Source organism: Saccostrea echinata, unplaced genomic scaffold, assembly GCF_033153115.1.
Source record: "Saccostrea echinata isolate AGI-Se365-2 ecotype Australia unplaced genomic scaffold, CSIRO_AGI_Sech_v1 ptg000004l, whole genome shotgun sequence".
Lineage (NCBI taxonomy): Eukaryota > Metazoa > Mollusca > Bivalvia > Ostreida > Ostreidae > Saccostrea > Saccostrea echinata.
In genome coordinates this window covers 12147501-12280000 of record NW_026889753.1, presented here as the reverse complement: position 1 = coordinate 12280000, position 132500 = coordinate 12147501, and the positions used below count along the sequence as shown (strand labels likewise).

The window sequence follows — 132500 nt, the reverse complement described above, 5'->3', positions numbered from 1 at the left end:
AAAAAATAGTGACTGCGCAGATTTATGCACTCAAGGTTCACTATTATTTGTATAAAACATTCAGTATAATATAATAAATATTGCATGTAGTTGAGTGTAATATTGAAAATTTTCACCCCTCGAAAACCAAATACGTCAAAAAGGGGATGGGTTTCTTTTCCAACTTCTACATAGTTTCGCCCCTGCAAAAACTGGTATAGACCTTGGAAATGTTTAAACGGGCTAAGAGAAATCAAATGCATCAAGAGTACTTAATTGTTTTTACCCAAGTTACATGCCAAAAAAGATTCAGAGAGATGTCACATAAAGTTAATGTTGATTTGAACTGAAGTTAGGGTGTCAAAAGTCATTCACGTCCAAAAGTGACATTGATCATGTGTGGTAGATAATAAACTCCTACGAGCTAAATATGCTGCCATAATCAAGTGAGGATCTTTCCCTAATCCTATATATAAATCCATTTACAATATTATATGCACTTAAGCAGCTGTTTATGACATTGTAAAATTATATAAACAAGACCGGTTTATATAATTTATATCAATTTATATAATTAATAATATAATTTATATATAATTTTATCAAGATAAGTGTATGGGGTAGAGGGAGCAGACATTGAGAATCAATGTTGTCGGACCTCATGAAACTAAACAAACAGTCTTCCAAATAACCCGGGAGTCCAATGCCAGGGACCTGTTAAATTTGCAGCAGGGCATGTAAAAATTGCCAAATTACATGTCCGAAGAGGGCATATGTGAATCTTCTTTCATTGTACGATCTTTACTTGCCATTTATTCTGTCCTTCCCCCATTATTCGCTTAAACGTTGCTATATGTAATGTCGATGGATTGCCGGTCTACATTCTCGATACGACCTGTCAAATGATTGTCAATCTAATCATTGAAGTGTTTAGTTTAACCTATTTGTTTTCTCGAAGTTGCTTGCTAAATTACGAGATGTTCATCAATGCCACATACTGTGGCACTACAGTCATGATCCCATTTCTGAAATTCAGTTCAGCTAAACCGGCCAACAAATGACCAGCATGCAACTCAAAAGTTATTTATGAACAAAAACGCTTCAGAAAATGGCAATCACAGGCCATGGTTGGTTTAAGATGCTGAAAAAATTAATATAAAACCTTTATACCTAATGGTTTTTTTTTGTTGCACAATACTGGTAAATGTAAGAATTTTGAGTAGGACATGTACAAATTTGAATGGGCTGGGTAAAAATGATAGGTCTACATGCCCAAAGGGCATGTGCTGAAAAAGAATTGTTGTGAAGACTGAACTAAAGCGACAGCGCCGGGTGATCATATAAAGTCCCCTTTATTACATAATAATTTGGCAAATAATCAACACATCAAGCTAAAATTTCCAACATATCTTAACGGTGAGAATTTTTATTTTTTAAGTTGAAACCTCGTGACCTGTGAAAAAAATGAAATTTGTATCCCATCTAAAGTCTTAAAATGTATCAAGGTAATTTTCGATACAAATTTGCGGTTGGGGTTATAAATGAAGGATAAAACCAGAGACCTCGGAATGGAATACTCGGAAGTCTCTGGTTTTATTCTATCCCCAACTGGAAGTTGTATCCCATCTAAAGTCTTAAAATGTATCGAGGTAATTTTCGTGGAATAAATGAGTGTTTTACAATAAAGAGACTCGACCAGAGACATCTGAAACGATTTATTTGACAAGAAAAAAGTCTCTTGAAGCGAACGATGTCATTTTAAAGTAGGTTAATGATTGATAATGATACATGAACAAAATACGAGCTTGAAGCGGGGGTGCCTGAAATTGAGTTAGATACCTTGTGGTAAGAATAAGTAGGGGTGCACCGTATATGAAACAAGTGCCTGTGATTGATAGTCTGAAATTTCTCTTCACCTAAATATTAAAAGCTTGCAGTGATCGCTATAAATCTATACAACAGTCAAGTTACATACGGTAAACTAACATAAAAACAAGATTACAACAGTCATGATTACAGAAGGTATATTTTGAAGACTCCAGGTCAGTAGGTGAATGGAAACAGGTAAACACACGTGGGACAGTCACCGCAAATATGAACCACAAAACGACTTGTAACATTAAAATGTAAATATTCATCTGCACACAGATTTTTGCATAATAATAATAATTTTTTAAAAAGTGTAAATTAAAATATAAAATAAACAAACCTCAAACCTTGTAACAAGGCTTGTTTTCCTACAAATCTTATTCTGGTTCTCTGTCACTGAAAATGCAGGGAACCAGGCTGCGTTATTAACTCGTACACAGATTTGTTGATACGAATAAACCTATAAACATATATACGAAATAAAATATTATCATAAAAAATGAAGAATTTCAAATTGCTTGAAAAATTATCTTTATGTAGTTTATAATAAATGGTTGTAATTGTTTATTAATTTCTATCTATCCATTAAAATTTGATACGTATATCAGCTTAATATGTGTTCGTCTGAACAATTATTGTTATTACACTCCCTGTCACATCTTCATAGTTAAGCCTGTAAGCATGGTAAGAAGGAATCAATTTCAGTTGAAGGGGACCAAAACCAACATTTTTCAGTTTCATTTGGTGGGGAGGGGGGGGGGGTATAAACCTCAAATGATCATTTTATCTCTGTCACTGAAGTGCTGAAAATAATGAAGGGAACTAGGCTGCGGCAATGATTTGTTGACTGAATTAAAATACGAAATAAATTATCATACATACGAAATAAAATAATTTCATGAAAAAATGAAGAATTTCCAATTGCTTGAAAAAAAAGAAGCTTTTCATGTATGTGATTTACAATAAATGGTTGTACTTTTATATTTTCTATATATCCATAAAATTTCACAGTATCAGTATTTCACTATTTGTAAACATTAACAATAATATTAAATAAATGTTACACTCACTGTGGCTTTGACTGAGTTACTGTCACATCTTCATAATTAAACGAGAATATTCCCTTCCGTAAATATTGCTATATATATCTGAACTGTTACCAATTAATCTTTCTTTGGTGAAAGAAAACCTCAGGGATGGAGAATAGGCCCGTACTTAATTTAGTTGGAGGGGGGGGGGGGGGTTGAGCACAACCAAACAACATTTTTCAGTTTCAGGTTGGGGGAGGCTACAAACCAAAAAAATTTTAATGAGTAAAAGAAAAATACATTATCAGAGGTTATTATTGAGGGGGCCCAAAAGCAAAAGAAAAATAGATCATCAGAGGTTATTATTGAGGGGGCCCGAGCATAAAGGAGCAATGTTTTCTATAGTATACCTAAATTTCAGCAAAATTACAGGGGGCCTGCCCCCCCCCCCCCCCCGTTCCTTCAGCCATGTATTGTATCAAATCTGCTTCACCCTGATTCAGATTTTTTTTATAGCCAGCATATATATTCTATTAGCAGAGGACCACATTATATTAATAAACAATTATTAAATTACAGCTATTTTTTTCTTACAGGGTCTGTTTCATTTATACTATATCATGATGATCATGTCCTGCATGATGTTTACAGAAATTAAGTTTAATTTAAATTTTTAAGCTAGAAACAGCTGCGTCAACTTGGGAGACTATTTTTTCAACGTTCGGCCTAATCTTTAAAATATTTAATTTGTTTGTGGACTTGCATAAAAGAATTAAAAAATATAGGGGCCTATCATTTAACTTTATTTCGAATTTCCTTCAGGATTTTATATACCGAACTATAGTCTAACGATTATTTAAAATCATACTTTTTCTCTTGGAAGCTAAATTACTAGGCAAAAAAACAAAAACAAAAAACAAACGAATGTTTGTCTTGTGTATTCTTAATTACAACTTATTACTGTATCATTTTAGTTACTTACCCAAATTTCTCAACATCCATGGTGTTCAGGGGTCATTTTCTGAAAACTGAAGGGGCATTCCGATGGCATTCGGAACAAATGACGGAAAGCACTTGCTAAGAATTCAAAACATGGTTCATAAATTACAATATTTTTCCTTTTTAGGTTTTTAACATAAAACATGGAAAACTAAGTTAAAGAAACACTCATTTGAACAAATCAAAAGCGGAAAAAATATATATGCTAGATTTTTTGTTTAATTGCATGTTTTTCATGGTCTCCAAAATGCAGAAAAATTATCCTTTGAAATTATACGTAGGTTATAAATTCTTTTCTTTTTTAGGGAAGATGATAGAAATTAGACAACTTTTGAATGTTAAATAACAGAGTTAAAGATTAATAATATTTAATGACAGACTGTTTATTTATCTATAAAAAGACATTTGCAATACTGATGAGGTCAAAATAATAGGGAGACCGAAAAAGGTCGCCTTAATCCAGTGGTCTCCCTAAGCCAGAAAATATATCCTCCTTGGTCTCCTAAAGCCATAAGTCATATATATATATATATATATATATATATATATATATATATATATATATATATTTCATATACTACATATACTAACATTTAAACAATGAAATGTGAAGATAACAAACAGGCATCATGCTCTAAAGTCTATTTAAACAATTTAAATTTTGAACAGTGCCAACACGACCTCTGAAAACATAGGTGGGATCAGGTGCCATAGAGGAGTAAACATCCCTTTCGACCGGTCACACCCGCCGTGTGCTCCTTGTCGTGATCGGGTAAACGGAAAAATGAGTTGACAATTCAGTGGAAAATAATGGTCATATAATTTTTATAAAAGACACATTTATATGATACCCTATTTACTAGCTGGATGTTTTTCCCCAATAATTTTTTAGCCCCAACTTCAAGAACCTTTTTTAAGGCAAGAACATCAATCATAAATACAAAATATTTTCGGTTAATGTGTAATTTCCGTACATCAATTATGCATCTACATCTTTTATATATGTAGTCGACAGTTTTTTTACCTGTCGTTTGTGCCATTATGGAGTGGTTGGTCTCCTTTATACCAAAGAGTATTGCTGACATCAATGTCGTCCTTGGAGTGGAAAGGGCACACTAATTTAAGGTCCCAATTCAGCATTCCAGAGATCATGGACTCAAAAAGACCTACTTTTGGGGGACCTTAGAAGAGGAAAGGTAGGATGGAAAAAGCAGTTTATTAAGATTCCAGAAACATTTACCTCAGTATATACAAATTTGTTTAAGGCAACACATGTGAATTCCTATTCTTAAAACCAATACTGTTTGAAATGTTCATTATAATGAAAACTGGGATTTTGAATCAGATGATGTTCAAGGATACATACAAATAATATTCATTCATATTCTACTGTTATCTTATGTACATTAATATAAACATTATTTACCTCTAACATAAACCACGACTTCCCCACCTATTCTTCTGTACTTGTAGTAAGTCTGACAAACATACTTCCCCATATCATGATAATCAATGTTATTAACTGTGAGGTAAAACAGGTCAGTGACGTCATCACTAATTGAGGAGCCCGTGGAAACTTCATATTTTTCACTATCCTCGGGATAAGGGGTGATCATGCTGGTGATCTGTTCTACTCCCCTTGGGCCAATTTTTTCCCAGAATACCTTAATTGTGTCAAATTCAAATCGTGTTAGTAAAAAGACATTTGATATCTCATGGTTGGGATAATATACCAGTTTCTAATAGGCATTTTTGGTATAAAAAAACTCTATGTAAAACTTAAAGCTTATGATTCACAATTATCACTACGTCATAAATACCTGAATGGGTTCATTTATATTTTTCTTCCTACATCCTAGCCGTAAGTCAGTTTTAGTATCCACGGGGACGACGACTAGTTTAGGAGTGTGGTTGACCGGTGGGTCCACGGAAAAGGCCAGCAACCGTGGGGCATCAGGGTTTGGAGGATTCTGACCCCTGCGTTTTCCGATTACGTCACATGTAATTAGCACTACTGTCAGGTAAAGTACTGAAAAGGAAATGGCCAAAGATATAGAATAGCCTGAAAAAAAAATATTCTTTTAATATATTTATTATAAAATAAAAATTGATGGAAAGCAAGATTAATTTTGATTGATTTCAAGTAAATTTAATTCTCCGAATAAGACCAATACTTCAGTTCATTTGAACCAATAGCTCACTTTTCCTTCTTTAGTGAAATTGCACACCTGTTTAAACCAGTTGATAACGTGGGTCTATATTTTAATGAAGACCATTTTTGTCTTTCAGAATGCTGTATGTATGATTTGGTTGATGTTAATATAATTATATAGTGAACCCAAATCGGTACATACAGGCTAGTAGAAGATAATTTATATGCGAAGATAGTAGAAAGTGTGGGATGTTGTCATCTATTGTGACAGGCATACATAGTTATAACAGTACCAAGTAAGTGTATTAATTACCATCAAAAATCAACATAATTAACATTTTGTCACTATTAAGTTGAGTCTGTTAACATTTTATTACTTTCAAGTCCCTCATTTATGACAGTCAAACAGAATTGCCAAGATAATTCTTATGATAATTACTCTACACCAGAGTAATATCTTACTTCTGGATAGTAGGAATACTATTATCTTTCATCGAGTCTATAGAGGATTCTTAATGGCTGAGAGTGAAGACTTTAACGGTCTTCAATCTTGTTTTAAAACTACTTGGAATAGCCTCACTAGTATATTGTGAAACTTTGTTAATTAATATTCCCTTTTTTTCTTCAGTCCGTCCTGTCATAGATTTTGAACATGTTTCGGTCTGCATTTTCTATCCTCTTTCACCAAAAATTTAACATGAGTTTTGAGGCATGAAATAGAGATTCCTATTGGAGGCTGAACCATTTTCATGTGAGAAAAGTCTACTGATTTTGAGAAATTTGAAATAAACATGTTAACTGGTTTAATAATGCATTTTTGGTAATTTTTGGTAATTTTTTATGTCACGAAAATAGAAAATCAAGTTTCGAGGCATGAAATAAAAATCAAATTGAAAAGTATTTCTTGCGAAGATGGTCATGCATTACCAATGAATAAGGGAAAAAATAAGAATATATCTGTTGGTGCAATGAATATGTTATAGACAAATAAAAATAAATATTGGGCTTGCATTTTAATAACGCCGTTGTCTCTTAAAACAACTGACATATTGGTCCGATATTTTTAAAATTATTTTTTGTTGAAAAATTAATAAATTCTAATAAATGATTAAATATTCACACTTGTAGTTGTATACAATTGTCTTTTTCTCTTAAACTGATTTGTAAACAATATCTTTTGTAAAATGTTGCATAGAGTTGCATATTCAGACAAGAGGCCACAACAGGGGATAAAAATCTTACTTAGGAATAGATAGGGAAAGTCTTTAAAAATCTTTTTCTCAAGAACAGCAAAGCCATGATTGGTCATATAAATATGGAAGCATCCTGAGGTAGTGTAGATTCAGGTTAGTTTTCAAACGATGCCATTAAATCTTCACTAATTCTTAAATGGTGCATTCTTTTCGAAACTCAATTTACAAAAGTTTCTCTTAAATGAGAGCAGATGTTTGATAGATGTACTGTAGTTTAATACAAATGTAAGGACCCCTCCCTCATTTTTTTAAATGTATACAATTGCTTTCTAAGTATTCAAAGTAATAAGGAATTTTGATAAAATGTTAATACTTATATTCGTTGGAGGGTCTTTTTTATATAACTATTTCTGACCTTGACCAACACTTTATGAATCAATGGTAATTACACTGTACACAATGTAAAGAGGTAACGCTCTTAATCCAAGCTTAAAATCTGACCTACTGTTTAAGAAAAAATTATGGAAGAAAACAACAAGATTAACTGAAACCTTCAGCATAACATCTGCATGTACATTTTTGAATTAAATTAACTATAACCTTATTTGACCAAACTATTTATTTGAAAAAAGAAGATATTTCTATTTAAAGTATTTATTCCGACTGTATATGTATGTATATGGGAGAAACTGATCATTGTATGCTATGCTATCCACTTCCACATTACACGATATCTCTTTATTCATTTCTTATGTATGAACTCTACTTGAGAACAAAGACTGAAATTCTAAAGCTTCAGTAGAGTACAATTAATCTTTTACCATTATGCTTCTTTAATGTGATAGATAATAATTTGATCATTAAACACAGTTGATTTAAACGACGGGCGTCAATTTAGAAAAAAAAGTGTTTATTGATGCCTTTGGTCCTCATGTATCTATAGAAAAACAAATTAACAGTGGATTTCAAGTCAATCATTTTGGTATAAAAACATTTAAATTTATAATGTTGTATGTACTTTGTATTGTTAAAATATTGTAGAAGCATTGTAGGTATATGCAATATTACTTTGATGAATAAAACAGTGAGTATTAAATTTTAATTCTTCATTCTTCTTTTTACTATTCTTTACAAAAGCAATTCGTCTATTACCTCTTAGAAACGAAGAAATTTCTTCATTTTAAGTTCAGACATTTTGAAGAATGGCTTGACGTAAAGCCGATTCAAAGATTCCAAGATGCACCAAACTTCCTTTATGATGATATCTTTTAATATTAATATTATTATATATATTGTTATATAAACAAACACGGTGCATATACATGCAGCTTGCGTCTTATTATGTAAGACACTTAATCCCAGTAATCAATGATCTAGACGGTATTTTAAGTGAAAAACAAATATAGCATTGAGAATGGGGAATCAATAATCAGTACCTATATGGGAATTTCAATTGTTCCTTTTTTATTGACATTAGTTAGCAAAATTAGTAAAGCTTTTAAGAATGCACAGAATTATGATACTGAACACCATTTTGGCAGGTTTCTTTTGTAGGATTTGATTTTATGATATACAATCCGTTTCCTGACATTTAGATGGGTTTTACCTTCGGGGAAGGAATTTGAATCAAACAGCAAATGGTAGAAACCACGGTACTCATGAAAAAACACAGTGGTCATAAAAAAATTAATTGTATTTTGACATGGTTTAAACTGTACTCTCAATATTGTTCTTAATATTTATCTTAATCTATATAAGACCTTTCTTCGCCTCAATCCTTCTATATCATTGTTACATTGTTAAACCCATCACACAATTTTTCCAGTATGTGTTCCATAAAAAAAAACTTAAAACAAAGAGTTAAAGCCCCCCACCCCATTTTCTCCTAAATTATAATAAAAGCAGGGGAGACAATCGATTATCTTGTTACTCTCTGTGATGAAATGTTAAAAATTCTCATTGTTTATACACTTACCTTTAGCATACCGTTCAAATTCCATTCCAAAATAAGTCAAAATATTTAACATAGAATATATATCCCAGAGCACATAGAACACAATATTTTCACATTACAGATCATCTTGATTGCCTATCTAGCACCTAAACAACCTACATAGATAAGTAATGTGTGACCAAAATGTGAAATCCTAGGCCTTGTTGTCGGTCAAATTGACGAAATCTAACATAGTCTGACATGGTTCAAACTTCACAGGCTGCGATCCTACAGATGCAGGCAATATTCATATCCCTGTTGGGACAGTTGTACTAATGCATCTGCTACATGACTTGACTGTTATGTAGTTTTATTCTTGTTAATTTCACTTTTATAAATCCTTAACTTGTTGAGAAAACATACTGGTGGTCTTCAAATTCTTTAACAATGCCTCAATCGATCTGGTTCCAGTGAATGAACAAATAGTTTAAAGAAACCTTCTCAACCAAAACAATCATTTGCAAGTAAGTTGGATCCAACGTCACAATAGATTTAAAATGTATAATACGTACACAGAAGCCTGTAAACTTTAAAATGAATTGCAATTATAGGTTAAATACTTATTTTTTTTTAAGTAAACACACCACAGACCCCATTTAGGTACAACAAGGAGCTCACAGATATAAGTAAAAAATACAAGAAGCGTGATGTTGAAGGTCAACTCACTTTGACATTACAATCATATAATATTCTTGTTCAAAAGAGTGTACATGCGTCTTAACTGTATGCTTCTGACAACCGCAAAAACATGAATTCAGTCATTAATTAGAGAATGGGACATGTGTGAGCCCCGGGGTCAGCGCTTGACAATGTTTCTCACAGTCCTGTCATAATATGTACATATTTATTTCACTGGTCAGCAGTATCCAAATTATGAAGTTATTAAATCCTCATAAATTCCACCAGGGATTACTTGACCTCTAGTATTGAGCGGATTAATAAAGCATTAATGGCTTTAGTCGATATATATTGGCAGGTGCTATGTTTTGTCATTTTTAGGCATAACTGTTTTTAAATAAATGATTCAATTACTTATATATATTTATGTATATTAAAAAAAATCATTTTTTGAATGAATTATGCGTATTGCAAGTAATGAGAAACGAAAACAACCCTTATATTTGTAAAGGTGAAAATAATGTGTGTCTTGCTGAAGTGTCTTTTTAACTTTCTCTTTTTAAAATATCAAATTTAAAGAATACGAAATATAGCGTCAAGTACGAGTATTTTAATAGAACAATTAATTGTATAACCATTGAAGAAAAAAATTATGTAAATGAATTTGTGCTGTAGAATTAAATTTTTTAAGACGCTTAAAGTTTGCAAGACATTTCACATTTCGGAAAGAATTAGAAATATCGTATGAATAATATTAATGATGATACTCAATAATCATACTAGATAGAATAAAAACTACAATAGATTTGTAAGCAGAGATAATGTACGCACAAAGTATATTGACAATGTGTTGTGTCGTTAATATTGTGTTAAATTTTATTCAATTCGTCACATTCTAAATTTTAGTTTTTAATACATTCACCATGAATTATATTTTTTATATTTATATTAAATTTACTATTCTAGTAATTTAGTTTCTTTCTTTCACTTATAAAAAGGCAATATGAATGATAAGATTTAACTTTCATCCCCTTTCAATGATGGTGATTTAAAAAAAACAATCTGCAGGTGCTTTGAACACCCCTTCCTTCAGTAACTGCGATCTTTAATGAAAGCCAGACATTTGGATTATTCTTATTTATAAGATGACACTGTTTGTTACGATCTGCAATATATCGAACGGAAAATTGGGTTAATACAATACTCATTCAATTTGTACAATTTTTAATAAACTTAAGGCTAGTTATTTTGTAAACAGTGTGTCAGAAAAAATCTTGCAATACGTCAACCAAAAGCAATCATTTACACAAGTCTCGCAATAAATCCGAAGAGAACCAATTTGCATATATAATGTGAGATTTATGTTTCTGCATCTTCTTCAAGACGTTTTTCCCCTTTTCGGTCTTATTTCACTGAAATGATAGGGTTGTTCTGGTGATTTTGAAGTCTACAGCTAAAAGGAGCAATTATTTAGATTTAATGTCTCTACATGATGCATTTGAATTTGCCTAATTAAAGTCTTATTCTATAAACAGCCATTGTGCATTGCACAGAACTGTCTGCCTTGTGATCAATACGAGGACTTGGTTTGTTTGGATGTTGCTACAACATAATTTAAACCTTGTTAAAGAAAAAGATTGAATTGAGAACTTCCGAAGAAGTTTTGTCTGTTTAGTGTAGACACAAAGCATAATAATTATCGACAATATTCTTTTTTTACCCTCATTAGAGTTTTTACCCTATACATATACCTCTGAAATGTACTTTTTCCCCCATTTTTCATCTGGGTAAACAAAGATCACTTATAAAGAGCAAACATTTTCATTGGAGCGGTCTTTTTTCAACTTGTTAGGTTTCATTGCAAAATCAAAATGGCTTTGAATGAATTAAAGATAGAAAATCTACAAAGCAATTACACCCCTCCCCCTAAAAAACAGAGATGAGTCACAAAATTTGAAAAAAAAAATATCATATTAACATATCTTTAATGCTAATTTTGGTGTTATATAAATGTCGTTTTTTGCAAAGAGTAAGAAGACATTGATCAAAATCCAACCAGCATCAGTTTTAAGATAAAAATTGATAAAACATGTTAAATTTTACCATTTAAAGCCATAAAATTGATTCCAAAACTCATTTTGTCTATTTATTCTGAGATATTGCAAATTTTTCTCCTTTACCTTTTAATGTGAACGATATTTGACGTTAATAAATTTTTCTCTAGGGCAAATTTGACACTTTCCAAAAATATTTTTTTCAGTGCTTTTAATTTGTCAATTTTGAAAGTGCAAAGTGTTACGGAGTCACGACTTAGCTTTTACGCATATAGCATAAAAAATGTTATAATGAATGTTGAAGTCATTTTTATTAGAGCAAGTCAGCTCTTATTTTATTGGAGCAAGTCAGCTCTATGTAACGGTAGGGACCACGGTGCCACAGTTCTGATATTTTTATTGAGTATGAATTTATGATTGTTTTTGAAAAATGACCGTGGAGCTACATCAGTCTCATACATATTTCCGTTCATTAATGAGTGTTAGAGTCTGCGTGAATGCTGACAAAAAGATATGCCTGGAGCTTTCAAAAATACAGAATTTGGTAGATTCATAATGCAAAAACAATCCTATTTGTGTGAATACTCTGCTGTACCTAAATCTGTAGGGAACATTGATATTGTGAGTAGGAAGCTGACATTATGTAATTACTGAATGAACTTTAAGTGTGGAAGAAGGAAATCGGAAGTTTGATAACAAGAGGAAGATTTATTAAATCAAAACCATACATAACGGACAAGATAGATATCCTCACAAACGAACAAAAATCTTAATAAGATACCACGGAATAATTATTGATACAGAATTATAAAAGCATAATGAAGTAGGAAGGGAATCTTATATCATTGGCGGATAGCATTTACATTCATGAACCGCACACATTAGAATACTGAGCTTATTAATAAAACACAAAGGCTCGTGACTTACACCAAAGCATGCCCTCACAGAATATCCTGGAATCAGGGTATTGATGTGAGACACTGAGTCTCCTCTGAGGTCCCCTGCATGTCGTATAGATCCCTCCGGTAAAACCCTGAGTACTACTGTATCACACTGTGTATAATGTGTTTACTCCTAGTTGTTGACCTATCCTTAATATCCGGGTTTGGGATTAATAACCATATTGTAATAAGACAGTGTATACATCATTTATTTTTTTTAAACAATTAAAAGAAAATGAAGTGCTGCATTTAGGCATACAGTTGAAAGGTTTATTGTGCAAAAATAAAGGTATGTCTAGAGACAGTAACATTGTTGATGTACTTTTATCCCGATGCAGAACGTGTCATATGCCAGCTTACACCTTAGAGGACTAGACATAATTGGCAAACAAATTATGAAATCTGCCTATTTTGTGTAACAAGAAGGAAAAACATTTCCAATTCAACCATACTATAGCACATTGAAACCAAAATATAACTTAGTGTAAAGCTCAAAAGATAACAATTATTGATTAAGATATAGAATCATTAGGTCGGAAAAATAAAAATACGTAAAACTATTTTAAAATTTTCTTTCAATTTCTCACAAACTCAGGGTTCATTCAATTTTATGGCATGAATAGTTCATTAAAATGATTTAAAAGATACCTTAAATCCATATTTACATGATTAAACGTGAATAGTTATTCATTATACATGGAGAAATATTAGAATATCAACTGGTTAAATTTACTCGGGAGTTCGAATAGGGAGGGCATTATTCCGTCCCGGTTTCCAGTATATGCTTTATCAATTATAAATGTCAGATAAAAGAGAACTAAAGAAAGCACTAAACTCAAAACCGTCTAATTGTCTTATCAAGAACAACCGTTACTTGTAAGCTAGTCACTTATTGGTTTGGTCCCCGTTCATGTATTTCTGTATCCTTAGTTTGTATGGTTGTCGACCATTAGTTTTAGATTTAGTAGTAAATTACAGGGTCAGAGAACAATTCGAGAGATAAAATTTCAATGTATACATAATGTATCAACATTCTTATTAAATGACAAATATCAGTAATTAAGATCTGCAGTATCTAACTAGAATACCCAGCCAGTCTAACACAAATATGATTTTTTTTAATACAACGTATATAAACTAAACATTTGAGAATAACGTGCTGACACATGCCAGAAAAGTAGTTACTTTTTTTCCTTTGCCTGTTTTAATTGATCATATCCTCTGATTATCTCCCCATGAACTCAAGAACACTTTCACAGTAAACAAAGATTTAAATCCCCGATTCAACTGACTGATGTAATTTTTTTTTTCAAAAACACTTATTAGTGTCTACATAAATTAAAGGACACAATGCTGTTCTGCAGAAGTTGTGTCTACGGTTCAAGGCAGAATGAAACATAGTTCGCTAATGACTGGGGAATGGGGGAGGGTGCCTGATATACGTAATGCTTACAGCTATGCTTAATGAAATGTTTCATTTTTTCAACATATTTTCAGACGCTCGAAATTAAAGTTCAAGAAGTTTTTTGTGCACGAAAAGCGGCATACAAGAATATGTTAGATGCACCTATTTCTTTATTATCTGTCATTTCATTTCTTTCCCTACATTATTATTCAGAGAAGTTATTTTCATTTGCTTTTTATTTACATTTACATATTTATTTTTGCCCTGTCCATCCGTCTGTCTGTCTGCAAAAACTTTAACCATGGCCATAACTTGATTGGTTCGAGCTATGCCTTTCATATTTCACATGTGTATTCCTTGTGACAAAACCTTTCTTTGGGTACCATCATATTTGACCTTTTGGCCTTGTCCTTGGAGTTTGACCAAGTTTTGCAAAATTTTACTCAACTTTAACCTTGACCATAAAATTTGAACAGTTGGTGCTAGCGCTTTTATATTTCACATGTCTAATCCTTGTGACAGGACCTTCCTTTGGATACCAACAACTTTGACCCTTTGACCTTCGTACGGTTGGTGCTAGGGCTTTCATATTTCACACGTGTATTTCTTGTGCAAGGCATTTCCTTGGGCACCATTAATTTTGAACATTTGACCTTGATGTTTGACTTACTTTTGAAAAACTTTAACTTTTTCCATGTCTTTTCAATGGTTGCTGCTAGGGCTTTCATATTTCACAGGTATATTGCTTGAGACAAGATCTAGCTTGGAGTACAAAATATTTGATTTGCATTTGAGAAACTTTAAGTTTAACTTTCGCTTTAAGTTGCCATACGGGGGCATCAGTGTTTCACAAACACATCTTGTTTTTCCTTGTCATATAAACGGAGTAAAAATTATTGTGAGTATATGGATTGTAATTAATTTACTCATGAAAATGCATGTATCAAAATTATAAATAAGCAGTTGGACAAAGAAAATGTAAATATGTGAATAAGAATTGCATATATTTATGAAACTGTCAGTTTTCATATTGTAGGGTTAAAACCTTTAGAGTCTTTTTATGATCAACTTTATATTATTAGGGTTGTCATTATTAAAAATTCAATTAGCGAGCAATAAATCTCAACCCCTCTTATTGTATTAATTTGAATAATTCAATATTAACTGTTTAATATGCCATGTCTCTTAAAAGTAAAAATGTAAATTCGTTTGAAATGTTTTCTTACAGGTGTATGCCTAAAAAATTATCTAATATGCGTTGTTTAAACAGATCTTTTTAGGATGTTCATATTCAACTTGACAATATTAATTTCCAACTGCAAGAAGATGAGAAAAGAAATACATCAAATGTTTATATTGTAGTAATTTAACTTAAAACTTGAAAAGTAGACTTTACCCAAATCTCGAAATGTTGTTAACTAATTGTACAAAATGAGGGACTCCATCTATTATAATACTATTGCAAATCTTAAGTTAGGAAAAGCTTGTTATTTCTTGTTAGGGAGATAATGAATGCTTAAAATATACTCTTGATGACCGTGTTAATTTCCTAGGGCTTCTAAATGTAAAGCTGAAGATTTCTAGATAAATACAAAATCTGAGCGCTAAGCCTACCATCCATCAGATTACGACTATCAGAAAATTAAAGGGACTACATGTACTTTCAGTTTGTTACAATAAATAAAATTGCTTTTCTTAAAGGTACGGGAATATTGAAGAACAATTGTTATTTTTAGGAAATCAATTCTTGATACTTATGCAGTTTTATTCAGTGTTTTTGCGATGGTGAAGATCTAGAAAAATGCGTATATCTAGCTGGCCTTGTATTACTTTATCCTACAAAGACGATTTCAAAATCGTTCTTTTTCATTGAACACTGAAATATTAGTATTTTGATACGAGACATACATCAAGTCTTGTGTAAATAATCGTGAATGGTTATTCATATTACCTATTAAACTAACGAAGTGTGTAAATTAACAATAGAGTACAAGACAGGTATTATTGATGATCTACCATTAAATTTTACTGTCATACAATACGAATTTTGAAATAGCCTTGGACTAAATAGTATAAAATTCAAATTCTTGGGAGTTAAAAAAGATATATACAAGTACATCCTTTCAACAAGAGTCAGCATAATAATACTGGGAAATAGTAAGACAATATTTGCAGAAATAAAAATAGAAAACTAAAGTTGATATACCTTGTATGTAATAATTTGAATTTTTTGTTGTAAATAGAGGATTAAAATGTCAGTGTTCTTTAAAGTATTCGTCCTATATGTATTCACTATTTTTGTCTATGACACACACAGGTAGAACCAGGTGAAATGACTAGTTATCCACTTACCTCGCTTTGTTAACTCCATTAGATGGACTTCTGTACCATTTTCTCCTTTCAGCTGTCACAGAACAAAATCACAAACATTAAATTATGTCTTCTTCTAATAAGAAATTTTTCTTTTTCGAATTCCAGTAAATTCCACCATCTTGGATTCACTGCGGTTGCCTATTTATAACTCTACCCCCTTTAAATTGCACTGCAAACATGTCATGTTTAAAGAAAAAATTGTGGAATCATTGAACTATGAAGTTGAGCTACAATAACAAATTGAACTTAACGAACTTCTAGGTCGTCTGATGTTAAAAGTTTATTTGCATGACCTTATTAACCACTTGCTGATGTTGATTTCTCAATATGGCAATTTTATTAATATCCAAAATTCAATTAAATGCACTAACATTCGTATGGCTACAATAGTGCAATGTTAGTTGTTATCGGAAGCAAAAGGCAAGAAGAGTTGTATATATTATAAGTCGCATTGAAAGACCGGCCAATTCGTCAAGGTTACCTCATTCACACCTTTGGTGTTCATTTAAATCAAAAGTTGGAAAGGTTTGATTCAAATGAAAATTAGCTTTTTTTCTGCAAGTACATGTAGTTTTAGCTGAATAAAAAAAATGTCCAGATCATTTCCCAAGTTGACTGTTTAAGGATTGATTTTACAAAGCTGTTGTTGGAAAATTATATTAAAAGGCTTTGCTGAAAGAGTTAATACTAGTACTATTAAGAAGTTTGTAAAACCAGAGAATGGTACCATAAAAAAAAAGAGCTATTCTGTACGAAAAAGGAAGATTGCATTGGAATTGAAAATCAAACTTAAAAATCCAGTTAAACATTTCATACTGAGAGCAAGCACTGAAAAAGCCCTGGAAACTTCAAATTCTTAGATGTGCCGTAAAAGATAGAATAGTACCTTAAAAAGATTCAGAAAGAAAGTGTTCTGTAGAATAAGATGGAAGTGCCTGTAGAATAAGAGGGAAGTGTATTAATAAAAACTGTCAAAGAGATTGTTTACCAAGAATTCGAGAATGGTATCATCACAGACACCGAGCACAAAACAGCCCGTTCTGTATGACCACAGACTTATACTGGTGATGTTCTGTAGAACAAGAGAATAGTATCGTGATACATGCTGTGATAGACACCTGCATTGGTAATTGGTCTTGGGGACTACATAATATTAACTGTTAGTCTATACTACATATATACACGGATGTGTAATTGAGTTTAAAAAATAAGTCAAGTGTACTTTTTGGCTACTTCATGCATTAACTGTTTACATTTTAAAACCTTCTATGTTTTTCAAACTTCAGGAGGTCATCTTTCATGTACGTCACTGAATTATAAATCACAAAGATATGTTAATACATTATAAATGTAAAATTTGTTTTCCTAATCAATTGCTTATCATATTTGTCAAAGATAAAAAAAATGAAAGATGAAATGTGAAAAAACAAAAGAAAATATTTTTTTAAATCTTTGAATTGAACAGCTCGATCTTAAGATTGTAAGGACACAAAGACAATCGAACAATTTTGAAAAAAAAAATGAACAAAATTGAATTAAATTTGAACATGATCAAAATTGACTTAGCTAATATTGATCAGTGAATAATATGAACGATTTGAGTAAATATAGACTGATGCTACAACATTGATATAGAATATATGAAGCAAAACGTAAAACTCTTTTACTGTAAAATTCAACTCGTAAATGTGCATACTTGTCATTGGCAAAAAGCAAACTTGGTTTGTTAAAAAAACCCATTCTGATTCTACATACAAGTAATCCGCAGTTGATATTAAAAAGATGCGTGAATTTCTACCTGCTAATATCTATGGTTTTCAGAGACCAAATATTCCAACAATCTGTTGGAATTTCCATGGGTAGCTATTGTGCACTCAATTCGATATTTAGATATATCGACGACGTTTTATTAATAAACATTTATTTCCATTCCTGTGTTGTTTCGGTATATCCCATTGAACTCGAAATAAAAGACGCCACAGAGTGACACATCTGTTTCATATTTCGATGGCAAACAGACAAAAAAAAAACTTGATTATAAACGTGATGACTTCAGCTTTTCTATCGTCAACGTCTTTTACTTATGTAGCAATATACAATTATCATCTACGTATGGAGTTTATGTCTCCCAGTTTATTCGATACGCAAGAGCATGTTCTACGTACGAAATATTTCTAAAACTAGGCAGGCTATTGACAAAAAAGATGATAATACAAGGATATCAACAATCTCGTTTAAAGTAAGCATTTTGCATATTTTATGCAATGACCTTGTTTGCGAATACAATCTGTCGTTAGTTAGAATGTTGACATACAAATTGTTAGGCTATTATTTTCACACTGAATTATGTACAAATTTTTTGTTTACCCGATCTTGACAAGGAGCGCATGGCGGGTGTGACCGACTGGCAGGGGATGCTTACTTCATCAGGACACCTCATCCCACATATGTTTTCAGAGGTCCGTGTTTGCTCTGCTCATAAATTGTATCGTTTATATCGACTTGAATGATTCATTGTATGATGTTTTACGTCCCATTCGAGAATGTTTCACTCATATAAAGATGTACTGGCTAAGGACCTCGAATTAAGACCTATACTCGGTACTCACGGCCTTTAAGCTGTTACGGTTCGTTGCAACACCTACCTTGATACCTCGGTTGTTAAGATGTCATCCGAGAGACCCGTGAATTTCACTTCTAATGCCGGGCGCTTGGAGAAAGAACAGTCACTACCAATGCTTACATCTTATGTTTGACGCAGCTCGGCGAACGAAAGTCGAACCCAGACCTCCCGATCGCAAAGCGAACGCCCTACCACTAGGCTACCGTGAGCGGTTCATGGATTTTTGAGAATGATCACTGTTCATTATTTTCACATATAATTTATAAAATAATACAGGGAACTGGACATTTACAGATAAAATGAATTTTATACTGGCCTGCCTTTGGTACACAGTTTTGCAAAAAAATCCTTCTCTTTTTGAAATAGAAAATTCTCATGATTATTTTAAAAAAAAAATCAATATTTCTAGCTACCGGATATCTTTCATTAAAATGTAGATTTCAAACGTCAGAAACGTTCTGATAAATTAAATGTTACGGTAACACTTTAATACATTGAATAATATAAATGCATTGAAAAAATATGTTTTAAAAACGTTTGACATAACTTTCACATTTAGGTCTTTTTAGTCTCCTTGACGTGTACATTCGACCATGAAACTTTCAAATCACGTTTGTATGAAGAACTGTCAAGAATACTTTCCGTCACTTATGACAGAAGTAATTCATCTTGTATCTATGTCAACTGTCGAAAAAATAAAAATGAAACTATTTTTACTTGTTTATCAACAAATAGAATGATACTTGTGTTACTCGCAAAAGGATCCTGGGTGGTCAGTCCAATCTTCTTCATATACAAGTATTAAGTTAAGATGCTTTAAGATTTTTTGACCTGAAGCGTTCTTGGAGCACTGAAGGCCTTTGCCGAAGACAGCCATCTATGTCAACAGACATATGCTTCTCCATGACCCAAGTCTGCTAGTGATCTCTACCGCGAAGATGCTATGGTGATATACACTGTACATTGATCTTAAGTGAAGAACAAGTTTGATATATCATGATTCGATTCCACTTAGGTTGAAACTTTCCGAGCTTCCTAATTAGACTAAGGTGATTAGTTTCCGATGTCTGCAACCTCTGATATTTCTTCCTCTTTTGATCTATTTCTGGCCAGACAATCAATCTACACCTGACGTACTTTCCACTTCATTTTCCGATGACCAGTACGGGTTACTATGGTATCTTCCTTGGCGGAATGATTCAATAACATAATCTGATTTAGATTATTCAATACGCAAGAGCATGCTCTACTCAAGAACAATTTCTAAAACGAGATAAGCTATTGACAAATAAGTTGATGTTACAAGGATATCAATAGTCCCGTTTAAAGTCAACATTTCGTAAATTCTATGGTCGATACAAAGACCTTGTAAGTAAATAGAATCAATTGTTACATCGAATGTTGACTGACGTTTTCATACAAATTGCTAGACCATTATTTTCACTCTGAATTGTCTACCGATTTTTCCGTTTGCCCGATCATGACAAGGAGCACACGGCAGATGTGACCGGTCAACAGGGGATGTTTTCTCCTCCATATGCATGTCACCTGATCCTACCACTGATGTTTAAGACGTCCGTGTTTTCTGTGCTCCATATTTGTATCATTCCAATGGACTTTTGTCCTTGATTACTGTTCTTTATCTTCATTTTTTTCATATTGTAATTATGTAAATGGTTTTTTTACCCCTACCTCTCTAACTATACTTTCTTATAGATCTAATGGGCATAAGCACTCTCCACTTGCAGCTTTATAATGTCAAGTTTAAGTTTGTAAATATTTTATCGATGAAGTCTGTATTCATACTTGCAAAGCTGTATAACAACTCTTGTGATCCTTGAACTATCTCTTTTTTGTCCTTTTGGATGCCATTACGTCATTAAGATGTGGGTGATAGATCGACTTTGAAAAGAGGAATGCCAAAGGCAGGAAAAGGGATGAAAACGAGTGGCTTTATTATATTTTTTCTGCTTTATGCACGTCTATCAAGTTTTATCTAGAGGTATGGATACAGTATCTGAGGTTAAAATATAAGTAATAAATAATGTGTGAGCTTATGCAAATTATCACACGTTCCAATGTCGGTTTTCATCTCTCACCATAAAATTGACTACTGTAGATAACTTAATTTTCGCGACACTTTATTTTTGCAAGAAAGTCATTAACTCTTCATTAGAGAGACAAAATTTTCATGAATTGTGGCTATTGCTGTCTTTAATCTTTATGAATACTTATATAGGCGAGAATGAAATTTTCGTGAGCACACTGTTTCGTACGGAAGCCGGTAGGTGCCAGGTAGAAAAATATTTTATCTGGCGGCCGCCAGATAACTTTCTGGCGGCCGCCAGATAAATAACTGGCGGCCGCCAGAAACTTATCTGGCGGCCGCCAAATGATTTTCTGGCGGCCGCCAGATAAAAAGATCTGGCGGCCGCCAGATAAGTTATCTGGCGGCCGCCAGAAATTATCTGGCGGCCGCCAAATAATTATGTGGCGGCCGCCAGATAACTTTCTGGCGGCCGCCAGATAACTTATCTGGCGGCCGCCAGAAAGTTATCTGGCGGCCGCCACATAATTTCTGGCGGCCGCCAGATAATTATTTAGCGGCCGCCAGATAATTTTTCTGGCGGCCGCCAGATCTTTTTATCTGGCGGCCGCCAGAAAATTATTTGGCGGCCGCCAGATAAAATATTTTTTCTACCTGGCACCAACCGGCTTCCGTAGTTTCGCGTAATTACGAGAAAATAAAGTTATCACGAATAAAAAGTGGTTTACAGTATTTTTCGTTGATTATAAACATTGAACCAGCGTAAATATGGCTTTGTAGTGAGCAGGGATGGGGTCAATTACATAGGAAAGTAATTAATTAAATTACAATTACTTGCCCAAAACCTTCAATTAAATTACCATTTCCATTACAGGGATTTGGAAATGTAATTAATTAAATTACAATTACTTTGCAAATGTAATTAATTAAATTACAAATTACATTTAGAAACTTATTAAAAATACGGTCATGAACTTTCCTTTATATTCATATCAGATTCAGTTACTTTTTTTACATTAACATTGTTTAAATGCTAATGAAATTCTTAATTATTGTGTTCCCTAACCTACATCTATCGGGTTTACAGATTTTCCTGCCACGAAGATATTTTCCACTGGGGCATTTGTGATAGGAATATATAGATACTGACTAGTAGCAAGTTAACTCATGTTTTACTTTAAATCATGTGTTACATTTCTAAGCTTTCTGATATATTTATGCAAAACAATGAATTCATCATGTTTCATCATGTTTCTTTTTTCATCTTCCTAAATAAAATTTAAATTTTGGTATTTGACATATTGTGTGTCAAACTACCATAAATTTTAAGAACCCCCTATACACTGCACACTAAAGAGTTCTAATTTTGTGGTATTTTTATGCAGATAGAGTGATCTGCCCTTTGATCAAGAATAAAATAAATTGAAATGTACAATTCATTACTTAATTTTTGATCAAATCAAGCATTCATAACACTTTAATAGGCCAAGATAAATAGATAGAACACTTCATTTGCAGGTATTTTGCCCACTTAAGTAAACAACTGTGATTTATGTTCATCAGTACTTCATTGTCTTTGAACATTTTTCCTGGGGGTAAATGCAAGGCCCTCTATGTTGAAAATTTGATAGATAAGCTCAATGGTTACACCTTTACACACTATAATTTTCTCAATGTCCAAAAAATATTTTCCTCTAGTGTATAGAGGGTCCTTAAGTCAACATGTGTATAAAACTACCAATAAGTAAAGTCAAAATGTGTCTGAAATATCTATTTAGATTCAGTGTCAATATCTACATGACCTTAGGGCACTAATTAGCACCTGTTAATCACTTCTAACACAAGCTGTAGATATGGCAAACAAAGGATTAGAAGCCATTGGACTAGGTATTTTAAGTGTCAATTCAAAAACAACTTAATCAAAATTATTAATTTTATTTGTACATTATACGTAGAGAGATTAATTTGATTCAAAAGTTTAAAGAAAATGCATAAGAGGAAACAGCAATTCACTAAAAATTGGAAATATGTGAATTCCTTTTAAAAGAATTATTATAAAATATTTGTCAAAACGATAAGTTAACCTTTACTAGTGAGCTAATATGAGTAGATAATCTGATGCCGTGGACTTATAAAATGGTTGAAGTCCTAAATATCTCGGGGAGGGGGGGGGGGGGAATCACCAACAGATGTAGGGGAAGACTCTAGTTTCTGTGCAGATACTGCAGAAAACTTTCACAGTAGAAAAGGTCATCAGTTCTGATGAAATTTTTGATAGGAATTTACAATATTGATTGGAATCTTCCTAACCATGGGATGAAACTGAAAAGTGATTTTTCCCAATTGAATAAAGGATCTCAACTTACAATAAACGCAGTATCTAGTTTCAAATTCTTACTAGCCAGTTTTTCCTCTTAGATTAGATCCTTAAAGGTTTCATGATTATAGAATTTTTCACAGGCCTATATGCGGTGATTACATGGTGTTACTGTTTGTGTCATTGGTTTCTTTCAAAAAGCTTTTTAATGTCTGAAGTAGGAAGCCTAAGGGTGGATCCCTTTAATCAATAAAATATCTTTGCATGCATTGGAATATGACAATGTTGGAGATTTCGGCGAAAAAGTGTGGGTATATGTTCTATATGCATTAATAAGGTGTGGCCAAAGCACCTCTAAGTTCTTACCTTTTCATGAGGCCGATCGCAGTATTAATTCTATGTACATAGCTATCTGGCAAGTTTAATCATAGTGCATATGGACTACTTTCTTCCTTCGCATGCTTCCTTGAATTTTTTCCTTTCCTGTAATATGCATTTTGTTTTCCCCTTTAGGTTCAAAGATTGAGGAGAAATAATATTAATCTGAAGAAGAAGAACTTATTCTACTTTAGCCATTTGATGAACTGGGGTGTCATGTAGGTGTGCTCTGAGCAGTTCAAGAATCTTGATATTCCTTTTAAAAAAATCTGGACATTCCTTTCTATAACGATGTTTCCTTTACAAGGAAAGAAATCTTCTCTTTTAGCAAAGAGGAGCGAGATGGTACGAGAATAGTTTATAATAGAACAGTTAATTTTCTCCTCAAAATTATATTTAATCCGCTCCTCTTGATGTACGACACTAATAATGACTGTCTTTCAACTGATCTTACTCTCCTTTTGGATTAATTTTCAAGACTTTCTTCCCTCTAATTGAAGGTCGTGAACAGCATGGACTCGAGAGACAAAGATCGAGGGCCCTCTTCCTGGTTCTCCTAAATGCCTTGTACATTGTATAGACGCTCTCAACTTTTTGCAAGCTCTGTCATCTTTGTTTATCAATCCTCTTTGGTGTGTTTATCTTGCTTTAAATATTTCATTTTCTCTCTTGTAGTGCGTCTCCGGTCCAAAGTTCAAACAGGAGTGGTTATTCCTTGTCTTCCAATACAACTGTTCCGTTTTTTTTTCACTTTACCTTTCTGAATATCTCTATACCCATGCGCCCACTGCATTTAATCCCGTTCAGCAATCAATGTGATTTGTTTTCCAAAGATTCTAAGATGGGAAAGCACATGTGGATTCACATTTCCAATAACATCAAAACTTACGACTTTTCAACTCTATATACAACCATTCCCCACGATAAATTAAAGTCCAGGCTTTTTGACATCATTTACAGCTGCTTTTTTCAATAAAAATGGAACTTGTTAATTTACTTACCTTGTCATTGGTCATTTGCAAAATTATTTTGTTAAAAAAACATTCTGATTGTACACACAAGTAGTCTGAAGTTGATATTAAAAAGATGCTTGAGTTTTGATTGACAATATCTATTTGGTTTTTGGAGACCAGGTCTTCCAACAATCTGTTGCAATTCCCATGGGCACCAATTGCGCCCCGTTATTAGCAGACCTATTTTTGTATTCATATGAAGCAGAATTTATTCAATGGGAACCTATAAACAACAAAGCTTTATATAAACGTGATGACTTTATTTTTTTTCCATTGTCAACTTCCTTTACTTGTGCAGCCATATACCATTATCACCTGCATACGGGTTTATACATGTATCTCTCAGTTGATTCGATATGCAAGAGCATGCTCTACGTATAAAAAATTTCTAAAACGAGTTAAATTATTGACAAACAAGTTGATAAAACAAGAATATCAGCAGTTTCGTTTAAAGTCATCATTTCGTAAGTTCTATGGTCGATTCAATGACCTTGTCAGCAAATACAATCTATCATCAAGTCATAAAGCTGACTGAGGTTTTCATGCTGATTGTTATTAGGCCATTATTTATACACTGAATTGTCTACGGATTTTTCCGTTATTTCCCGATCATGACAAGGATCATATGGCAGGTGTGACTGGTCGACAGGGGACGCTTACTCGTCCATGGCACCTTATCCCACCTCTGATGTTTTAGAGGTCCGTGTATGTTCTGCTCCTGATTTGTATTGTTTAAATGGACTTTTGAGCTTGAATACTGTAAATTATCTCCATCTATTTCATGTTAACATAAAATTAATTGGCAAAAAGTCCCAATCTTAATAACTCTTTTTTTTTTTAAATTCCACTTGCTGCAATACCCTGTATGACTATTCATGACACCGTTTGTTACTTTTTTAGTTAGTATTCAAGAGTATATGAATATTGGATAAAATAGTTACTTTTGTTTCAGGCAGTGAATATGAGAAATTTGATCTGTGTGTTATGCAACGTTTATACTCAACATATTTAATGCTTAACTATATAGTCACTCATGATGTAACAAATTACAAAGACCTAAGACAAGGTAGGGGTTGGCGTGTACTATTTTCTAATCATCTTAATATAGTAAGTGGAACTCTTTTTTTTTTAAATCACAGAATAGTTATGTTTGTTAATATGTTAAAAGACATAATTTAATGTTTGAGAAAGGTGTATGACAAGAAAAATAAATTTCACAGGATTCGAACTTTTTCAAAACCTCTTGGGTATGGCGAAAAAATGACAGCCTTGTCCATTGCGCTAAGAAATCTTGCCTGAGTGGCTTTATTTAAAGTGTTTGTTCAAGCACATAATTTTTCCCCAGAAAAGTTTCAATTTCAATTACCGTTCTGGTGGAATTACTGCCAACTTTTCATTTTCAATTTTACGTACAATACTTGTAAAATTACTGCTAACACTACCAATGTCCTCAATCGAGACCATTCTCATCATGCTTTTCGATCGCTCACTCGGTACACTCTCAGAATGGGGGGGGGGTTCCAAAGTGGTGATCAGTCACTGCGTATTGTGTAGCCAAGTACATTGTAATTTACCATGTGAAAAAGGGGATGCTGTTGCATCCTGTGAAAATGTGTTGTAACATTGCTATCTTCCCAAACAAGAGGAAATCAAATGTTTCTGACCGGTTCCACCTATGCATAGTTGTTGGTAACACTTCTACACTGATCTAAGAAGGAAATGTAGTTGGTAGTATGGATACTGCCACACTTCTGACCATTTAAGGGATCGTTGCTCCAATTCCCATCTGAACCATGCATCCCGGCTCCCTAAATCAACTGTATTTGCTTAGAACTCTGTTTTCTTTCTCTGCTTTTTACCTCTCTTAAAACAAATCTTCTAGTAGTAGCTTTTTCAATCATTATTCGGCTCTTCTAAAGTCATTACAAGTCGTGTTTTACCCAATTTGTTTTTCTTTAACTATCGATGTTAATGGTTGCTGCAACGTTCCACCTATATTAGGTCATCCATGAACCCTCGACTTGGTGATTGCCTGATGTTGGTTGATGTTTTGGACCTTTAGTTTCCATCCAGATTTTATTATCATGTTCATCCCCATGACAAACAAGATAACAAAGATAGTACATCCCATACCTACCTACCTAGTCCTTGTTGCACCTGAAGGCACATAGTGCAAGGACTAGGGATTTCCATTCTTCTCTGTTCTTGGCTATCCTTTCCGCGTAAGATTTATGTCTTTCAGCTCATAGTTACTCACATCCCATTGCTACTCCTTTCTGTAATTTCTACCATGCTGTCGTAAATGTGATTGTCGTAAACCGCAGCTCAAATCAACTGAAATAGCATCTTATGATTTTCTTGAAATGCTTTGGAACATACCGGTAGTTATGATTTAGCGATTCTGAATCAACGTGTGTTGAATAGTTCCTTAGGCATTGGCCAACTTTAATCATACTACTATATGGTGTTTCTTTTTCACTCTGGCTTCTTGAATCAGCTGAGAAATGACGCTAGTATGTTCAGTGCACACTGAAATTCAGGTACCCATCCCTTTTGTACAATTTATCGATGTAGTATATGATGCCATCCTTCTCGCCATAATAAAATAAAAGATCATTCCTTCTACATTTGGTAGGAAGATTGTCCGAGAATATGTGATGTTTTCTGATTCTCTTCTTTTGGAATAAAACATGTCTTAGCTTTCTGCCAGCATGATGGTATTTTCTCCTTTCTCGATACAACTTTTAATAAGCTCTATAGATTTTTTTAAAACAATTTTTGGACCCTTCTTATAAACTTTGTTTGGAATCCCGTTTGGTCCTAGTGCAAACTTTCTTCATTATAATTTTTTCCCATGATGGTCCCTTAATATTCATTGTTACATCTGGTTTTGGTACACTTTCTATTCTTCCACAGTTTCCGAAGTGCCACCATTGCCTTCCATCACTGTGTGTGTTTTGCTAAATGTTTTTTCAACTTCACTTTTTGTGCTTTGCACCGAGCCTGTCTTTGTCAAATCCAGTGTTGTTTTTGTAAACTAGTATGGGTTGACAACACACTTTGTTCTCTTTTCCTTCTTTCTCTTCTTGCTACATGATTCTTTCTGTCATCTGAAAGTTGTTTTTCTCTCCCTGAAATTGACCTTATCTCATTCTTCTCATTCCTCCTGCTTACTTTTCTGTAACAGTACTTTTCTCAGTGTTTGGATTTCTCTCTGTCGCCAGTTAGGTTTATTGGTGCCCTGGATGCCTTCTCTTTCTTTAGAACCTTTCTTGTCCAATTGTGTATATGATGACAGCTCTCTGTGCACGTTTCCAGTTAGTGTGATGTTTAATCTCTTATCTTCCTGGAAGATTTCTTATTTTAACATTTGTTGGTGACCATTGTACATTTTTGTTTCTTACCTGCTGAAGGCTCTGTAGTTGTATTTTGTTGGTTTTGATGCCCTTGCTCCTCCTTAATACACTGAGTGGCACCATTAGGTAAAGATCCTGTGGTATTCTTCTTGGCTGTGGTCCTCCATCGTCATCAGTGTAACTGTGCGTTCCCAGATCCACACTTAGTTCTTGCTTTGTGTATCCTTAAACCCTTCAAGTTCTTGTACACCCTCCCACAATGACAATAGGCTTCTGTCGTTGTTCCAATAAAAATTGTCTGTTAGTCTGTGTTATAATTTTGTTTAATGTACTTCACAGGAACTGAGTTGGATGCCAACTATTCACACACTTGTTTCAGTCAAAGAGAGTGCGATCGGATCCCATTTTTTAAAACATAAAATAGACTTTTTTTCACGTTCCTTTCACGTACACGTTATTGTAGAATGGAGATTTGATCCACTCAGATACATTTTTATGCTTTTATAGACCAATTTTCCACTAAATTGTACCTCTCCTAAATTGCTTTACCGTCAGGTTAAAAACAAATCATCAATCAATGAATGATTTAATAAAATAGAGGAATTAAAAAAGTTAAAAATGGCATTATTGACAAAAACTTTTGAAAACAAGATGTGTTTGTGAAACACTGATGCCACCGTATGGCAACTAATAGGAAAGGTTAAACTTTTTCACATGCAAATCAAATATGTTGGTACCCAAAGTAAGGTCTTGTCTCGAGGAATATGCCTGTGAAATGTGAGAACCCTAGCAGCAACCATTGAATAGATATGGAAAAGGTTAAAGTTTTTCAAAAGTAAGTCAAACATCAAGGTCAAGGTCAAATGGTAAAAAATATTGGTGCCTAAGGAAAGGCCTTCTCATAAGAAATATACTGGTGAAATATGAAAGCTGAAGCACTAATCGTTCAAAAGTTATTACCAAGGTTTAAGTTTCCAAAAGTAGGTCAAACTCCAAGGTCAAGGTCAATGGATTACAATTGTTGGTATCCAAAGGAAGGTCTTGTCACAAGGATTACATATGTGAAGTATGAAATCCCTAGCACCAACGGTTCACAAGTTATGGCCAAGGTTAAAGTTTTCCAAAAGTAGGTCAAACTCCAAGGTCAAAGGGTCAAAGTTATTGGTATCCAAAGGAAGGACTTGTCACAAGGATTACATATGTGAAGTATGAAAGCCCTTGCACCAATCGTTCAAAAGTTATGGCCAAGGTTAAAGTTTTTCAAAAGTAGGTCAATCTCCAAGGTCAAGGTCAAAGGGTCAAAGTTGTTGGTATCCAAAGGAAGTCTTGTCACATGAATTACATATGTGAAGTATGAAAGCCTTAACACCAACTGTTCAAAAGTTATATTCAATGTTAAAAGTTTCTCAAAAGTAGGTCAAACTCCAAGGTAAAGGTCAAAGGGTCAAAGTTGTTGGTATCCAAAGGAAGTTCTTGTCACAAGGATTACACTTGTGAAGTATGAAAGCCCTAGCTCCAACTGTTCAAAAGTTATGGCCAAGGTTAAAGTTTTAAAATTTTGTAAAACTAGGTCAAATTCCAAGGTCAAGAGGTCAAATATGGTGGTATCCAAAGAAAGGACTTGTCACGAGAAATACATATGTGAAATATGAAAGCCATAGCTCCAACCAATCAAAAGTTATGGGCAATGTTAAAGTTTTTGCGGACAAACAGACAAACAGATAAACAGACAAACAGACAGACGGACGGACAGGGCAAAAACTATATACCCCCGAATCTTCGATACGGGGGCATAAATATAATTTTTAATGAACATTGAAGATTACGAAATATATCGTCTTAGAGCGGGGGATTGTCCTAACACTGTACGCTGAAATGGACATATACGAGTTATTCTATGTACGACACGTCTAATATCAAACAAAAAGAAAATGGCAGATCCGGGCGACATTTTCGGTAGCGGAGCGGAAAGTGATGAAGGTTTGCTGTTTTACGAAAGTTTATATGAGATTTAGCTATATTTATGTTATTGATAATCCATGCTTACGTTTCAGAACGATAACAATCGTCGTTAGATTTTTAGTATCAGTGTATAGACATATATATTTTATTAGTGCTAAGGAAATTCTAACTGAAAATTTAATGTCTATCATTTAACATACTTATCATTTAAGTAATTTTACTACTTATTTGTTTTAACGACGTGAAACAGAAGAAAATGTGATCTTCTTCAGAATAGTATTCATTCAGCTTGTACCTATTACTATATAGTTATATATTCCATTCTCATCAGGTCCTGCACAATCTCTTAATTTAGTTTATCGTGGTTCCATTGTATTGGAGGAATTTTAAAACACTTTTGGAATAAATCTGTTAGTATATATACGTTCCTGTTAATATGAATATACAATACATAACTCGATTTAAGAGAAGACATTTAATTTTGATTATAATGTTTCATGTGACAGCTGTTAACTATGAATACCTAAAGTTGGGTAGATAGGGTAGACTTTACTGGTCTCCAGATCTGCAAGATCTTGGTTGTACTAATACATAATTACTTGTCATTTGCTGTACTGATACATAATTACTTGTCATTGGCTGTACTAATACATAATTACTTGTCATTGGCTGTACTGATACATAATTACTTGTTGGTACCTGTACTGATACATAATTCCTGGTGTTGCCTGTACTGATACATAATTACTTGTCATTGGCTGTACTAATACATAATTACTTGTTGGAGCCTGTACCGATATATAATTCCCGGTGATGCCTGTACTGATACATAATTACTTGGTGATGGCTGTACTGATACATAATTACTTGGTGATGGCTGTTTCGTTGGTTTGTTTACATGAAAAAAAATGGCGAAGTACAAAAGAAATGGCACTAAGCATGTGCCACAAGGGCTACACTGACAAATTATTTCGTCTCCTTTTCACTGAATAAACTTTTTTTTTCAGAGAACAAGGTTAAAAAATTCATTTAAAAACAAAGTTTTAAACTAAATATTTAACCATAGAATTTGATTTTTGGGTAAAAAATGCTTAAAACCTCATACTTTTTATTTTTTTCAATCGCTCACCCGATCACATATATATTTGAATAAGCCACGCTATATTTTAGCATGTTTTCCTGGGGACTGGTAAAGTAAAGTCGTTCTCCTAAAGTTATATGTTCGTCGTGAAATGATTTAGATTTATACACTTTTAAATACCATGATTATTTATGACACTAGGATAAATGTTGTATTGATAAATAAGGACTATTATAGGGGATGACTGAAGTAACATAGTCACTTTTGTGCTCCAAACTTCACCGTAAAGTGAAGCTTAAGTCGCCTTAACATTTTCACCTCTTCCCCCCAATTTTTTAATCATAAAAAAATCTATTAAGATAATGTGTTAGCATCACTACTATTGTATAAACCTCTTTGGTGTTATCACTGAATAACACAGGGCACTTGCACCTTTTTTGGTGCTATTGACCGCTGCATCGAATACTCAGTGAGAACTGTAGAATTCATGAAAAAGTACATTGTTACAAAATTATACACAGCATATTTTTCTGTTAACTTGTAGAGCTATTAATAGTCTTAAGTGATCACATATATGAAATGAAGGCTGACTGCATGAAGTCACTCAATCAGCATTCAGTAGTAGATCAGATTTTCATTATAAACTTTTAAACAATTACTATTCTTGGTTTTCATTTATTACTATAATAGTAAGCTTTGTTTAATTGAATTCATAGAAAGTCATGGATCTAGATCCCCTGGAAGTGGAAGCCCAGGGAGTCACCATTCAGGAAGTCCAGCTGGCAGTCCAGCAGGATCAGGAAGTCCAGCTCATAGTGGTTCACCACAGAGAAGTGGATCTGGATCACCACCGAACAGTCCTGGAGCTATGTCTGGTTCCCCAGCAAGCCATCACTCTGGAACTCCAGACAGGAGTCAGTCTGTAACTCCTGCAGGATCACCAGCGTCACACAGGTATAACTTTACCCATAGAAAGAAGGAGTAAAACAATAGGAACTTTGAAATTTTAAGGTCACCTGAGTCTCTGCAGTTTCAAGCTTGTCAAATTAATAATATGCAAGCATTATCATTTAAATTAGATTTTAAAAATTGTTCAATCCATGGTCCCTTGAGAAGAATTGAAGCAACAAAAGGGGTTTAAATTGTTTAAAGGGAGGTAACAAACATTAATTTAAAGACTAATAATTAATCTGATAGACTTATATATAAAGCACACAAATAAACAATGTTGTCCACTCAAGTCAGAATTTAATCAAACTGTTCTCCACTTGACTAACATGACTTTTTTTGCATATCATAAAAGCAGATAACTTACAAGTGATGTCCTTAAAAATGTTTTAGGTCAGGTTCACCAGCTCGATCAGGAAGCCCAAGAAGTAGGTCAGGAAGCCCTGTTAGAAGTAGGTCAGGGTCCCCAGCAAGAAGTGGATCAGGATCACCAAGGAGTGCATCAGGTAGTCCAGCCAGAAGTGGATCTGGATCACCAGCTAGGAGTAGATCAGGTAGTCCAGCAAGAAGTGGATCAGGAAGTCCTAGAAGTAGGTCAGGTTCCCCTGCAAGAAGTGGTTCAGGTTCACCAGCAAGAAGTAGGTCAGGCAGTCCAAGAAGCAGGTCGGGTAGTCCAAGAAGTAGATCAGGTTCTCCAGCAAGAAGCAGGTCTGGTACACCAATGGCCAGAAGCAGGTCAGGGAGTCCAAGAAGCAGGTCAGGAAGTCCCAGAAGTAGATCAGGAAGTCCCAGAAGTAGATCAGGGAGTCCAGCTAGAAGTGGGTCTGGATCCCCTACAAGAAGCAGATCAGGCAGTCCAGCCAAAAGTAGATCCAGGAGCCGGTCACGGAGTAGGAGTCCAGGTAAAGTAGGACTTCATATAAACTGAAAAATGTCTTTGATGAGTTAAATATTATGCTTGTTATTTTATTGTAGTAATAATTAACAAAGAACAGGCATTAACTTTTGAATGTTGAGGAATTTGACGTATTCTTAACAGGGCGGGGTTCAGGGAGTGACAGTGGGTCAGACATTGGAAGAAGGAAGAAAAAAAAGAAAGTGGGCTCTGGGTCAGACTCAGATGATAATATGGGTGGTAAGTTGTTCAGTAAGGCCTAAATTGATAATATGTTTATTTGCTCTTCTCCAGCTCATCCTTTTAGTCTTGGTAAATATGTAGATCAAATATTTTTTTCTGATTATATTGAACATGTGCAAAAATATTTGAAAAGAAAAATAAGAAAAAAGAATAAAATGTAATTCTATTGTTAAATATTATAAATGATATTTTTTTTATATAGCAAACAGTAATGATTTTTTAAGAATTAAAATGTTTTCTGAATTAGTGCAACATTTAGCTGTTACATTCAGTGTAGATGTTAGACAACATTTGTTTACAGCCACGGTGGGGAACTTGTTTGGGGACGCTGATGACATCAGCTCAGACGAGGAGGATAAGGCCAGGAAATCAGATGCCGAGGATGAAGGGGAAAGATCTGATCAAGAAAGACAGGTATGCTGTATGAACTGTGAACTGTTACATGTAAAATAAGTCTTGTCGTTATAATTCTGTCAAGAGATATAAAGCATAATTTTTGTTTGTATCCCTGTTTAAATGTCACACTGTTTCAATTTTTTTTTTATTTAGAACTAAATTTCTTTATTCTCACCATTGTATTGACTTGTACAGACCCTAAAACGTGCTACTACACCACTTGCACGGTCGGTTCGTTTCGTTTTGTGTACGGTACGGTACGCTTCTTGCACGGAACAGTATGCTTTGTGAACGGTACGGTTCGCTTTCTGCACGGTATGGTACGCTTCTTGCACGGAACGGTTCGTTTTGTGTACGGTACGGTTCGCTTTGTGCACGGTACGGTACGCTTCTTGCACGGAACAGTTCGTTTTGTGAACGGTATGTAAATTAAGTTGGTGGAGCCTGTACGCTTTAGTTTATGATTGGCTACTTCATAAATTAAGTCGTTTATTTCTTTAATATAATCTCTTTATTTTACATAAATGGAAGGACCGTATCACAAGCATTTTTAATAGGTTGTTTTTAAGTTAAAGCTGTTATAAATATTTCCTTTTTACAGCTGTATTTTCGTTATTACATGTAACAAGTCGTCTTATTAACTGTATCTTCTTTTAATTTACTTTTTGTTTGAACTACTTTCAATTTTTAAAATAAAATAATTTTAGTTTTCTATTTATTATCTTATTTTGTACACCATCGCCTTATGGTTCAATAACTTGAAATAAATCGAACATATCAACAAACACTGCATAACATGAAAAAAAAATATGTTGGTTGCCTCGCCATAAAGGCTTTTCTGTATTTCTTTTTTAAGAATAAGCGTACATGTTTTTTCCCCTTTTAATTTTCCTAATTGAGTACAATTATTTTTTTAAATATTCACTTATCACACTTTTAAACAAATGAGTTTGATTTTATAAATCCCTCATGCTTTCATTTCGTCTACCATTCTTTTTACAGTCTTGTCGCTGTTGCTTCATTAAAACAAACAAACAAACAAACAAAATTTATTTTCTCTTGACCGAATGATCAAACAAACAATTAATAAATAAGTTATTATTTTCATATTTATTTGCGAGGAATTTAATTTTTGCTTAGGTGTTTAGCTTACTAGGAAAAATACATTGAGAAGTAATCAGTAGAAGTGCACACAATTAGTGCAAAATATTACTTAATTTTTTTTCCTTTTTACATAAATTTTCCATCAATGTGTAAAAACGATTTTTAAAGGGAAGTTACAATCAAGAAAACAGTTAAGACAGCTTCAATTCCATCTACAATGTATAAATGTATATAATATATATTGACTGCAAAGAAAGATTTCCGAAATAAATATGTCAAAATGTTAGAAATAAATAGTCCGTTTTCAATTACTTAGAAAATAAATAATATGCAGCCATGCATGTCCTCAAAAACTTTGAAAATGAAGAATTTGCCCATGCCGGGTGCTACCCCCCCCCCCCCCCCTTTGTTTCCTTGTCAAACTCTTTTTTATTGAAAATCTAGAAGAAAAGCTGACTGCACATGAAATTCTACTTATCTGCTGATTAAAACTGGTTCATTGTTGTAGACTTACTGTGTAAGACAGCAAACTATTGATACACGTGTGAATGTAGGCATATCTGGATTAACGGAATTAGAAAAGGGTTCAATATACCCAGTTTAAGTTTTTACCTGTGCACGTGTGATGACAATACTTGATCGAAATTTTCAAATGTTTTAGAGTAAATAACAAAAGCATAGAAAGACGTCAGTCTAGATAAAAGACCATTGCAAGAAGCGTACAGTGTTTCTTGAAGAAAAAAAATTGGATGAACACGCATGCACGGACCAAGCATTTAATAAAAAAAAGATTAAACTGGTCTTTATATGTAAATTCCAGGTAACATATTTTACCTGCAGGTTTCAGTGAATAAAGCAAATGAAATGGGAAAATGCTTTGAATAAAAATTAATTCTGACATATATCCAAATTTTTTTTAATTACGTGTATTAAACTGAAAATTCCATGCGAAAATGTGGCGATCGAACTTTTTGACAGTATGTTATATTGGCGATAACATCTTGGGTTGGTCAGAAGAGTGTAAACCAACACACGTTATTTTTATATACATCGCTTTTATTTTTTTTCTAGTGATTGAGAGGCGTTTAAATTTAACATGTCCGGTTTCAAATTGACAATTTAGTTCGAAAGTTTTTTTAATTTTCTTTTTTTTCTTTTTTATTATTATTATTATTATTATTATTATTTTTTTTTGCTAAATCTTTAATCATTTCTCCCTAAAACTATTACTTACATGAATAAAAATTATTTTAAGGGCTTGATTTCGGAAAATAGCACAGAATACTAATACATTTTTCAATGAACGTTTCCGAGAACGTTCATAGAGACAAGAATAGGGTAGATAAAAGCTATAGAAATAAACGATAAAGTATTTAATTCACTTTTATTTATTATAAATTGTACACGAAAATATAACGATACTGCATTTAATATGAAATAAAAAATTTTAGTCAAGCACAACCCGATCATGCATAGCGAATAAGGAATCGCCTCACACTCTGTCGAGTTGTTTTGAAGTCATAACTAGTTTTGAGTAGTTTCCTTATATTTACAGATGTAAGTCCAGATGCATGATACTTAAAAATAATATTTTGAATGTCTACGGTTATTTTCCATCCTTCTTTAACGAGCGCTGCGTCAAGAGTAATAAAACATAAACACTTACTGTAATTGGTCATTGCAAGATCGGGGCGTGGCTTGCATAATTATATCAAAAATTATTCATGAACGGTACGGTTCGCTTTGTGCACGGTACGGTACGCTTCTTGCACGGAACGGTTCATTTCGTGTACGGTATGGTTCGCTTTGTGCACGGTACAATACGCTTCTTGCACGGAACGGTTCGTTTTGTGTACGGTTCGGTTCGCTTTGTGCACGGTACGGTACGCTTCTTGCACGGTACGGTTCGCTTCGTGTACGGTACGGTTCGCTTTGTGCACGGTACTGTACGCTTCTTGCACGGAACGGTATGGTTCGTTTCTGAGGTGTAGTAGCACGTTTTAGGGTCTGTATAATCTTCATATTGCACTATTTCGATGGTATGACATATATTGCACTATTTTTGTTGGTGTGACATATATTGCACTATTTTTGATGGTATGACATATATTGCACTACTTCTGATTTTATGACTTATATTGCACTATTTCTGATGGTATGACATATATTGCACTACTTCTGATGGTATGATATATATTGCACTATTTCTGATGGTATGACATATATTGCACTATATCTGATGTTGTGACTTATATTGTTGCCAGGGTCCTGTTATTGATGATGAAGATGAGGAACAAGTAGAAGAAGAGGCTCCAGAGACGAGGATTGAGGTAGAAATTCCTCGAATTATGACAAACCTTGGGAAAATTCTGCACTATGTCAAACTGCCAAACTTTCTCAGTGTGGAAACAAGGTAAGGGCAACAACTCTGGCAATAGTGAATATCAGACCATTGGGAAACTTTTACATTTGTCAGGTGTTACTTTTCATGTTATCATTTTTAGACCATATGATAACCAGACTTATGAAGATGAAATTGATGAAGATGAAGTCTTAGATGAAGAAGGCAGAGCTCGTCTAAAACTAAAGGTAAAACATATTAATGTTTTTATTAAAACAATCTATTGGAATGAATAGAAATTCTTAAAGACTTAAAATCTATTTCCTTAATTTATTGTATCTGACAAACAGGTAGAGAACACAATTCGCTGGAGGAAGAAATTAAATGAAGATGGTACAGAGGCAGTGGATGAGTTAGGGAACCCAGTACGTGAAAGTAATGCTCGTGTAGTCCGCTGGTCAGATGGCAGGTCAGAGTTTTCTCTTTCTTCTGGTACAGTATAAGTTAAAACTTAATACAAGAAGGTTGATTATCAGTTACTGAAGACATGTTTTTTTCCGCTCGGGATTAATTTACACTGAGTATGTGGAAATTTGTCACAGCGTACTAAAGTGCATTCAAGTCCATTCTTGTAGCATACAAGAAATCCATTTAATTTTTACCCGCTACAGAAACTCACATTCTGTCAGACTCTGTGGAATTATGACCCTATGGAAAAAAGTAATTTTTCAGTATTCGTTTTGGCAGAATGATATAATTTTTATAAATCTTGTAAGTACTATAAGTGATTACAATGATATTTTGGAAGTTGAGTATTTAGATTTAATTGTGAGATATGACGATAATGCTGAGACAGAGTTACATTTGTTTGGTTGCAGCATGTCTCTCCACCTGGGGGATGAGATCTTTGATGTACACACGATGCCAATACAGGGAGACTTCAATCACTTGTTTGTAAGACAAGGAACGGGGTTGCAGGGACAGAACATTTTTAAAACCAAACTGGCATTCAGGTAATGAGCTTACTGCAGTTAATGGTAGTCATTTCACTGTAGTTAATGGTAGTCATTTCACTGTAGTTAATGGTAGTCATTTCGATGGTGTTATTGAAAGTCATTTCACTGCAGTTAATGGTAGTTATTTGGTGGCATTAATGGTAGTCGTTTCACTGTAGTTAATGGTAGTCATTTCACTGTAGTTAATGGTAGTCATTTCACTGGCGTTATTGATAGTCATTTCACTGCAGATAATGGTAGTTATTTGGTGGCGTTAATGGTAGTCATTTCATTGGTGTTATTGATATTCATTTCACTGCAGTTAATGGTAGTCATTTCACTGCAGTTCATTGTACTGAGAGTTTTCTATTGTGTCTTAAACTTAATCTGTATTGTCTCATTCTTATTCTGAAGTTTCTTGTACAAAAAAATATAATGCTTAGATGAGCTCAAATGAAAGCATTGAAAAGATATTAGAAGAATATATGTAGCTCTACATGTGAGATGTGCAATATAAATTGAATTTTTATTTTCTTTTTAGGCCACATTCAACAGAATCCTTTACTCACAGAAAGATGACCTTGTCTCTAGCAGACAGGTCCACCAAAGCTCAGAAGGTCAAGGTCCTTCCCATTTCAGGTCGTGACCCTGATGCACACAGAAGTGAAATGATCAAGGTATGGTAATCTTTACATTCCCCTCACGTAACAGGTTTGACAGATTTTAAAATGTGTACAGATTAATTCCTTACAACTGAACTCTGTCCAGATTAATTCCTTACAACTGAACTCTGTCCAGATTAATTCCTTACAACTGAACTCTGTCCAGATTAATTTACATACAACTGAACTCTGTACAGATTAATTACATACAACTAAACTCTGTACAGACTAATTAATACAACTGAACTCTGTACAGATTTATTACATACAACTGAACTCTGTACAGATTAATTAATACAACTGAACTCTGTACAGATTAATTACTTACAACTGAACTCTGTACAGATTTATTCAAACAACTGAACTCTGTACAGATTAATTAATACAACTGAACTCTGTACAGATTAATTACATACAACTGAACTCTGTACAGATTAATTACTTATAAATGAGCTCTGTACAGATTAATTAATTCAACTGAACCCTGTACAGATTAATTACTTACATCTGAATTCTGTACAGATAAACGACATACAACTGAACTCTATACAGATTAATTACTTACAACTGAACTCTATACATATTAATTAATAGAACTGAACCCTGTACAGATTAATTACTTACAACTGAACTCTATACAGATTAATTACTTACAACTGAACTCTGTACAGATTAATTAATAGAACTGAACCCTGTACAGATTAATTACTTACAACTGAACTCTGTACAGATTAATTAAAAAAACTGAACTCTGTACAGATTAATTACTTACAACTGAACTCTGTACAGATTAATTACTTACAACTGAACTCTGTACAGATTAATTAATACAACTGAACCCTGTACAGATTAATTACTTACAACTGAACTCTGTACAGGTTAACGACATACAACTGAACTCTGTACAGATTAATTACATACAACTGAACTCTGTAAATATTAATTACATGTAAATGAACTCTGTAAAAATTAATTACATATAAATGAACTCTGTACAGATTAATTACATACAACTGAACTCTGTACAGATGTACTACCTGTATGTACTGGTTTATAGCTAACCTGAATATGTCAGTGTTTCCCAGATATTCCTCAGAAATTCAATAAAACTTTCATGTTTTTTAATGTATGTAGTTCTTCCTTTCATTTTATCAGTGTATCATGTTAGGTTTTTCTGTTTATTGGCAGGCATTTATGTATCCCAAACGACAGTGTTGCATAATAATTAAAAATGTATACATTTTAAACATTATAATGCAAGTGAAAGTGACTTTTGGGATATTTTGTTTTAAAAAAATTTGGTTTAATTCTTGATTATCTCTTTTCCTTGTACATTTATCACAGTTTCTTATACAAATATATACTGTAAAGTACATTTTATTTGCAAGAACTTTATTTTCACGTAATTATGGAAGACCTTCTGCTCGCGCAAATTTCATTCTCATGTATATTAATCTTATGAAGGATTATGTACATCAAAAAACAATATTCATGAAAATTTTGTCTTGCTTATTAATACCAAATAATTTTCTCGCAAAATAGGGTGTTGCAAAAAGTTTTTTGATCGACAGTTTATTTCTACATCAATATTCAATAAAAGTTTCTCCTCTTAAGTCTAATGGAGTTTAAAATTAAGGCATAAGGAAATATGCAGAGATGAATGCAGTACTACATATTTGTGTGTCATTGTTTCCCTTTAATCAGATGAACATGTAGCTCTCAGAAACAATCTGTATTGAGTGATTAGGAGTTACTGCCCTTTGTCTCTGACACGTAAAGAAATGGTGCATTTTTTTTATCATTGTAGAAAGAAGAAGAAAAGCTCCGAGCCTCTATTCGAAGAGAAAGTACAAGGAGGCGAATGAAAGAAAGAAGTCAGCATCGTGGTTTGAATGCACGGTATCTAGAGGACGGGGAGGATGATGATGAGGGAGGTGTGTCACTTAACGAGCTGAAAAAGGAGTATAAACAGAAACGGGGTAAGTGTCAAAGGTGTTAACATATGAACAGAAATGGGGTAAGTGTCAAAGGTGTACACATACAAACAGAAACGGGGTAAGTGTCAAAGGTGTTATTACATATAAACAGAAACAGAGTAAGTGTCAAAGGTGTTAACATATAAACAGAAACAGGGTAAGTGTTAAAGGTGTTAACATGTAAACAGAAACGGGGTAAGTGTCAAAGGTGTTAACATATAAACAGAAATGGGGTAAGTGTCAAAGATGTTAACATATAAACAGAAATGGGGTAAGTGTCAAAGGTGTTACATACAAGAGGCCCATGGGCCACATCGCTCACCTGAGTAACTTTGGCCATGCTGTTCTTTACCAGATTCCCCCCCCCCCCCCTTGTAATACCTATTGTGGCCCCACCCTACCCCGTTGGGTCCTGTTTGAACAATTTAGAATCTACACTACCCAAGGATGCTTCCACATAAGTTTCAGCTTTTCTGGCCCAGTGGTTCTTGAGAAGAAGATTTTTCAAGATTTTTCCTATATATTTCAATGTAAAACTTGGATTCCCTATTGTGGCCCCGCCCTACCCCCGGGGGTCATGATTTTAACAATTTAGAATCTACACTATCCCAGGATGCTTCCATATAAGTTTCAGCTTTTCTGGCCCAGTGGTTCTTGAGAAGAAGATTTTTCAAGATTTTTCCTATATATTTCAATGTAAAACTTGTATTCCCTATTGTGGCCCCGCCCTACCCCCGGGGGTCATGATTTTAACAATTTAGAATCTACACTACCCAAGGATGCTTCCACATAAGTTTCAGCTTTTCTGGCCCAGTGGTTCTTGAGAAGAAGATTTTTCAAGATTTTTCCTATATATTTCAATGTAAAACTTGGATTCCCTATTGTGGCCCCACCCTACCCCGTTGGGTCATGATTTTAACAATTTAGAATCTACACTACCCAAGGATGCTTCCACATAAGTTTCAGCTTTTCTGGCCCAGTGGTTCTTGAGAAGAAGATTTTTCAAGATTTTTCCTATATATTTCAATGTAAAACTTGGATTCCCTATTGTGGCCCCGCCCTACCCCTGGGGGTCATGATTTTAACAATTTAGAATCTACACTACCCAAGGATGCTTCCACATAAGTTTCAGCTTTTCTGGTTCAGTGGTTCTTGAGAAGAAGATTTTTCAAGATTTTTCCTATATATTTCAATGTAAAACTTGGATTCCCTATTGTGGCCCCGCCCTAACCCCGGGGGTCATGATTTTAACAATTTAGAATCTACACTATCCCAGGATGCTTCCATATAAGTTTCAGCTTTTCTGGCCCAGTGGTTCTTGAGAAGATTTTTAAAGATTTCTTCCTATATATGTCAATGTAAAACTTGGATTCCCTTTTGTGGCCCCGCCCTACCCCCGGGGGTCATGATTTTAACAATTTAGAATCTACACTACCCAAGGATGCTTCCACATAAGTTTCAGCTTTTCTGGCCCAGTGGTTCTTGAGAAGAAGATTTTTCAAGATTTTTCCTATATATTTCAATGTAAAACTTGGATTCCCTATTGTGGCCCCGCCCTACCCCCGGGGGTCATGATTTTAACAATTTAGAATCTACACTACCCAAGAATGCTTCCACATAAGTTTCAGCTTTTCTGGCCCAGTGGTTCTTGAGAAGAAGATTTTTCAAGATTTTTCCTATATATTTCAATGTAAAACTTGGATTCCCTATTGTAATTTACAATCTACACTATCCCAAGAATGCTTCCACATAAGTTTCAGCTTTTCTGGCCCAGTGGTTCTTGAGAAGAAGATTTTTCAAGATTTTTCCTATATATTTCAATGTAAAACTTGGATTCCCTATTGTGGCCCCGCCCTACCCCCGGGGGTCATGATTTTAACAATTTACAATCTACACTATCCCAAGAATGCTTCCACATAAGTTTCAGCTTTTCTGGCCCAGTGGTTCTTGAGAAGAAGATTTTTCAAGATTTTTCCTATATATTTCAATGTAAAACTTGGATTCCCTATTGTGGCCCCGCCCTACCCCCGGGGGTCATGATTTTAACAATTTAGAATCTACACTACCCCAGGATGCTTCCACATAAGTTTCAGCTTTTCTGGCCCAGTGGTTCTTGAGAAGAAGATTTTTTAATGACCCCACCCTATTTTTGTCTTTTCTTGATTATCTCCCCTTGTAAGGGGACTTGGCCCTTTATCTTAACAATTTTAACTCCCCTTCAGCCAGGGATACTTTGTACCAAGTTTGGTTAAAATTCGCCCAGTGGTTCTTGAGAAGAAGTCAAAAATGTGAAAAGTTTACAGACGGACGGACAGACGGACGGACAGACGGACGGACAGACGGACGGATGACGGACAACGGGTGATCAGAAAAGCTCACTTGAGCTTTCAGCTCAGGTGAGCTAATAAACAGAAACGGGGTAAGTGTTAAAGGTGTAAACATATAAACAGAAACAGGGTAAGTGTCAAAGGTGTTAACGTATAAACAGAATTGGGGTAAGGAAATAAAAGACAATGAGCAAAACTTTTATTATCACTGGTTATACAGGGTATTAATGGTGCATTGTCAATTTGAGTTTTTCTGTGTATTTATACAGTCTAACTTTACATCAATGATTCATTTTTATGCTCACTTAGATGCACCAAATTTCAGGCTTAATGTCATCCATACCAATGATTTTGTCAAGGGCTAGCACTATATCAATGCAAAGTTTAATTGAAAATAAGTTTTTTCAGTTAAAAACACATATCTGATGACAGATAGTTGATGACAGATAGCTTGTCAGAGAGGGTGTAATTTTATTTTTGTAGCTGACCGGTTCCAGACAATTTACTCCTCAGACAGTGATGATTCTTACTCGGAGGGGGAGAAATCAGGGCGTCTGATGAGGGCCAAGAAAGGCGGAAGTGATGAGGTACAAGAAACACTGACTTCAGGGTTAGAAACTCCCTAAAATTCCAACTCGCAAATAATTGCGAGTACCAAGCAAGTGAACTCGCAATTTTATAAGACTACTCGCAATTTTCATATAAAGTTAAATTTATATAAATTAAATACATGTAACTTAAGGAAAAAGTAACTACTGTACAATACACAAAATACAACTACAGTGTGACTTTTATTTAAATTACTGATTTAAATCAAAGGCATTGTGTTCTGTCATATTATATAATTTTGCTACAGTTTCAATGCAAAAAAAATTCAACTCGCAAGTTTTTGCGAGTTACCCAAGTTTTAACTCGCAATTTGGGAATTCTAACTCGCGTTTTGGGAGTTGTATATAGTGAATTTCGAACCCTGGACTTTGTTATTTATAGTTAATGTAGCACATTATACAGTCATTGTAGAACCATTAATTTACATGAAAGGACAGTAGTATACTCACTTCACTGAGACCGTTGTCTTAATATTTGCTTTGCAGTCCACTAAATGAATACATTATCAAGTAACGTATGATTGTAAAGAGAATCTGACACCAGATAGCATTTCCTCAGTTGGTAATCTTATTGTGCCCCCATTTTTAAAATGGGGGGAGGGGTGGCATATAAAGTTACAGATATCCATCCATATGTTTGTTCAGCTGTGGTTTCTGTGCAAAAATGTAAGGAGTATTACTTAGTATCAGGATTACCTCTCAGTTATCTACCTTACTGTCATTCATTCGTGGGAAAGTCTAGGAAGCTCTAAATCTTGTGAGATTTCCAGGACATAACATTGTTTACACTAGTGACAATTGAATAATTCGAACAATATGCTTGAAGTGCAAAATATTGCCGAGGGTTGCACTCTAGATAGTAGGTCATCCAATTCAGAATATTTAGAGTATTTTATTGTCTTCCAAAAGTAATTATTATTGGAAAGAAATGGTTGAATTTAATTAGAAGAGTAGGCTTAGCAGAATATATCAGTGAAAATGTAACACTGGAGTACTAGCTCCTCATAAATTTTGTAAGTGTGGTGCACTGAATGTCAGCAAGATATTTCACCAACTCTTCTTTCTTATGTATCTTTAAAAAGTCTACAGTGATAGAACTTGCGGTATATTCACCAGCACATTGTCCCCAGCTAATGGACGTTTTCTACCTCCATCACGAAATTTTATTTGTACTTGTCATTAGTAATTAAAAAGTTGGCCAACACACAAAGCAGGACCCCTTAATGCCTCATTTCATTAATTAGCATAACCTTACAATACACATTTTAAAATTGAATATTGTGGTTTCATATTTCAAATCTTTTCAATTTTGTTGAATTAATTGGAATGCGTTAAGTGTATTTTAAGAATAGGATTATATACCGATATTAAATGAAGTGGTATTTTATCAGTAAATTTCAAACAACCACTCTGTATGGTATGGATACAGAGTATCGATGTCCTACCCTTCTAGCTCAACTCTTAGGAAAGCTGTCATATTGATCTTTATTAAACTGAAGTTGTTTCCTTTATCTGCTATTCAGATTGTGCTTTTACTTTTAATGTGTTTTCTCTGACTTTGCACAACATTATACAAAAAAACAAAACACAAACTTGTTACTGGATACCCAAATACATGTATTTGTCTGAGTACTCTAACAACTCTAACAGCTGGGAAAGTCGGGTTCATTCAAGAGAAGTAGTATCCAGCTCCAAGCGAGAACAGTGTGGCTTCTAAGTTGATTGCATCTCTGTTCTTTAAACAATCCATCCACATTACTGTATTACACAAATGCATCTTCTTGAAACACCTTAAAACATTTTAATCATACCCAATATTTTATTTTACAAAGCAATGAAACTTAGAATTGCCTTTTGGCTCAGCTTCACACTGCATGATTGTGCTACATAAATGTAGCCCACATTTGGGCATTCTTGTCCTATTGACATATTTCTGGTTACTTTGTAACAAAAAGGATGAAAACAGCAATTATCCTCCATGTCAAAAATGTCAAGTTTCTGTAAATGTCAAACAAATCTCTTAATAATTAACTGGCATTCAATTAAGAAAATGGCTGACCCTAAAAAATTGGGTAGGCTGGAACAGCTGACATACAAGTGATTTTAAAATGACATAGATACAGTGTGTATGTGTAGGAGGTAAAGGGCATGATTAAAAGTAAATTAAATGAAATGAGTTTTAAATGATCCAGAGTTTCAAATTCAGGTCAATCTGAAAAAAAAAAAAAATTGATTAAGATGCTTTAATAAGAGAAGAAAAAAATCTTAAACAAGAAAATTTGCCATTGCAAGAAATAGTATACATGTACTGTATATAGGGAAATTTTTGCCCCCCCCCCCTCCATTTTCACCCTCCTCGCAAAAGGGCGTATTTAAAATGGGGCAAAGAAAACAGCAGTATCTCTTTAGCTTTACTGTGTTTGGGTGAATTTAAAAAATATTTTCAAGCATAAAAGGGTGAACCCTGTTTATAGTATCACAATGAAAACGAAAATTTGAAATCCCCAACAACATTGTAAAGATAAAAACATCAGGAACTTAATCACAAATAATATTCTTAAGGAAGCTCTAAACACTGTACACACTGAAGAGTTCTAATTTTATGGTACTTGATTGCAGTTAGAGTGATCTGTCGTTCAATATTAAACTTGAAAAAAACCCAGATATCTACTGTAAATGACATAATTTGAAATAGGTAAAAGTAATTTTTAGCATAATGTAGCATCAACATCAAGACAAAGATCTTGACAATCAAAACCGTTAATTAGATGAACTGTGAAAACTAAGTGTAATTGAAACAAATTGATTGTATTTGTGAATCTCTAGATCAAAACTTTAATTAACTGTAACATGTGTAAATAATATTTCATTTAGGAATAAAATATTAAATTGTATTTTTTTCTACTTTTGTCTAATGTAACCGAGTAAACGAATGACAGTTTTACTAACCGATTTTCACATCATTAAACAATTAACCAGTTACTGGTTGACAAACACTTATTAAAATTATATATTTTTAAATGAGCATTGCTGCTGTATTTGTTAAAACAATTATTTCTTAGGAATTAGTCAAAAGGAATAACATAATTTAAATAAAAATATTTCTCACATTAATTTGGGCGCCTCAAGGATTTGCAGATGTCCTATAGAAATCTCTATCTAGGGCTCTCACACCACTTTTTGGGACTGGGGCAGTTCAAATTGGGAAAATTTTCATCATTTTGGGGAAAATTGGGAAAACCTGGTTCTTATCGAAGCCAAATCAACTTACGAATATAGGTGGCATGCACTAATTTATACAGTTCAACTTAGAACTAGTTTGTTTCACTCTCACTTGTTGGAGATTAAGTTTCATCGATTAAGATTTAAAAAAAAAATAGTTTTGCATAAAAGAATTGGGAAATTTACACTTTGCTTTTGGGAAAAAGGTACATTTTTTGCATTGGGAATGGGGCCATTCAGTGGCCCCAATTATAGAGAATCGAGAGCCCTGCTGAGTATCTGTCATTCTTCCATCCACTTTCTTTTCTTTTCTAATAATCTTTGTTATGTTTATCCCATTAAGTTCAAATCTGGGATTTTGGTTGTAAATGCAGTAAGACTTATTTTGGTATTAAGTTTGATTTTCTGTGTCATCTGGTTTGGAGCTGGGGTGGTAGGGTAGATTCCTAATTTTATATAAGACTGAATGGCCAAAGAAAGAAAACTGCTGAAAATGTTCTCATTGTAAACTATGAAAGCTGCTATGAGTTCCCTTGGATTAATTAACTTGTCTACTATAGAATATCCAGAGCAGAATCTTTATCTGTCACCTTGAGATTAACTAACACAATTCTATCTGCTAGTAATGTTTATTTTGAAGTTAAGGTCACTCTTTGATGGTGTTTGCAGTCAATGAAGGTTTTTTTTTTTATGATGTCTGTGCTTTTATCTGGTTCTAATACACAAATTATTGAATTATGATTTTATGGGATTTTAAATAAAAATATATTAAAAAATATCAGATTTTATTGCTGCCTTATGTAAATTCAATGATACTATTAATGTTAATAGGTAATTGAATAATAACTTCATTCTGTTATTGCTAAAAAGGTTCTTATTTTATACTAAGAATATAAGGATGAGAGAGCAGTACGAATGATTATCTTGCCTGCTGCTGAAAATCCAAAGTCTTATCTTAAGATTATACAACACCTCTGTTTGCAAGTAATGGTTGTTTTGCAGTTAATGTCAGGTCTGAGTGATCTTTGCATTCGCTGAATGCTGTCATTTTATGCATTCTTTTTCCTAGTTTTAATATACATTGAATTATTGTAAGACATGATGATTTCACTGCCTTTTGTAAAAACAAGGATACATGTACTTTTAATTTCTTACTGATAATTGGATAATCTCAATTGTCATTTAGAATATATCTTAATAATAATCTATAAATTTCATAAATAAAGTTGCTGTTTCATATTCTTCATCATATATATACCGGTATATGTGGGCTGTTTGGAATTTATGGAGACATTCTGATTTTTTCCCTTTCTAATCAATGTTTTTTTGGTGAAAATTGGTATATACATTTAACAAACACCAAAAAATATATAAAAGCAAGAAATATTTAAGTATTTTAATTTTCCTTTTAAATGACCTTTTAATATGTCCATGGTATGGTGTACCTGGTGCAGTCTCAAATTCTAAATATACTATGTACTAAGTCCTGAATGACCCATAGAATGTTTGAAAATTTATAAAATTTTACATGTATATCATGTTTCAAACTTTATCTTGATTTTATTTTGTGCACGTTTGAAAGATTTTGGATTAGAAATATAAATATCATAGAGACTTTTCATTAGGCTATAGAAATCTTATTATTTTAGCAAAATGAATTTTGACATCAAGGCAGAGCAGCAGGTATGCATTTATTTTTGTGTAAAGCTGAGAAGAACAGTTCAGACAAAGGACCTTCTAAAACAAAATACAGTTGTATATAGGGCTTTAGTTTATTACTGATTTACTAGTAAACATTTTTGACATATCATTTAACCATAGTGAAAGCAAATAAACTGGATGACCATCAGTTATTAAGGATGAATTAACATGTTACATCACCTATCCTTAAGTCCTTAAGTTGGTACCAATGACTTCCACATGTAAGAGATATTATTTGAAATAAGGGTAGCAAGAACCCACAAGTTTGTAAAGATTAGGGTGGAGATGGGGGTTAAGAATGGAGAAAATTTGAGCCAATTGGGTTCTTAGAATGTTTATCAAGTGATGACAGAAAAAAGGAAGAGTTGACACTGCCCATTTGTTTTAATGTGAAAGAAAAAAATCTATTGCTGAAGTAACATTAAAATGATATGATTATCACTGTCGAGTGCTCCTGGTCAATGGACTTATGAAAGTTTAGAATTTCACCGGTACTTATCTAATGGTGCCATGAATAAGAGATTTTGCATGTTTGTATTATAGGTTCTTGATAAAAATGTGGTGATTTTTTATGAATTGATTTCTTTCTTTTCTGGAGTTAGGTGAAAGTCTCAATAATTTCCAAACAGTCCTTCTATTTTAAAATTTCCTTTTCAATGTTTTCTTTATCATGTCAAACTCTCATCCCTTAGCTGGACCCTTTATGGTTTAGATTTCTATCTCTCTGTGGGGCCTTTGCTGACTGTTAAGTCAAACTCTCATCCCTTAGCTGGACCCTTTATGGTTTAGATTTCTATCTCTCTGTGGGGCCTTACTGACTGTTCAGTTTTCTAGTCTGTACATTACCAAACTGAATGCCTGTTTTGATTTATTTGATAAAGGATGCAGGGTGAATTTCAATCCAGTTTTATACTGAAGTTAAAGGACAGATTTTTTTTCTTCGGTGTATTTGTTACCTTGCACGTTACTGGTAGGAGACATTTTTTTCTGATTTAAGAATCATGTTTGAGTGAGAGGGCAGTATTTCATATCTGCACAACAAGATGTATGATATAAAGTAAAAATTGACTGGAGGTCGTGACCCTTCAAAGATAAGATCACATGAGAGAAACTCAGTGCTCTTAAGGCAATGTCCTCTCTTGATAAACATTTCCGTCTGTAGGAAGATGAACCTTGGACCCTGTTTGGGTATTAGTTTTACAGGCAGCTGGTAGTCCCTAATATCACGTATAGGTTGACTGGTGCAATGTTTAGGCTGATGTGCATTTACTTAAAACATGCAGTACATACAAAAAGTTCATACAGTACATGTGTTTTGTGAATCATAAGTGACATAAATAAATCATAATTGTTTCAATATACATTTTTATGGTATTTTGGCCCCTGGGGATTGAAAGGGTCAGCAACAAAGAGTCAATTTTTTAATTTAGAAATACAGTTGAACTTCATTATGTCAAACACTAATATTTTGAATACATTGGATATCTTAAAGTCAATTAGAAGTCCCAACTACTTTTTCATCATGTACAGTTGAATTTTGGTATCTCGAACACGGATATCTCGAATACCAAGGATATGTCGAAGTGATGTTGAAGTCCCAAGCGCTTATAAGTATTTTACCCTGGATATCTCGAATCCTCAAATATCTCGAAGTATTTTCTTGGTCCCTTGAAGTTTGAGACAACAAGGTTTGACTCTATTTTACCGTCATTATCTCAGATACCTGAATATCTCAAAAAAAATTTCTTGGTCCCATCATTTTATTGTATAAAGAAAAAAAAATTAAGTTTTTTTTTCAACAACAGTGGGGCCACTGGAACATTGTTGAGCCGGTCTTAATGTTATCTTCATGTAGTGCAGATTCAGTTTGACCAAATTATTGAGAGTCAAAGAAAACATTTTGAAAATTTTCCTTTAAAGAAGACCAGGATCATGAATATTAATAATGATTAAAATAATCTTGGCCTTTTTATCTAGTGAAGAAAGAAATTTGTTCAAATTATGGCCACTAAGGGCTATGTTAGAGGCAAAATTTTTTGAATGGGAATATATTGGAGAGTCATTAAAATCTTATCAAGAAAGCTGGGTAACAATAAGTCATGTTGATATGCAAACATCTTCTAGTAGTGTAGATTCAGATTTGTTCAAATCATGACCCCTCAATGGGACCACAATTAAAGGTCAAATATTTAAATAATGATATTTATGAAAACATTTGAAAATGTTTCTTTTATAGAATAGCATGGCCACAATTGATAATACTAATACACACATGTATGGGAAACAAAAATTTATACAGAAAGATATTGACAATTCTCAATAAAAGTAAGGCTATAACTTGAAAATTAAACTTAATATTTAGCCCAGTATGATGTAAATGAAACTGTTGAAATCACTGACTTTAACTGGGAGACTACATAAGGGGTTCTATGATTTTAATTTGTTCATACACACTCAACTACTTAACATAAATAATTTACACCATAAAGTAACACTGTGTGTTGGTACAGAAGCAAGCTCAAGAGTGCAATTTATCATTAATATATGAAAACTCTTCTGTAAGCTGTAAAGTCTGTGTAATAATGAAATGATAATAATATAAGCATACATATTGTCAAAAATATCAAATACTGTGAGAGTGGGTGGGTGCCACATCTAAACTGCACAAAGAGAAAGCCTTTGAATGGGGTTTACTTGCTAAACTCTTGAAAAGGTGTGTAGCATATTAAAATACATGTTTAACAAGTACATAGATCTGAAATAGCAAACAAATGATATGTTTTTGGTAAAAAAAAAAAATAAAATAAACAAACACATGATCAACACATACTATAACTGTAATAAATAACTTTATCTGCATATACAAATTAATTTCTCAGGAAAAGAATGGTGACTCAGGTAAGCATTGTGGTCCATGGACCTTTTCTGTCCTTCTTGTACATGTAGTACCATCTTCCTGTTTTAAATGTGAATCACAGGTGTCGTCAATGAATCACCCTAGCCTCCTTAGAATTATGTAATGTTTATGTAACAGGGCTTTGTTAAATAAGTGTATTCTTTTTATAATCACTGTAAAAGATTGAACTTATGGTTTAAGTTAAGAATTTAGAACAAGGTTTCAAAGATTATTTAACTAAATCAACATGGAATTAATCAGATTTAAAAAAAAAAAAACAAAAAACTTCACGTATATATTGAAATAGACCTGTTCTTTAAATTTGAGGGTAAGAATTTAGAACATGTCCAAGAGAAACAAATGAAAATTATGATTCCTCATAGTAAATAATTTAGGACAAACACATGTTTTACATGATTTAAAGTGCCAAACTGACATAGAAAAATCTATATTGGTATGATATAGAACATGATATCAAAGACAAGACAAAATTAGCTGTCCTGTAGTAATTTAAACTTCAAACATGATTTTATGGATCAAGAACTAGAACATAACCTCTTAAAGAATTGCTCAATCAACTCTGTTATGTAATACATGCACGTGTACTGGCATTGCACAAGGTAAACTGAAGATATGTTATATCACAGTTACATGAGGTTTAGGAATCCAAAACGTACATATTGAAAAAAAAAAGTTTCTGTTAAACCGTACTACATGTACATGTAATTTTATTGCATTTCTCATTATTCAACCCATATCTAAGAATTGTGTAGGGAAAGATATGGTAATAAATATATAGTACATATATGATTCTTTGTGTAATCTAGCTCTGACACAAAATTGACATTAAAAATGAATCTTGAAAAATGCCTAAATAAGTATTTGTATCATCCAGAGTTAGTAAAGTTTGCTCTATAGGTATTTTACGTAGTTTATAGTTTTATACAGTCAATCCTAGTCTTTGAATTTCATTCCATCTAGATCAGTTTTGGAAAAACTTTACTATGCAGTCAAATCTTGCTATCTTGAAATCGATGGGACAGCAGGAAATATTATAAGATATCCAAGGGTTCAAATATTGAGGTTAATAATACTTTAGAAAAGTTGGTGGAGACTTCCAAATAACTTTGAGATATCCATGGTATTCGAGAAGTTGAAGTTTAAGATAACTGAAGTTTAACTGTATAATCTCTTTTGAAAAAGTTACTCTAATTGGAACATTCTGTCTTTGCAATTTTTTTTTTTAATTAGCTTTTTAAGAAAAAAACTGACCTCTACATAGCTTGAATATGATGTTTTGCTGTTAATTTGTTGAAGGATTCTGAGGAAGAAAAAGGTCCTAAGAAGAAGAAAGCACGAATTGTGGAAAGTGACAGTGAAGAAGAAGGGGGAGGGGCATCTCAAGAGGGGAGTGGTGCTCAAAGCGAGGGATCCAATAAGGGCAGTGATATGGAGGATGATTGACAGGTTATATCAGGAGTGTGGGAGGAGCTTTTATGTACATAAGTCACCGACTTAAATCAAGTTCAACTTGTGACAGACTGGAACAGTACTTTCTAACAGGATGTTGGTGAAGTCAAAGTGCAATATAAGGTCCAACTTTGTGACAGTGATGTTGTTTGCCTTGTAGAGTTATGAATTTAAACATCAGAATTCTTTTTAGTCTTATAAACAATCCAAAAATGTCCATGTACATGTACTACAGTTTATTAAAAAGTTGTTTGGATCACGAGACAATGAGAATATGTTCATAGCAAAATCCAACACAATTGTACATATACATTTACAGTATTGTGTAAATAAATTCATGTCATGCATCAAGAATAAAACCAGGATAGAAAATGATGTTGTAACACTTATCTACTCTTGTACCAAGTCTGAACTTCTAATGTCACTTGTTATCCTGTATCTGGTCCACCAATGTTAGAAGTTCAAGTGAGAATATCAATGGTACATGTAAATATAGTTGACAGCATATTTTTAAGGGGGGAGATACTTTTTATAAAAATCAGAAAAATGATGTAAATTTTCAAAAATAAAAAAAGAAGAAAATAATAATTCTAAATTAATAGATAAAAATCTGAATAAAGTGAAATGGTCTTATTGGTAATTAATTTTTAGCAAGGGGTTTTGTGAAATTTTAAGGACTATATATGCTTTCAAAGCAAGAGAGTGATTATGTAGTAAATTTATTTACATGTGTGGATTCCGTTTTATTGAAGAGTATCTTGTTTACTCATTGAGTTTCACTTCTCTCACATCAATCTGTACTGAACCCAAATACATCTCCTGATTTTCTGCATTTATGTTCAAATTTTCAGAATCATCAGAAAGGTTAATACATTGTTAAGGTAAGGAAGACATGGCCCCAGGCATGGTGATTGCATTTAAGTTAAATGTACAAGTTAAAGCTAAGTTCAGCTGCCTGTTTTACGAAAGAACTTATGAATAAGATCAAAATCTACTTTTGCAATCTATTTCATCTTTATGTTGATAAAATTGCAATTTAAGCTGAATTAAACGGATTAAGTAATTATTTTATTACCTCTTCTGAGCCAAAGGCTCAAAGAGCTTATGCTATGGCCATTTTTGTGGTGTGCGTAAACTTTTTGAAAAATGGGCCATATCTCAAGAACCCCTTAGTCAATTTTTTTTCAAATTTGTCACAGAGTATCCTTGGCCTAAGGGCTTTCATTTATACTAAACCTGAAACAAGGGGAGATAATTAGGGAAATAAAAACAAAAGTGGTTGCTGAAAATCTTCTCAAAAACCACTGGGCAGATTATCACCAAACTTGCATACAAGGATGAGGATATATTGTAGATTAAAAATAGTTCAAGGCATCACCCTGGGGCAAAGGGGGTGGTCTCAAGGTCACTTCAAAGTTGACCAAAAATTAAGTTTTGTTAAATCTTTGATTTTTTGCCTACTATAAGGCCTAGGATCATCAAATCTTGTCAGTTGATGCATCTTCAGACCTCATTTCATGTTGACTCAAAAGTAGGTCATGGTGACTTACTTTTTGAATTTTGCAGGTATTCATTTTCAGTTTAATTTTGATGCATAACTTGGATACTTAGAAGCCTATGATCATTAAAACTTGTCAGTTTATGCATCATGGGATCTTGAAGTGTGTCAACCAAAAAGTAGGTCACCATGACCTACTTTCTGAATTTTATGGCTAATAATTTTCTAAACATTAAAGGTAATTAATTCAGATACTAAGAGATTAGAGATTTAAAATCATCAAATCTTATAAGTTGATGCACCTGGGGGCCTTTTAAAAACAGATACGTCAAAAAGTAGGTTACAGACTCACAGTGACCTTCTTTTGAAATTTTACAGGTATATCATTTTCAAATTGTTGTAGAGGCATATATTGGACACTTTGAAGCATAGGATCATCAAACTTTGTCAGTTGATGGATCTTGGGTCCTCAGAGTGTGTCAACCAAAAAAAGGTCACCTTGACCTACTTTATCAATTTCATGGCTTAATTTAAATATTTCAGATACTAATAGCTAAGAATCTTCAAACTTTGTCAGTTGATGCATCTTGAGTCCTCAGTGTGTTAACCAAAAAGTAGGTCACCATAACCCACTTTTTGGAATTTGATGGCTTTATAAGTTACTAATTGGCTTAGAATCATCAAACTCTGTCAGTTGTCAGTTGATGCATCTTGAGTCCTCTGAGTGTATAACCCAAAAAGTAGGTCACTGTGACCTACTTTTGCTATTTCATGGCTTAATTTGAATATTTCAGATGCTAATTGGCTTGGAATTATCAAACTTTTTTCAGTTGATGCCTCTTGGGTACCTGGAGTGTTTCAACCAAAAAGTAGGTCACCATGAAATTTTGTTGGTTGATGAATCTTGAGTCCTCTGAGTGTATCAACCAAAAGTAGGCCATTGTGACCTACTTCTGCAACTTCATGGCTAAATTTAAATATTTCTGACACTAATTGGCTTGGAATTATCAAACTTTGTTAGCTGTTGCCATGCTGTCCTACTTTTGGAATTTCAAGGCTTTATCCTTATATATTGGTTACCAAGAGGCTTAAAACGGAAAAGATTTATAGGTTGTACAATTTTCAGAAGAGCAATTCTAGCCCTAGGGCCTCTTGTTTTCTATATAGTCTCACCAAATTATTAAGTTAGTGAGATTTAAAAGCTATGTAACATTTTAAGAATTTCTCTCAAGATCTTTTGTTAAAAAAAAGAAAAAAAAAAAGAACCAATTTTGTTGCCAAACTCATATACATGTACAAGTTGCACATACTATATAAAGCACATTATGCCATGATATGTTTCTAATGCATTTTTTTCTTATTACAATCTAAAACATAAGCCATATGCAGGGCAAATTAAAAAATTTTATTCATTCTTCTGAAAGCACCTTTGGAAAATTTGAAGATTATTTTAAGGATAATGTACACACACTGTTTTAAAATAAAAAGCTTATACATGTATAAAATTTTATGTACATGTAGTTTCTTAGTAAATAGCACATTTTAGCACAATCACACCCTTAGCAAGCAAACAAATGCCAAAGATGGAATCAAAGCCTCCTCTCTCCCAATTTTATTTTTTATTTTAAAAGAAGCAAAATTGTATTTTCTGAGCTTTATCCAAGAATAAAAATTATCACATTGTAGAAGTATAATAATTTAAATATACTTGTAATGAAATTTTTTCTCACAGTGGCTTGGATTTAGTGAAACCAATGCCCAAAACATAAAATTAAATATATGTGTTTTTACTGACCCATACTTGATAATAAAAATGTGATTTTGTACAAATAAAGTTTATCTAAATACTGATGCACTAAGTACTGCTTGCACTTAAAATCTGGTGATGAGAAAAGGGGTGGGGGTGCCACCCCCATTTTACATGCACCACTGATATGTATAACAAAATGTGCGGAACTTTGCAAAGTTCCCAAACTTTTAATACTTCTAATAGTATCATTATTAAATATATTTTATAACAATATCCTCAGTGTAAGTTTTGTTTTTTTTCTTTCTGGATCTCTGATTGCAATGAAAATGGGGAAAAAAATGACAAATCAATATAAATTCTGTACCTCCTCCTATAAATGTTTGATTTAGATCTAATACCCTAGAGGATTCATAACCCTTTCTTACTATGGTAAACAACTTTTAGAGAAAAATCCTGCTATAGAATTTAAAAATGAAAAAAAAAAAAAAATAATAATATGTTCACAAATAAGTTACAAGAAAAAAAGATTAAGAGTAGATTTTTGTTTAAGTCATAATTCCTTCTGCAAATAGACCTCTGTTCTGTCCATTTTTTTTTTTTTTTGGCTGTTGTTTTGTTATTGAAATGCCCAATAAAAACATGGGAATTAAGTCTATCTCAATGCCTAGCATTGCCTACTCTAGTACAATTTTTAGGAAAGTCGTGGGTAAAGTATAAACATTGAGAAAGGTTAAAGAAAGGTTAGAGGTTAAAAAACATATTTAAAAAATAGACTGTGAGACAAATTGGACTAGTGAAAAATAATAATTAAATAAGTTCTCTCGATATAGTGACATTGCTGCAGTAATGGGGATACAAACACCGATAATCTTGTACAATTAACACAATTTTGCACATTTTCCAAGTGTAAAACTTTGCTGAAGCAAGTAACAGACAGTATCACTAATTTTTACTTCAAGATAAGTGTTTAATTCAATATATATCTTATAGCAGTTTCATTGGATATTAATCATAAAAAAGAAAAACAGAAGTCAACAAAAATATACCTTTCCATAAACTATAATTAACTAAACTCTAAAAAAAAAAAAATTACAAATACCCGTATTTCACATTTAAGACTTTTGGAATACATTTCAAACCACAATGACATACAGTTTCATAAATCTGTGAATGTGGTTTCAATGCATTGATAGATAACATCTATTCTGTTTGCCATTTGTGCGGGGGCATGGAAGCATTGTCTTGTGATGTAGCAGATGGCTACCCCAGCAGCACGCGGCGTAGTTTTGCGTTGGCCACTTCCTCTTCGTCTGTTTCGGTGTCACTGCTGCTGTGGTACACAGCTGGTATTGTCCTACACTGAGGGGAACACAGATACTGCAACAAGGGGAGGCGATATTTCCCACAGAAGTCTACAAACTTCACATGCTCAATCCTTGATGTAAAATACACACCTGTAGAAAAAAAAGAAACCTTCAATGACTAAATAGGTGACATAAGGTGTACTGAAATAGATGACATTAGATGTACTGTAAATTTTGTAAAATTTGTAGAAATAATGATTAATAAGTAGGTAGTTAGGTTCCAGTGTTCCACAAAAATATTTCTATTTGTTGTAAAATGGCTGTAGACTAGAATTTTAAGACATTTACTATGTTTACTGACAAAGCAAATTAGGATAACATTCTATGCATTAACCTGGCACAGGTTCAATAAAGGTAAGCTGCATTTTATCCAAGATTGATTTACTGGACATGTTCTGGTTCTGATATTGTATAATATATATTTATGGCTACTTGTGTTTATTTTTAGAGCAGTATTCACATCTGTTATGCTTTAATTGATTCATTATTTACCTTTACATTTGGGGTTCACACATCTCTGAGCAGATGCCAGATATTTTCGTAGATTACTAGGGAGATCGTTTTTGGTATACTTGACTTTTTCTATTTTAATCACTCTTCCTGATAGCTCTAGTAGAGTGGGTGGTTCGTAAGTCATGTCTTGTACAAATTTGTTCACAAGAGGATTATTCCTGAGACTGAGTTCCGAGAGATTAAGTCTCACAATCTCAGGAGGGAGGGTAGAGATTTGGTTATTGTGGAGACTTAGCGACTGTAATTTTCGGAGCTGGATCAGTGTTGGTGGAATGCTTTGAATTTGATTGTCACACAGTATTAAACAGGAGAGATTATAAAGCTGTCCTATTTCTGCTGGGACCTCTGTTAGTCGATTTCCACCGAGGTACAATACCTCTAGTCTGAAAAGAAAGAAAAAGTGAAAATCACAGTTACATGTAAATGTAGGAAAAAATGGTAAAATACAATTAATTTTAAAGCCACATCTAATTTCAGATGAAAGTAATATCATTACCATTGTTTAAAGGCGACTTTAAGGAGACAAAAATGTGCTAAATTGCTTCATTAAAAAAAACAAACAAACCTTGAAACAAATGTTTATTTGCGTAGTAATGCTAATGATAAATTGTTTTTGTAAGCACTTTATCATTTCTTAGTGCACTAAAAGGTGAAATCTGATTTTAAATAAAAACAGGATCTACTGTGAAACACTGACAGTTGTCATCATGCTAACTGCCTCAGGCAATCATAACAGATTAGTAAAAAACAAAACAGTACTTTGTACCTCTGCAAGTTTTTGATAGAATTTGGCATTTCTGATATACAATTCCCACCCAGGTAAAGACGTCGTAGATTTGATAGTTCTGTACACTGGGGAGGAAAGGTTTCAAGTGAATTTCCACTAAAGTTTAACACCTCCAAAGATGACAGCAGTCCAAAGTCCTTAGGAATAGATGCACAGGATAATCCATTGCTTTTGACTAGAAGTTTCCTTAAACACCTTAGACTTATCAACTCTTTAGGTATATGAGTTAGGTGGTTATTGCTGAGATCAAGAGAGAGCAAGTTCACAAACACAGATATAGACGGTGGGAGCAATAAAATCTCATTGTGGTTCATTTTGAGGGAGAGGATCTCTTTGGCACGGGGGATCAAGTTATCTGGGATCGTAGAGAGGTTGCTGTAGCTGGAATCCTCAGAATTCCGGCTATTTGATTCACTGTCGGAGGAAGCATCACTTAAATAATCTGCCATGGTCTTTAACAGCTGATCACACGATGTGTAAAATCAAACAACCGCAGGAATCCAGCTCACTGAGCATTACAGTGCAGACTATGCAACTACTTCCAGTTAAATTTCCGTCAAAATATTTAGCACCATTGTTTCACTACATGGACGTGATGAACAGTAATAAAAGCCCATGCCAGGGGGAGTGATCGTTTGTTTACTACTTGACCCCTTTCATAAGCATGTAGTGCCCGATCTCTGATTGGTTAAACCTCTGGGAACCAATTTATGATGAGCAGGCCAATCGGCAATCCTCGGCTGACTCCGCTACGCTCCACACAAACGGTTAGTGTGCGAGGTACGAGCCACACGAGGAGCTCCGAGTGTGATCAGGCACTTTGGTCGTGATGGATTGTGTATTCCGTAATGTTCTATATCATACCCCAAGATTTCTCAAGAAGTTTTGATAGGAAACCCAAGTAGTCAAATAATTCAATTACGCTGCAACCTGTCATGTGGCAAAGAGTAGGTTTTTTAAACTCTATCCAGAGTTGTGTATTAGGGACGACAACTCTGGGTAAAAATCGCTTCTTTTGACTTTTAGGCCTAGATACCTCCGTCCCCTTTAACATGGTTAAAAAATATTTGCGGACGAAAATGGCCCAGTAGTTATTGATGGTATATACATACATGTAAATGTTTGCATTCTTTTTAAGATTTGGATTGAAATATATGTTTATGCATGATTTAAAAAATATCTTTGAATAAATGTTTAGATTTTTTTCATTTTTATATTTTCTTACAAGTGAAGAAAATTCTTAAACGGTGAAAAAAATTCAGTTAATTTATCTAGCAATCTTGCGCTCCTCCCCTAACTGCAGTTGGTTTGTGCATGTGTGTGTGTGTGTGTTCCCCCTTTTTTTTTGTATGGAATCTAAAGATAGTTTTTTTTTGTCGTTTTTAGGTTGGACGCCGCAGTTAACATGAAAAAAACAAAAACAAAAAAAAAACGAAACAAACTTGGGCTGGTCTTCTCCCGAGGAAGTGTCATTATATAGCTAGTCTTCTGGGGGGGGGGGGGTGTCTCACTACATAGCCAGTCTTCCCTCTTCATAGCGAGATCGACCCCCCTCCCCCCTAAATATAGTTTCCGGATTTTTTTTTTATTCTGACGTTTTCAATGTTTGAATAAAAATTCTCCGTCGTAGGATTTAATAATTAAAACATCTTAATAGCGTTTTAACAGTTTGTTAGCCGTAAATAATTTTGGGATTTTAGTATATTTATCATTGGGGGGGGGGGGGGGTAAAAGTATTTTCTGAAAACAACGGCCTTATATGTGCATTCATGCAGTGTATATAAACGTTGAACTTGTCCTTTCCATCTTAGATTATAGCTTAATACAAAAATTAAAAAAAAGAAAGAAATATACAATGATTATAATGAAACTAAAAACATTATAAGAAAAAGATATAACTGAATTAAATTATATTTATTTCTTTGCGTTTTGTATTATTTTCTGTATCTACATTTAGGGTTAGGATGTTTATGAAACTAAAAGCAATTTGTAACCATCCTATCACGTTTTCATCTTATTTTTTCCACAAAAATAGTTCGTGAAATATTTATTTATCGGTGGAGTGAAACGAAGGAGAAAATAATGGAACTGAGGTATAGCACTCTAATAATTTTTAATTTACGTATATATGATAACATTCGTAGTAGGCAATATCTTATAAGATATACACTAGTATAGTAGAACAAAATGCACCTGCTCTCAAATCCTTTCTTTACGTAAAAGATGTTAAAAAAAATTATGACCAGAGTCTTATTTTTGAGGACATTCATGTCTCTCTGCTGCATGAAATATTATATATTATATAGCTTGCATGTATATATTGTATAATACCTGCAAATATGGTTCTTAATAACTTGACATTTATTGTATGGATTTTGAATAATGAAAATAAAGAAATTTTATGCTTACTTGGAAAATTTATTTCTGAAAATGGTAAAAGAACCAATGTATAAATACATCTGTCATCATGTACATGCATGCCTTTTCTCCAATTTTACTTTATTGTATTTTTTCTCTGAAATATATTACAATTTTAAAGGGAAAAAACCCATACAAATGTATAAATACATGTATGAACATGTTGTAGCATAACATATTTGTATTGTCTTGGGATCAGTGACAATAATTTGGACACTTGACACTGGTATTGTCTATGATTATTAACGCTGAATACAATGTTATATAACTGTTTATGTAACTGTTTATATATATTTTTTTATATAAAAACAATGTATATTGTGAATAATGTTTAAATTGTGCATTTATATATGTGGAAATGCCTCTCGGGGCCCTTGATTGGTAAATAAAATATCTTGTATCTTGTACATTATTCTTTGATTTTTTTTATTTAAATATAGAACACCTTATAAATGTGAACTAGAAAAAAAATCTGAAGAAAAAAAATCCTTGGACCAAGGGTGTATAATTGGGGAGGGGGGTGTTGGTGTCCTGTCCGCAAGCACCGGTTATCTATGCTACTAAGATCTCCAACAATTTATAATATGTTTTCTCATATTAAAGTTAGCATAATAAATCAATTGTTGGCGTAATAAAACAACAAACTCAGAATCTTCATTTGACATTATCCATATAAACACGTCAACATTACTATATATCGGCAAAATTATTGCCCCTCCAACCGGGGTTGAGCACCGGTTCTTACGGCCATGGTGCATGTGAATGACGACCCCAAAAACAAGCCCACTCGTTTGATTTTGAAAATAAATATTCTCTCCTCAAAAATTTTCCCTTTGGAGTTTCGGCAGTCAGCTTGACTGGTGCTACCCCCATCTCTCTCCCTTTCGCTCTCTCACACAGTTTGAAGTTTAGTTGTTCCCCCCCCTTTTTTTTATTGATTTTCATACTTTTTCCAGTGAAAAACAATATGTGTTTGTGAAACACTGATGCCCCGTTTGGTAACTTATAGCAAAGGTTAAACTTTATCAAATGCAAATCAAATATGTTGGTACCCAAAGTAAGGTCTTGTCTCGATGAATAAACCTGTGAAATATGAAAGCCCTAGCAGCACCCATTGAATAGATATGGAAAAGGTTAAAGTTTTTTTTCAAAAGTATGTCAAACATCAAGGTCAAGGTTAATTTTAATGGTGCCCAAGGAAAGGCCTTCTCTCAAGAAATACACAGGTAAAATATGAAAGCCCAAGCACCAATAGTTCAAAAATTATGACCAAGGTTAAAATTTTCCAAAAGTAGGTCAAACTCAAAGGTCAAGGTCAAAGGTTCAAAGTTGTTGGAATCCAAAGAAAGGTCTTGTCACAAGGATTACAAATATGAAGTATGAAAGCCCTAGCACCAACCATTCAAAAGTTATGGCCAAGGTTAAAGTTTTTCAAAAGTAGGTCAAACTCCTAGGTCAAGGTCAAAAGGTCAAAGTTGTTGGTATCCAAAGGAAGGTCTTGTCACAAGGATTACACATGTTAAGTATGAAAGCCCTAAAACCAATTGTTCAAAAGTTAAGGCCAAGGTTAAAGTTTGAGAAAGTTTTGCAAAACTGGGTCAAACTCCAAGGTCAAGGTCAAATATGGTTGTACCCAAAGAAAGGCCTTGTCACAAGGAATACACAGGTGAAATGTGAAAGCCATAGCTCCAACCAATCAAAAGTTATGGGCAAGGTACGTTAAAGTTTTTGCGGACAAACAGACAGACGTACGGACAGGGCAAAAACTATATACCCCCGAATCTTCGATACTGGGGCATAAAAATGTCCTTGATCATGTTGGAAATAAATGTTTTGTCCTGTTAAGACTCGACACTCCCAGCCCCTTTGTAGAACGTTTCCGATTCGTTCGAATAATTTAAGGGACAACTTATCTAAATGTGAAAAAGGTGTGAAAATGTCCAATAGTAAACAAAACGAAGACGAAAAGTCGCAAAAGGCAGAATCTGAGGTTGACAAAGAGCTTGATGACCTACTAGAAAGTTTGTATAATATTTTTCAAGTCTTTGTTTGTCTCATTAGGGTAGCTTAGGGTAGCACCGTGTCTGTTGTTGGGATTAAAGATTCACAGACTAAGGAAATTCAGGTTACAGTGTCTACACGTCCTAGTTTTTCCGTTTATCTATTGATAACATAATAGTATGTACTGTTTGAACACGTTGAAGCTATCTCTAGAAAACAGGTTCTACAAAGTAAACTATAAAACTTGGTGTGTGATATGTCAATATTTTATGGGTGTAAAGATTAACAAGAGTACATTGCAGGAATTACACAAATAACCATGGTCATGGTTAGCTAGTCATGGTTATCCAAGCCACATCTTTCTCCTCACAAACATTAAAATATGAGTAAATTATGGTTGGCACATAAGGTTCTTATCAGCTCATGCTATTTGTTTCCAGAGACAAAAAAGAACAGAAAGTAGCTACTGTCATTTGCACTTATTATGATGGACACATTGTATGCTATATTTAATACAAAATAGTGGAACAACTTTACTGGTCCCTAGAAAAACGCACTAAAAATAGTGTCACCAAGGGCGACTTCAATATATATGAGATCGCGTGAGCAATTGAAAAAATAAAAATTACTAGGTTTTTGGCCTTTTTGACTGCAAAGTTGAATTAATAAAAATACAGATGCAACTGAATTTCTTAATTAATAAAAAAGAACGAGTCACTAACCCTAATCTCTGGGATGGTATGCGAGGACTAACCCAAATCTCCAGGGCAGATGCTAAACTAACCGTAATCAGTGAAATAATGTGCAAGAACCAACCCTAATCTCTTGGATGGATGTGAAACTAACTCTAATCAGTTGAATACTTGTGCAAGAACTCACAATCCCTAATCTCTCAGGTGGGTGCAAGACTAACCCTAACGAGTTGAGTAGTGTGCAAGAATAACCCTTATCAGTTGAGTGACGTAAATCCGTCATAGTGCAATGAGCGCGCGGATCTTGCAGATCTGGGGACCAGTAGGGCTGTGTCAATATATCAAATATTCAATACATATTGATTTTCAGGAACGTATCGTATCGAAAAAATAACTTGCAATACGTATCGAACAGGCCGTTTTCCTTATAATTCTGTAAAAAGGCTGGGAATTTCAGTCACCAAAGATTATTTTTAACTGTTTTGAAATATAAATGAACAAAAATGAAATAAACATTAAGGAGATAGCACATCTTAAATAACTATTACAAAAATACATAGACAACTATATTTTAATATGTTATGTTAGACTCACCCAGTATTTATCAAATTTATGCATTAAATGTCATTTACAAGACATTTGTGAAAGACTTAATAAATAATCCAATATATCGCATATCGCTTAAAAAAATATCGTATCGTATCGAAATATTTTGCTCAATACACAGCCCTAGGGACCAGTAAAGTATTTGTTTTGAATACTGGTATCAATATCAAATTAGTTAATTCCAAAATGTTTAGATATACCTCCAAGAAGGATGCTGGTTATTCTCTATGTAGTCAGAGTTGGTTTAAAATGTAATGTTATGATATATTTTAGCTTCCATCATATTGTAATAGTTTGGACTGCGGATATCAGCCTGGATAGCTCAGTTGGTAGAGCACCTGACTAGTGATGCAGGGGTCCCAGGTTTGATTCCTAGTCCAGCCTTTCCTATTACACAATTTAGTGCCATTGACCACATCTGGACTTGCAGGTGAAAGTCCTGCCAGGGGCAAAGAGAACTTGGGTTGTTTCTTCAAGGGCAAAGTCAATTAAAGGAGGGGGCATGTAATGGTTTGAGTTTTGGATATTGGTCTGGATAGCTCAGTTGGTAGAGCACCTGGCTAGTGATGAAGGGGTCCAGGGTTTGATTTCCAGTCTAGCCATACATTTTCTCCTTTCCTGTTATAATAATTTTTTTTGAGTGGTTTCAAAGAGGGGGGGATAGATTGGATACCCAGTGTCTGTCTTTTTAAACAATCACTGCTTTAGCTCATATACTGATTATGCCTACATTTGGTACACAAGGAGATCCATGCCTATTCTCTGGTTTAAAGTTATATATGGTAAGCTTTCTTTAATGTTTTATTGTAATTTCAGGTGCCTTAAAAGACTTTGATAAACCACAGGGTGCTGAGTCCTCACCACATAAAAATGTCAAGGTCAGTTTTTCCCATGATTCCATGTTTAAAGAATTATTAAATTAATCATAAGTAGTGTTTATTTAGAACAAGATACAGGTAATTCATTAGACATGTTGTTTCTGATTTTAATTTCAGTGAAATTCATTAAAATAAATAGAATCTTAGAGAAGTTTCAGTTCTTTTTTGAAAGTAGGAGAATGATACACATACATTTTATAAAGATTATGCACTTTTTAACTCACCTGAGCCAAAGGCTCAAGTGAGCTTTTCTGATAAAAATGTGTCCGTTGTTGTTGGCATCGGCTCCTTAATTTTTTTTATTTTCATCTTCTTCTCCAGAACCACTGGGTCAATTTCAACCAAACTTGGCACAGAGTATTCTTGGGTTAAGGGAATTTAAGATCGCTCAAATGAAGGGCCACACTCTCTTCCAAGGGGATATAATAAAGAAAAAATCTTCTGAAGAATCCAGGGCCAGAAAAGATGAAACATGTGAAAGCTTTTAAAATTGGGTGGGGTCATTTAAAAAATCTTCTGAAGAACTCCAGGGCCAGAAAATATGAAACATATGTGAAAGCTTTCTGACATAGTGTAGATCCAGATTTGTTCAAATCTTGACCCCAGGGGGTAAGGTTGGACCACTATGGGCGATCAAATTTTTACATCCATGGGTATATTTAAGAAAAAATCTTCCAAAATCCTCTTCTCGAGAACAGCAATGGCGTGATCAGTAGTATTTATAAAGAAGCATCCTGAGGTAGTGTAGATTCAAATTTGTTCAAATCATAATCCCAGGGGGTAGTGTGGGGCTATAGTGTGAAATCAAAGTTTTACATAGGAGTACATTGGAAAAACCTTTAAAAATCTTCCTTCTCAAGAACCACTGGGCCAGAAAAAGATGAAACTTATGTGAAAACTTTCTGACATAGTGTCGATTCAATTTTGTTCAAATCATGACCCCAGAGGGTAGGATAGGGCCACTATGGGCGATCAGAGTTTTACATCCATGGATATAAATATTAGGAAAAATCTTTAAAAATCCTCTTTACAAGAACAGCAAAGCCATGATCAGTCATATTTATTTGGAAGCATTCTGAAGTAGTTTAGATTCAAATTTGTTCAAATCATAATCCCAGGGGGTAGGGTGGGGCTACAATGGACAATCAAAGTTTTACATAAGATCTAGAATTCATATGAAAAATCCTTAAAAATTTCTTTCAAGAACAGCAAAACTGTGATCAGTCATATTTAAACGGAAGCACACATAGGTAGTATGTATTCAAGTTTGTTCAAATCATGACCCCCAGGGGGCAGGGTGGGGCTACAATGACAATCTTATAGTTTTACATAGGAAAACATACAAAAACATGCAAAAACATAGGAAAAATCTTGTTCTCAAGAACAGCAAAGACATGTTCATTCATATTTACATGGATTCATCCACAAGTAGTGTATTTTCAAGTTTGTTCAAATCATAGGTAGAATAGGGTCACATTGGGTATCAAGGATTTACATAGGAATACATAGAAAATTCTTTTAAAAATCCTCTTTTCAAGAACAGGAGAGCCATGGTTAGGCAAATTTATATGGAAGCATCCTCAGGTAATGTAGATTTAAGTTTGTTCAAATCATGATCCCCAGGGGTAAAATGGGGCTTCAGTGGGTGATCAAAGATATACATAGGAATATATAGGAAAGATTCTGCTGGTGAAAAACAAGAATGACCGTAGTTACTTAGGTGAGCGTTGTGGCCCATGGGCCTCTTGTTAATTTCTTCATTAGCATGTGCCCCCAGGAGGCAAGAAAGAAGATCCATTGTCAGAGATGTTTGCTGAGGAGTTCTCTGATGAAATGAGCAAGCAGTTTCAGGAGACCATGAAAGGTCTGATGGGAAATGACCCTCGACTCATGGAGCAGATAGAAAAACTGGCAGAGGCAGCAGGACAGTCTGGTAATCGTTTTATTTTGACCCAGCATGAATTTGATTAGTTTGAATTAGTATTAGACACACATGAAGAGGAAACTATGTAGATATTTCTTGTCAACTGCAGTTCAACTCTGGTATCTCGAAAACCAATATCTTGAATACTATGAACAATTGGAAGTGAGTTTGAAGTCTCAACCTCTTGTTCCATACTCAATATCTCCGAAATCCGAATCCTTGGTGATCTGGAAGTTTGAGATAACGAGTTTTGAGGTTTGAATAAGAGTATCATAATGATGTCACACTTATTTTAGGAAAATTTGATACAAATTTTTAAACAGACCAGTGAAAGAAAAAAAAGCATGATGTATCAGTTATTAAGATACAATTACTATTTTCATGGATGGTTTTATTTCTTAAGATATAATGTTTTATATGAAATAATTTGAACAAATTAAGGATGATAATTCAGGTTCTATGGTATATGAACCTTTTATTTCGTATAATGCACTGAAAAATGTAGAATGAAATACTTTATCATATAGAGTTTATCCCTGATAACTTTGTCATATAACAATACAAATAGAAGCTTGTTTAAAGTGGTTAAAATGATTAATTTTATTTTCAGATGAGTCACAAGGGTCTCAAGAACACTTTGCCAAAACCCTGGCCAGCACAATAGAAAGTATGACCGAAAATCTAGACGGGGCACAGGTGATCATATATTTATTTTACTCAATTATGCTAAATTGTATTGAACTTAGAGGAAAACTAAACAGTTTTTGTAAAAAAATTATTTGATACTCACAGAATGATTTCACATTAAAAAAAAAAAAGTCTCAAGGTTTAGACTGATTATTGTTTAACAGGGTGACATGAGTGATGAGGATCTACTGAAGGCCTTTACCAGTATGGGGATGGAAGAGGAGGGAGAAGGATTCATGCCGATGATGCAGGGCATGATGAAGACACTGTTATCTAAGGAGGTTCTGTATCCCTCCCTAAAGGAACTCTCACAAAAGGTAGGTTGTCAATGTGAAATAATGCAGGGCATGATGAAGACCCTGTTATCTAAGGAGGTCCTGTATCCCTCCCTAAAGGAACTCTCACAAAAGGTAGGTTGTTGCAGGGTATGATGAAGACCCTGTTATCTAAGGAGGTCCTGTATCCCTCCCTAAAGGAACTCTCACAAAAGGTAGGTTGTCAGTGTGAAATAATGCAGGGCTTGATGAAGACCCTGTTATCTAAGGAGGTCCTGTATCCCTCCCTAAAGGAACTCTCACAAAAGGTAGGTTGTATGTGTGAAATAATGCAGGGCATGATGAAGACCCTGTTATCTAAGGAGGTCCTGTATCCCTCCCTAAAGGAACTCTCACAAAAGGTAGGTTGACAATGTGAAATAATGCAGGGCTTGATGAAGACCCTGTTATCTAAGGAGGTCCTGTGTCCTTCCCTAAAGGAACTCTCACAAAAGGTAGGTTGAGAATGTGAAATAATGCAGGGCATGATGAAGACCCTGTTATCTAAGGAGGTCCTGTATCCCTCCCTAAAGGAACTCTCACAAAAGGTAGGTTGTTATTATTTATGCTGTGTGTATTCTGTGAGTAGAAGGGATTTTACATTTCAAATTGGCATCATGGCCCACTTTAATACAGTGTGTTTTTAACTTTTTAAAAATATATACATGTACATATAAAGAGCAATTAAACATTTGGCTCCAAATGCTTGAACTCAAATAATATTTAAAAATATCAACAACATAACCTTTCCCCTGTATTAATTATGTTCCTCACTGATTTGATTATTGCTTTAATTGTAGTAAATTTCACCTGTATTCAGAGATTTCTGCAAATTTTTGGTTGTACACTTGTATATTTTTACAATTAAATTCATGCTTATGAGTCAAAATAATTGAACTTAAGCAATTAAGGAGGGGTGTTTTCCTCTTATTGCATTGTTTGAAAACTCTACTCCTAAATAACATGGAAATTAATTAATTTTCTCAGTATCCAAAATGGATTGAGGAGAACAAAGATAAGGTGGAAACCCAGCAGATGATTAAATATCGGGAACACGACAGGATTGTACGGGAAATCTGTGTGGAGTTTGAAGCTGAACACATGTCAGACACAGAAGATGTCAAAAAACTACGATTTGAAAGAATTGTGGACTTAATGCAACAGGTCAGACAGAGTTATTCATCTTTGTTATATTTACATTTGCCAATGTGACATGAAGTCCGTCATGTGATCAGACTTTCTTGCATATGGAAAGCAAACCACACAAGACATTTGGAATGTCTAGACTGTGATGTCACATAATGTCCTTCATGTATATAATGTTGCATTTCCATAACAGAGTCTAAGGCCATCTTAAAAAAAAAAAATGTTTACTTTCCCTCTCCCGACTAAGGAAAAAATAAGGGTAGGTAGGTAGGAAATTTTTTTTACTTAAAAACACTTGCTAATATGAAGTTAAAATAGTTAACAATGAGATGAGAAAACTTTGGAATGAATTAAAAAATAATTGTTTCCTGGAGGTTTAAAAAAGTTTTGAGTGGGCCATATTTAGTCAGTCTGTCGAGAGAGGGCCACCAAGCAATTTTTTAAAGATGGCCTAAATAATGCATTTTTTCCTTTTGTAACACATATAAAAATGTAAATATAAATAAAAGAAATAAAATATCATTTTTAGAGGTTCATTGGGATATGACGTGAAGTTGGTATGTGATCAGATTTATGTCATACATGTATATCCCAATGAAACTCTATAAATGATATTTTTCTTAATTGAATTACAGATATACACTTTCCAAATTACTAATATTGATATTTGTATCATAAATTGCAGAACAATCAGTATTATTTAATTTTATTTAGATGCAAAATATGGGACAGCCTCCAAAAGAAATTGTGGGTGACATGGTAGGCTTTACTATTTATTGTCAAAAATGCAAATCTGTCAGAATATTAGGAAAAATGTGAAAAGCCTGTGTGTGAATGTTTTTTAGTATCCTCAAGATAATATTTATGAAATCAAATAATACTCTGCATTTTGAATTCATTTTGCTATCCTCAGTTTTTCTATGTCAGATGTATTCTTGTTTATTTATAGGCACCAGGTTTAGAGTTTGATGAGAATGGAATACCGAAAATGCCTAATGGATGTCCAATGATGTAACTGTGAAGATTCCTAATAAATGTATGATGATGTGAAAATGCCTGGAGAAATGTCCCAATGATGTAACTGTGATAATGTCAGTACAATATTGCATAACCAGAGTTTGTGATTTCCTGTAATTAAGAGTATCACTTTGTATGTCTTGGAGTGTGTTCGATGTGATATTTTGTATAACTGTTTCCAGAGGGTGACCATTTTAGCCGAGTGCAATAAGTTTGAATGATATCAGTATGAGAGTAAGAAAATTCTTTCATTTATAAAATATTTTAAAAGATTGTGTGGAACAAGAGTAAATTTTACTTGAGATGATACTTTTTTTGATTATTTGTTCTGTTTCACGCTTGTCTATAATGTATTTTTTTAAAGCTCAGCCGAGTCAATGGTCGCTGCAGAGAGCTACAGATCGAAGCATTGTAAAAACCTTCAATTGACGCCGCCGCTTTTTTGTTGCTCGCTTCGGATATTATTTCTTGTGTTTTATGTTGTCCCCTGCTTTAAGAATGGTATCTGATAATTAACCATATATTTTACTCTTATTCTTGACACTTTATATACCTTTCAATGGTCCAGAACAGCCCTTGATGGTTTTGGAATGTCGGTTTAAAAATTCCCATTCCAACGTCCTTGTTGGGGGTCGTGTGAAAATGAGTCTTGCGAAGAACATACACTTGCCGAGAAAATGTAAATTAAAAATTCAGGAGGTTCAAATATCATGTATATTGTCTATAAAGAATACAATATGTATGTAAAAAAAAAAGAAATATATAAATAAAACTTGGGCGTGTTAATTCAGGATGATAACCAACAAGGACGTCGGAATGCATTTTTCAAACTGATACTCCAAAACTACATACACCCGTTTGGAACCGTTGAAAGGTAAATAAAGTGTCAGGAATAGGAGTAAAATTTATGGTTAATTATCAGACACCATTTTAAATGGGGGAAGCATAAAATACAAGAAGCAATACCCAGAGCAAGTGACAAAAAAGAAGCTGTGTAAATTGAAGGTTTTTACAACGCTTAGATCTGTAGCTCTCTGCTTTATCATGTTTTGTTGTGGCACTAGAGTGGGGAACAATAAAGTAGGTTATAGATTGTCATACTTTGACATGGAATATCTCAAGAACAGAAGGGCTACAATTAGTTCATTAATATACAGACATCCCATTTAGCGAAGATTCCTGTTTATTCATATTATGACTCCATGGGCTCTGGTAGCATCATAATTATTATAGATTAATGTATTATTAAACATACAGTTAACTGTAGTCCTTCCACCTTTGTTAATAGTTTGTGTGATGGTAAGATAGCATTCCAATATGTCCTGCAATCTCAGCTCTGTTCGTCTCTCTGTAAACAAGCTTTAAAATATTTCTCCGACGACAGTTTTGTTCCAATTTCATTAAAACTTGGTACACTAGCAGATTATAATAAAATGTCTTTAGTTTGCTCATGTGGTTCCGCAATGAACTGGATGGTGATAAAGTGGAATGGAGCAATGAAAAATTGATATATAAACAATGGCCTACAAATAAGTACGAAGTAATACCCAATGGTTGGTTATATTTCCAACGAGGTCATTAAATTGACCAAAGAAATTGCAAAATGCTGACTTTAAATGGTCCTTCAACATCAACTTATTTGTCAGTACTCTGCTCTGGTTTAAATAAATGACCGTACTCGAAGCACGCTCTTGCCTACAGATTCAGCTGAGAGACATAAACACCATAAGCAGGTGATCGTGGAATGTTTCTAGGTAGATTAGGAAAGTTGACGATGGAAAAACTGAAGTTGTTCCATTTGTTATATATATTAGTTGTTAGTTGGTCAAAAACGTTTATAGACAGTAAAACAGATGGCAGACTTCGTGTCTTTTATTTCGAGTTCACTGGGATATATGGAGTGGACATACGAATAAAATAACTTTTGTTAGATGTCCAACCTCCCCTTCAAATCAACTTTAGAATACTTATAAGTAGATGCAGAATATTTAATTTTTAACAAAGTAATTTTGTAGGTGACCAATCACAAGATTAAAAAATTTCAAGTTCTATTTTTATTGAAGAAGCTTTTGTATATGAAGCACGAAAAAGCACGGTCTTCAGTTTTTGAAATGATTATGTCAAGTGTATTAAAGTCTATATTTTGTTATTATAATTTGGGTTAATATTGTAATTTCAAATTTTCTAAATGTTCTTATTTTGAGAATCCATATTTAATTCACACCATTTCTTGAATAATTTGTAGCATAGTTCTTTTGAAGTTTCTCCTTCATAGCAATTAAAATTCTAGCGCAATAATGTAGCCCTCTTTTTTTCTCTTAAGAAAACATTAAATTTAAAATATCGGAGAGGGCTACATTATTGCAGCTATCAATATTCTCCTGAGGAGTAAAGAGCATACAATGTATCCTTGTTTGTAAACATTTTTATGAATTTTTGGAAACCACTATAGGTACTGTAAATCAAATTCACTTTCATTGGCTGGAATGTTAAACGTACAAATGTTTTAAAACTGGAAGGTTACTTTGAAGAATTTCTTCTTTTTTTTTTATTGAAAGGGACATGTGAGTATAATGTAGATTACCAGATGTGGAATTAGAAGCTGATTCCTCAAAGATTACGTTGTAATAATGAAAATTACAAATACTATATTGTTAGAAGCTTTCATAGCTGGAACTAAATATATATTGTTCATGTAGCCTTATTTTTTCACTTCCAGCTTACTGAAGAAAGAATAGATGGTACTTGTTTTACCTTTTAATTTTCTGATGCTGTTCTTTAATATGTTTCTAAATCTCTTTTTTCATTCTGACAAAGTTTCGAAGTCTTCCCCTTCATAAAGAGTCTATCGTGAGGCATATTACTCGAGGGAGTTCATAAAAGAAGGGAAGCTCTGTCGCTATTTAAAGATTGGGTCTACTTGAATTAGTTAAGTGCCTAGAGGAACGATTTTTTCAGAGTTACCAAAAATAAAAAAATTCTGTTAAATTCTTCAATATGCTACTTCCCCTTTTTTTGTTCCGATCTCATTAAAACTTTACTCAAAAGAAGACTTCACTATGATGTATTATTGGGATTTTGATTTCAACAATCAGTTTTGTCATGGCTACTTTATAATGGAACTTTTATGAAATTTCTTCAAAATGCTACTTCAGATACAGTTTTAAATAAAATTGGGGTTTCAAGTAAACTTAACATCAGTATATACTATACATAATTTAGTTATTAGTTTTTAATTTCGAAGAGAGATCTCTATTCGGCTACATGTTTGTTAAATTTCAATGAAAACTTGTACACAAGAAGGCTACACTTAGATCAGTTTTTGTTGCCATGGTTAAGTTATTTTAAAATGCTTCTCTTCTTACAGTTTTGGTCAGTTTTCAATAAAAAATGGTATTGAAGTAGACTTCACTAAGATACATACATGCAATTCTATTTACGATTTTTTTCCCGAAGAACAACGATTTAGAGAAGTACCTCAATTGAATAATTTTGCCAGGAAGTAAACATCGAAATTTCTACAAAAATAAACACAGGTGTATAGCAGGCTTTATTTTTTTGTACAATATTACAATAGCTACAAGAAATTGAAACAAGAGGCCCAAGGGCCTTAACGGTCACCTGAGTATAATACAACAATTTAGAGGATCCATAGAGTATAAAATGAACTGAAAGGTGAAGCTTTGTTGCCCAAAAGCAAGAAAAATAGGATGATGAGGATCAACAAAATAATTAGTCTAGCATTCGGTAACAGTTCATAAATTAGGTTCTAATCTGTTCCTATATATTTATCATTTATCACCATCACCACACAGTATATTAACAAACTATCAGTCTTCTATACTATTTTAATTCCTTGTTGAAAACTCTTACATTGGCCTCTCTTGGTCTTTGATGAACATTTAATAAGACAAGTTATTTTTGTCTCATTTTTATTTATTTATTACTCAAAAGTCTAACTGATCATTAAAACTATGAAAGTACTTTTGTATTATACAATAAAAATTCTTGCATAATTCTCTTATTCTATTAACCTTTCAAGTACATTATTTACAGTGATTAATTATCAAAAGTAAATGGCAGAGGGGAATAACTCCTCTCAGAAGACTACAAATTAATAGAGCCCTTGCCAGAACCAGAACACTTGACCAAATGATCCAGATGTTCAAAAATCTGGTAAAAGTACCCTTCCTTATTAAAACATTTACTCTTTTTGCCTCTGATATGCCCAGGTGCAGAGAAGATTTTTAAAGAAATAATGCATTTTTACTACAGATTCACTATATTATCAAGAGAGCCCCCTCCCCACTGAGAAACACCAGAGCCTCTGACCTTGGGACCAGAAGTTTGCTCATTATAAGTAATCACTTTGTCTATCTGCTTAACACTAAGGAGCAGACAGGATAATTAAATAGAATTAATGCATTTTCACTATATTATCAAGTTTGCGGGTCAGGACGGACGGACGACGGACACCTTACCATCGCATAAGCTCTTCTGGTCTCTGATCAGTAGAGCTAAAAATGGAACTCGTAAATTTGCATACTTTTTTCATTGGTCCTATACAGACTTATTTTATTATTTCCTTATGAAATTAGGATGAACTCAATTTACGTAAATTTACGTTGAATTTACCTACCTTAAATTTCCATACACGTGCAAACTTCATCACGATTGATGAAATGTAGACGCAACCGGCGTAATGATAATTATAAAGAAAAAAATCACGGATTTCAAAATTGAACCAATGAATACAAATGTCAAATGGCTGCATGTATTTGTTTAAGATCTACTTGTTAATTACAGTATAATAAGGTTTTATTTCACCAGGTCCCAAGTTGTTGGTTTTTCATTTAAATTACATGTAAATGGCAGATTTGGGCTTACATACGTAGTCTGTGAATAAAATAACATTGATTGGCTATCAGCTGATGACAAAAAATAACAATCCTATTCATTATGTAATTTAAATATCTTGAATGTAATATCTTTTTCACGACTGGACTGGAATATCAAGTTCAAAAAATGATGAACCAAAAGTTGTTTTTACTGAAATAGACCCTACTAACGAAAATAGAAAATAAAGTCATATGTGTAAATTATTAATAAACACCTTCTTATCCAGGACGAGTCTCTCTCTTGCTGAGGAGATGAAACAATAATTACAGAACAGAAAGTACAAATCTTACATTAAAGTTTTGAAATGCAACAAATTCAAAATTGTCTAAAACGAAATTGTTATACCCCCGCTTCACAAGTGGGGAATGGGGGTTAATAGTGATGGGGATGTCCGCAGGTACGTCCTTCCTTACGTCCGTTACATTTTTTTTTTGGGGGGGGGGGGAGGGGGGTAACCATCCCTTATCTGCAACTCCTCTTAAACTACCGATTACAATTTAATGAAACTTTTACAAAATCGTTATTACAAAGTAGCATTGTGCATCTCATATTTTACCTTTCGATCGGACACCTATTTGGGGGTTTCCCCATGGCAAAACATCCATGGACATTGACATTCTTGGTACACTAGAGGTTAGCCATCACTTATCCGCAACTCCTCTTACACAAAGGAATGCAATTTAATTGAATGTTTACGGAATCTTTATTACATAGTGTCATTGTGCACCTTCTTCTTTAATTTTCCATCGGAAAGATATTTGGGGTTTGCTAGTAAAAAAACATACTAAACCATTCTCTGTTTAACTTTGAGGGTACCCATTTCTTATCTGCAACTTCGGTCCTCCTATACCACTAAATAAAAATTAATGAAACTTTTACAGAGTCTTCATTACGTTGAGGATTGAGATGACCCCACCCTATTTTTGTCTTTTCTTGATTATCTCCCCTTATAAGGGGGTAGACCCATCATTTTTTATAATTTAAACTCCCCTTCACCCAAGGATGCTTTGTACCAACTTTGGTTAAAATTGGCCCAGTGGTTCTTGAGAAGAAGTTGACAATGTGAAAGTTTACAGACGGACGGACATACAGACAGAGGACGGACGGACGAACGACGGACAACTGGGTGATCAGAAAAGTTCACTTGAGCTTTCAGCTCAGGTGAGCTAATAATGGAATAACGGCAGAATGAAGGAATGACAGACGGAAAGGTGTAACACTATATACCCCGACCATTTCATGGTGGAGGCATAAAAATTGGAAACACTCAGTAAAAATATCTGGCTACGAAACAATGGAAAGTTATATGTCAATAAATCTGTAACAAGATTTAGGTGTCTATTAAGTGTGCATAGTATGAGGCACCGTTTTGGTATTTACTGCCAAAAAGTGATATCACCTATTCGAATAGGTGATATCACCTATTCGAATAGGTGATATCACCTATTCGAATAAGTGATATCACTCATTCAAATTGAATAGGTGATATCACCTATTTGAATAGGTGATATCACTTATTCGAATAGGTGATATCACCTATTGGAAATGAATAGGTGATATCACCTATTCGAAAAGGTGATATCACCTATTCGTGCTGAATAGGTGATATCACCTATTCGAATAAGTGATATCACCTATTCGAATAAGTGATATCACCTATTCGAATAAGTGATATCACCTATTCAAAATGATTAAGTGATATCACCTATTCGAATAGGTGATATCACCTATTTGAATTGGTGATATCACCTATTTAATTTGAATAGGTGATATCACCTATTCGAATAAGTGATATCACCTATTCGAAAGGAATAAGTGATATCACCTATTCGAATGGGTGATATCACCTATTCGAATAAGTGATATCACCTATTCGAATAAGTGATATCACCTATTCGAAAAGGTGATATCACTTATTCGAATAGGTGATATCACCTATTCGAATAGGTGATATCACCTATTCAGAAGCTGAATAGGTGATATCACTTATTCGAATAGGTGATATCACCAATTGAATAGGTGATATCACCTATTCAAATAGGTGATATCACTTTTTGGCAGTAAATACCAAAACGGCGCCTAATAGCATAGTGATGACACACTCATCTAGAATTAAAGGGCGTCAAGAAAGTTCTTCCACATTTTCCTTCATTCAACATATACAGAAAAGATATATGTATATTTGGTGGTAGTAACTAAGAGTCCCGCTCTTGCTATTGATAAGGTTTAATTGTGTTTTTTGAAACGAAAAGGGAAGGCAGGTATTGAAACAGATGATGTCTGTGCAGAAATTCAGAGATGCAGTATATTGTATGAAATATCTTAAGCACACACGGCAATTATTCCTTTCAAATACCTACACAAAATTTATCAAGTCAATATAAAATTCCAATATGGTAAACCTATTCTTTTGAAAAGTGACTGATCTTTCTAAACTCATCAGTTTGTATAATGCAAAGTAAGCTATGAAGAAAAAAGTAAATAATCCTATATTTTTACAAAAAAATGTTCAGTACTAGTTCTGTCATTTGGGTGTTTTGAAGATGTATATACCATGTTATTATATTTTCATATGGAAAAATCCTACAACTTCATGTAGAAATTAATTGCTATAAATCGAAAACAAAATCATGTGATTTTGTCCCACTGGAAAATTAATCTCTTTAGTTAAATACTACTCGAAATTTTCAAAAAAAAAATCATATTGAACAAACTTTCTTAACACCCTTTAACTTTCAAGAGAGTTTACTCTTTAAGACATAGGGTAAAGGGTTAAATCAAAGAGCTATGGGTTAAAGCCACACAATAGACAGCTCTTTGTCGACCATACCTGTAATTTAATTTTAAAAAAAAACAAATAAACCTTTGATGACTGAAAACTTGTCGAAGGAATACTTCTCCACAACTGCATTAATTAGCGGTGCATTAAATGAGCACAATCTTAAAATGAATTTCATATGCAAAGAGAAAATAAACCACATAAAGGCAACATTAACACTATATTATAAAGAAAAAGATATTCTGGCATTTTATTTTTTGGAATATCAATCATGGTAGCAGCTAGTAAACCAATGAGAACTATGGATGCTTTTTACCTCATCGCTGTATTTGTAATTGAGGACTTTATTATATTGCATCATCGTCAGTTCATTTTACATTTTTGAAGCCACTTATAGGCATCATGATTCGTAAGAATAATATTGAGGCGGTGGCGCCGTGAAATTTACACGCATTACACGTATCGTTCACACCATTCCTTTCGTATTTTGTCAAGTTTTCCTGACGAAAATAACTTTATTGTGTTATATTATTTAGTGATCCTTTGACGCAATCTCTGACGTCAAAGTGACGAAAAAAGTAACAACTTCATAGGAGAAGAACTGAAAAAAAAACCCATAATTATAAAGCATTCCATAAAAATCCATTATTCTTGTCTCTTTTCAATATGTGAAAGCAAATCTTCAAATATCTTTTTTCCGTACTTCTTACAGTAAAACAAAAGATTAACAAAAAGATGTCTTTTATAATGTTAGCCAGTATAATCATTTATCAATAATTTGTCACTTACCGGGTATCTCTTGAATTTAATTCCAACGGTATAAGGAATTGCCAAATGTACAAGAAAACTTTGACTTGAACGTTAAATTACGAGGAAAAGAGATAGTAATCATGTATAAAATCAAATTTTTGGCCTTCAACTCAACATTAATAAGATTTATCGGCGACGTCTTTATCAATTAACAATAGTTACTTTCATTCAAATTTTGACTCGAAATACCCCAGTGAACTCGAAATTAATAAACGATAATGCCTAACTTATAACTTAACTGTATAACAAATAGGATGACTTCAGCTTTTTCATCATCAATTTCCCTTATTCATATAGTAATATTCCAACATCACCTGCATCTGGTATTCATGTTTCCCAACCGATTTGACACGCAAGAGCATACACTGAATACGATAAACTTTTATACCGAGGCAGAGTACTGACAAATGTGTTGATGTAACAAGGATTTCAACAATTCCGTTTAAATTCAGCTTTTCGCAAATTCTACGGACATTATAATGATGTACATGTATTTTGTAAATATCACTTATTATTGGGTTGTTTTAATGGTAACCTAACAACTAAGCTTTATGAGAAACGTGATGACTTCAACTTTTCAATCGTCAACTTCCCTTACTTATGCATGTAGCAATATACCCTTATCACCTGCATATGGGGTTTATGTCTCTCAGTTGATTCGATACGCAAGAGTATGCTCTACGTATGAACAATTTCCAAAACGAGACAAGCTATTGACAAACAAGTTGATGAAACAAGGATATCAACAGTCTTGTTTAAAGTCATCATTTCGCAAGTTTTACGTTCGATACAATGACCTTGTCAGCACATACAACCTATTACTGAGTCAAATGCTGACTGATGTTTTCCATACTAATTGTTAGGCCATTATTTATACACTGAACTGTCTACGGATTTTTCCGTTTTTTTCGATTTTGACAAGGAGTACACGGCGTGTGTGACCGGTCGACAGGGGATGCTCACTCCTCCGTAGCACGTGATCCCACCTCTAAATTTTTAGGTCCGTGTTTGCTCTGCTCCAAATTTGTATCGTTTCATTGGACTTTCGAGATTTGTTACGCAAGAGCACACGCTCGTGTACGTAAGAAAAAATTTTAAAACAAGACAGAATTCTGACAAATATGTTAATGATGCAAGGGTATCAACGATCTCGTTTAAAGTTAACATTTGGCAAACTTTTAATAAGTTAATGATACAAGGGTATCACCAATCTCGTTTAAAGTTAACCTTGTTTCAAATACAATCTGTTGTAAGGTCGAATGCTGAATGACGTCTTTCATACAAATTGTAAAGACATTTCATTTTCACACTGAGTTAATTTTCTACGGATTTTCCGCTTACCCGATCATGACAAGGGGCACGCGGCGGTCGCGACCAGTCGTCAGGGGGTGGTTAATAGATTAAAAATCATTCATTTATTAGGAATCTCACTGGACAAAGTTTCTATACCAAAATGTAAGAAGACCAACTGCAAAATCTTCTAATATGTTGTCTACCGAATAGAATTGTCTACAGAGTAGAAATTATTCCACTTCAGACAAATTTATAGAATATTGATTTGCTAAAAAGAGATCACATGGCGCCCTAAAATTTTCTAATAGGAATGAGAGTACCAATTCCCCGGATACTTATATCATTTGTTAGATAAAGAAGTTAACAGTACTAGGCGTTACTCCATTGGCTTAATTCAGGTATGTAATTATTTTCATTATATGTAAAAATACTGAAGTTTGAAATAATGAAGGAATGAGGGAATACTTTTTTTTTTTACAGAAAATAGTAGGGGAAATTGTAGGAGTAAGGGTTGTTGTTTTTTTTTTTTTTTTGCAGGGTGTCATTTATATTTACTGCCGATCCTTATAAGTTGTAAAAAAAAAAATCAAAAACAAAAAAACCTGCAATTGCAACCTAGAAACTCCGTAGAATAAAGTTTCAAACGATGCAAAGGATTTGTCTAAAATTGAATTAGTAAAGTATTGAGAAGGCATAAGGTTTGTATAGCGTTTTATTGGAAATGATTTGGTACTCTTTTCACAATACCAAAACCAATAGTATAAAAAAGTACGACTTTTCAACACTTTATACAACCATTCCCCACGATATATTAAAGAGCAGACTTTTTGACATTATAGATACATGTATCTGCAGACTTCTGCTTCTTCAATAAATTCACATACCTTGTCATTGGTCATCAGCAAACTTACTTCTGTTAAAAGAGCATACTGATACTACATACAAGTTCTCCGAGTAAGATATTATAAAGATGCTTGTGAAAACATGAACCTCTGAAAACATCTAAGTTGGGATGAATTGTTGTGGAAGATTAAATATGAAATGTGAAGATATTGAACAGTAATCATTCTCACACATCCACGGGAACAATATAAATTGTGAGCAGAGCCAACATCTGAAAACAGAGGTGAGATCAGGTGCCATGCAGGAGGAAGCATCCTCTGTCGACTGGTCAAACCTGCCGAGTGCCCCTTGTCACGATTGGGTAAAAATCACGAGACAATTCAGTTTGAAAATGCTGGCCTAACAATTTGTGTGGAATATCTCAGTCACTATTCGACTATCTACAAATTGATTTGGAAACAAGGTTATTGTATCGACCATAAAATTAGCGAAATATTGACTTATACGAGGCTGTTGATATCCTTCTATCATCAACTTATTTGTCAATGACCTGTCTGGTTTTAGAAATTGTTCCAATGTTCGTAGAACATGCTCTTCCGTAATGAATCAACTAGGAGACATAAACTCCATATGTAGTCGATAATTGTATATCGCTGCATATAAATAAAGGAAGTTAATTGACAAAAGAAGTGCTGAAGTTATCACGTTTTTCATAAAGTTTAGTTGTCAGTTTGCCATCAATGTCTTTCATTGTAAAGCGTCCAAATATGACATAGATGTGTCAGTCATTCTGTTTCTTTTATTTCGAGTTCAGTGAGATATATCTAATCAACATAGGAATAAAAATGACTTTTATTAATAGAGAAAACGTCGTCGATATAAAATTCTCTTATAGTTTATAAAATTGAATATGATAAGTGTTCGTCTTCTTGACATTTTATTTTGAAAACCAAAAGACTCTGAAAGCACATACAGTTTGTATAGTAGAAGCCATTCATTGATATGAAAATCTACAAGTGTCATCAAAGAGTATGGTAAATGAGTGAGCCTGGTCTCTTTTCCTGTATGACACATTTCTTTTTTTCCATAACTATCTTTTTTTAACTTTTAATTGTTATCTAATAACCCGGCATTATATAAAATAAAAGTAACTTTTCTATCTTTCTTATTGCCCTGGATATTAATTAAGTGTCGAAAAATCAGTATGACATGATTTTGTCATGGTCAAAGAAATTCATATATAAAAAAAAAAATAATTTGTAGAAAGGTTCCAGCGAGGCTCGAACTCGCGACCTTCTGCGTGTTAAGCAGACGTGATAACCACTACACCATGGAACCGCTACAAATAATTTTATATAAGAATTAAAGGCAATCACAATCGATTAGTATAACAGCTTTACGGCACTGGCACTTGTGGACAGAACCGTGCTTCTACGATGCACCTCCCTTTAATGATTAAATTTTTTTTTTAATTATTTATAAAGGATGATGTGACATAACTGCTATCTGGGGCCCCTTTTTCTACGACGAATTATATTTAATCTACAACGATTTTGATAGTTTTCAAACATGAGTGAATAAATACGACGCCTTTTGAATAGTTTCATTAGTTCCGACACATTTTAATTATAAGGATTACTGCATTATCTATGATTTTTTAGACCCTATGACAGCAACATTCGGCCAGGTTTGTGTCAATATGTTCTTTTATGAAAAGAGAATAGGCGGGTCTTAGTACAATAGAGAGATATGCATGTCTGAGAAATTTACCAAGTATGTGGCTATTGTTATTATTTCGCACATAGTCGCTCACCGAGAACAATTGTCCAATCTGATGACAGAACGACAAAACATGCTGTCGTTTACTACATGTTTACAATTATCACAGACACGTGGTTTGGGTCAATTTACACAATATCTCTACTACATTTCAAACTTTTAATGGTCAGCCAAGGCTGTTTATACATAATAATACATATGGAATCTCAGCGTTTACCGTTCTGGGTCAAGAAATGCACATGAAACTTGTATTCACTGATACTCGGGAATACGTGTAGACCTAGCGAAATGCCTACCAAACGCTTTACAAAACTTTAGATTATGTATATTTATAAATCAATTGTTTGTAACTGTGAGCTGGGAAATTGTAGATCCGTGCCTAATCTGTGACTCAAATGCATAAAAAATTGTTTATCGGAAAGTAGGTAAAAAAGCATTTTTTCCAAGCATAAAATTTCCTTAGTATTTTTGTGGTACTCACTCGTAATGCATCTCATTTAGCTGATTGGTCAGTTAGAAAGTATGGCCAGTGCCTCGATTAGCATATGAATTTAATCTTACGTCAGAAAAAATAGTTTCGTCGATCTGTTCACAATAGGAAAGGCCAGCTAGATTTTACCATTTTTTAAAAAACAACATGTGAGCGCAGTTAGGTACATTTTTCTCCTTTCACATATAGGTAGATTTCAATAAAATACAGTGACCAGCCAAAGGAGAAAAATGTACCTACTTGCGCTAGTATATTTTAAGGGCTTCAAAGAGTGGGGCGGGGCCAAAATTCAATGGGAATCGGATGTAAACATGGCACCCCTACCCAAATGAAAGATCTATATCTTCCAAATTACGCTTTTATTTTTGTTAAAAGTAGTTTTCCATAAGGGTACACATATCAGTGATTAGTTGCATGCAGAAATTAGAGTAAAATTTGGACGTTTAATTTTTTGTCAATTTACCGGAGGCCGTATGTCACATCATCCTTTCTATATTTTAAATCTCTAACCACTTCATCTACAGGTTTCTGTTTTAAAATTACATTGATCCAAATCCCGATGCAATTCTAATATCATCCGTAAACCTTTTATATAACAGTATTAAGTGGTAAGGAATGGTACTAAAATTTGCATCTGGTCGTAATTTTAAGGTAAATTGACCAGGCTCACTCATTTACCATAATCTCTGATGGCACTTGTAATTTACATTAAAATTACGACCCAGATGCAAATTTTAGTTCCAGTGAGTTCGAGCCTCGCTGGAACCTTTCCACAAATTATTTTTTTTTATTACATATGTGGTAAGGAATGTTACTAAAATTTGCATCTGGTCGTAATTTTAATGTAATTTAAACACTATTTGTTATCTTCCTTCTCTTATTTTTAATTGGTTTTATGAGATTTAACACCGTTCGTTATTTTCACCTTTTACTCGATTTTTGAGATCGAACACCGTTTGTTCTGTAGGAGTCAATTCCCACTCCAAAATATTTTCATTTTCACCCAGGTTCGTTCCGAAATATAATTGTTTGGACCAAGGTTAACTTTCCTTAAATAAAACAACTTGATAGGATTTCAACAATTTATTATAACTATAAACATGCAATAATACTGAAAATCATGTAGTATCTGATTCAGGTGGAACAGGTGTCAACACTAGTCTTTGATTAGATACACTACTCATAATTTAAAGGTCTGTTATGATTTAAATAGCCAAGAGAATAAAAGAATGAAAGAGACCAATAGATATTTTTTATGCTTGACTGACAATTGACTATCGATAGCCAAAGTATATCTCTCGATAACACCCCTACTAATATGTTCGGAACCTTTTATTTTTCGGTGTTCTGCAAATTATAAAACTCGAGGAGTTCAGAGTATCTCTGACAGTAGCTCTGGCGAGATTAAGCGAGACTACAACGAGATAAAGTAAATTATTCCCGGAAATGTGGCTAGGAAGTGACTTCCACGTGGAGACATGGTAAACAGAAAAGTTATGTTGCATTTCAGTTTTCACCACTGTATAATATCTGTAGAAATGTATTTCAGCCTCTCTTGAATTCATTCAAACTTCAATAAGTATTCCTAATGAAATTATTTTCTGCAGTTATGTATTAAAATTTACTTTTGAACAAAAATACTTGCAATGAAACTGGGACTATTTTTTGGCGTCAGATTAGCAAATTACAAGCAATTCATTTGTTAAATAAACGTGGAATTCTAGCTTTTCTCAAAGTCAGACTGTCAGGCGATTTAATTGCGTCTGTATTCCTTTCACCCCTACTAATGTTATTGTGATTTAAATTCAAGACACGTGGTGTAGGTTGACCCATTCAAAGTTTATAAGATAGAACCGGTTTTATAAATAAAATTGGCAGTAATCAGGAAATTGCTATAGTCTGTATCTTTTAAAAACATGTCCTATGAAAAATAAAATGTTTTTCCAGACCTTTCTGAGAGATGTTCCTGATTTTAAACAGAAAAGGCTGGGGGGGGGGGGGGGTCGCTTTTGTGATAATTTACGGCGAAAACTTGAGCTCAGTAGTAACATTTTTTTCAAAATCGCCTAATCCGCTAGTAGAAAAAATCTTCTACATGACAAACCTATGTTTACCTTATATGGCTATTGTTATTAATGCGCAGAGAGGATCTTACCACGAACAATAGACCAATCGTTGAATGAATAGCAACGTTTACTGGACAACTACATGTTTACATTTTACTTCGAACACGTGGTTCAGGTCAATCTACGATCGATATTAAATGGACTGCAAAAACCAATTAAAAAAAACCAAAACTGCTAAAAAAAATTAAATGATTAGAAACTATGAAAGATGTCACTGATGTTTGCTATTTGTTGTTACGTTGTTAACTAGAAATATTAATATAATAATATATAGTCTGTGTCACGTTCAGAACACCGGCACTTCAAGGTTAAGGAAAACGAGCAGCATCTCTTAGGCATTTAGACAGTTAAAAGAAAAGCAAAGATTTCTTTTTACATGACAATACCCGTGGTCACATGTGTTTTTGGTCAGGGAACCCACCTGACAATTGTATTCACCGATAGTACAACAAAGGAATACAGACGCGATTAAATCGCCTTACAGTCTGACTTTGAGAAAAGCTAGAATTCCACGTTTATTTAGCAAATGAATTGTTTGTAATTGTGAGCATGGGAATAATAGAATAAAAATGGACAAATTTCTTTTCATCTACGAAATGCATGAAAAAAAAGTTCATTGTGCTTTTCCGATCGCCTGTAGATTTGGGTTTTTCCCAAGCGTAAAATTCCTGTAGTATCTGTAGTAGCCCAGAATGCAATTCCACTCATTCAGCTGATTTTTCAGTTTAAGCCATGTTGGTACCTCATTTGCTAATCTGATGCCAAAAAATAGTCCCAGTTTCATTGCAAATATTTTTGTTCAAAAATAAATTTTAATACATAACTGCAGAAAATAATTTCATTAGGAATACTTATTGAAGTTTGAATGAATTCAAGAGAGGCTGAAATACATTTCTACAGATATTATACAGTGGTGAAAACTGAAATGCAACATAACTTTTCTGTTTACCATGTCTCCACGTGGAAGTCACTTCCTAGCCACATTTCCGTGAATAATTTACCTTATCTCGTTGTAGTCTCGCTTAATCTCGCCAGAGCTACTGTCAGAGCTACTCTGAACTCCTCGAGTTTTATAATTTGCAGAACACCGAAAAATGAAAGGTTCCGAACACATTAGTGAGGGTGGATAAGGCTGTATTAAACTGAATACCTTTAATTCTATGGAACGCCAAAAGTGAAATCTACTACAGTTGTCTTCACCTATTACATCTAATACCCGATGTTATTAAACAGATAAGGAGAACTGTTATAAGCGTTTACCGTAAATCTTCCCCTTGTTCCTCCTCTTCTTCTTGTAAACATTCTATTCATGTCCAGCTCGTATTATTTTAAATTATTATTTGGAACCTGGGTGTCATGATCGACAAATGGTCTTGACCTCTGACCTCAAAATAAGTATATGATTTATTTTTTATTTATAAGAAAGAATGTTCTTTATCCTACGCATATGCTATTTGGAGTTTAGTGAATAATCATAAGAACCTTTGCTTCAATTTATTATTTTTTAAATTTTTAAGGTGTGTAGAGAAAGGTAAACAATCATGCCAAATCAATTATTTTCTTTAACTCTTGATGTTTTGAATATAAAGTTTGCCATTGCGTGATGCCATTTTTACTCTATATGACCTTGACCTTTTTAAAACCAATTTGAAGTTGACAAATACATTTCAATGTTATGAAAAAAACATTTCAAGTTAAGTATGTTTCTGAACATCTTCAGTTGTTATTCGGATACTTTTAAAAATGTTTTATTTTGTTCGGATAATTTATTTACTTTAAACTCCTTAGCAGATGTGTTACATTCAATCTTATTTTTATTTTAACTTTTGCGAAAAACAATTGTAGATAGCAATGTCGACAATTTGAATGCTAAATATTTTTTTTTTTAAAATGATCAGATGATAAAAAAAAAGATAAATATACATGATCAAATGGTAGAATAAAAGATTTATGTTCTGATTACAGTAAAGATCTTAATTTGCTGCGTGTTACTATTTTGAATTTACAAGTTCATTTTTGTCTTTGGAACACTATATACAACCGTTTTCAATCCTACATATATATATTATTATAACAGTAACTTGATCCGAAGAGCCGTATCACGTCAAGTTGACAGGCGCGGATCATCAGATCAAACGAGACGCGAAGCGTCGAGTTTGATCTGATGATCAGCGCCTGTCAACGAGACGTGATACGGCTCTTCGGATCAAGTTACTGTTATAATGATAAATTTATTATATACCCCTTTACAACTAGCAAAATATAATAAAAGGAAACTTTTTGGATCAATTACAGAACTTAAGTCCATTAAACAAACCATTTTGTCAAGGAACATTTTGATGCGCGAGAATAAAAACGTCATTTATCTGTGTACTACGTCATCAGTTTCAGAGAGGGGTGATATGGATTCAGAAAACCACAGTGTGGTGATCCGGAACGTCGGATCACATCGTCACGTGATTGCGTGAATTCAACAGTAAAACTGAGTGACAAACAGTTGGGTATATAATAAATTTAGTTATATATATTTTAAGGAAAGGGAATGATAAAGTATTCATACAGCTGCAATCTGAAAGAAATTTAGAATTGAATAGAACAATGTTGGATTATATTGAACGCGATACCAAACAATTTCACCTTTTCTCCGGCATTAAACAGATTAGCGATTTTTCAATGGATACAAATATTATTGTCATGAGTATGTCTGTCTCTTAAGTACTATTATATAATTTTTCCTTTACTTACAATACAATGATGACATTGCAGGATTTGCCTCATGCATCAAAGAAATGTACAAAACATTTATATGATACTACACATATTATGCAACGCATTATTTTCGTGTATGCATGTAGATCCAGAGATGAGTGATGAATTATGAAATTACTGTCCACTGTTTATACAACTACTTTGAGAACACACCCCGTTTTTCTTTTATGCTACATGAGAAAAACAACAGTGACTTGAAAACCTTTTTGTAACTTCCACAAATGAATGACGAAAGAAAAAAGTAAAAATCATGATAAATGATAGAGTCAATTTAGATATTTAAAAAAAACACCAACAATGAGTTTATTCAGCTACCATTCATCTCGAATTATCAATTGCAATGCCGATTCAAATTAACCTTCTCCAATTTATGCCACAGCATGAATGCTGTTTCTGAGAAAAAAAAAGCAACTGATTCTTCTTCAATAAAGAAATAAAGACAAGAAATGAATCTAATTTTACAATTTATCCTTGATTATACTGTCTTGTTTCCATACACTTGGAACATTGCAGACATTGCATTCCATCAAGCCGGATGTTAAGTTTGAGCTACATGATAAACCTTAACTTTACAAAATAGTTTCTCTATCTCTTAATATTAGAATATTCTCAAATTCTCAAAAAATCAATTTATTGTGTCTTTCTATGACCCAGTGTTAATTCAACATGATCAACGTATGAACAATTTCTAAAACGAGGCAAGCTATTGACAAACATGTTGATGAAACAAGGATATCAACAGTCTCGTTTGACGTTATCCTTTAGCAAGTTTTATGGTCGATACAATGACCCTGTCAGCAAAACAATCTATCATTAAGTCATATGCTGACTGACGTTTTTCATACTAATTCTTAGGCCATTATTTACACGCTGAATTATCGACGGATTTTCCCGTTTTTTTTCCCCGATCATAACAAGGAGCACACGACAGGGGATGCTCACTCCTCCATGGCACCTGATCCCACCTCTGATGTTTTTGGATGTCCGTGTTTGCTCTGCTCCCGATTTATATTGTTTTAATGGACTTTGAGCTTGAATACTGTTCATTATCTCCATATTTCTTACAACTCATCAAGTCTGCTAGGAACAATATCGAAAATGATCTGTTCCATAGTGTAGTAGTTATTATGTCTGCTCTACAGGCAGAGAGTTCAAAGTTCGAACTTCGGATGAAACTGAGGTTTGTTTTTACGTTGTACAGTGCTGATCAAGACCATCATGGCATCACAACAAATTTGAGCGGCCTCTAAAAATAATTATTCAAATTTCCTTTTCGTTTTGACACAAAAATATTATAATTATTATTACTTATTTTCGAGGAACGTTTATGATGACTTGTAAAGATTTTAAAAAATTGAAAGATTATCAACAGTCAGTTAGAATGTGAGTACTTGAAGTAAGCAAATTATCACTGAATTGAACGGTTTAAATTTTTTTTTAAAAAAAGTCATTTTTATTGCAGAAAAATCATCTTTGCAGCATTTTTTTGCCTTTTAATATCACCCCAACCAATAATTATAACGTTACACCAATCGTTCCAGTAAAAAATATCCATAAAGTTGTCGAGAGCGTTATCACCTCTGAAATATTTTGACTTCTATGAAAATTTAAGCAAAAGGAGTTTTGAGTTAGATAGCCATTGATATTATTATTAGTACTATGACTAAAATTTATAGGAAGTTAATATCAGAAATAATTATCGTGTTTATTGTGAAACAATATCAATATTATGTAAAAGTACTTGTGATATTTTTGTTTAACAACCCAAACATCTTCTGTGATGTAAACAATCAATTTTTAACAGCAAACTGTCGACTCTAAATGGATAAATTTCAGCTAATCATGGTGTATATCAAATTAATTCATAAGAATGATTTTATTGCGTAGAATGGGTAGTTGCAATTGATTGTATTAAAGAGAATGTGAAATGTTTTGCTATCCCATAAATGTCAATGTCACGATCTAAAGCTAACTAGCAGAGGAGTAAACAATAAAAGGATTACGGATTAACGTGTTATGCCTACGTCCCAATAACGTTGTATAACAGTTAGTTATTGATAGAACTCTCATCCTGATAGCTCTCTTTGACATTTATTTACACAATACAAGAGGAAACTCATACTTCAAACCCATTGCTTTAAACATTTAGTAAGAATTTTTCAAATTTTAAAAACGAGTTCTTTTAATGACCCTTCACAAATATAGCTTGGTAAAATAAGGTGTTTCGGGACATGATTTTTTGATAATCTAGACAAAAAAACCCCCAAATTTTAAACTGTAATTTTTTATGAAAACGAAGAAAGTCAAGTATAATTTTCTGAGTTTTTTTCCATCTCAGATAATAGAAATGTATCGATATTAAGCTTTGATCATTTCTGAAGTCACAATGGATCAAACACCAAAAAGACAACCATTCCCAACGATAAATTAAAGTCCAGGCTTTTTGACACCACTGACAGTTGCTTTTTCAATAAAAATCGTAAATTTACTTACTTTGTCATTGGTCATTTGCAAAACTATTTTGTTAAAAAAACATTTTGATTGTACACACAAGTACTATGAAGTTGATATTAAAAAGATGCTCGAGTTTCTGATTGAAAATATCTATGTTGTTTTTGGAGACCCACAAAAATAAAAGAAACTACAGAGTCTGACACTGAATATTTACAATAAAAAGACGTTAATGGTAATCTAACAACAAAGCTTTATGATAAACGTGATAACTTTAACTTTTCAATCGTCAACTTCCCCTACTTATGCAGCAATATACCTATATCACTTGCATATGGGGTGTATACGATATGCAAGAGCATGCTCTATGTATGAACAATATCTAAAACGAGGTAAATTATAGATAAACAAGTTGATGAAACAAGAATATCAACAGTCGCGTTTAAAGTCATCATTTCGCAAGTTTTATGGTCGACACAATGACCCTTGTAAGCAAATACAATCTATCATTAAGTCATATGCTGACTGACGTTTTTCATACTAATTGCTAGACCATTATTTACACACTGAATTGTCAACGGATTTTTTCCGTTATTTTCCGATCATGACAAGGAGCACACGGCGGGTGTGACCGGTCGGCAGGGGATGCTCACTCCTCCATGGCACCTGATCCCACCTTTGATGTTTTTGGATGTCCGTGTTTGCTCTGCTCCCGATTTGTATTGTTTTAATGGACTCTGAGCTCGAATACTGTTCGTTATCTCTATATTTTATCTAAGTCATTTACTAGATCTTGACCTTAACAAGCATCGAACATAATTGAAGTTCTAGTATTTCATTAAATTACTTCCTTTTTTTTTTGCCATGCAGATTCAGACTTTTAGAAGCACAAAGCAAATTTGAGCTTTTATAAGTTGATAAAAAAGTAAACATTAAATAGGTAGTTGACAATGCACGTGTTACAGTTTTTTTTTCACCGAAAGGAATGAATGTGATTGGTCGAGAGATTAAAAATATCAGGATTTGTAATTTCCCAAAAAGAAGTTTGCTTCAATCAGCCCGTAAAAAATCGAATGAAGTTTGTCAGGGGTTCAATGGCCACTAGTGGACAAGGAACCCTTGAAGTGCTGTTAGGATGGTCTTTCATCAAACTGTTGGAATTCCGATGGACAGATATCGTGCCTCTTTATTTTTCTTTATTAGCAGACCTGTTTTGTTATTCGTAAGGAGCAAAATTTATTTAAAAATTTGTACATGATAAGAATAACATTTGTTGAGGCCTTCAACTCAACATTTAGATATATAGATGACTTTTGTTTCAATTAACGATGATTACTTTCAGGCATATGTCGACTCCTTATATCCCGGCAAATTCGAAATAAAAGACACAACCGAGTCTGCCACATCAGTTTCATATTTGGTTGTTTTATAGGCTATAGACGGTAACGCTCAACTAACCAAAAAAAAAAAAAAAAAAAAAAAAAAAAAAAAAAAAAAAATGAATGACAAACAAAGTGACTTCAGTTTTTCCATCGTCATCTTCCCTTATTTATGTATTAACAAGGCTCAAGTGAGCTTTTCTGATCGAAATTTGTTCGTTGTCTGTCGTAGTTGTCCTCGACGTCACAAACTGTTCACATTTTCATCCTCTTCTCCAGAACCACTTGACCAATTTCAACCACACTTTGCACAGAGTAACCCTGGATAAAAGGGATTTAAGTTTGTTCAAATGAATGAGCACATATTCTTAAAAGAGGAGATAATTAAAAATAACATATTGTGAAAATAAGATGGGGTAATTCAAAAACCTTCTTCTTAAGAACCACTTGGCCCGAAAAACTAAACTTGCGTGAAGGCTTCATTACATAGTGTAGATTTATGTTTTTTTCAAATCATGACTTGGGGGTAGGGTGGGGTCACAATGAGCAATCAAAACTTAAAGAAAAGAACACATAGGAAAAATCTTTAAAAATCTCCTCAAGAACAGCAAGGTTGTGATTACTAGTAGTCAAATCTATATGGTTGCATCTTCAGGTAGTGTAGATTCAGATGTGTGCAAATCATGACCACAAGAGGTAGGGTGGGATTACAATATGGTATCATAATGTTACAAAAAAAAAAAAAAAAAATAAAAAAAAAAATAAAAAAAAAATTGGGAAAAATCTCTACAATTATTCTTCTTAATTAGTCACATTTCTATGGATATATCTGCAGATATTGTAGTTTCATATTTGTCCAAATTATGACCTCCAGGGGTAGGGTGGGGCCACGATGGGCGATCAAAGTTTTACGTAGGAAAACTCTTCAAAAATATTCTATTCAAGAACAGCAGAAGCATGATTTTTAATATTTCTATGGTAGCATCCTCAGGTAGTGTAAATTCAAGTTTATTAAAATCATGACTTCCGAGGATAGGGTTGGACCACAATATGTGATCAAATTTTTACATAGAAATATACTTTGGTGATGAAGAACAATAGGACCATATTGACTTAGATGAGCATTGTGGACCATGGGATTCTTGTTATGTCTCCCTACTGATTTGATACCCAAGGACCGCATAAATTTTCAAACAGAGGCAGGCTATTGACAAATAAGTTTGCTGTTACAGGGATTTCCACAGTATCGTTTAAAGTCATCACTTCTATGGTCGTCATAATGAACTTGTTTTCAAAAACATCCTATAGTATATTTTGTCTGATATGTTTCTTATCACTTGTTAGATCAATATATATATATTTTTACTAAAGTTGACTATGGATTACTTCATCTTCCTGATCAATACATAAAGCTCACGGCGGAAATGAACAAACTACAGGGGACGCTTACTCCTAAGTAAATGAAGCCATCCCTTTGGTGTTTCTAGGTGTCCTTGTACTGTTCACATTTTTTATTCTTCACTAGATTTCTGAGATTAATTAATGTTCGTTATGGTCACTTTACACACAATCTCGCATTAGTCTCGCCATTCTTACCTAGGATGTCATTATAATTTGCTGAACATGAAAAAAGTTCCGAACTTATTTTTTTGTTTGGTGATTAACATCAGCCTTGAAATTAAATGACCTGATTTCCTTTTGTTATATATTATAATTATTGAAATTATGTGTAAAAAAAAAATTACTATGCGAGGTTCCAGCGAGGCTCGAACTCGCGACCTTCTGCGTGTTAAGCAGACGTGATAACCACTACACCATGAAACCACAGTCTTTCACAATCTACATTATGGTTAAAATCATGAACCAGAGCTTATCGATTTATGTAAAAACTCCATGGTTTTATCGACCGTTACATAATTTTCCTGCATCAGCATGCCATGTTCTGAAATTTGAATTGACTGGATGGGAGTGATTACAAAATTTGTAGAACATGACACGCGTCAAACAGGCAAATGCATTTCTTGTTTTATTTTCATACCAGACGGATATTTTACATAATTTATGATTTCTGAATAGGACAAAAAATGTATATATTTTTTTCTAGACTAGTATATCTCTTTTTTAACATTATACTCCCCTTCAAAGAAAGAAATAATGTATTTTACCTTTGATATTCAAGGTCATAAATAATAAATTCTGTCTGTTTTAATACTTTCGTTTCCGGGCGATATCAAGAAGCCTTTGAGCTTTACAATGAAAATTTATACCACAACTCCCTATAACCTAGGAAAGACCCCCATTGATTTTGAGTTCAAAAGGTCAAAGGTCAAGGTCGTAAATTCATACATTCTGTCCGTGTGTAATACTTTCGTTTCCGAGCGATATCTCAAGAGGCTGTTGAGCTTTTGCAATGAAATTTATACCATAACTTCCCATGACCCCGCCCACCACTCTCAAAGTGTCCCGCCCCGTTGGTTTTTTCCCCCTATCTTTGGTCAATTTTCGTTTTTTCAAAAGTCAATTGAAAATTTGTTGGCATTGATCACGCTCAAAGTTTTAGAGTTACTCCCCGTTTGTATTAAAAGTATTAGCACAGGAGCATGTGGAGAGTTATTTAAGGAATCACTGTCTAGTTAGTAGAGTATGCCAGGGCATCACCGATAGTTGGAAACGTGGGATAATTTGCATAACGGGCAAAGCCCGTTATGCATAAATTATCCCACGTTTCCAACTATCCTTGATGTCCCTGGCATACTTTACTAACTAGGCAGTGATTCCTTATATTTCCATTTCATTGTGAAATAAAATTGTAAATTTAGATTTTAAAATTGTAAACTAATAGATTAAAATTACACGAAGCCTCACATGTCAATTTCAATAGTCCCCGCCCACTGACGTCAAACACAAAGACAGCCGCACGAGAATTACATGCATATTAGGCCTCCTTAGTGTCAGACACAAAGACAGCCGCACGAGAATTACATGCATAATTAGGCCTTCTTAGCTCCTGACCTTTCGCTTGCCGAAATTTGCATTCCAGTAGAATGATCAAGAAATCAACTCAACTAACTTTCAAAGAGTTATCACAGAGAAAACAAATAGAAATGGAAATATTACATATTATACAGGTTGTTGGAGGACTTTATATTCTATTTACATTAGTACATCTATTAAAACTGTTTAGTAAAGGCTAAATTAGACACCATGTGTTGTTAAAAATATTGACAATATCAAACGTGTTAAGAACAAAAAATTGGACATTATAAGGACAAGTGGAAATCTGTGATATTTTCAGACAAAGCACAAGTATTTGTTGGTCAAACGAAAAATATATAATTAGAAAAAGGCCAATGAGAAGTGGTGAATAACACGCAAAGCACCAATATTCACAAAGTATTTATATAGATCCGCGCCCAGTTTCATACAAACAGTTATGACGTCTGTCGTGTACAAACCTTCTCATAAAATCATTATTACAGTGTAATAAATATTTTATATAAATACAAGATAAGAATCTTCTGTACACATTTGAAAGAATAAGCAATCAAATCTGTGTTACAGACAGACAGACAGAAATGTAGACAGACGAACGGAAAGACGGATATAAAGACCAAAATTAATTTTCCCCACTTTCAGTGTAAGCGGGAAAAAAAAGGAAATAGTATTTGCTTATAGGTTCCAGCTAGGCTCGAACTCGCGACCTTCTGCGTGTGAAGCAGATGTGATAAACACTACACCATGGAACCGCTGAATACTATCATTTGCATTATAGATAAAATCATAAGCCAGTATGCAATCGATTAGTATTACGTTTATCCTCTCTTACAATGTTAATATATCAGCAAAAATACGCTTTTCCTGTCACATGGATAAGTAGTGAGTTTATGATCAAAATAATTTTAGTAATGGGGTAAAACAAATAAAATTGAAGAAAATAAAAAAAATATTTACTTGCGTTTTCTTTATTACAGGAAAGGTAAACACTAATAGCTAATTTAAAAAAGTTGATTTTTTAAAGAGGGTAAATCTTTTCGACTCCATGCAGCTTTCATCTCCTTCTCTTTATCATCATGACACTCGTTTAAACAAAGAGAACATATTGTTAACCTTGAATCCTCCTTGTTGCTCTTCTTGTTCTTGAAAATATACATGTCAAAGTCTTGTCATATAAGTGTATCATGTGAATGTATAATTCACAAATTACTACTTCTTTTTACAAGGAGAATCACAGGTATACTTAACGTTTTTTAAAACACTTTCTTCGTAATTAAATATTAAAATCTATTTTTAAGGTATCTGAGCTTATATTTGACAGAAAGTCATTTTTTTTTTGGAGGGATTGGTGAGGCTAAAAGTATTTTAACTTGAATAACTTGATTTTCCTCATACTAGGGTTGCATAGTTACTCTATGCGACTTTGGCCTTTTTAAATTCATTTGAAGTTGAGACTTGCATTTAAGAGTAATAAATAAAAGAACATTTCTGATAAAATATGTTACAAAAATCTAGAGCTAAATATGTTTTGTTGTGTTGCAATATTTCATTACAATCCTTTTGGGGGGAAGGGGGTTTAGATAGAATATAATTAATCTTATTTATTTATTTATTTTTTACATAATTTTAATCCAATGACAGTAAAAGCTTAGAAAAGATTATATATGAAGAAAAACATCGAATAGCAGGGGAAAAAACCACCTTAATATTTATGATTAAATGATGATTTTAAAGGTTCTTTGAATCAAATGTTGTGACACTTGCAAATTATTGTATTCAAAACAAAATTCACTTACTATTAAAACCTTTACAATTTTTTTGTGTTATTTTTGGCACTGTAATCCGAAAACTCAATACGTTTTGTTTTTATATCCTATGGACGCCCATCTTGGGGAGCAGTTCATGCAACAACTTTTTATAAAATCATAAATAAATGAATATCTGATGTGAAATGAAGAAACAAATTGAAACCTAATAACAACTATAAAGACTAAGTATTAAGCGAACATTTAAAACTTTTATTTATAACTTTTATGATTAACATCAATTAAGAATTATTCCGTCGCAGCAAAGAAAAAATAAAGGTCTCAATTTTTCATTGTGCACATTCTAACACAACCACAAATAGATCGGCCGCTCCTGCGGCCGATAAAAACAGGATAAACAATATTTGAATTCTTGGTATATACATTTCAAGGAAATTCATTTCTAGGAAACCACTGATTTATGTCGATATGAAGATATCATGGAATAATTATACTTTTAATGAGGCAAAATAGTAGATTATTTTTTGAAATTGCAAAAATTATCCGTTTTGTTTACGTACTATGTACAGAAGTATGAAGACATTAACAATGCCTAAATAATTGGATGCTGAATCCGATTCGAATGTGTTTTTTAATCGAAAAAGTAGTTTTTCAACATTGTAATTTGTTTTGAGCTAAAATATCTATAATGAAATAAAGACTATGGTACATTATGTGGTTCCATGGTGTAGTGGTTATCACGTCTGCTTTACACGCAGTAGGTCGCGAGTTCGAGCTTCGCTGGAACCTGTTCATTTTTTTCCTTGTGAAGTGATGTTGAAAATATCCTGGTACTACATTTGATGTAATAAGCCTATTGATAAAATTAAGTATTTAAATTTAACATAAATATTGACATAAGAAGTTAATTTTTATGGTAAATATGATAACACCATTGTCTTAACTAGGGTTGGATACCGGTACTCGGTACCAATACCGTACCGAATAGTTACTTCAAAAATACCGGTAAAATACCGTTTCATTTAATACCGGTACTAATAACGGTATTCCTCAATCTTTGAAACATTTTAATACATTCAAAATGACTTTTAAAAAAGAGATTCCAGACTCGCTAAAATAAAATTCTCCGCGCATTGAAAGGGTAGGCTATTTAACGAAATGGATGCTTAGTACGATACTTGCTTTTGACTGCCGCTATTCGAGGTAAATCAATACGTATACTTAAAAATAAAAAAAATAAAAAACATTCACATTAATCGTGTTTTAATTTTATTTATAAAAACTGATAATAATTGTAAATAAAAAATGCAAAATATCGCAAAAATGTGATGTGCATCTCTATCCATTTTTAATGTTTTGTCGTTTAGTGCGACCAAACAAAATGGGTCCTGGCAAGTGGCAACCGGGTGAAGCGGTCAGCTGTATCTAGTTAGATTAATTTGTTTGAGATTCAATTTATTTGTTTTGTTGATGATTTATTAAAAGATTGAAATATAACATAGTTTATAGGCTCATTTTAGATTATATCATTGAATGGTTGAAGATTGGTGAAAGCACATTTGTTATAAAATGAGCCCTCATTCTCATTCATCGATATAGTATCGTATCGTTAAAAATACCGTATCGTTTTAAAAATACCGGTATGGTATCGTACCGTTTCATCCTTAACGGTATCCAACCCTAGTCTTAACAGATCAGGATATTCAAAATCTTGCTCTTAAAATTATATTTTAAGTCAAGGTCGCATAGAGTAATTATGCAACCCTTTTATTAAGATAATCAAAAATTATTAGTTATTGAAATACTTTTTTGCCACCCCATCCCTAAAAAAATTGACTTTCTGGCGAAGTATCTTCTGACGATTCATCCACCTGTCAAATATATGCTCAGTTACCTGACGTTTTTAACATTTTCTTTATAATTTTAAAAATGGGTTGTAATATTTAAAATTATAAAAAAAAAAAAGTGTTTAAAAAACATTAAGTACCCACAGGATGAATCTCTGCCATTCAGTTAACTGAAAGATGACTGAAAGTCTACTTAAAGGTGACTTATTTTCTTCAATTTTATTTGTTTCACCCCATTACTAAAATTATTTTGGTCATAAACTCACTACTTATCCATAGGAAAACAATGAAAAGCATATCTTTGCCGATGTATTAACATTGTAAGAGAGGATAAACGTAATACTAATCGATTGCATACTGGCTTATAATTTTATCTATAATGCAAATTATAGTATTCAACGGTTCCATGGTGTAGTGGTTATCACATCTGCTTCACACGCAGAAGGTCGCGAGTTCGAGCCTAGCTGGAACCTATGAACAAATATTTTCCCCCTTTTTATATGGATTTTTTGTAGCTCTGATAACGATAGAAATTGGAAACAAAATGCCAGTATGAATCCAGTACAAAAATATGTCATGACTGACAGATCTAAAACTGTTACAGTAATAATTATATTTCACCACGTAATAATAATTTTGAAGAAAGCTTATTTTTATTAATTCACTAATTCACAATGTTACAGTCTAAAATTTTGGTAAGCAAATATTCTATATTATAAAATTTACGTCAATATTAATGCAGTTGCAATTAATGTAAAAAAAAAAAAAAATTGCAAATATCCTATTATAATAACAACCACAAAAATGCCTCAAGAGAAATCTACGAAAAAGTTTCAGATGAATTCAATTTGAATTTCCCGTGATAATATTTCACTTTAGTTTCAATGAAGTGTTCTTTTCAAGTGAAATTCTGATGGATGAAATGTATAATGTGAAATGAATATTGCTTTGTCTCACTCAGTAAAACTTATTTACTAAAATACAACTTTTACACAAGTGGAATGAATATTTGATTGTTCATATTTTAAAGAAGTCGGCATAGCTGTTTTAATGTCTTGCGTACAGTTTTTCATCTGACTCTGACAATTTATTTTCCAATCTTACTATTCTAATTCGTACTAGAACAGTACATGTATAAATTTTTTTGCATATAGTCTTGTTGTAACTCTTAAAATATGGTGCAGTCGCAGAAATGATTTTCTTCTATTCTATTAAGTGCTTAACAGTAAGAAAACTCTTACTGTCCTCTGTTGGAACACAAAATACTTATACCATTACTTGTTGTCTGTATCCTGTAAACAATATTCTATTTCAAAAAAAAAAAAAACAAAACAAAACAAAACAAAACAAAACAAAAAAACAAAAAAAAAAAAAAAAAAAAAAACAACAAACAAACCCGTTTTTCCCTAAACTTTGAAAAAATATTTTCTTGAGTTGAACATATTTTATTGTAATATACTGTAAGCTACCCAAGGGGTGGCTAATATTTCTGAATCCTCAGCATGTACAGTATACAGGTAATTACTTCATCATCTAAATAAATCATCTATTTACCAGGGTGCACCAATTTAATTTGTTCTCATGTAAAATAGACCAGGCTCCTCTTTCTGTAGATACTTAGTGGAATAATACTTAAGATGATGATCAGTCATGCTTATCATTTATTGTACGTACAGCATCTCATTATCATAACAATATAGGCAATACTCATATAACAACATAAGAAAACATAGCTGATTCTTCAGAAACACAAGTTTAGGTCGTCCAGTGTGGTAGGAGATTTCTAACTAGGCTAATTACGTGTAATTTACATTATAAGTATCTCACCGTCTTTATTTTCTTCTTTATCTTTTTTAAATGTTGCCGCCGTACAACTAGCTGAAATCTGTCGTAACGTAGTACGCGCTTGCTTATATAACCTCCCATCCCCTGTCACATGACTCAAATTATCCAATGAAAATATGCCGTACGAACTATCAACCAATCAACAGCTTGTACGGGAAGCTGAGATCCCACACAAGTTCCCACACAGAAGTACTTTTGCCACACAAGCTGCCGTACAATATCGTAACAAATATAACAGCGTAAAATTAACAACTGGAAATAGAATACATAACATAAACTTGACTAGACGAATAAATTAATACCTTCAATGTTTATAAAACATTCCTAGGCTGTACAATAGCTACTTAACAAGGTAGCGTATGAATATCGTAACTACCAACGATATGTAGTTCCGATTAAGCTGACCATTAATAAAGTTAATGCTGACAATAAAGAACTACTTATAGCCTCAAAATACACAACAACTCAAATTAAAATGTAGAATCTGATCCAATATTCATAACTTGAATAATAGATTACTATAGTAAATATGTCACTAAACCGGAAGTGACGATCCGAGTAAAGTATGATTGCTACCAAAACATGAAATGTAAAATCCACCCTCTTATCCCTGATATTATAATTTCTACGACTTTACATGAAGCAACAACAGGTAAAATATGATGATAATAGTTATTACTACAATCGTATCAAAATAGGCTGACATATTATTTTCAATAAAATCGTAAACGAACAACTTTTCTGGCAGGCACATGATGAACATAGATTGTACAAGTATGAGAACTGGACGACCGCACAATATTACGTATGAAATAAAGTGATATATTACAATATATAGGATTGGGCACAAGTTCTTAAAACTAATTTCGCCCTACATGAGAAGACTATAAAGTCTAATTGTTTGATGTTTATATGGGAATTAAAAATTTGATAGTTTACTATTATTACCCAAACTGATTCAGAGCACATCTGTATTATCCTGGCTGTTAATTATATATTTTTGTAATGAAAACAAAGTTGTGATTTATAGTCATACGAATCAAACTAAAAATTTAGTTGTATAAAGATTTAGAGCGATATAACAGCTCCAAAAGATTTGTACTCAAATCAGCCAGGTACATATACATGTACACTCTAACACTGTTAACCATGTCTAACGATCTAGATGCAAAAACATTTTGAAAGTGTTAACTGCTTGATTTTAAAGATGTCTGAACACAATATATAAGTATAGGCAAATTTCTAGACGGAAAATTATTTAGAGGATCTCAACAATGAATATGAATTTATAAATTTCACTTTTACTATTGTAATCATAAAAGTATTCAAAAAGTATTCATGATTACAGGGCCTTGATTAATTAAATTACGATCACTTGTAATCAGAAAAATTGATGATTATTTATTATTACTCAACAAACTGTTGTCAATTACAGCTGATTACGATTACTGATTATGATCACCCCATCCCTGTATATGTTACCCAACAAAGGTGTTCTTATACAGCTAAGAGAATGCTGATTACAAATTAAAATCAGAAACGAGTTGGCAATGCAATGACATGTCTCAAATGCATTTCATAGTTTTAAAAAGCCTTAGCAATGCCGCGAACCTTACCATTTTGAAATTTTAGCATCTGAAAACATTGAAAATGCATAGTATTTACATAATGCACTCAAGCATTGTGTAGGATTTCCTGACAATGTCTACACATGCACAATTGAATTTTAAGAATCTTATTAAATGATAGGAAAAATGCAGGATTTAATGGATGCATATGGAAAAATTATATATTTATCTGTGGCAATAAACACATAACTTGTCCTATTATATTACATGGAGCACATCAATACATATTGTAAGGCTTATGTATTTTTTCTAGGTCATAAAAATATTCTTACTACGCTTTCTAAGACACGAACAACCATTTCTCATTTGCTCCTGGATGTTGACTCGTTGGTTTCAGGTTCAAACGGCGGGATTGCTTTACGAATGATAAACTTGAACATTGCGATTAATAACGATAGAGAATGACGTATGCATGTATATAACTACGGGTTCAGGGCCTCAACTCGCACGATGCTGTTTAATAATAAGTTTACGTGTTATTTGGGAAAATGGATGAATCATTTTAAGATTCTGACAATAAATAGTTTCCCAGAATCAGTCGATAGTGAGTGACGTGGGTCTTTGTTATGAGTCAATATCATGTCTTGGAGATACCCCAAAATAATTCACTGAAGTGTAATTAATCTCCGGTGATATTAAGCAGATTTCTTGTATAAAACACGAGCAATTCAATTGCAAAATAATAAAAGTTGAAAGTAGAGATGACCGAGAGAAAGAAAAAGTAATGATGACTATCTATTACTCTTCTAATTCTGGGAGTCTAATCGTCCAGTGATTGGTAATCAAAACAAGAACAATGACGTCATTATCGATTACCAGTGCACAATTAGTCCGCGCCCGGCAAAGCCTTGACGTATGCAGGCTGATTCAACCTTTATCAGGAACCTCTTTATGCATTTGTATTCAATTATTTTGGTTAAAACTGTGACTTACTGGTCAATACTTTTCCTGTTTGAAAGCAAGTAGTCGAATTTGAAGCTCTAAGTCAAAGCACTTTGCCAGTGATTAACAACAGCTTTGGGGTTCTAATTGACAGGTAAAAGGTAACTTTGACTTCATGTTACCCACGTCATATATATCGACAGATTAATCCATAGAAAGATTCTTTCTTGCAGAAGAACTTTTTCAGGATTCCACTATCTATTTATTACATATTCTTCAGAGAAATTGGATTTCAATATTTTTGCTTGATTAAATGCTGATGATGACATGTAACGAGATGAGATTGAAGGATAAGACCAAGTAGAAATACCACGTCGTCATAATTTTTCGAACGGAAATACGTCACAACTGGAGTATAAAGAGTTAATTTTATACCAATTAATTTACTATCTCGGTAGCAGCTTCAGTGGTTCAAAGCTGTACTTTTAAAATGTATTTCAAGTGAGTTCGTTCCTTGTGCAAATTTTTATATTCAAAGTTAGCATTTCTACACTCAGAATTGAAACCGTCACTGAACTTGAAAATGTAATGATATTAAATGATCAAAATAATTCTTTATTATATAACCTTGATTATGATAATGAATTCCAGCGTGGTAGTGCTCTCTAATTGATGTATACAATATATGTTATGTAAAATTAAGAGTAATTAAAACCAATACACTATGAATTGGTTCCAAATATTTCGTTCTTATTTTACTCATGGTTTCTTTTTGTTCTGAATACTCTATGACTTTTGTAAAATATTTTTTGAGTTTTTGGCTCTAATTTTTTACTATCTTCAAATGATTTGAAAAAAATAAAAATGAAGTTATTATTTTTTTTACAAATCAATTATTTTTTATACAAAGATGAATATACGCCAATAAACACATAGTCAGTGGTCAGTCCATTTCTCCTCTGTTGTCAGTGTTTAGTCCATTTCTTCCTCTGATGTCAGTGTTCAGAACAATTCTCCTCTATTGTCAGTGTTCAATCCGTTTTCCCTTTGTTGTCATAGTTCAGTCCGTTTTCCCTTTGTTGTCAGTGTTCAGTCCATTTCTCGTCTGTTCTCAGTGTTCAGTCCAATTCTCCTCTATTGTCAGGATTCAGTCCATTTCTCTTCCGTTGTCAGTGTTCAGTCCGTTTTCCTTTGTGTTCAGTCATATTCTCCTCTGTTGTCAGTGTTCAGATTGTTACTCCTCTGCTGCCAGTGTCCAGTCCGTTTTCGCTTTGTTGTCAGTGTTCAATCTGTATTTCCTTTGTTGTCAGTCCATTTTTCTCTGTTGTCAGTGTTCAGTTCGTTCCTTCTCTGTTGTCAGTGTTCAGTCAATTTCACCAATATTGTCAGTGTTCAGTCCATGCTCTTTTGTTGTCAGTGGTTAGTCTATTCTCCTCTGTTGTCAGTGTTCAGTCCATTCTCCTCTGTTGTCAGTGTTCAGTCCATGCTCCTTTATTGTCAGTGTTCAGTCCATTCTCCTCTGTTGTCAGTGTTCAGTCCATGCTCCCTTATTGTCAGTGTTCAGTCCATGCTCCCTTATTGTCAGTGTTCAGTCCATGCTCCTTTATTGTCAGTGTTCAGTCCATTCTCCTCTGTTGTCAGTGTTCAATCCGTTTCCCCTTTGTTGTTAATGTTCCGTCCATTTCTTCTCTGTTGTCAGTGTTCAGTCCGTTTTTCCTCTGTTGTCAGTGTTCAGTCCCACCTATATCGACCTGCATTGTGCAGCACTAAATTCATTTTCTTTTTCTTGGAATTCAATACATTGCATATTATCTGGCATTCTATTACCTGGATTTTCAGTTCCTTATCTATAACATGGCAATCAGTCTCTTCTCTCTCATTAACATTCAGTCCCATCTCTACTAATGGAGTTCAATTTCTTCTTTCTTGCCCCTGGATACATATGGCTGAACATTCACCCCTTCTCTCTGATATTAAATCCCTTGTATATAACCATACATATATATGGTTATATATAACCCTTTCTTACCTAGTATTCAATCCATGTTTTGTTATCTTATGCATCTTTTCTCTGTTACCTACTATTCCTTCTATCCTCTATTACCTAGGATTGAATCTCTTCTGATAGCATATAACATGACATTTAGCTCGTCTCCATTACATCGGATTCAATTTCTTCTCTTTACTTCTCGTCAAACCTTTTCTCATTTGCAAGCATTCATACCCTAGCACCCAACTCATTTCTTATACCTGGCAATAAACTTTTCCTAGATTTTCAGGCATACAATTCTGTCTCTTTTACTTATCATTTAATCCTTCTTTTTACATAATATTCAACTATTCCTCCATTACCTATCATTTATAATCCTTTTTCTATTACATGCCATTCAACAATTCCTCAGTTACCTATCATTTAATTAATCAATGCTCTCTTACATAGCATTCAACTCATCCTCATGTATATTACCTAACTCAAATTCCATTTTTATCATGTAGCATTCAATCTTTACTAAAGTGTTTGCAAAGTTTTTATACTAAAACTTGTGAAAATTTGACTGGTAAAACTTCAAACGTTAATTATGGAAGTGAATGTATTCTATGCGGACTAATTTTTATTGGAGAAACAAACGGCTCACTCAATAGAAGAATTGGTTTGAAATAAATAACGGGGGCCATCAACATCTTTATAAACATTTCAATTCGTCCGCCACTCTATTCTTTCAATGAGGGTTAGAATTTTGGGAAAAATATATCATCCAACGAATAGTCCAACTTTAAGTACTCCATTCCGTAGACAAAAAGAAGAATACAGGATCAGGAAACTAGACAAGACCTTTCTATATGTTTGCAACGACCAGATAAATAATGTAGGGGATCTTTCAAGTCCACAATCTGCCAATGTGAATCTGATGGACACATAATCATGGACATCGATTATACAACAGACCAAATATACATGGTGTCTCTATTGATTCACTCTTGCCTTACGCCAATAAACGATTAGTTCTTCATCACATAAGCACTAAACTTTACTCTGTTCCCTTGATGAAAAAATGGACTATTTGAAGAAGGTAGAGCAGGTCCATACTTAGATTCTTCAACTGCAGAATACAAACTAGTGTTTGTAAATGTGGATGTTGCCCAGCACAGACTCTTCAAGCCTCCACATGTGTCGGAAGATAATTCTGACTCAACCTGTCGGTTCCTTAAACTTAAATTTGCCAGCAAAAGAAAAAATATGCTGTGAACATTAACATTCATAATCATAAAAAAGTTCAGTCTTGTATTCCACCATATTTCAAGTTGAAGTCTACACTAGGCATTTCCTACAGATACTCCCAAACTGTTGTTTCCAAACTTTTAAAAATATAAACAAACCTTATAGTGTGAAGATAATAAACATCAAAAACAAATTCCTCTGAAGTGTTCTTAATCTTTTTCTTCTTTCAACTACAGTCTCATAGGACACGTCAATACCAGTGAAGTTACTATAGTTGAAAATGAAGATTATTTATATTTTTTTTAAATTTTATTCAATATATAAAGCACTTTATATAATGTAAAATTGCTCTAAAGCGTTGTACATTAAAACAATTATCGAGTTAAAAAAACAAAAAATGCAAATACAGTACCAGGACTAAAAAAACGCCCGCGTGGCGCAGCGGTTAGAGCGTCTGATATAGAGTCGCCGGTTAAGGAGTTGATCCTTACGTCGCGGGTTCAAATCCTACTGCGGGACGTGGAGACTGGTCTTTCGGATGAGACCGTATAAACCGACGTCCCGTGTCGCAGTAGGTGCTGACACGAAAAAGATCCCTCACTACTTAATGACCCTGGGTGCCAAGTATAGGTCAAAATTTGTAGCCCACCGCCGGCAAGTGGTGGCGTCTCCATATGAGTGAAAAAATTCTCGAGAGGGACGTTAAAAACAAACAAACAAAGGATTTAAAATACATGTTAAAAGTCTGAAGACTATATACTTAACAATCTAGTCAACCATGGTGAGTTTAGTCTACTCTACCTATACTGAAATCCTAAACTTCATAAAAATCCATACAAAGATACATTGAGGTCAAGGTCATCAACAAAATTACTTTGTTAAAGATCACTCTGATTGTAGACAAAAGTACCATAAGGTTGATATTAAAAAGATGCTGGAGTTCCTCAATGATTATATTTATGTTGTCTTAGGAGACCAGGTCTTCCGACAGACATGCAGTTGGAATTTCGCTGGACACTAATTGTGCTCTTTTATGAGCAGACCTATTTTTATATTCATACGAAGCAGAGTTTATTCAAAAACTCCTACACGAGAAAAAGAAAACACTTTGTATGGTCTTCAACTCCACATTCAGATATGTCGACGACGTTTTATCAATTAAAAATAGTTAATACCATTCATATGTCGATATGATATATCCCAGTGAACCTGAAATGAAAGATACCACAGTCTGACACATCTGTTTCATATTTGGATATTTTACTAGAAAAAGACGGTATTGGCAAACAATCAATAAAACTTTTTGATAAAAGTGATGACTTCAACTTTTCTATCGTCAACTTCCCTTATTTATGTAGCAATATACCCTTATCACCTGCACACGGAGTTAATGTCTCACAGTTGATACGCAAGAATATGCTCTACATACGAACAATTTCTAAAACGAGGCAAGCTATTGACAAACAAGTTGATGAAAGAATGATATCAACAGTCTCGTTTGAAGTCATTTCGCAAGTTCCATTGTCGATACAATGACCTTGTCCGCAAATACAATCTATCATTAAGTCATATGCTGACTGACGTTTTTCATACTAATTGTTATGCCATTATTAACACACTGAATTGTCTACGGAATTTTCCGTTTGCCTGATCAAGACAATGAAGACACGGCGGGTGTGATTAGTCAGCCTGGGATGCTTACTTCTCCATGGCACCTGATCCCACCTCTGAAGTTTTTAGAGGTAAGTGTTTGCTCTGCTTCCGATATGTAATTTCAATCGACTTTCGAACTTGATTACTGATAATTATCTCCATATTCCATTGGACCTCTTTAAAGCTGAACACGACTCGTAAATAGGCATACGCAATATTAATTTTCCTATCTTCGTTATCAGAAGATTGTGCTAATTGTGTTACCTCACAATCAGCACTGAGGTATACCCATCACATTCGGTAAACCTGACTGCTTTCTTGTCAGGGGTACCTGCGTGGAATGGACGACACGTGTTCGCGTTGATTATCTTACATTACATTCGTTTACATCTTATGCAGTTTATGTTATTTTGTGTTTGTGCTGCACTGATCTGTGCAATTGACGTAAGTTTCTTTCGTAACTTTCTCTTTTGCCATGGAAAAAGCACACTGTTACTTTTGTCACTACGGTGAGTTTTACAATATCCATCCCCTCCACGAAAAATAATTACACTGAACCGTGACCAAGTGAACAGCTTACATCATTATCATGGGCCTTACAGGTAACGGAAAATGCAGAGTAACATGGTGTATGGTGTACAAACATATATCCCTGCCTTTTACGAATCGTGTTCAACATATGTGTGATTATTTCCTTTTTTCAAACTTCTACAGTTAACGTTTGTAGTCTTCCGCATCAATTGATTCCATAAATTTATTTTCGGTTAGAGATATTTACTGTATGTATAATATCCTCGCTTGAAATAAATCCCGAATTCCAGAAAATTGATTGTTCAAATAAAGTTGTACATAGATGCATTTAGAATTAATTTTGGCCGTTTCATTCTATTATGTATTACCATGTATTTTATTTCATAACTGAAAAAAACATTGTGTTTACTTACTGGTTATAAACAGGTAATGTCCAAAATAATAATATTTTTGCATTATATTTTAATTATATTTCTGTCATATTTAATTGGTAAAAAATGATACCGAGATATGTTAGGTAAATTTCTTATATTTCAACTGAGAAAATATTTGGCAAATATTATTTTAATGACCAAAGTATTGAAGTTTGTAAAATTGTCTCAATACAGAAGGTTTATTTCAAATTTATAATCAAAAGTATAGCAAGAAACTAGGTTTCTCTTATCTTGGCTCATTTTGATTGGAAGTTTGGTCAAGATGTCCTTCGGGATGACCTGTTCTAGATAAAATTTGGTATTTTTGGATTTTAGATTCTTTTCAAATGTTCCCAATTGCCGATGACACCACATTTTTCACAATCTGACATTTAAATCAACGTTTCGAAATTTAAAAGGCTGTCTAATTCAACGAATTTGCTGCTGAATTTAAAATATTTCTAACGATATTGTCAACGAAAATGTTTTGATCATACACCACTGGAGGACACATACTACTTTATCCATATTTTCTTGATAAATACTGTTATGTCACTTACAAATATAATTCAACATGTGTGAAATCTGTTTGAACGCTTTGGTTTACGAAATGCTTTTTCAAATTCATATTTCTGAGAGACAGTTACTGCATGGCCGGAATTTAAAGACATTTGAAGGAAGAGGAGGTTGTAATAAATCTACTTAGGCACACCCTCAAATACATTCTGATAAAATGGGGATGTACACTAATATTTTTGGTTGAGATGAGACAAAAAATATCTGCTACAAAAATAATGATGTATTGGGTTTGTACTTGTCGGAAAATAGCTCTTCGTCGGAAAAATAGCTCGTCAGAGCTAATGTTTCTTGTTGTCAAAACAAGATTATTTGTTTGAATAAATTTACTCTTGATCTAGAATGTTTGCTCTTTGTTAAACTCTGTCTTTGAAATTTAGATTTTATTTCATTTTCTAGATGAGCGAGGCTTTACATTTCTATATCCTAAATATAGTCTTAAACGACTATTGCAATGAGTGGAAGATCGTGACAATGATCCTGAAAATTGATTATTAAACGTCGAAACTCACTCACTAAAAGGGAAAATAAGAAATTAAAACGTAATTAAGAGCCCTTGCCATATATAGTAGCAAAGCAATGCCTTTACAGAATTTTTTCAGATGTGAAAGTTGTTTTACAAGCCAGGAAATTCTTCAGTCAACCTGATTGCCCTATCACTTGTAGATATTTTACGTCCTTATGATTAAATATTGACCTTTACAAATTAACATTTCAATTTCAATTTTGATAATTATGAAAGCTGTTATATGTAAAAGGTGAAGATAACGAACAGTGATTAATCTCATAAATCCGAATCGTGGACAGGGCAAAAATCCCTGGAAAATCAGAGGTAAAATCAGCTGCCTAAGAGGAGTAAGCATCCCATGTTGACCAGACACAACCGCCGTGAGCCCTTTGTATTGATTTGGTACACGGAATACTCCGTAGTCAAATTTAGTATAAAAGCAATGACCAAAATAATGGTATGTAACAACCGCTAATGCTAAAACGCCGCTTAATGTTAGAAATATCATTGAGCGTTGCAAATGCAACGCTTAATGCTGTACATTATTGCATTAATAGTTGACATTCTCAACCGCTAGTTCTAAATCACCCCTTAATGAAAGAATTATATCATTAAGCGGTTGAGAATGTCAACTATTAATGCAATAATTTATGACATTAAGCGTTGCATTGCAACGCCTAATGATATTTCTATCATTAAGAGGCGTTTTAGCATTAGCGGTTGCTACAATGGTATCAAACATGTCAGCCAAAATACAACCCAAAGATAGGTCATTATAACGGTCGTAGAATTTGAGAAAAAGCTGAGTTTAAACAGGGTTTTTAAAAAATTTGTAATATCAACTTATTTATCAGTAGCTTGCCTTGGTTTAAAAATTGATCCTTCTCAGAGCATACTGTTGCGTTTCAAAGCAGTTGGGAGACATAAACACCATATGCAGATGATGTCCGAATATTGATATATAAATTAAAGAAGTTGACGATGAAAAAGCTGTAGGAATCCTGTTTGTCAAACAGTTTAGTTATTATCTGGCCATTACCGTCTAAAATCGGTAAAACATCCAAATATGATAAAGATGTGACTCAGATCTAATTTGATAGAGGACAGTATATATCTTTTTAATTCCAATGTTTGTACAATGCACGTAGCTCAACATACGCGTCGCAATAAAAGATTTTTTCCTGGGAAAGCATTGTTTACGAATCAAAACATTTCTTACTCATTTTGCATCGTCAAAAATATCCTAAGGACGACCAGATCACACAGTCACTAACAGAAGTGTATGGGAACCACAATTTTGCACGTGGGAAATGAACAACTACGAGTGACAACAAATGTACAATTACAACATCAGATATAATGTGTGCAATGTGTGTAACAATAACTTTCAATTAAACAAATTATAAAACAATTATTTGTAAGTCATGAGCTTTTGGCGGGATATTTTACGTCTAATTACATGTAATTGGTATGTATGACATTAGATTTGTCCACTAGCTAGTTATTTGCATGTACTAAATATGAAAAATGAATTTTAATTAAATTGGTACACAATGGCGTAGATTTTCTGTGACTTAAAGGCTAGTGAAATTATATACCAGGTGGAAATAACTAACTTTATAGTATTCTATAGTATTCTATTTTAACAATCATTCAATCTTTCCTCCTTGACATGTAAATATTAATCCTCTCCTCTTTAAGCCTGTAATCATTCATTATATATCCTAGATTTCAAACACACCTCTAGTGTGTATTCAAAAAATGGATATTCTTATAGCCATGTTACAAATTTTTCATTTCGCCTGTGTGTGTAAAGAGACCAGCGCTAAAGTGAAATAGACGTAGGAAAAGATAACTCCTGCATGGTTATTGTTTTAGTCTTAGAGAGATATGGTATCTATATCAGAATAATTTACATTTGAACCAACCCTCCGATTTTTTTTCCATTCGTGAAATGTACTGAAATAGTTTGACAATGAAATTATTTTAGTTTGCAGATTCCAAATAGTTTGACAATGAAATAATTTTAGTTTGCAGATTCCAGTCATTTCAAGACACAGTTTATTAATTATTATACGCATATTTACCTTTGCTAATCGATGCTTTCGTTTTATTTTCGTTTATATACGTTTCAATTACATGATCAGGAACTGAGGCGCATATCAGATTATTGAAAATATAATATAAAAAGCTAACCAAAGACACAATAAATATTGCCCATACATTCATTTATTCACCGTCGATGACACGTGCATGTCAAATGACAACATATTTTTCTAGCGTTTCCCAGAAACATTTAAAAGAAAACCTGCTGTAATGACGTAAAAGAGGTTTAAAATCAAATGACATACATATGATTAACTATTAATTGTTCTTTGCTTCTTATTCGGGATAAAAATTGAGGTAAGATTATTTTAAATCTACGCATTGATTTGTACTTAATACGTTTAATCATTGTCAAATGTAGAAACGCGCACGTGTATATATATGTACATACGTCATTTAAAGAAATTTGTACATTTAATATACTTTATTCATAATTTAAAAGAAGTATATGGGCACCAATCTTCCAACAACTTGACAATCCGCTCTGGTTTTAGATTGATAGATGAATTTGAACGCTTTTGTCAAACAAAAGTTTCCCAGAATTCTTGTAAATCATTTCCTAGTATTCAAATTTTAATTTCATAAACATCTTGGAGCAAAACATTGGTAAAATTTCCAAGAGAATCAAAACACACAAATTGTAGGGGGTACAAGTGTATTAAGATATTGCTATTTCTTTCTCAGTTATTTCTTTCTTATTATTCATTTTTAAGGAAAAGTATAATACATATAGTATGATAAACAAGTTATGATTAAACAAGAGCAGACTACTGACAAATAAGTCGATTTTACATCGCTTTTAACAGTCATGCTTAAAGTCATTTTTTCGTAAATTTTATGGTCGTTGTAATAATCTCGCTCCCCATGAATATTAATTGTGCCCCTTTATCAGCAGACCATTTTTTGTATTCTTATGACGCAGAATTTATTCGAAAAATTTCTACATGAAAAGAAGTCTCTTGCTGTGACCTCCAATTATCAATTAATAATAATCAATTAATAATAATAATTTTCTTTCATATTGAATTGATATATCCCATTGAACTAAAAATAAAAGACACCACAGTTGGTCTATTCTCTGATCTCAATTTTATTGTTTTATTTGATTTTTTTATCATATGAGCATGATTACTGTTGTTGTTGTCTTATATTTCATATATAATTGGTACCCAGGACATCTGACATTATGACGTCATATCATGACTTCATTGTTCTCTACTACACAATGTTTTAAAGAACATCAACAACATTTTCTTAGCGCAAGGACATACCCTATTTAATTTCACAGAAACAAGGTATAATTAGAGGCAGAATATAAGGATTGATGATATTGCTGCACAAATATTGACAGTTGAATTTTTTTACTCTCTTTGTAAAAGATTTGTGCTGTAATTTTATTCATTTTTTGGTATATTTTCCATAGCATTATGCTTTATTTATGTAAAAATCTATAAGATATGCCTAAGCGCAGAAACTGTTTTGCTGATAAGTTTTATTTTTTCGAGCAATAAAGAAGAATGATTTATAATATGACGTCATAATTATTCCGAAATATCTTACGAATCCACGCATTTTTCACGATTTTGATGTGTTGCGCGCCAGGAAAACGTCAGAACCGGTTCCATTTTGAAAAGTGGAAATTTTGACGCCCCAAACTGATTTTCGAAACTTTCAAACTCACAGCTTATCAATGACACAATTCTTCTAGTTCTCACCAATATCGCTTGAAAGAAAATATCACTACACATTTCGACACTGGTCTCACGAGATTTCAGAATGCATGAAATCAAAAGAAACCTCGACAGTTTGATAAAATGTTTTCACCAGACACTTTATATTATAAAGGAACAATAAATACGATATTGGTAAGTACTAGAAGCATTGTACTGTTGATAAGATATGACATTAATAATTAATTCGGTTCGCATGCATTGAAAATAACCCGAGAGTGTCGCCTCCGTTTATAGGCAGCGAATTTCCACTTTTCATAATTGCGTTTTCCTGGCGCGTCAAATAACAAAATCGTGAAAAAGCTTGGAAAACGTCAGATATTTCTGACTAGTCATAATGTATTTTAATATGTAGCTTTAATATGTTGTGGCTACTAAGTATGTGTAAGAAATGATTCTTATCTTTATCTCTTTAATTGATATACCTCGATGTGTTTTTATTAGCTCATTTGCATAGAATACCTAGCGTTAACTCAATTAATTGTGACTTACATTTTCTATGTAACTTTCTCTTTCCTGGTTCAATCACACAAATTAGGGGTGTTCATTTCACTTGGTTAGCTTAGACCAATAGACAGGGGCTTTAGTCGAGCGAAAGTGAGTACCAGGTACTCATTAAAATAATTTTTTTCATGTCATTATGAATACAGATCCCTTACAGACGAGCTGTCAATCTTTAGCTTTTGAGAAAAAGTTTGGTTAGAACCTTTAATAAAATATTAACAACTTCATTTTAATTTTTATAGCATATTTGAATTAAACAATGCAAATTATGAAATATGCAATTAAAAAAATCGCTCACAAGTTTGATAAGAAATATGATTTATGTGGGACGTTTTCTTGTGGTGGAAGGATTTTAGAAGAAAAATTCTTAAAATCGGTATGTTGACACTTTAGCAATTTATTTTTTTTTACTCAAGAATTTTTTCGCTAGAAATATTGAATGTAGGTTTCAATTAATATTTTTAATTTTTATTTTACACATTTATTTAACATACTTTGTTAAAAATTGTAGATATACTGAATTTGTAGAGAAAAAATAAATTGTTTGTAGCCTTAAATTTGCATATTTTGACCCATATCTCAAAATTTACATTAGTGACCCATTTTTTTAAAATTTCATTTTCAAAAATGCAAGATTCTTTCGGCCAATCAGCCACGCGTCATATAAAGCTTGATGAAAGCTTGTTATAAGAAAATATTTCATTACCTGTTTAGATGCTTAATATTTTATTGATGCAAGAGGTCACAAACTTAACTACATGCATCAATTTGCAACTTTTTAACAATAATATATTATTCAAACTATTTTGCATAGAAAAAGATAGCATGATTACATATGGTAAACTATGAAAGTAGTTAGAGTGATTGGACTAAAACTAAAAGTTTAAGTTCAAGTGTAAAAAAGTCATATTAATTGCACCTTTGTTCAGTAAAATATATACACTGACCACCAACTTTCTTTGAGATTTTGTTATGTGTTATATGTGTAGTTATAAAAAATCCTTGATCCTTTAAGGTGCACTTTTAATTTATCAAATGCTCTCGCTCGTCTCTTCATTTCACAACGCTAATACATGAACATGTATCTGATCTATCCCTGTAGTGCTATGAAACTGTTTTAAACAAAACAATAGTTCAAGAGCATTATTAGTTTACACATTTCATCCCCCTCGCATTGACCACTCTTGGTCTTTAAAGATTATTTATTGTACAAAGATATGGTATTTTTGTACCATTTTCATTTATCTATTGATTGAAAGTTTACCTGACCATTAAAAACTGTGAAAGTACTTTTGTATAAAATGTTATAAAATTTCTTGTATAATTCTGTTATTCAATTGACCTTTTAAGTTACATTATTTACCGTGATTTAATTATTATAGGTGAATAACAAAGGGGAATAACATGTTTCAGTAGAAATTAATAAATTGTCGAAAGGGTACAGAATTTCAGAATCTGGTAAAAACACCCCTGCTTATTACAACTTTATATACTCTATTTGCCTCCTAGATGCCCAGGAACAGAGAAGAAGATTTTCAAGGAAATAATCCATTTTCACTATAGATTCAATATAGCCCCCCCCCCCCAAAAAAAAAAAAAAAAACCCAGAGCCCCTGACCCAGGGGCCAAGATATTCATTATTTGGAAGAGGCACGCTTGCTCATCATAACCATTCACTTAGTATGTTTCCTTAATAACAATGGACAGAGAAGATTTTCAAAGAGTGGAATATGAAGATAAAGAACAGTATTCATGCAATCTCGAAAGTCCAATGAAACGATACAAATTTGGAACATTTCTGCATTTCTACTTTATAATCAAAAGAACTTCACCCTAACACCAAAATCCCTGACCCGAGGGTTATGAAATTCAATTTTTTGAAAAGATAACCATGCTCCTCATAACCATGGAATAAGTTTTCTGTTAAACACCAGGGGCAGAGAAGATTTTTTTTTAAAAAATGCATATCTACTATATATTATTAAATTGACCCCACCCCCACCAACATCGGCCCCTGACCCTGGGGCGATAAATTTCACATTTTTTTATAGGAATCCTTGATCATCATAACCATTCACTTAGTTCATCTGCAAAATACCCAGGAAAAGAGAAAATTTTCAATTAATGCAATTTTACTATATTATTAACAGAGCCCCACCCTAACACCAGAACCCTTTACCCAGGGGCCAAGATATTCACAATTCTGAAAGAGTTGTCCTAGCTCATCAAAACTATATATATTGTTTTATCTGTTAAATAACAAGGAGCAGAGAAGAAGATTTCGAAGAAATAATGCACTTTCACGATAAAATCAATAGAACCTCCCCCTTTCCCTGAGGACCCCTCACCCTGGGGTCACAAATTTCACAATTTTGTAAGAGGCACCCTTGATCATCATAACCATGCACTTAGTTTATCTGCTTTTTTTATACAGGGTGAGAGAAGAAGTTTTTCATAGAATTAATGCATTTTCACTATATAATCAATAGAGCCCCACCCTAACACTAGAACCCCTGACCCAGCGTCCATGAAGATCACAATTTTGGAAGAGGCACCTTGATTATCATAACCATGCATCTAGATTATCTCCTTTATATATAGGGGGAGAGAAGAAGATTTTCAAAGAATTAATGCATTTTCATTATATCATCAATAGAGCCCCGCCCTAACACTAGAACCCCTGACCCGGGGGCCATGAAATTCACAATTTAAGAAAGGTCACCCTCCTCATCATAACTATGTACTTAGTTCATCGGCTTAATATCCAGGAGCAGAGGAGAAGATTTTCAAAAAATTAATGCATTTTCACTATACACCGTAATCATTAGAGCCCCGCCATCCTAACACCAGAACCCCTGACCCAGGGGCCATGAAATTCCCAATTTTGGAAGAGGCAACCTTCCTCATCATAATTTTGCATTTAGTTTGTTTGCTTAATACCCAGGAACAGAGGAAAAGATTTTTTAAAGAAACATTGCATTTTCACTATATATTCAACAGAGTCCCACTCTAGCACCGGTACCAGAACCTCTGACCCTGGGGCCATGAATTTTACAATTTTGGTAGAGGGCCCAATCCTTATTACAATCATGATAACACTTTGACTGCTTGATGTCTAGGAGTAAAGAAGATTTTTAAAGATTGCATAAATTTCAGTGGTTTTGGCCCCAGCCCCACCCCTCAGGCCCCAGGGGGGGGGGGCAGGGACCATGAAATCCACAATTTTTGTTTCCCTTTACCTGTAGATGCTTTATGCCAAAATTGGTTGAAATTGATTAAGCTGTTTCAGAGAAGAAGCTAAAAATGTTCAAATGTTAACGCACATAGCACGACGACGAACGAAAACAGATAGCAATAGGTCACCTGAGTTTACTCAAGTGACTTAAAAAAACATCGCTAAATTGTGCATATAACTGTTCCCAAAATTTCATTAATACACAAGTATTTAACAGTCATAGAACCACTTTTGTTCAAAAGGGGGAAGAAGGCGGATCCAATTCTATTAACTTCAATTTATAAAGTGACATATTTTTAACAAAAAAGAACAAGTAAAAAAATAGTTAGTCGAGCGATAATCGAGTTCTCAAATACTCGATGACAATCCTAGTGCAAATTCAAGTCACGTAAAGGGGCCTGGGTAGGTATATGTGTAACAGTACACAAAAGTTAAAAAAAAAAAGTTATGTATAATCTATACTTGCTTAGAGAAACTCAATAGATTCAATTTCATTGGTGGTTAGACGTGCTAAATAGATTGTCAAAGTATTTAACTTTTTACATAACTATTATGAAATGAGAAAAATACCCTACAAAAACATGACATTGCCTACACATCCTGTGAGGAAAACATACATACATTCACTGTCATTGGTGGGAATTATAAATGGACTGTTCGATATAAATCTTTTTATATAATTTAGAATTTGAAACCAACCCTTCACTGTAAATGCCAGCATTGTACTGTTGTCGGCTCTGCCCTAACAAAAAACACTATGGTTAACAATAGTTTACTATAGTATCAAAGTTTTTACTACATTAAATCAAAATATTTTTACTATGTTTGTTTGTTATATTTTATGTTCTCGAATTTATACATGTATATTTTTTATATTAAATGGAACTATTACTTCTATATTCACATATTATTTCAAAAGTTTACATCACTGTTATCGACTTTAAGAGATTTTGAGATTTGAAATCTCAAAAAAAGTTCCAGAGGAAAGTATCGTAGTACGTCAAAGTATCAAAGATTTTACTATAGTAAACTATAGTTAACTATAGTAATTTTTTGTTAGAGTGTGATATTCTGAACTACTTGTACAAACGGAATTTTATACCCGCAGATAGTTAAAAAGCATCAAGTGAGTAATAATCACTTTCTATTGGTTTTCCTAGTATATAAATCAAAAGATAGCAAATGATGGTCTTTCCGTTATTTTTTAAAAGTAAGTTTTATATAAATATCAAATTTGACAGAAAGGACATAAAAGATAAAATCATAATAATTTAATGAAAAATTAAAGTCAGATCTAATGTCAGGAGGCTTACAGGCGCAACGCTCATCTGAATCTTTATTAATCTATATTATCTTTTACCGTTGCTCCGTGGGCTATATTTTCAGTATTCTAAATTTATACCGTGTATGAACACATGTCCTTGAATATTGTTGATTCTTGGTAGCTTTATTGTATTTTAAGAATCTTAAAATTTATCTTAATCTTATTTTTTACTATATAATACTTTGCCTTCTTCTGTGGTTCCATCTTAGTCTTTGGGGAGGAGCGAGCAGGATTTAAACAAAACTTATACACTACCAGTATATGGAAATGCTTGGATTCTAAAGATACCGATAGACTAATTCTGGAGCTCTTGTTCCAGGCTAATTTTTCTTGCTCCAGGCTAATTTTTTCTCTCAATTTTTCCTTTATATTTTTCATCAAACCTTTTATCCCTTTATAGCCCAACCCTAGACATGGGGACCATTATTTGATACATTATATTAGGACTCTTGTTTAAGAGATGAATTTATTTTTTGAGAATTCATGAGGAAATGAACTAAGATGCTTCAGGCCTGTATATCTCATGAAGCGCTACATTGACTACAACCATGTTCAAAGTGTCATCATTTGAATTAATATATACATGTATATATATTACAAATTGGCTTGTAGCTGGTAATACAAAATTTGACCCAGATTGGCAATTTTACATTTGGAATGTGCATTGGAGAAACAATAATATCCAGGTACTTTTATTTACAAGTACATGAAAAATACTATCTAGTCATAATATATCTATTTGGTAAAGGTTTCTTTCTGTGATTCGTTAACAGGGCAAAACACGCACCTCTGGAAACACCAAAGGTGTCATGGGGTGCCTAGGAGGAGTCAATATCACCTGTTAATAATCATACCTGGTGTGAGCCGTCTATTTTGATAAAGTAAAAAGATTTATAGTCAAATGTGGTATTAAAAATGCTAATTGGTATGAAACATTTAGTCAAAATATGACCCAACGACATATTGTGTCTGCAAACAAGGCCATTATAAGGACCGCAAAATGTGTAAAATGCTAACTTTAAACAAGTTTGAAGAAAGCCTTGTACGTAAACTTATTAAACAGTAGACTGTCTGTTCTGTTTAAAAATGAACCGTTTGACGATGGAAAAGCTGGACATCCCGTTTGTAATATATAGTTTAGTTGTCAATTGGCCAATATAGTCCGTAAAACTTCCTAGCATTAAACAGTTGTGTCAGACTCTGTGGTATCTTTATTTCGAGTTCAATGGGATATATCAAGTCGACATATGAATGAATATAATGACTGTTCATTAATAAAAAGTTGTTAAACGAATTTTAAGATGACCAATCACAAGAAAAGAAAAAATTTCTAGTTCCATTTTTATTAAAGATTGCATCGTCTATAATATCAAAAGTCCTTGTCTATTATTTATCGTGAGAAAGCTAGAAAGTCAGACTTTTTGGTGTAGTATGATTATCTCTGGATATTTACTATAGTATTATTTATGTTTTCAGTCTCTTTCTGTTTCACCTTTACAGATGAAATGCCATCGATGGAATTTAGGACAAGGACCGTGCACTAATTATATTATCATGTCGTACTGATAATATTATCATGTTCTGTATATCGGTAAAAGGGAAATACAAAGTTTTGAGTTTCCTCTCTCACGTGATAACATCGTCTGTTCCCCGACAATAATAAGACGGTGTGAAAACACTTTCTGTAAATTACAACTACAAAGGAAAGGCTAGTAGGGCTAACAGGGATTTCAATGCCATGTACAAGATAAAAGTCGCGGTGTAGCAGAAGACCTAGTGCCATTAGTTCAGACTACTTCAGTGAAAGATCTCAACACTTTGTTATACACTTTGTTATAATCAACGTGAAACTGGCATCTAATACTCCCAGCCTATAAGTATCGACATTTTTTATGGGAGACTTCAAAGGAGACATGAAACAATAACTTCAATGGATTTTTATTGTAAAGCCTTGTACATGTATATCCTTTTAAAATTTCTAGATTAGATCACTACTAATCATCATTAGTTGTTGGTTTTTAACGGGAAATAAGTATTTATTTTATTCATCATTACAGGTGAACTAACTATTTTGAAAAATAAGTATTAATAAATCAGATAAATACTCAAGGTAGGTTTTAAAATGAATTAATTAGTCCTTATATAAATTACAGCAAAAGTGAATAATGGTTGATATAAACATATACCGTATAAGGTAAACGTTTAAAATTGGAAATATACGAAAAGCCCTCTATATATTCCACTGAATTGAAATTAAGGACAGTCATTCTAAAGAGCCTTACATATTTGTTTCATTTTCAGATATTTTATTACATATAGACCTAAATGGCAAATAAACAACTAAACTGGACAGCTTCTTTTCTTTCCTATCGTCAACTTTCTTTATAGATGTAGTAATGTACCATTTCCACCTATATTGGTGTTTATGTCCCAGTTCGATATGCATAAGCATGTTCTATGTACGTTAATTTTCTAAACCGAGACAGGCTACTGTCAAATAATTTGAAGTTACAAGGATATCCACAATCTCGTTTAAAGTCAAGATTCTGCAAAGTTTAAAGAGAAATATTACAATTACCTTGTATGCAAATGTAATCTATTGTTGTTAGAATGTTTACTAACGCTTTTCAAACAAATTGTAGGGTCATTGTTTTCGTTTAATTTGTCTACTGGTAACTTGGTAACTCCGTTTACCCGAACAAGACAATGGACTCACGGCGGGTGTGACCGGTTGACAGAGGATGATACTTTTCCATGGCACCTAATCTTACTTCTGGTGTTTAATTCTTCTGTTGAATTTGATGTAATCTTGATGGAGTCCCTCAAATTTGAAAATCTAAATAAGATTATACTAACTATTTTGGTTTAATCGTTATCAAAGGACGAAAGGGGTGTTTATCAAGAACAATATTTTTCTTAATTTACATTAAAATGTACTTAAATGCTATATGATTAACACTCCTATTTGTAATTAGAAACAGTGACTGTTTCATAAACACTTTATAGTGCTAAAGATCGCTTTTGCCACGTGATGTAAGAGTGACGATGGTCCATGCTATAAAAAAAACTTATAACATCTGAGATAACATCTCCATGAATCAATATTATTATGTGATTAAAAATATCTCTGTAAACGTTTGACAGAAATTTGAAGACAGAGAAATGCGGCGTCAGGTGAAATGTTACAAAACTTTATGATACTTAATACATAATCAATGTCATCACATTATGAAGCTGTTATCAAGTTGCAAGACAAACATAGATGTTGCAATACGTATTGCATTCTCTGGATTGACACATCATTTAGAATTTCTGACGTAGATTCAAGTTAAAGCAAAACTGCATTTAACAGTCGTATTTTTTTTTCTATAATAATCAGGTACATTAATTTTTTTTATTAAATAAAAAATACCATACATTATTATCTTTTGAAAACCTTTTATTTTTATTTATTTGCTAAATTATATGCACATGATTATGAAATTTAACTCACTTTCATCTATAAATTAATTTCAAATTAAATAGCAAGGAATAAGATGGGAGTCAGGTATATATATGTGTATATATATATATATATATATATATATATATATATATATATATATATATATATATATATATATATATATATATATATATATATATATATATGAAGAGACACAATTTCTCGAAACGCGCATCTGCTGCATCAGAATTGGTACCATATATGATTTATATATAATGAGTAAGCAGTTAACAGTAAGATATTACAGTAAAAAACGCTTATAGCGAACACGCTGTTAACGAATTGACGCTTATAGCGAAGTGATTTTCATTCCCCGTGACTTTAATACTTTGAATTTCGAGAAATCTCTTTATGAGATTGTGCATCAACTCTTTCTTGATAAAACTATGCAATAAAATGTCTCATTTACCGTGGACACTTTGAAGAAATTAAATTTTTCTTATTTTCATCAAGAGTAGATAACTCTTCAAAAACGTTTAAGGTGCAAAAAACGGCTTCTAATATATTACTAGTGAATTTGTATCATTTAACTTTTCTTCGTTTTCATCGTTATTTAGCAAAACATATTTAAAAAGGTTAGATCCTGATATTAAAAGTAAGAATTTTTGTCAAGTATATCTTAAGTATCTGCACACATAGCTTAATTAAAAATCAAAAGAAAACACGGGAGTCAATATGCATTTTTTTGGCGCTACTGTACATTTAATATGACCTTTTTGCACTAAAATAGTGTCAACATAAATCACTTCTTCAAAGCTTTTCCTCCGATTTTTTTTTTTTTATCTAAATAAATCATTGGACCAAATAAACTCTTATTCTTTTTTAAAAAGACACATTAAAACTGTGACAAAGAAAAAAAATTCAAATTACTTCTCATAATCAATTAATTGACCTTTCTGCACTCAAAAATGTCATTTTTCTGGCATTCAAAATTTAACTACCAAGAAAATTATTTTTAATTCTTAAACTTTTGCTGAATTTAAGCAGAATGGTCAAATTTATCTTAAATATTCAGAAAAGAAACTCAAAAGTGGGGGTCTGTCTATGATGTAATTTTTTTTTTTTAGATATTACCAAAAAAGTGTTAATTTAAAGTTAAAATTGGCTCTATTTTTTCCTGGACTTTCAGAATATATTTGCTATATTTGTCACAATATGATAGTAGAATTTATAAAAGCTGATTTAATAAATAGTTCAAGACCAGAATGAAACATTTCACTGTACAAAATAACTCTTTGTGTAGCCTGCATGGAAAAAATATGAATCCAAGATTAACAGTACTGTACTTCGAAAGAGAAAAAAATTGTCATTTTCTTCTAAAAAAAAAACTTCTGTCAAAAAATATAGTTCGTCACTAATGCTTTTTGTATATGGAATTTATTCACGAGTTTTTAATGAATATACTTTAATTTTAAATTTACATTGTAGAATCAAAATTTAATGTAAGAACTGATGCAGAATTTTAGAAATAAAGGTCCAGACAAAAATCTGCTCAAAAGCTCAATATGAACCTCCTTAACTAAATTGAAATTATTCAAAATTGTGAACATCTCTTCTTTATACTTTGAAAACCATAAATCATGATGTGTACCACAACGATTAGATTTCAGCTTGGGGATCCAGCTCTACTTATTTTTGCTTTGTAACTGTCGTCAGATGATTAACAATCTACTGACTCAAGTTACTGAACAAATGTTTAACAAAACCAAAATATGTTAAAAGATTTAATACCCCCCCCCCCCCAAAAAAAAAAAAACATTCAAGCGGATTCCCCCAAATTATCTGAAATATTTTTTCGTAAACCTTGAGGGCATGCCCCTGCGCCGTATCGGTAATTTCCCACTATCAAGAATGTCTTCGTTTATGTGACGTCAACACGTGACGTCATAAGTTAGTGGATAGTCAGGCAGTGATGGAGCGAATGATCTAAGACTGATATGCGAAGTAGTCTTAATATAGCAATTTCACTCCTTGTATTCAAATTATTTGTCGACAATTTGCACATTACAACATAACCAGCCTCCTACATATGGACTTGGGAAATTATCTGCTAAAATGATAATATTAATGCTATTAATCTAAATCGTCTTGACTTTATCTGATCACCCTCCCGAAAATGTAGGCCAGTACAATATCTAATATGTGATTTTTGGAGACAAGGTCTTCCAAAAATCTGTCGGAATTTCCATGGGTACAATGTTTTTAACCACTATTTAACTAGTGAAAGATATTGATGGCAAACTGACAACTAAACTTTATAATAAATGTATTTTGATGATGAATTCAATTCTTCTATCGTCAACTTCTCTGATTTATTTAGCAATATATCATTATCATCTGCATATGGAGTTTATGTCACCCAGTTAATTCGATACCAAAAAACATGTTTTGCCTACGAACAATTTCTAAAACGAGGCAACTATTGACAAATATCTAAGTTGATGATACAAGGATATCATCAATCTTTTTTAAAGTCAACACTTCGCAAATTCTATGGTAGATACAATGACCTTGTTAACAAATACAATCTATCTTAAAGTCGAATGTTGACTGACTTTTTTAAAAATACAAATTATTAGGTCATTATTTTTATACTGAATTGGCTACGGAATTTCCATTTACCCCATCATGTTAAGGAGAACACGATGTGTATCCGGTCGACAGGGGATGCTTACTCCTCAATGGCACCTGATCTCAACTCTTATGTTTTAGGGGTCCATGTTTGCTCTATTCATAATTTGTATTTTCCAATGGACTTTTGAGCTTTCGTATTTCACTATAGACATTGATGGCCAAAGAAGAACTGAACTATATGACATACGGACTTTCAACTTTCCCATAGTCAACGTTCCCTATCTGTGTCGTAATATTCCAATATCATCACGGAATGTTTCTCTCCCAACTGATTTGATAAGCACCAGCATGTTCTGAGCATGATCCTTTTTTTTTTATCCCGGGGCAGGCTAAAGCAAATAAGTTGATATTACAGGAATTTCAACAACCTTATTTAAAGTCAGCATTTCCTAAATTCTTTGGTTGTATTTGGTACTGTTTTGACTGACATATTTCATAACAATTGTTAGGCCGTCGTTTTATCCAAAACTTGACTGCAGATTAATTCGTCTACCTGATGAATATATAGGGCGGGTGTTACCGGTCGACAGGGGATGCCTACTCCTCCTAGGTACCTGATCCAACCTCTGGAATTTCCAGGAGTCCTTGTTTTATGTTCTGTTCCCGGTTTTGTATTGTTTGAAGGTTTTTTGGAGATCGATAACTATTTGTTATCTCTTTCATCTAAAGCAATTATTTTTAAACCAATTTAATGAAGAATTACTCCGTTTACCTGATCAATAGAGAGGATATACAAATCAGTGTAAACACCTGACAGGGGATGCTTACTCTACTTCGGCACCTGATCCATCTCTAATGTTTCCAGAGGGCCTGTGTATTTTTTAGCCCTATTCAAGATTCGTATTCTCTATTGAATTTTTGAAAACGTCACTGTACTTTATCTTCAGCTTTTTTCAGAGAGAGAGAGAGAGAGAGAGAGAGAGAGAGAGAGAGAGAGAGAGAGAGGCTTATCTTCTAAATTTATTAGCAATATCTCAAGTTATAAAACTTTCTTTCAGTGGCGTGACTTTACTAGCTTCCTCTTTACATATATAATTTCGTGTAAAACTTCTCAAATTTCGTTTTATCATATTTTATTACGAGGACTCATGCCATGAATTATTTAGTTACAAACCTCTTGAAACACGTCTTCCACGTAGACACCGGATTAGTGTACTTCTCCTTAGTTCTCACTATCGCTCTGTCAAAGGAAACCGAGTACTGGCTACAGGAAAAGTGAATACATTGATGTTCTATTGTCGTACATACCAACCACGATCATTCATGAAATTAAATTTTAAAGCCATCATATATTACAAAACTAATTAGTGAGAAAATAATACGGTGTGTTGTTAAACGATTACATCATAATTCTTCGTTTAATAGAATCAATTCAATAGTTATTACAATAGAAAATAAATAGACGCTTGTTTAGAAGCGAACTGTTTTCATTTTAAAACTCATCGATTGTCATTTCAATACCTATGAAAGTAAATAAGCCCTTATCCACCTTAATTTTTTTTCTGGCGGCTATCCTTTAAGTACAGTATAAGTGTTGATCGATTTGTCGTAAGAACATAAGTCCAGACTTTGACGTAAAAAGAAACTTCAGACCTAAAACCTCTATAGCCCTGATTACGTCACTGGTGCTGGGCCACCTCAACATTTAGTCATTAGCTCTTATAGATGCCAAAATCCTTCTGATTCAGACGGGTAACATAACTCAAACAATACACAGTCAAATTCATTATGGTATTAAAAATAATCTACATACTTCACTCCTTAAACTGTTCTACTTTCGAATTTCATTCAGTACTGTTTAACATTACTATTTCCTTTGTCATTAACAAACTTAATCTACATATCAGAGACGCTTGGCATTGAAATAGGTCCTATAAAGTCTCTTTTATTACATGACTTGGTTTTAATGGTAAAAATATATCTATTTTTCTGATTTTTGAGAATTTTTTTCAATTGAATTTCATCCCTACAGATGGCACGTTAACACAGCCCTAAATATAAAAGGAAATTGAATGTTTTGCTTCATAATAATGAATTAAATTGTATGCTTAAGCCTATTCAGGTAGATATTTTAAATTGTTATTGTTGCTATCATATCGTTGAATCTTTGCTTACAAATAATAAATTAAATTTCCTTAATTAAAAAAAAAGGGAGAAAAAAAAAGCAAAATTTCCTACCCTTATCTTAATTTTATTCATTGAAAGAATGACAAATTCTGAATGCATTGCGAAACCTATAAATTTGAAAAGATAGTGTCTCGTTCGATGAATATACATGCACTTGACATAGCGAGTTCACAGACGCTAGTATGCACGCATCATTTGTTTACACATTTACGTCAGTTCATGAAAATGAGAAATAATTTTGGGGCAGTGGCTTATGCAGCACCAAATTAGCATAAACTCCAATACCAGTTCTGCGTGCAAGAATTGATTTGTGCATTAATTCAAGTATTGCTCTCTTCAGTTCAATTGATACACACATAAATTCAATAGTTGACCTCAATAATGTAGTGGAATTATTGGTTGCAAAAATTGATGTAGATCTATTTACAAATGGTCTTTTGATCTCTTTATTTTAAGTGAAAATGTCTGTAAAGTCTTTCAAGATATTCCATTTATTATATATATTAATTGAATTCAGTTGTTGATATCACATTTATTTGAAGAGAGCAACAATTCAATTATTGCAGGCATCAATTCAGCAAATAAATTCTTGATATCAACAAGTCGAATTTTTGCGCGCAATAATTCAAGGTTATACTTTCAAGCACAACTCATTGTGATGTCACAAATGTTGATATCAAAACATCAACCAAAGAAAATGAACACATTACCGATATTCACTGTATGAAAGAGTATACATGTGATAAATATAGGGTATTCAATAATTTGTAGTTGAATATGGAATTTGTTTCACTCGTAAGATGGGATTTTTTTATATTTTCACGAGTGCGAAGCACGAGTGAAAAATATAGAGAATAGATACTGTCTCACGATTGAAATGAATTCCACATTCAAATACAAATTATTGATTTATTACATTTTCTTTGGTTTTCCTTTTGTCTCTGTCTTTTCATTTTATATTGCCATAGGATGTGACATTATTGTTGAGCCATTGAGACTTCATAGCTTAGCTACTGTGAGATTGAAAACATTGTCAACATGGATTTCAACAACAAATGAGGAGAATCGTTAGTAGTTTTACTCTCTCTCGGGGTGGTTTATTTACTCTCTCTCTCTCTCTCTCTCTCTATTTTATTACTATTTTATAACATGACCTTGTCAGCAAAAAATATCATTAAGTCGAATGCTGACTGACGTTCTTCTTACTAATTGTTAGGCCATTATTTACACACTGAATTGTCTGCGGAATTTCCCCCCTTTCCCGATTATGACAAGGAGCACACGGCGGGTGTGACCAGTTGACAGGGGATGCTAAATCCTCCATGGCACCTGATCCCACCTCTGATGCTTTTAGAGGACCTTGTTTGCTCTGCTCCCGATTTATTTTGTTTCAATGAACTTACTTTTGAGATTGATAACTGTTCGTTATTTCCATATTTCATTACCACTCTTCGTGAGGGGAAGGAAAGATTGAGAATTTTGCAGCACTTTTGATATTCTTTCACACTGTGACAAAATATCACTTCATTCAATAAATAAATTATAGTATTTCACTGTTGAAAATATAATAACATTTCTATAAAAGAACAGTCCCTACATACATTTCTTATGACATTTTGATTTTAATTGTGACCTTAGAAATAAAATAATATAGTACCCTAGTAGACTATAAGCTAATCATACTTTTTCACCAAGAATTTTAAATATCAATTTTTAAAAATGCAGTGTTTGACGAATTGGTTCTCTTTATGCACATTGCAACGCTTGTGTCATTCTTCAACGTTATATCATCAAATAACACATACGGTAAAGCGCCTCTTAATTCCTTTTGAGCATACCTCCCCCCCTTTTTTTAAGTAGATGCCCAGTTCAAGTTAGATATAGCAAACCATTGTCCCCTTACAATTTGGATATTAAGTGTTCTTGTCTCGTAAAAGTGAGAATATAAAGGGGGGAAATATGTTCCTACAGGATTCGAACCAGGTTGAAAAAAACACTTTTTCTTGATTTATATCAGCACCGAAGGGAAAAATCTCCAATGTATGCATTCGACACTACAAGCTAAAATGGCGTTATATGAAAGCTTGTGTTGTGAGTTGATATGTTATCATTTCCACCCAATGACAGGGCTGCTCTACGCCAAACCTTTCCATAAAAAAAATCTGTTTTAAAACATTTTAAAAAGGTACCAGGTAAGTTTTTTTTAGAGTCCAAGTCAATTCTGAAGTACTTCAGTATCTTGACAGAAAGTCCTTTAAAATGAGCCCTAATTTGACAAGAACTGGTGTCCTCTCGTCTTTCTTGGTTAATTCAACAAAAATAATCTTTTTCACTGATAACATTAATCTAAAGGTTAACTTCTGTCTTTTTAAGTCTTTTTTCAGATTTCCTTAAAGGTTTTTGAACACTTGGGAGTACCCATCTCTTATCTTCAACTCCTCCTATACCACTGAATAAAATTTAACGAGATTTTCTCAGAATCTTTATTACATAGTGCCATTGTGCACCTCCTATTTCAGGTTTTGATCGATCGGACAGGTAAATTGGGCTTTCCCGCTCATATGGGAGTGGGGGGTATAATTTTGTGAGCTCATTGCTCACAGTACCTCTAGTTTAAAAATGAAATTAAAGATTATTTTTAATTAATTGGAATATACTAGTAAGTACACATAAGCATCGGAAGCAAATTGAAAGGGGGGACCAACAACAACAACAACAAACGTTTGAGGGGTGCTAAGCCCCAATTTCCAATGCCTATATTTTGTCAATCTTTGCGAAAAAAGTGGGGGCTTGGCTTAGCCCCCCCCCCCCCCCCCCGTTCCGACGTCTATGGTACATATCAAAACGTATTACCATGCAGTCATTAGAATAAACATTGTAATAATTTAATGTATTTCTTGGGATCAGTTAACGGGATGTGGTTTTTTTTCCTACTGTGGTCGAGAAGGAAATATCACTGAAATACTATGAGTGGAAATTGGCCTTGAAATTAAATACCAAGCAAAAGTCTTATATGTGTGATCGTGTCGTCCATGAGCAAATAAAAATTGATGTGGCATGGATTTAATTAAAGAGCCGAGAATTCAGATTAGGCCCTAGACTTTTTGGAAAGAGTCATACATAGCTCTTATCAAACAATAGAAAAATACAATATGTATTACATCAAATCAACAAAAATGAAGAAAACTAATAGATCGGCTTCCTTTGAATTGAAACGTCTTCAATCCCCTATTTAAATAGCTGCAGAACTGTAGCTTTATGGTTTTATATTTTAGTCTTTGACCATAACGTTATGATCAAAGACTAAAATATAAAACCATGACGCTACAGTTCTGCAGCTACTATTCAAAAAGATATTTCAGAATTTATGACAAGTTCCTGGATTCTTAACATATCTAGAACTTCTTTATGACTCTCAATCTAAAGTATTGGTCTGAAATGACAGCAAAGACACGTGGTTCACTTTCCAGAAATGACAATCAAAGACATGTGGTCCAACCAAATTCCGAAAGCCATGTCGTTGTTGATGGCTTAAGCAACCAAAAAAATTTAAAACCTATATCAGTTAAAGTCTTCATTGTCAATAAGTTAATCACTAATATAACTTTATAACTCGTTTGAACTCGGTAACATACACAAGTAAAATTAAATCATAGAAAATCGACGTTGTCATTGGGTGGATCCCATACCTCTCAACATTACTAATATTCGGATCAAAAGTTTTTACGATGGAAATTTAGTAATACGGTATGGTATCTTTATTATTGGTTTAGAACCTTTGTATTGTTTTGAAAAAGGAGATGGGCAAACATAGCGTGCAGAAAGCCTATAGCTTCAGATATATCAAAATCATGTTCAGATTGTGAATTTAGTATTTAGAGTAAAGTTCTGATTATTGAAATTTATGAAATTATGATAAACAAAACTTTTCTGAGGAACTTTTCTCGCCAAAATTTATTCTTTTATTAAAAAAAATAATGTGGTGTTCTTGGGGTTCGAACCCTAGCAATAAAAATCCTAAGTATCATTTTCTTTCGAGACTAGCACGCTAACCACTAGACTACACAAGTCCTGATGAAGGGTGGCATTTAAATCATGTTTGTGATATGACCCTTGACTTAATGGACTTCAAGTATTTCTAGAAAAGATGCGAATGTTATGTCATAAAAGTATATTTTTAAGGTATAGTGTGTCATTGCTCCATATTTTTGGCAATCAAAAAATGTATATTTTTATGCAAACTTTGAGGATTAACTTTCAAAAAGGTGGAGCGAAGACCCACTCATATCGAAAAATAGTGTTATAGCACGAGAAAATGACTCTTTTTGCCCGCTTTAGTGTGTGTCTAATATTTCACAGGCAAATAATTTCAATCTTTGAGGGATTTTTGCAAATTGTAGAGATTTTACATAAAGTATATTTTAATATTAGACGACATGTCAAAGAAAATTTTGATATAATTAAAATTTATTTTTTCATCTTCATGTTTGTCACACTGTAGGCTTATCGCTCGTCATGTTCACCCATCTCCTTTAACTAATATATTTAGCCACCTTCTACACAAAAACTACCTTTGTATCCCACCTGTACGTTTGTAAATCATGGACTGGATCCAGATTTATGTTCCTAATGTTATGTTAAACAGTTTGATACGACCCATGAGACGATTTGTAAAGAATTTTTAACTTACAAAATTCTGTCTCTTTCCATAAAAGCAAATAAATAAATAAAAATACACAAAAAGTAAAAAACTAACCCCCCCCCCCAAATATATCTCTAGGATAAATATTATAATAATGCAATAGAGACAAAAGATTTATTCACACTTTCTGTGACCTTGATACCTGCTGCAAAATTGAGGGGAAAAAATCCTACTAGCCAAGATATTCTCTGAAAAGATCCACTGAATATATATATAACAAAAACTCGAAGATATGAGCATTGTAGAGTTACACAGAACATTATCTGAGGGGTTTTGTCTTCAGGATCAATCAGTTGAGGAATAACTAAAAATCATGTAGGAGTATTTTGGATCAATCAATCACCAACAACTTATTTTAGTGATGCATCGGCTCATGCAAGCAAAGATCGTGA

At 33.3% G+C, this 132500-nt stretch overlaps 4 protein-coding genes and 5 non-coding genes across 10 annotated transcripts; 4 read left to right on the top strand and 5 right to left on the bottom strand.

The window, feature by feature from the left end:
- Positions 1-4895: 4895 nt before the first annotated feature.
- LOC133179198 (uncharacterized) lies at positions 4896-16650 on the bottom strand. The gene is made up of 4 exons (XM_061313991.1): positions 16584-16650; positions 5696-5904; positions 5302-5539; positions 4896-5056 (listed from the first exon to the last, which is right to left on the bottom strand). The coding sequence occupies exons 1-4, from the start codon at positions 16600-16602 to the stop codon at positions 4896-4898; spliced, it is 627 nt and encodes a 208-aa protein (XP_061169975.1). The 5' UTR covers positions 16603-16650.
- A 13619-nt stretch (positions 16651-30269) lies between these two features.
- Positions 30270-53540, top strand: LOC133179189 (RNA polymerase-associated protein LEO1-like). The gene is made up of 13 exons (XM_061313980.1): positions 30270-30318; positions 32098-32335; positions 32723-33231; positions 33369-33464; positions 33769-33881; positions 37232-37380; positions 37472-37556; positions 37659-37777; positions 38187-38321; positions 38845-38980; positions 40773-40944; positions 43752-43855; positions 53013-53540. The coding sequence occupies exons 1-13, from the start codon at positions 30270-30272 to the stop codon at positions 53157-53159; spliced, it is 2052 nt and encodes a 683-aa protein (XP_061169964.1). The 3' UTR covers positions 53160-53540.
- A 3943-nt stretch (positions 53541-57483) lies between these two features.
- LOC133179190 (leucine-rich repeat-containing protein 58-like) lies at positions 57484-59704 on the bottom strand. Its single transcript, XM_061313982.1, has 3 exons — positions 59057-59704; positions 58270-58673; positions 57484-57867 (listed from the first exon to the last, which is right to left on the bottom strand). The coding sequence occupies exons 1-3, from the start codon at positions 59524-59526 to the stop codon at positions 57674-57676; spliced, it is 1068 nt and encodes a 355-aa protein (XP_061169966.1). The 5' UTR covers positions 59527-59704; the 3' UTR covers positions 57484-57673.
- A 3692-nt stretch (positions 59705-63396) lies between these two features.
- On the top strand, positions 63397-71069 carry LOC133179192 (peroxisomal biogenesis factor 19-like). 2 transcript variants are annotated; one of them, XM_061313985.1, is made up of 9 exons: positions 63397-63516; positions 65611-65672; positions 67437-67605; positions 68207-68292; positions 68448-68564; positions 68738-68773; positions 69585-69761; positions 70458-70502; positions 70693-71069. In XM_061313985.1, the coding sequence occupies exons 1-9, from the start codon at positions 63432-63434 to the stop codon at positions 70756-70758; spliced, it is 843 nt and encodes a 280-aa protein (XP_061169969.1). In that variant the 5' UTR covers positions 63397-63431; the 3' UTR covers positions 70759-71069. The 2 variants fall into 2 exon arrangements, with proteins under 2 accessions (XP_061169969.1, XP_061169968.1); XM_061313984.1 differs by lacking the exon at positions 68738-68773 and having other exon boundaries at positions 68448-68600.
- An 11580-nt stretch (positions 71070-82649) lies between these two features.
- On the bottom strand, positions 82650-82722 carry Trnav-aac (transfer RNA valine (anticodon AAC)). Its single transcript has one exon. It is a non-coding gene; the product is annotated as a tRNA-Val (tRNA).
- An 11407-nt stretch (positions 82723-94129) lies between these two features.
- On the bottom strand, positions 94130-94202 carry Trnav-aac (transfer RNA valine (anticodon AAC)). The gene has a single exon. It is a non-coding gene; the product is annotated as a tRNA-Val (tRNA).
- A 1849-nt stretch (positions 94203-96051) lies between these two features.
- Trnav-cac (transfer RNA valine (anticodon CAC)) lies at positions 96052-96124 on the bottom strand. The gene has a single exon. It is a non-coding gene; the product is annotated as a tRNA-Val (tRNA).
- Positions 96125-97854: 1730 nt separating this feature from the next.
- Positions 97855-97927, top strand: Trnav-uac (transfer RNA valine (anticodon UAC)). Its single transcript has one exon. It is a non-coding gene; the product is annotated as a tRNA-Val (tRNA).
- Positions 97928-99385: 1458 nt separating this feature from the next.
- Trnav-cac (transfer RNA valine (anticodon CAC)) lies at positions 99386-99458 on the top strand. Its single transcript has one exon. It is a non-coding gene; the product is annotated as a tRNA-Val (tRNA).
- Positions 99459-132500: the final 33042 nt, after the last annotated feature.

Bases quoted from the DNA above. Each gene is read 5' to 3' on its own strand.
- LOC133179192 (XM_061313985.1), top strand. From the start codon at position 63,432: ATGTCCAATAGTAAACAAAACGAAGACGAAAAGTCGCAAAAGGCAGAA. The intron at 68,293-68,447 runs GTGATCATATAT...ATTGTTTAACAG, and splicing joins AAAATCTAGACGGGGCACAG to GGTGACATGAGTGATGAGGA. The intron at 68,565-68,737 runs GTTCTGTATCCC...TTATCTAAGGAG, and splicing joins AGACACTGTTATCTAAGGAG to GTCCTGTATCCCTCCCTAAA.
- LOC133179198 (XM_061313991.1), bottom strand. The intron at 5,540-5,695 runs GTATTTATGACG...GACACAATTAAG, and splicing joins ATATAAATGAACCCATTCAG to GTATTCTGGGAAAAAATTGG. The intron at 5,057-5,301 runs GTAAATAATGTT...TCCTCTTCTAAG, and splicing joins AGTCGTGGTTTATGTTAGAG to GTCCCCCAAAAGTAGGTCTT.
- LOC133179189 (XM_061313980.1), top strand. From the start codon at position 30,270: ATGGCAGATCCGGGCGACATTTTCGGTAGCGGAGCGGAAAGTGATGAA. The intron at 37,381-37,471 runs GTAAGGGCAACA...TATCATTTTTAG, and splicing joins TTTCTCAGTGTGGAAACAAG to ACCATATGATAACCAGACTT. The intron at 38,322-38,844 runs GTAATGAGCTTA...TTTTCTTTTTAG, and splicing joins AAAACCAAACTGGCATTCAG to GCCACATTCAACAGAATCCT.
- LOC133179190 (XM_061313982.1), bottom strand. From the start codon at position 59,526: ATGGCAGATTATTTAAGTGATGCTTCCTCCGACAGTGAATCAAATAGC. The intron at 58,674-59,056 runs GTACAAAGTACT...CTTTCTTTTCAG, and splicing joins TCTATCAAAAACTTGCAGAG to ACTAGAGGTATTGTACCTCG. The intron at 57,868-58,269 runs GTAAATAATGAA...TTTTTTCTACAG, and splicing joins TGTGAACCCCAAATGTAAAG to GTGTGTATTTTACATCAAGG.